The 144,179-nt window shown below is 40.1% G+C and overlaps 1 long non-coding RNA gene across 1 annotated transcript; it reads left to right on the forward strand.

Annotated features, from left to right (window-relative positions):
* Positions 1-246: 246 nt before the first annotated feature.
* LOC150065099 (uncharacterized) lies at positions 247-94,684 on the forward strand. The gene is made up of 3 exons (XR_016534740.1): positions 247-301; positions 37,470-37,561; positions 94,514-94,684. It is a non-coding gene; the product is annotated as an uncharacterized LOC150065099 (long non-coding RNA).
* The last annotated feature ends 49,495 nt before the right edge of the window (positions 94,685-144,179 follow it).

A 144,179-nucleotide genomic window follows, 5' to 3' on the forward strand; every position in this document is an offset into this window, starting at 1 on the left:
ACACGCTGTCAACTTTGTCCTTCAAGCTGTCATTCACTGCTGAAACACACACACACACACACACACACACACACACACACACACACACACACACACACACACACACGCACACTGCTGCTGGGTTCCTTGGATCTTTCATTGAGCAGGACGGGGTTGTCTGGGTACCCCTGGGGGGCGCCAAATCACCAGACTCCTGAGGACTTTGCCCAAGGCAGGAAACAAGCTGCAAAAGCACTTCCTCTGACCCTTCCTTCTTAGAACAAAAGAGGCAATGACGTTGGCAAGACCTGGACAAGCAAAGGTGAGCGTGCACTGCTTATCCAAAAGTGGGTTAGAAAAGGGGGGAAAAAAGCCAGGGAAGGAGGGAAGGTAAGGAACAGATGGAAGGCTTCTTGTTTTTGTTTCAGTAGTTTATGGTTTGTTTTCAGAGCCTAGCACTGAGCTGTGTGCGCATAATTGAGTAGGGGGGTTAAACCAACAGAGCACATGTGAACACGTGAACAAAACACATACGGAAAAGCACATGAAAGGCGCTTTCAGTTTCCTCATTCTCAATGTGGTTCTGCCATCAGTTAATATACTCAGACACTCATTGTCTCAAACACAGAGAGAAGCTCTAAGCCTTCTACCAATACCACAATCATTCCAAGCTACTAAAATGTTCCTTTTATTATCAAACATTCAGAAGAGTTACTACCTGTCCTGTCTCATTATCATTATTTTCTGCCTGCTAAAGCATATAAATTATGACTCCACTATAAATGATGAGTCATGATAAAATTAAGGAAATAAATATCAATCAATAAAATATATATTATTAAGTAATAACTGAAGGTATTGTTCCCAGCACTTGGCCTATAGCTGATGTCATAAAGAGCCTTGCTTAAAGGACAAACTCATCATTCTTATGTGTATAGCCTCTGGCCCACCTCAGGAGCTTGTCCTGAAATCTGTTCTGTATTCCTACCTCTGCAGAGATCTAGAAAACACTTTCTGTTCTACATGAAGCCCTCTCTCTTCCTATCCTATTCCCGGCCTGAAGGAATTTGCTTGGCTGTGGAGTTGGTCTATTAACTATGTAGTCACCTCGACTACAAAAGTCCTACTCACATGGAAACCAGATAGAAAGATGCAGAAATCAGAGCTGAAAGGTTATAAGAGAGAGAGCATGAGACTAGAGAATTACAAACAGGGTCAAGTTTTAAATAAGCCAATGTTCTAAAGAATGAGAACGATTAAGAACTGGAAGCTCCACTGGAAATTGGAAAGGCAAGCAGACATCATGAAAGCAGAAGAGCTCAGAAGTTGTGGTAAGAGCATGAGATGATTTCTGGATTCATTTATGTTAGAAGACTCATGAGCTCTTCACCTCTCATGACTTAATGCAGGCAGACTTGGGGAGAGAAAAGTTGGTACACGTCATTGCTTAAGAGGTGCAGTCGTACAATGATCTCTTGTAGGTTGCAATGATATTTCAGTTTTTCAACTTGAATTTTAATTTGCAAATATATAAACTGGCCCAAATGGGTTGCTCATAAATAGAACATGACACTGCTTTTCTATAATACTACAAAAGAAATACTAATAGCTCAGAGAATTAACCCTGTTGTAATTATTCCTTGTGATGTATTTTTATATGGATTAAATAAAACCATCCACTTCCCCAGAAACAAGTCAAAAAACCTCAATGAGTAAAGCACTAGCCTTGAGCTTAAGTGCTCAGGGACAATGCCCAGGCCCAGAGTTCAGGCCCAGCGACTGACAAAAAGAAAAAAAATGAGTATGAAAAACAAAACAAAAGCTTGGCACAGTGGCCCATGTCTGTAATCCTAGCTTCTCAGGAGGCTGAGATCTGAGGAACACAGTTCAGAGCCAGCCTGGGCACTAAAGTCCCTGAGACTCTTATCTGCAATTAACCACCAGAAAACCAGAAAGTGGCGCTGTAGCTCAAGGGATAGCCTTGAGTTGACGAGCTCAGGGACAGCACCCAGGCCCAGAGTTCAAGACCCAGGGCAGGAAAAAAAAAAACAAACAAAACCTCACTGACAGTAGGTACATCACCCCTCAAAGACCCTCATTCTCTTCTCTAAACAATGCAAATGTTATGTCTTAATGATAGCTGATCTCCCCCTGACTTCCTGTTGTGTCTATCATATATATTATCATCTACTTTCAAAAGTAAGACCAAAGGGAATGCTTCAAACTAAAAAGCTTCTGTACAGCAAAGGAAATAACAAAATAAGAGAGAGCCTAGGGAAGGGAATAAAATATTTGTGAACCATACAGTTAATAATGAGTTAAGCAAAGTGTATAATAAACTCAATTCAATAGTAAAAAATGAACTTAACCTGATTTAAAAAATAAATACAGAGACTGGGAAAACATTTGTCAAAGGTGCCAGATATATGAAAAATACCCAGCATCACTAATGGGAATGCAAACAAAAACCACAATGAAAGCCAAGTGCTAGTGGCTAATGCCTGTAATCCTAGCTACTCTTGAGGTTGAGAGATCTGAGATCACAGGTTCAAATCCAACCTGGGAAGGAAAGTCTATTAAACTTTTATCTCCAACTAAGCAACAAAAATCTGGAAGTAGAGGTGTAGCTGGAGTTGATAGAGCACTAGCCTTGAGCACAAAAGTTCAGGACAGTGCCTAGACCCTGACTTGAAGCCCCAGACCCAGCACAAAACAAACAAGCAAAAACAATAAAATGTCACCTCATTTTTATTAGGATAACTATTATATATGTGTGGATGTGTATACACACACACATGACATATATTTATAATGAGAATAGGACAAGTTACGCAATAGAAACATCCTCCAGGTTTATGAATGAGAAAGTCAGGGTAACAAAGGAAATAAAAGAAGAAATGAACTGTGGGTTGGAGAAAGGTGAGACAGAAAAAATACATAAAAAGCATAAAAGTGATGGAGAAAAGGGGAAAAGAGTTTTCAGATCTTACCCTGACTCCCCTGGGAAGAGGAGAGGAATCCTAAGACACAAAGACTTGGTAAGCCTTAAACCCAAATTTATCATGGTAGTGACTGCTCCTGGCTGGAAGTTAGCATTTAAAAGAAAGGTATTTTGTTTTAATCTCAGAGTGCTGCAGCCAGATGCCAGTTGTTTGAGAGGAAAATTCTCTGGGGACCTGAAAATAAGCAACAGTCACTCAGCTAGGAAGCTGGTCTTGAGAGGTAGTCAGGGAGAGGAAGAGGATCGAACATGGACCTGCTAAGATGTTTAAAAAGCAGGAAGGTAAAGCAACAAGGGAGTAAAGTCAACAGCTCTGGTGAGGATTCTGTCATGTGAGGGTCATTGTAGAAACAGCACCAATGCCAAAGTTGGCCTCCGGGGGAGATGTCCTACAGCTTTATAGTTTTGCTGTAATAACCGAATTCCATTACCAAAAGAAAAAGCAATAAATATTTGACAGGTCAGATGGATAACTGCACCCTGTCTGGCTCTTCTACTACATACTCAAGGACCATAAGTAAATCAGTTTTGTTTTTCAGGTTACAATCACCTCATTTATAAAACAAGAGACTAAAGCTCATCAAATCTCAAAGTGTAAAGTGTCCAAATATTTTTTGGAGTGCTTGTTATACTAGAACTTGGACCCCTAGTCCCAGGGATCTGATTCAGTAGGTCTGGAGTGGGGCCCAAGGATTTGGCTTTCTGTCAAGTACCCAGATGATGCTAGTGGGAAGATCCAGAGACCACTCTGAGCTAGAGGATGGCTCACTTCCTTGGCACCCAGGAATGTTTGGAGCAATTAAAAGTCTTCATTCTGAAGCTCAAGCTAGAAAATTTGTTTCTGTAGTATGCGAAGGACAACATAAGCTCTCAACAGGGCGTATGAGTCGCAGCTCAAAATTCTCAACTCCAGCTTCTACACTGGAGTTGGCACATCCAACACTTCAATATTATTTGCCCTAAAGAGATCCTAATGATTCAGAGATAGGGATGGAGGCAGTAAAAGTCTCTGTCTTCTGAATTCCACAGCTGGCTGGAGACACCTCTGCTTCTGATCCACACCAGTCCTCATTTAAATAGATAGAAGTAGCCCTCAGGACATGAAGGTTCTCAACTAACCAGAAGAATACAGGTTAAGGACATAGAGTGTCCTTATGGTGTGTGTGGTAAAGATGAACATAAAATCACGCATTCATCAAGATTCAGTATAGTACTGGACATACATAAACTCAGCACATGCTATGACACATCAGCTTCAATATGGGACTGTTTGTCCTCCGCAGGTGACCTTCCCTTCACAAAATATTCTTATTATGTATCCCCACTTCATTAGGACTGTTTTTACTCTGCTCTCATAGTTGTGTTTCCTCAGGGTATCTGAGTTAAAAGGTGTTCTGGGATCCCATGTATTTAGAAATTGGAAAACTGTAGGTTTTCTTTATTGTTGACATTTCTTGGACTTTGTAAGATGGCTATTTTTTTTTCCAATGGGAATTTCCAAAAGAAACATTTGGTTTTTGGTGATCCCCAAATATATAGGACCATGGAATTTTTATGATGAAGAATTCTTATTAACATTTCCTCACATTGTGAAGTGGGAGAAATTGCTCTAAAGCTAAGCTCTACTTCGAAGACCCTGGTATTCTCATACATAGGCACTCTCAGGGAAGTCCTGCACTTGCTTCCTACTACCATGATTGGCTGGGAAATTGCCATATATCCTGATATATGAGGATGAGGGGAAAGACACTATTTGGGCAAATATCTAGAAGGCCAATTTTTTTTTCACTAGAAAGTATAGACCTTTTGAAATGGAGATGCTGATGTTGTCTCTGTCAACATCACTGAAAATGTGTGGTAGTGGTGGTGGCGGTGGTAGACTAGGTGCTGGGAAAACCGTGTATGAATGCCTTCATTCTCAATGGGAAGAAAAGGTGAAAGACCAATTCTGAGAAGGCAGAAGGAAGTTAGTGAGAACTGATAACTCTATAAAAACAGGGAGGGGTTGCTGTTGCCTTCCAGGCCTGGGAAAGTTATTACTAATAACTGCCATCGATACTTGCAACCTCTCTAGGATATTATCAGCTCCTAAATGTTATTACAGTGTTCGAGATGAATAGTCACCTTGAAGTGTGGTCAAGATCATACCAGATAGATGTGCATTAAAGAAATGTGCTTCTGATGATTAAACCAAGAGAAGAAGTGGCTGCCCTTTTCAGAAAAGGGCTTTAAGCAGTTGGGATCTCTGCAAGATGAAATGGAGAGAACACTTGGGTCACACACTCTTATTTGAAGTCCTTGAGCTCAGTAACACTACTATGCCTCTGCACTTCCTAGGGATTTTGTATAGCTCACTGAATTCTCCTAAGAACATTCATGACGGTGACAGCCTTTCCCCACCCCCACCAGCTTCTTATTTCATTATACCTTGGTCTACTTATTTTATCCAATTGAAAGGAAACAGCTGCAAGCAAAACATAGTTGGTTTATGTTTAAAGGTTCATTGTTGACTGGTCTTACTGCCATCTAAGCTGAAACTCTCTATTCCACCTTTAGCCAGCAGAACTATGCCATCTCTGCACTAGTGTAGGGTTTGAAAGCTTCACCACACATGACACAGACCCTGGGAAACCTGTCCTGTATGTGTGCAAAAGTGCATTGCTTGAATCATTTTTAAGGTGGGCAGCATACTAAGAGGTTGATTTTTTTTTTTTATTGCAAGGAGAGGAAAGTGTTTTAAGACAATTGGCATGCCACAAGGAAAGTCCTGGCAAGGGAGCTTCCTACAGAAAAACGTCATTTACCCCAAGGCTGAAGTGACTCACTTGGCTCTTTAGTAAGTCACTCTCTCAGCCAACCCTTCTCTGTATCTGGCTTTCCTTTATCAGGCTCCCGGAGGCATCCTAAAGCCTGTGAATGTGGCTCGAAGTTGGAACATTGACTTTCCTTTCCTCTGCAGTAGGGGCTCTTGGTAACTGGATCAGTGTGGCAGATTGTCCTAAGCAGCAAGGGAAATCTTCAGCTCTCTTAGGTCCAATGTGGTCTGACAGCAAGCTCAGCTCAAAATACTTACATTTCATTTATGTGGTTACAAACTAAATGAGTACTAAAAGCCCCTGCCATGGTGAGAAAAAGTAGTAGGGCAGGAGAGCAAAGAAATTCTGGGATGCTAGAAAAATATCAGACTTGCTTCACTGTATTATGGAAAGATTTGCCACAGATAAAGCAGAGGGAAATTGGGAACTGGTCATTTGAAAAAAAGGCTTAAGCTGATGTAGTTATAGTTATTAATGATTAACAATGACATTAATAAGACATGGATTATTCTGCTTTTCCATCTCACTATTCAGTGTTTCTTAACTCCCTTTTCAACTATTCAGCATGTGTAATTTGGATTAAAGAAATATGATATCTTGAAAGCTTATTTTGGATTCTCCCAGGTGCCTGCCTTCAAAAGGGTACTGTCTAAAAAGGGTGGGCAGATGTGGTAAGCAGATAAGTTCACCAGTTATGGCTACACTGAAATAATGAGGCATCTCTATGCTTATATCACAGAAATGAAGATGAGAGGGCCATTCAAAACCAAAAAGACATTTCCAAATCCTACCCACACTGCTTCTTGGTTATGTAAAATAACCAAGTACTTGAATATTTCTGACTTGACTCTCATTTGAATGTATGACAATCTTCCTGGGGTACAAACATCAACAAGTAGGGGAAACCAGCAGGAGTACTTACTTACTGGCAGGGTAGTGGTCAGTAGGATCTCTTTGAGAGCTAAATGGGGATTTCATTTGCCTTTGGGCTCTGTATGTTGAATAGGATTGGTGAGATTTCTTTTCTCCCTTAATTTTCATGGTTATCATTATCTTCCCCTTCTCTGTGTAGGATTCCTTTTCAGTTTTATTTGTCGTGTAAAGTTTTATTTGTCCTCAATGATAGCTTTATTGAGTAATCTAGGTTGGCAGTTGTTTGTTTTCAGGGCCTAAAATGTATTGTTCCATGCCTTTGTTGATTTCAATGTTTCTGTTAAGAAGTCTGTTGTTTTTCTTTTTCTTTCTTTTTTTTTTTTTGCCAGTCCTGGGCTTGAGCTCAGGATCTGAGTACTGTCCTTGGACTTTCTCAAGGCTAGAGCTCTACCACTTGAGCCTCAGCACCACTTCCGGCTTTTTTCTATGTATGTGGTAGCGAGGAATCGAACCCGGGTCTTCGTGCATGCTAGGCAAGCACTTTAACCACTAGGCCAAACTCCCAGCCCTGTTGTTTTTCTTATGGGATTGCCATTGTAGATGAGTTGATGCTTCTCTTTTGCAGCTTTAAGTATTTCCTCCTTGTTTTAACTGTGATGTGACTTGAAGCAGGAGGAGGTGGCATTGAAGAGTTGCTAAGGACGTGACATCAAAAGATGTCATGTGCGAATCCATAAATACATACATATGTACAAGGATATACACATATATGACATCTATAATAAATGTTCAAAGCAATATGCAAAATAAATAATCAAAAAGAACATAAATAGAAAGAGTGTCAAGCTATCCTTTTTTTTTTCAGATGATATTATCCTATACTTAAAAGAACTAAAAGACTCCATTAGAATACTCTTACATTTTAGAAATCTTAAGATTTTCTTTAAGCACAGTAAGAAGATGTAAAATCAACATTCAAAACCATAGACGTTTATACACTAATAACCTCACTAAGAAAGAAGTCGAGAAATAAATCCCATTCATATTAACCTCCATAATAAATGTAGACATAAACCAAAGATGTTCAAGGCCTTTATAATGTCAGCTATGAAAGAAATTATAGAAGATACTAGAAGATGGAAAGTCCTCTCATATGCATGGAGTATATGAATAAATATTGTTAGAGTGATTATGCTACTAAAAGAAATAGATAAATACATATACAAGATCTTATCAACGCTCTAATGACATTCTTCACAGATAAAGAAATCCTAAAATCATATGGAAACACACACACACACACACACACACACACACACACACACACACACACACTCCTGAGCAATATTTGCAATGCTGGGGATATTCACAGATTTTGATTTCAAAATATCACATTCACTCATCAGGGTAGGGTCACATTTTATAGTCTTCATTTTCTCACTGATAAGCCTAGATCCTGACAGAGAAATAAAATTGACCTGGATCCAAGCGCCACTGGTCACACATGCTGACCAACTAGAGCCTGGTGGTGTCAGGGAGAGTAAATGTTTCCAAGGCTAGGGCAGGCAGTGGAAGGGGATAGAGATTCTGAAGGTGGAAACAATTTACTCTTTAGATACTGACAAAAGCAACAACTAGGAAAGGCCAAGGTCCAAGAGTTTATGACTTTTAGCAATTTTGAATCATCTCTTTGAGATGACAACTGAATTGTTCTTGAAAAATCTATCCCACAAAAGGAAAGCAGCTTGTTGCTACATTCTATATGTACTATATTCTACATTAACTGTAGACTCCAGGGATGGAGGTGGAGCTGATGTGAAAATAGTCAACGAGGGCATGGGAATAAAATCCTTTCTATGCTACCCTAACTTAAAATATCCCTTCTCTCTGAAAAATATGTATCCACACATATGGTCACTCTGATGTCCTCTCTTCTTCATCCACAAAACCAGGCTCCAATATCCTTTATGGATCTCTTCTCTGGTGACATCTACAGTGGTCAAAGTAACAGCAAAAATCTGAAAGCTGAATCAGTCTTAATGTTTGCTGAGAAATGGAACTGAGGACTAGCAGCAGTCAAGACAGCTTTAAGATGATACATTTGTGTACCAGGAGCTGGTGATTCATGCCTGTGAAATTCAGGCTGAGATCTGAGGATCTTGGTTTGTTGTCAACCTGGACGGAAAAGTCTGTGCGATTCTTATCTCCAAGTAACCACCCCCACACAGGAAATGGACCTCAAGAGACAGAATGACAGGCTTGAGTGAAAAAATTAAGGATGATGGGGAGTCACTGAGTTCAAGCCCTAGTACTGGCGCTATAATGCCAGTGTGTGTTGTGTGTGTGTGTGTGTGTGTGTGTGTGTGTGTGTGTGTGTGTGTGCGCGCGCACGCGCATGCGTATACATGTATGAGTATCTTTCCCATAGTCCAACCTTGCCACTGAAATGGCTCTTTCTCTAAAAGTGGGTAGCACACGGGTAAACGGTCCATTTGTGAGATCCACAGTGAGCTCCCCCACCTGTAGAGGGCACAGTACATTTTAAATCAAGCATTCCTGTCTTAATGTATGAAGCCTGGAGTCTTTAGTCAGGATGCCTCTGATTGATATTCTTCTTTCCTCCAGCAGTCACATCCCCAAACACTCAAGTACATATTTGGCCTGCAGTGTATAGCTATCCCTGCAGTGTATAGCTATCCAGTCTCTCTGGAGACTGGATCGTTATTAAACATTAGCTAATTAGCGTTAATAGATAAGCATCTTATCCCACCACGATCCAGAGTCACCACTGCGCTCACTCTTGAAACCAACGATCTGCTTGGCTTTCAGCAAAGCCTGCTTTATTGATGGTTTCTGGGATGAAACTGGCAATCGAGATTCCCCCATCTGATCTCATTCTTTCAGATCCATGCATCCTGGCTGGCTTTGTCCCCTCTCGTCATGTAAATGCAATTGTTTCATCGCTTCCTTTCTCAGAGCTGGGGTTTTGTCCAGAGCTTGGCTTGGCATCCGTGTTTAAGGCCTGAAACCTTAGGCTACCCCCGCCCCCACAAGCCCTGCCATGAGTGTTTAGAGAGCTCCTGCGGGCCCCTTCAACCAGTGACCCCCTCCTGTCGGCCCATTTGTCTTGAGGGTTACTCTTGGGGGCTCTGAGCAGAACGTTCCAAGTTGGCCCTGGCCCTTGGCAGACAAGCCCCTCGATTGTTACTGCCGACCCCAGGTCGCTTTGGGGAGGAGCTTGCCTTGCAAGAATCTGGGCCAGGCATGCGGATGAAGTAGGAAAACGTGCTATGGCACAGGCAGGCCTTGATGTATGCCCCGGTGGACAAAAGCTGCCAGTGTCAGCTTGATTTGCAAGATCAACATTCATGAGTTCCACTGCTTAGAAAGGGGGATTATCTGCGGAACGGAGGGGTCTGAATGGAAGCCGTAAATAAGTGATTTCACACTACCAAGCAGGAAGAATATTCTGCCTCCTAAATTATTCTGAACAGCATGTTCGGCCCCTCCCAGGTTCCCACCACTGACTGGCCTTGGGGAGGGGCGAGTGTCCTGTGTTCAGACTTCTTGGACTTCTTGGAGCCTGAGTCTAGGCTTTACAGAAAAGCACTGGTGTTTCCTGATCCATTCCGGGTTTTCTTTGATAATTGCTCTGGTAATCCATTCCAGGGCTGGGATTGTGCCAGAATTTGCCACTGTCCCTGCCCACACACTGTCAATCCTGCTTTGCTGGGGCCCCCAAGCTGCCAACACCCCACAGATGCAGGGGTTCAAAAAAATGTGCTCAGTGAATGCATCCAGCATCAAAGGCGTGGAGAGGGTCTTTCAGCAGCTGCCTAAGTAGGGACGTGCTCCCAGCTACCCTCATTTTGGAGCTCAGTTTGCTCTGAAATGGAAATGTATCTCCAGATGCAAAGAGAAAGAATGGAGGGAACTGCGTGTGTGTGTGTGTGTGTGTGTGTGTGTGTGTGTGTCTGTGTGTGTTGTGATTTCTTTTTTCCACTCTGTGCAAACGATTTCTCATTTTGTCTCCCTCTCATCTCTCCTTTGTGGAAGCTCTGCTGTGTTAACCCTGTGAGGCCCCTCCGCTGTCTAGTGGTCTGACCTTCTTTTCTTTTCTCTCCTATGGCTGTTACCCGACTTGTAGCTTGCTATCTTCAGAATGACAACTAAACTGTCCCTTCTGGGGGAAATGTAGTTTTGGTATGGGAAGAAACTATTAGGGGGAAAAAAAACCCCAAAACTAGTAGTTTGGGGAAAGCTAATTGTTAGATGATGTTGGAATTTTTTGTTGCTCTTGGGCATAGGGCTTGAACTCAGGGCCTGGGTGCTGTCCCTGAGCTCTTCCCACCATTTTGAACTACCATTTTGAACTGCAGCTCCACTTCTGGTTTTCTGGTGGTTGGTTGGAGATAAGAGTCTCACTATCTTTCCTATCCATGCTGGCTTCGAATACTCAGATCTCAGTTTCCTGAATAGCTAGGATTACAGGTGTGAGCCACCAGCACCCAGCGATGTTGATGCTGGAGTCTGCTGTGTAAGGGGGTCAGCTGAAGGCAAAACCCAGGAATTTTTTTCCTTACTGCTGGACTTCCTACTTACACCACTCCCATGGTGTCTTTGGTTCTTGGGTCACTGACTGAGGAGAAGCAGCTTCTCCAGGGGCTGAGGAAAGGTGCTGATAGGAATGCTGGAGAGTAAATGCCAGTAGCTCAAGAGCCATCCCCATGAGAATGGTGCTCTGATACTTAGTGGAAAAATTTCCGTCTTTAAGCCTTTCAAGGAGAGAAAATGTGTGTGTGTGTGAGAGAGAAAGAGGGCGGGGGGGGGGGGAGAAGAGGGGCCAGGGGAATGAAATTCCAGGTAATATGACAGATAGAGGTAGGAAACATTAGGGCACCATGACATAGTTCAGCTTGTTCCTGAAGCAGAAGAGTGAATCTTTCCACTAACAAATATTATGAGGCCATGGTTCAGTGCTGGTGAAGGTGAAAGTCTGCAAGGCCACTGGAAACCTTGATTGACATGGGTCTGAAGACCCAAACCGTAGAATATATAAAGACACAGAAGAGAACTGATGCTGGTTAGGCTATAGATAAGGCTCATTGTGGACATGGGGCCAACCCATCCATGGCTTTCTGTGGAAGGTCACCCATGTTTACTGAATGAATGGGGACTACAGAGAAGCCTGCTGGCTTCCAAAGCTTGAAGGAATGGTCTCTGAGCTTTTAGACCTAAGGCTGGTGCTCAACCATGTGTGCCCCATTTCACTTCCAGCTTTTTTGGTGGTCAATTGGAGATAAGGGTCTCATGAACTTTCCCACCAAGACTGGCTTTGAACCAACATCCTCAGATCTCATCCTCCTGAGTAGCTAGGATTACAGGCATTCAATTATTCTTTCTTGACAAAGGATATATATGTGATGGCATGTTATGTTATATATGTATGGTATGTTAAAATTTATGAAGAAAAGGAAAAGCGAGAAAGATACATATGCATAGCAGAAGGAAAGATATATAGAAAATAAATGATGAAATTTGAAAATAATGAAGTGAGCCATTCAAAAAGGAAGGGGGGAAATGACAGAAGGGATTTATGAGAGAGTGATGATTCTCCTGTATCATTTTGCATATGATTTGTGCCCTGGGAAGCTTAATTCATGTTCAAGGTATTAAAAAAAATAAGTTACACACTAGTGACCCCTGTCTGTAATCCTAGCTGCACAGGAGGTTGAGATGTGCAGGATTCAGGTTTGGAAGCCAGCTTGGGTGGAAAAGTTCGAAAGATTCCATCTCCAAAACAGCCAGCAATCACTTGAGCTAGAGATATGGTTCAAGGAATAGCCATAAGAGTTGAACAAGTGCAAGGCCCTTAATTAAAGCCTGGTATAAGCAAAAATAGACTATGGTAACTAAGTGCAATATATTATTCTAGATTTTGTGCTGGGAAACGTTATTGGTTGTTACAGACAAATTCTAATGTTGTCTCTAATAATTCTGTTTCCTGATATTTGTTACCTCTGTGATGATCTTTAGATGTGGGCTGGATTTGTTGACTCACTTTTCTTTCCCACTATGAGTATGATTATTTCTTTCTGTCTCTCTTCTCTCTCTTTCTTTCTTTCTCTTTCTCTTTTTTTCTCTTTAATTGTTCAAAGCATTTTTTCATTTAACAAGGCAGATCAATGATCTCTAATTACTCACTAATTACTTTTTTTGTCAGTCATGGAACTTGAACTCAGAGCTGGGAACTGTCCCTGAGCCTCATTGTGCTCAAAACTAGTCCTCTATTACTTGAGCCACAGCACTACTTCCTTGACTTACTTTTAATACATAGAACAGGATAGAAGTAATGGAATGCTACTTCAAAGATTAGGCTATAGAAGCTGAGTGAGGTCTCCATTTGGGAGATTTGCTTTATTTGAATTCACTCAAAGTGGTCCTGCCCAATGAGGTGAGCTGCCCAGTGGAGGTGTACCTTTGGTAAAGAGCCAAGGAAGACTATGGGCCAATAGCCAGTGCCATATACCAAGTCCTGATAATAGCTGTTTGTGTGAGCATGAAAGTGGTCTTCCTGAAAGCTGAATTTTCAGATGAGAACACAGCCCACAGCTAAGCCCTTGACTACAGTCCAGTGAGATGCCCTGAGTCAAATAACTCTGATAGGCCCCACTAGGTGCCCAATCCACAGAAACGGAAATCATAAGCTCCATTTTCAACTAATAAGTTTTAGAGTAATCTGTTACAGAGAGAAAAGAAACATGCCATGTCACTTGACAGATTTGCAAGATGAGCAGTAATATATACGAAAGCAGAGAATGTATTGAACATTGTTAGTTTGAGTGTCTTAGGCTGTAAGATAATATCTGCATTCTCTGGAGACATATAGGAAGAAAATGGTCATGAGGTTTGCAACTGACTCGCAAATAAGTACATACAATTTCGTGTTTTTAACATTTATAAAACTTGATATTTATTGAGGTAGATGTAAATAGACAGAGAGAAAGGGGAGGGGGGAGGGATGGCCCAGAAGAATAAATGACAAAGTGGAAAGAGTTTTGTGGGTGAAGAATTTTGTGGGTGTACTCTGTACACCCATAAAATTTTCGGTGTGTTTGAAATGATTACTGAACAAGTTTGTTCAAAGTATCAGATCATTGTGATACAGCCTTTTTTTTAAAAAAATATTTTATTGTAAGGATAATGTATATTAGGGTTACAGTTACATTCGTCTCACACATTGATGCCCCTTCTCATGTTTTTGTCCCCGTTTCCCTTCTTTTACCCCCTCCCAATCATCTTGTTATCTTTTTAAAGACATGTACTAAAGCTGGGCTCTGTGTACTTTATGCCTGTAATCATGATGAATGATTATAGAGGTAGATGTCAAGAGGATTGCAGTTCAAGGCCAGCATAGGCCAAAAGGTAGTGAGGCTCCCATCTTAACTAACAAGCTGGGTGTCATGGTACACTGTCTAATTCTTGTTGCACAAAAGGCAGAGGTATGAAAATCATGGTATGGCTGGCCCTGATCAAAAATTATAAGAAGTTATTTAGAAAATTACTAAAGCAAAACTGTGATGGGGAATGGTTCAAGTGGGAGAGGGCATACCTAGTAAGTATAAGGCCCTGAGTTCAAATGTGGAAATAATTCTGCTATGCCTTTAAGTTGCTGTTCTACAATGGCACGTGACCTCCCCTCACTCCTACATAAGGTACCCTTTCTGTGATTTTTAAATTCTTCATAACACTGTAACTGTAGAGGGGCAATGCTCTCATGAACTATAAGCCTCCTATGTTTTGCTCATTGTTTTCTTGTTTTCTATTAAAAAGAAATGCAAGTTCTTTCTAATATAGAAATATAGCTTCTTAGTGGTGGCTCCCACCTGTAATCCTAGCTACTCAGGAGACTGAGATCTGAGGATCAAGGTTCAAAGCCAGCCAGGGCACAAAAGGACCTGAGACTCTTATCTCCAATTAACCTCTAGAAAACGGGAAGTAGGGCTTGGCTCAAGGGTAGGGTGGTAGCCTTGAGCTGAAGAGCTCAGGGACAGTGCCCAGGCTGAGTTCAAGCCCCATGACCCACAAAAAGAAAAAGAAAAAAAAAAGAATATAGCTTCTTTTATATTATAGTTCTTTATATCTTTTATTCCTTTATATCTTGTATTTCTTTTTTTTTGGCCAGTCGTGGGCTTGAGCTCAGGGCATGAGCACTATCCTTGGACTTTCTCAAGGTTAGAGCTCTACCACTTGAGCCTCAGCACCATTTCCAGCTTTTTTCTATGTATGTGATACTGAGGAATCGAACCCGGGTCTTCATGCATGCTAGGCAAGCACTCTACCACTAGGCCAAACTCCCAGCCCATCTTGTATTTCTTTTTTAATAGTTTCTTTCATATCATATTTTTTAATTGAAAAGAAATACAGATTTCTTTTTTATAATCTCATTCTTGGGAGCTAGCACTCTTAACATCTTTGGGCAAGTTATTCTTTCCAGGCTCTTCTTTTCTTTAATAGTTTTATTAGGATACAATTAATATATGGTAAACTTCACCACTAGAAAATATATAATTCAGTGCTTTTTCCCCTAGTTGTGCACCATCCACTTAATTTTAGAACATATTTGTCATCTACTCCCCCCACCCACCAAATAAAAAACATTGTCTATACCTAGCAAATAGTTGCACCATTCCCTGGTCCCCGCAGCTCTTGAAAACCATCATTCCGCTTTCTTCCTCTGCAGTTATGGCTATATAACTAAAGACACTTGTCATATTTTATGTATGGCCTTCGCCACTCAGCCTCATGTTCTCAGGACTCATTCATGTCATAGCATGCAGCTGTTTTGTTTCTTTGCAGGCCGAGTTAGTAACCCAATCAGAATCCTGTTCATGACAGGCTTGTGCTCTATCATGAAATATGCCCCAGTAGATCATCGTTTTATTGTCAGATAATATTCCATCCCATTGATATAACAGTATGTTATCCACACATTCATTTGTGGATATCTGGTTTGTTTCTAATTCTTGGCAATCGTGAGCAGTGCCTCCAGGAACACTGATGTAGACATGGCTATCTACCTGAAAGATACAGTTCACAACCGAAGGCCTGTAAGTGGGACTGCCGGCTTATCTTATTCTACATTCACTGTATTTTCCTGGATCTAATGTGCTGTTAGGTTAGTTTTTTTTTCCTAAAAGTTCTTTTGCTCATCTTAGGGCAATGCTGTCCCAAGTATGGCTGCCTGCCTGAGTTTCTCTTTGTGGATTTGTAAGAGGCACACTTCTTCATAGACTCTAATGATTGATGAGGTAAGACAGTACAGGTACAAGCCAAATTCTATGCCATCTGTGGATCCTGTTGCAGCCCACTTGTGTTCTTTTCCTCCACTGAATGATTGCTTAGACTCTTTGCCAACCATTCTGGCATTTCTACTTCCTGCCTCAGATCACATTATAAACATTTTAAGTGCATACCTTTTGTTTTCCCCAGAGCCATGAACTGTTGGAAAGCAAGATCCAGGCATTATCTTTCCTTCAAGTTTTTCATCACGCTCAACCAAGTATGTGATTTAATTAAATGCTGTTAGTCAGAGACTCTTTGCTATACTTCCTTAATTCCCCCACAGCACTTAGACGAGTGTTGAGCACATAAGATGTGTTTATTTAATGCTAAATAAATGCATTTTTTACCTCCTAAGATTTCCTGAAATTATTTCTACCATTCAGCTTCTTAACATGACTTCTAGTAGACCAGCATGTTCATTCTGTCTTGTACCCAGGAAAGATTCCCGTTTGTCTACAGAGTTGCTATTGGCACATCCCCCACCAGTCGTCCAATGTATTTTGTAGAATACAGCGACAGAAGTGGGCAAAGCGATTTCTCTTTTCTTGTTCTGCAGAAACTGATCTGAAACACACTGTTTTGATCTGCTCTTGACCTTTCTCCATGGTTATATCTTGCAAAAAGCATTTTTTTTCCATTGTGCTGGGCAATAAAGGAAAAGAAGAAAGAGGAAGGAAAAGAGTGAGGAGGAGGGAAAGGAGAGTGAGGAGAAGGAGAAGGAGAAAGAAGAGGAGGAAGAGAAGGAGGAGGAGGAAGAAGAGGAGGAGGAAGAGGAGGACGAGGAGGAGGAAGAGGAGGAAGAGGAGGAGGAGGAGGAGGAAGAGGAGGAGGAGGAGGAGGAAAGAACCTTTGGGAAAGGTGTTGTGGAACCTTTGCATATATAGCCTTCAAATCCAGTATATAGAATATGGATGGGCTCCCCCACTTTTTGAACCCCTCCCCCAAAGTCTTGTTTTTAAATTTGGAACTAGAGATGTTGAATGAAAGCTCATCTGAATGGTTCTTGATTCTGCAGTCTAGTTGGGACCCAGTGGATCGTGTTAATGATCATTATGATTAGTGGAGACTGTTTCACACACAATCTCTGGATCACCACTTTGTTTTTCACAACTAAAACACACAAACACTCTCACCATCACAGCCACCCTGACATATTTTAAAACTCCTTTGAGGACTTAGCAGGTATTTTTAGGGTTTTTTGACACATTTTGTTATTTTCCTGCAATGTAAAGGGAAGACAATGTTAACCAATAGAGTATTTTGGAATTCCAGATGATAGAGGAGTTCTCATAATTCAACATGGCAGCCTTTCTATTTCTCTTCTATCAGAAAATAGAAATGGAAAGCTCTTAGAATTTCCTTCTTTAAATTCTTTAAAGAGTACTCAGCAGTGAGATTTCTTCCTGTATATTGGGGTTGAGACTAATAGTTTGTTCATTGATACCATAAACAATGAAGAAGTATAGCATTTTCTTTTTTATTTTTGCCAATCCTGGGCTTAAGCTCAGGGTCTGAGCACTCTCCTTGGACTTTCTCAAGGCTAGAGCTCTACCACTTGAGCCACAGCATCACTTCTAGTTTTTTTTATGTGGTACTGAGGAATTGAACCCAGATCTTTGTGCATGCTAGGCAAACACTAGCCAAACTCCTGGCCAAAGTATAGCATTTTCTTTGGGCTTTTACCTTGCAATAAATATAATCAAGAAGGCATAAAGGCCCTATATAACAAAAGCTGTACAACCTTGAAGAAGGAAATTGAATAAGTCACCAGAAGATAGGTAAATGATAAAATCTATTTCAGAAAATCATCTATATCATAAAATTTGTATCATAAAAATGACTCTACTACTGAAAGCAATCTATAGACTTAATATGCTTCTTGCCAAAATCTCAATGTCATTCTTCACAGAAATAGGGAAACTCTTTAAAGTTATGAAAGGGGTGCCAAAGCAATGTGGACTTAAAAATAAGCAGTTCTGGACATATTACATCACCTGGCTTCAAATTATACCACAGAGATATAGTAACAAACAGCTGTCCCGGAGCATTTTTTGCTCAAGGCTAGCACTGTACTAATCGAGCCACAGCTCCACTTCTAGCTTTTTTTGTGGTTAATTGGAAACTAAGAGTCTCAGAGACTTTCCTGCCAAGGCTGATTTTAGAACATGATCCTCAGATCTCAGCTTCCTATGTAGCTAGGATGATAGGTGTGAGCCCTGGGATCCAGCCAGATTCTACATTTTAATAGCAATAGTTGGAAAGATTTTTTTAACATAAGAAATTTCCTCAAACCAGATGGCAGAGGTTCATACCTGTGGTTCCTAGTGACCTTAGAAGGCTGAGATCCAAAGGATCAAGATTCAAAGCCACCCTTGTAGAAAAGTCTGACTCCATCTCCAATTAATGATTGAAAAAAGCCAGGCTAGATGCATGAATAGATGCATGAACAAGGAAGCTGATTGAACACTAGTCTTGCTTTCAAGCTCTAGTCCTCCCCGATCCACTCTACCCACCCCCCACTCCATCCACCAAAAAAAGTCTTCAAATCAAATTGTAGCCTTGTACATAGATGATTAAGAGCTTCCTTTACTAAAGACAGTTTTATGATGAATAGGTAGAAAATAACTTTAGTTGGATTATTCTAGGTTGCCATTTTAAAACATCGCCTTGGAATGCCTAGCCAATGGGTAGCTCCACTTTCTGATTTGCTACTAATTTGTAGCTATTGTCTTACTCTGGCGGTAATGTTAATGTCTTAGTTAATGTCTTAGTCTACTTTCAGTAGCTGTGACACAATTGGGTAACTTCTAACTAGTAGAAATTTAGAGCCAGAATCAGAAACCTTGGGCTCTCCTAGCAGAGATTTGCAATAGAGCAAAACCTTGATACAAAAGGTCATATAGTAGGACACTGAATGAAAGGATCTCTAGGATATAGAAACATAAGCCATATAATGAATGATTGTTGTTCTTAAGGTACTATGTTATCTCTCATCTCTTTTGCTGTCCCTTGGTTGTCTCATATTGTTACAGTATCTCACTTTGTTACCTGATATATCGGATATATTTGTATTTGGTTATTTGAAATTGGATAGGGAAGGGGGGAAAACAAGATGAGGGGTGGGGTTTGGGGGGAGGGAAATGGGGACCAAGACATGTGAAAGGGTATGAATGTATGGGAACTAATGCACCATCTATCTAGCAAATTATGTAACCCTTCTATTAATTACAATAAAAAATATATGAAAAAAAAGAAATTGAGAGCCAGGAGCCAGTGGCTCTGGCTATAATATTAACTACTCAGGAGGCTGAGATCTGAGCATTGAGGTTCAAAAAGCCAGCGCTGGCAGGAAAGTCTTCGTGAGATTTTTATCTCCAAAAAGATATTCCGAACAAGCTGGGAGTGGCACTGTGGCTAAAGAGGTAGAAGACTAGTCTTGAGAACCAAGAGGCATCCAGGCTCAAGCCCCAGGGCTGACGAAAGAAAGAAAGGAAGAAAGAAAGAAAGAAAGAAAGAGAGAGAGAGAAGAAAGAAAGAAAGAAAGAGAAGAAAGAGGGAAGGTTTAAAGGCTGGTAAATCTATAAGAATCCATAGCATATACAATACTATCAGCCAGAGAAGGCCTCTTGACATGGCAGAATGTATCACATTGGCAAGATGAAGTATGCTAGCTTAGGTCTCCTTGTTTCTATAAAGCCACCAATGCCCTGATGGGGGCGCTATCCACATGACTTCATCTAAGCTTTGAATTAACTCTCAGTGGCTCCACTTCCAAAAACCATTCCTGTATTAACTTGCGGGTTAAGTTTCTGATCTATGAACTCTTCGTGGACACATCCAAACCATAGCAATGACAGTTGAGGTAGAAGCATTTACAGAGCTTCTGGAAAATGCTAGCTCAACTTGACTACAATAAAAACACTCACTTTTGGACCCAGCCAATGCAGCTGTGCCGGCATGCTATACACCCGCTGGGCGACCACCTTTCCTGAGAACAAGCTTTCCTGAGAATAATCCTGTCCCTTGTGGAAAAGGCTTTTCGGAAACAACTTGAGTCACTCCAGAGGAGAAAATCTTTTATTGATATTGCTGGTGGGTTGTCAGAGGAGTTTAATTCCAAAGGCTGCAGCATTGATTTGTGAATAAGACACACGCAGGCCCAGAGGCAGGAAGCACTGAGTTAAGTCGGGAGGTGGTTTGCACTGTGGAATTCTCCCAAAGCATTTTACTCTGTGATTTTCCCCAGTGCCTTGAGAGTTACAATTCGGGAAGTTAAAATGAAATCACTCAGAGAGCAGAACCATCATTTCAAGCAGTGTAAAGTTGTTCGTGGTGATGGTTACCTATGCAGAATGGAGTCTTCTAAAAATGCACTTCCTCCCTCTTGTGATGATTAAAATTCCATTGCTCAAGTGATAATTCCTTTCTCTTCCCCTGGGAAATCAGCTGTAGCTGGCTTTCAGGGTCAGTGGTCAGCTAGATGACCACTGTTCTATGCTTTCTACTCGATTCCATTTTTTTTTGTTTTTTTTAATCTTTTCTGCTGAAAACCAGAGCATGGTGTCATATCATCTTCCCTGATGTAGGGGGAAGTGATTAGAAAGCTGAAGGAATCTCGCTGTTCTTTATTGGCGGTGGAATGTTTGTCAGAACTGACCTTGGAGCTTCTGTCAGTTGGAAACCATGGTAACCGCTGCTGGCCCCTTGGAAAATTATTTCTTTTTACAGCATCCCTGTCAATCAGCATGTGCCTCCTGCAACTTCAGAAGCTATGCCATCCTTCAAAAGGATGTGGCTGTTCAAATCCATCATTTGAATATGGGAATCACTTAAGCCTGGAATCCCCAGACAAATAATCGTAGATACTATTTATGTGACATTTAGCACCCACCAGGTACTTTTGAAAGTGTTTTACACAACATATTAGCTCATTTAATGCTTTCCACCCCATTAAGAAAGTACTATTACGTTTATTTTATGTGTTGGGAATCAGGTGCCACAGAGATTAAGATAAATGCTCACAGTCTCATTTAGGCAAGCTTTCTAACCCACCAGCCTTCCCCAGAATCCACATAAAAACCCCTTGAGAAAGTTCTAGTTTATTAATGTTTTTAATGAATGTCTTTGTAACCAACTAGGTCTAACAGGAAAATAAAAAAAAACCTTTCAAATATTTATAAATGAGTGAATTTGAGCAGTGCTCTGGAAGACCAAGTTGTACTGGCATAGAGGATGGCATATTAAGTAGACCAAGCATAGAGAAACAAAGACCCTGCAATCTAACTCATATGTAGAATCCAAAAATTTGATTTCATAGAAAGTGACTGTAATAGAGTGGTGTTTTATTTTTATTTATTTTAATTTTTTTTTTTTACAGAGACAAGGGAGGATGGTGTGGTAGAAATGGTGGGAACAAGGTCACAGTTAGATGGTGGGAATCATTTCTAGTGTCCTATTGCTGAGCAGAGTGACTGTGACAGTAATGTAGTGAGAACATGGAGCCCAGGCACTTGAGTACATGGATGCGGTTGGTGGACATGGGGTGGAATGGTAGAAGAGGTGACATGGATCAAGATGCATTAAACTCATAAATAAGTTGATCTGAAAGCCTATGGGGCAACTAACTAAAGATAGTCATCTAGAAGAGTTTGGAATGCTCTCACTGTAAGAAGATGGTAACTGCTTAAAGTGCAGCTATACTAATTTATCCTGATTTGTCCTTACACAATGTATACACAGAAGCACCATATTGGAAACTCATGAATTATGTGCAGTTGTGTGCCAATCAAAAAATTAAAAGGGGCCAGGAGTTTGGCCTAGTGGTAGTTTGCTTAGCATGCATGAAGACCTGGGTTTGGTTCCTTGGTATCACATACATAGAAAAAAGCCAGAAGTGGTACTGTGGCTCAAGTGAGAAAGCCCAAGGACAGTGCTCACGCCCTGAGTTTAAGGCCCAGGACTGGCAAAAAATGAAAACCTACCAGTTGACAAACTCTTATCTGTATAAAAGTGTTCATATGTGATTAAGTATGAACATCATCCATCATCTCTGATGATTATATTTATAAAAGAAAATTTTCCCATGAAAACTTCAATTCTTATCTTTCATTTTCCTAAACAGATGTCAACATTTCAAGACAAGATTTCATAATCCATTTCTTCTAGGCATCTTCAAAACTGGGATTTGTAGAGTTTAATTTGTATTAATTCATGTATAATCAAGAAAGGAAGGAGGAGAGAATAGAGTAAAACATTTAATGCATATCCTACACAATTAAGGTAATTGAAGGGCATAGTAGGTTTGGAAGGGAAGAATGATTAAAGGGGTGACATTAGCCAAGATGCATTGTATTTATGAACAGATTTGAATGGTAACTCCTTTGTACAAGTACTTAAAAAAACAATAGTTTTGGGGGTTGGTGGAGTGTTAGTATTGTCCCTCCAATTTTTTTTGAAAAAGTGCTAATGTAGGTATTTGATCTAAGGTAACTCATTTTTAATTTTACTTAAAATCAAATATCATTAGGTCAGTAAATTAGGAGCAAGCGGGTATGTGGCTACATGCCAAAGTAAAAATTATCTCTTAGGAAAGGAATTTGGACTAAAATCTGGGTTTTCCTTAGTTCTTAAACCTCAGATAAAAACTATTCGTTTTTTTTTAATCTTCTGGGGTGATTAGACAGATTGCTAATAAGCCAGAATTTCTGCAAGCCTAGTCCTCTTGTGAGCAGGTGGCTTTATGTTTATAGATATGAAATTTCTAAGCTCAAAAGGGGTCTCAAAGGTCATCTAATTCAATTCTGCCCTTTCACAAATTGGGAGAAGAAGAGAAACAATCCAAAACCAAAGTTAGAGAGGTTAAGTGATTAGATCCTAGTCATAATTATGTCTACAGACTGCTTTTAACCCTGATCATCACATTGAAGGAAAAATAATAATTCAAAGACCATTCTCTAATGGTGTGCACCCAGCATTTCATTGTTCAGTAAGACTACAGCAGAACTGTACGTTAGAATTTTAAGGGCCCAAAGGCAATTATAAGGTGTGTCCCAGCCGTGTCTTGTCATGTCAACTTCCACTGGCCTCTGCCATCTTGTTTTTGCATTTGGTTTTTGCGTTTGTTTTGAAAGCTCCATTCTAAGCAGTGATAAAGAAACACAATAACGTGGCTGTTTTCTCTAGGAATGCATTGGACTGAAAATTGTTCTGCCATCCTCAGCAAGACTTTCCCTTTCCTTTTGGTGTTGACACTGTATATCAGCTGTCTGCTGACAGGCATGAAGAAGCATAAAATAACACCTTCATTTTACCCAAGTTTCGAAGCAGTATGGGTGGCTACTTCCTATATCATCAATTTTGTCCATATCTTTTTCTTACAGGAATGTTAATGAAAGAAGACAGGGTAGGAAGAGAGGTACAGGGTGAGAGACTTCGTTGAGCAGATCAAAAATGGGCTATAGATGAGAAGTGGGTGCTTCGACTGTCCTGGTGCTGTCAGCTCTGTCAATTTTGAGAATAGATTTAAAACCATGTTGCTGTTTCCTTGTCTACAAACTGGGACAGTTTGGACTAGGTAAAGTACAAATCAAGTGAAAGTCAGACACCTTGACCTGCTAAGGAGAAATGTGACTCTAGTCCTCATTTGAGCTAATGATCTTTTAGCAAATGATTATACATTGATATTGGGTTATTATAATTTCCTTTCTGGCTGCTTTCATCTTATTATTATCATACTAACCTGGACAATGATGTGAGCTTGAGTCAATGATAGAAGAAAATCAGAGGTATCCTGCAGTAAAAATGAACAAACAAACCTTGGCTTAGTGGATTCTGATATCTACAAAGCATCCTTCAAAAAGCATCATGCACTGTATTTTCAACTTCCTTCTCTTGTTGTAGCATCTTATTCACCATGTAGTTTTTCCAAATTAAAATCAGTTGGCCATTTCTATGGAATATCTACATTTCCTTATCTGCCATGTTGGCAGGCCCAATGTAATTCTACTACAAAGCTGGCTTCCATCAACCAACTGTTTTGTTACTCATATCCATAGACATATCTAGGTAAAGAAGGGTATTCTGAATTAAAGCAAAGGGAAGAGGGAATGGAAGGGTATAAGACCACAGAGAAAAATAATAGAAAAATAGGCCTCTGTTTACCTGCCCCACTAATGGTCTCACCTCTGTGTAAAACATTAACGACACTGAAAAAGGGCCTGGAGTATGGCTAATGATAGAGTGCTTGCTTAGCATGCTCAAAGCCCTGGGTTCAATTCCTTGGTACTACATACACAGAAAAGCAAGAACTGATGCCATGTCTCAAATGGTAGAGTACAAGCCTTGAGAAAGCTCAAGGACAGTACTCAGGCCCTGAATTCAAACCCCAGGACTGGGAGAAAAAAAAAAAAACAAAAATCAGACACTGAAAAAGGTGAGAGAAGCCAAGCACTGGTAGCACCTGTAATCCTAGCTACTCAAGAGGCTGCGATCTGAGGATCATGATTCAAAGCCACCTTAGCCCAGGCAGAAATATCCATGAGACTTTGTCTCCAATGAACCATCAAAAAAACCCCAAACAATCTGGAATTGGAACTGTGGCTCAGGGGGTGGAGTGCTAGCCTTGAGCATAGAAGTTCAGGGACAGTGCCCAGACCTGAGTTCAAGCCCCAGAACTGACAGGGGAAAAAAAAAGTTTAAAGGAAAAAAAATAAATGACCAGCACATATGCCCGCATTATCTGTGTTTACTGCTGGCAGGTGTTTGATGATGATGATGATGATGATGATGATGATGATGATGATGATGAAGTAAGTATGGCAGATAACTTTCATGGGTCCAGAAAAAGGAAGTCCAGATTCCAATTATATCAGTCAAGGTGTTCTTATACTCTAATTCAATAATAATAATGCCAATTCTTTTTTTATTTTACCCCTCTCACCCAAGCAAACAGTATTCATATGCACAATGGGCAGAATTAAGGCATGGCATTTAAAAGACAATTTAATTTTATTTTATAATTAAAGTGTTTTGAGACAAGATCTTATTAAGTAGCCTAGGTTAGCCTCAAGTAGACACTTCCTGCTTCTACCTCCTGAGTCCTGTGATTACAGGTATGTACTGCCACACCTAGCTAAGACTTGTTGAGAAATTGCAATTGCTTTTAAACCCAATTACTAAAGATGTGAATTTTTCTTTCTTTTATTTTAATTAATTAATTGATTTTTGTTTGTCATAGGGCTTGAACTCTGGGCCTGGGCATGTCCCTGAGCTTTTCAGCTCAGGGGCAATGTTCTACCACTTTGAGCCATAGAGCCACTTCCAAAGATTTGTATTCTTTCCAGTAGATTCAGGGTTGTATATGCTTGTGTGTGTGTGTGTGTGTGTGTGTGTAGGCACATTTATGTATATATATATGTATGTATGTATATATGTATATATTAGGTATATGTACATATGTATACACATACATTATACCTATGGATATGCTGGATACTCCTTGTTATTTCTTGCTTTAAATGAGCATCAGGGTTCACATCATTTTATTCCATCTAATTAGAATGAAACTTGCAGAGGGTTTAAAATATTTTGCTTTGCTTTGTATAACCTATCATCTTGTCACAATGACAGTCCTTTCTTGGGACAATATTTAATTAGGATATGTGTAAGATTGAGTAAACTGGACTTATGGAATTGTAATTCCTTTGTACAACTACTTCATAATAATAATATGACTAAAGAAAAAAAGAGATGGGTAAACTAGTTTCCATGATAGTTTCTTCTCACACAGGAAATGTGGGTGGTCTGCTTCTGTGCAATGCCCCTGGGTGGCACTTACAGGCTGTATGAGGATGGTAGCTCAGCTCTTTGTCCTCAGTTGGCTCCAAATGGCTGAAGGCCCTAGCTAAGCCAGTTCACTAATATCTCTCCTCAGCTGTCTGCAGCCACAGCTACTTGACATGTTGCTTAGTGTTCTACTTCACGGCATCCTTGGGCTATCCTTTAGCTCTCTTGGACTTGGCAGTGACGGGCTGTATTTTATCAATTAAGTGTAGTGGGGCTATTCATAACACTTGGCCTCTCCGAGTTACCCTTCATGAAATAGAGGGATGAATCAGAGGTGACAGCACAGTTTAGAACCAGCATAGAACAAAGCAATTATATATACTTCAGGGAGATTCCCCTTGCCTGATGAGCTGGCCTCTTCAGTGTGTTCTTTCTTGTTTCTGAGTCAGTAACAATTACTTCTGGTGAAGTAGAGATATTCTATCCAGTCTCTGGATGATAGGAGCAGGCTTTAGTTTTGTGACACTAGAGGAAAATGCTGATTAAGGATGAATGTGATCTGGGAAATACCCAAGTCCAAATAATGACATTGACCCAATGCCAATATGTGACTGTTAACCTGGCAGCCTTCTACCATCTCCTGGGAGCCAGGCTCTTTGATTTCCGGCCTTTGAAGGGTGGGGGGCAGAGAAAAACATGAAAGACTTGCTGGAAAGCATTGAGTCACGCTGTGGTGGTAGGAGCAAGTACAGGATCAAATGACCTCTTCATCTTCAAAGAGCCCCAAAGCCTCACAGCACTGACAGAGTCTAGGACAGGCAGTGTTATTGTAATAGTCACTGATCAAGGCCTCAAGTAACTGGTTCTAAGTGGCTTATGCCAAGTGGCTAGTTGATCTCTCTTTCCTATGTAGACCCCTGAACTGTCTGTCCTGTTGGATCAACTTAATCCTACTGTATCAAGAACTGACTTAGGACTCAGTGCAGAAACCTCAGGAGGACACCCATGCCTGTGGGTACCCCAGGTAACATGAATGTAATCACCTGTCACTCACACCAAAGATGTGAGCCTCCATTTCACGTGTCCTCTCTTCCACTTTCTTGGTGCCCCTGTGATTAAGCCAATTCCAATGAAAAAGCCATGTGTTCCTCCCTGGCTTTTATGACTCCAGAAGTCCCAGAACTGATCCTGAAGTGGCTTCCAAGATATCTTCTCATTCCGAGATAATATGTCCAGGCCTTCATTGAAAGATAATTTTATTGATAACAATCTGCAGATAAGTTGTCTTTATTCTTAGCAGAAATCTCCCAGTACTTTCAAAATTCTTCATATCATGTGAGAAAGAAAACATCAGCTAGATGCTGCTTATAACTGTTAACATTCTTCTTTGATCTCCTGCTAATCTCCTCCTCGAATTCAGGACTTTCTGAAGACATCAAAGCACAAGGAATGTTCCCCCTGGAGTCTGGTAATCCTCACCTCCATGACTCACGAGGCCTCTAACAAAGAGTCTGGGATGGATTTGAGAGATATTCTTTTTCTAAGTTCATGACTTGGGGAAAGTAACTTTATTTCTTTAGGCTTTACTCAGTTTTCCCATCTGAAAAAAATGAATGGGTTAGGCTGAAACATCCCTCAGTTCTTCCTTCTGGTTCTTAGCATTCTCTTCATTTATTATTTATTAGTTGTCACAGTCTGAAATATTTGCATCAGTTTTAAGGCAAATGATGAAAATGATTGTTCTCAGGAATCCTCCATTGAAAAGCTTATACAGACACTTTACTGCATCTGAGTTTTCCTTAAAGTCACATAAAGTAGGGATATTGTTGTCTTTCTTATTTAGAGGTAGAAGAAGTGTGTTTTTCCCCGTTTGAAGCAGAAGAAGGAGTAAAATCAGGCAATTCAATGGCAAAACCCAGGCTTTCCTTTTTCTACATGGTAGATATTGCCTCTACCAATCATACTGTTTTTTGACTTCATGGTAGAATTTGTAACCTGCTTGATCATCTGAATTAAACCTGATTGGTAAAGGTCTGTGAAATTAAAAGGGCTGTTAAAAGATTCTGCATCATAAATTCACTGCACATCTGAAAGTTCTACATTATATATTCCACACCTCTTTTCTGGATTTTGTGAGAGGAGGAGGAGAGAAGATAGAGAGGGAGAGAGAGAGAGAGCTATCATCTTATCCCTTCCCCTTGAACAATTGCCTACAGCCTACTGGGCTTGCCTTTTGAAAACAAAATCATCCAGAAGGCAGAGACAGTTTGTCATTTGAAAACCTTTGGAAGAATTGCTTGGATGATGACCTTTGACAGTCCTGCAGAATCTCCTACATCAGCCTGCTACACGCTGTTCTCTTCCATCCACTTTCTTTCTTCCTCAGTGGAAGGAAGAAGAGCTCAAGGCAACATATAACTGTGGCCTGAGTGCAAGCTGCAGTGGTTAATCTGGATTCCTTGGTGCCTTGCCACTTAGGATAAGATGTTCAGGGCAGAGGGCGGAAAGATGCTTTGCACAGGATTTGGCTAAGAGTGGAGCACAGGTGGGGAAGCACACAATTTCCCAGTGCTCTTCAAATGAGAAAGGACATTTCCTTCTCAGGCACACTTGTTCAATGGAAAGTAGTCTAAAAGATCACCCATCTTCAAGTATACCAAGTACAAAACTAAACTCTAGAGTTAACATTAGGAGTACTGGCCTGCAAAAGGAACTGCTCACGACTGTCACTTTACTCATTTCTTAGCTTGTTTCTCCCTGTTTGTCAAAGAATGATTTCAGCTAACAATTGTACAATGCTAACTGCATATCTTCCATTGGGCCAGGTGATGATGACAGACAGAAGGACAAGAGGGAATACAACCTAATTATTAGTGAATTCAGTTCCGTCTTTTGCATCTTTGGCCTGCACTGTGATTCTGTATGCTTATGAAACTCCATCATCAGTATTACTGTTTTTTCTCCCACCAAAGTCTACTAATGTGAAATTATTTGCAGCTTTCTTTTCATTCGTTTTTATTCCACACTATATTTCTGCAATTCCTTTGGGCTTATTTCTCCTCTTCCTGAAGAATTTTTTCTTGCTTCTTTCTTGCTTCTTTCTTGCTTTTCCTCTTTCTCTTCTCTGTAAGGGCAGTCTGCAGGGATGAGGTTCTCAGATTTTGTTTGAAAAAGTCATTTTACTTTTATGTTTGAAGGCAATTGTTCTGGGTTATTGGTTCTATGGTGACATGTATTTCTTCTCTGCACTTTTTTAAAATTTAATTTTATTGTCAGAGTGAAGTATATAGGGGTTATAGTTATAGAGGTAAGGTAGTAAGTACATTTCTTGTTGGACATTGTTACCCCCTTCTATGTTGTTTTTCTCCTACTTTCCCTCCTCCAACCCCTACCCCAAATTCTAGAGTTCATTTCCAACATATTGTCTTGTATGTATTGCTGTTGCGTAGCTTCACCATTAATTATCCTTTGTCTCACCATTTTGTTGCTCCCTTCCCTTCCTTAATTCAAATAAACATATATACAGTATACCAGGTACCAAAATCAGAGTGACAGCAGTAAATAAACCAGGGCGGGGGGGAGGGGTGCAGGCAGGAAGGAAATAGGTATTAAAACTAGGAATTTTCAACCAGAGGACCATAATTGCTCAATAGCTCTGTACAAATGACCATGTAAAATGATGCTAAGTGAAATGAACTCCAGGATATGGAAATAAGAGGTTGTGGTTGTTGTTTTTAATACCCTATACACTTTAACAATCTCATACTTCTGTTGCTCAGCTTTCCATGCAAAGCATTAGGAAACAAAAACAAGGTTCACCCTCCTTTGCTCTGAGTGTTCAGTCATTTTCTTATGTTGTGGCGAACTGTGTTTTTTTTCCTGAATATTTAGTTGGGTTATATAAGTTTATAAAATTCTGAAGTCTTGGCTCGATGGCTCTCATTTTTTTCATATATTTTTTATTGTAATTAATAGAAGGGTTACATAAGATTTGCCAGATAGAAGGGGCATTAATTCGCATACATTGATACCCTTTCTCATGTCATTTTTTTTTTCCAAGAATGATCCCACGGTTTTCTCTCCACATAGTGTTTCTTTCCCATCCTCTCATTTCCTTCTGTACCTCATTAACAAACGTGTTGGCTCTTTTCCCTCTGCTTAATTTGTTCCATGTTCTCCTCATTTGCTATTCTTTTGCTAATCTGTGGTTTATCTGGAGGGTTCACTGTGGACAACTTTCAGTCAGCCACCTTTGACAATGCTGACTATCTGTTAAACCTACTTATTTAATGTTCCTGACAGAATTCTTACTAGTTCATTTTCTGAACAGATTCTGGTTCTTGGTAAAATTCTCCATCTATTATCTACTTTCCTGAACAGGATCCAGGTAATGTTTAAATAGATCCAATATGTGACTCATTTATGGGTCATTTTTTCTTTCCTGTTGCTTTTTCTTTATTGTTTAAAACTATATTTTTGTTAGGGTATATTTGTTTTATGAGGGGACTTCATTGTGACATTTCCATGCAAGTAGTACCTTGGTCATCTTACCTCCTGTATCACTCTTCCTCATCTTTTCTTCTTAAAAGAATTTCAAGGGCCTGGAGCATGGCCTAGTGGTAGAGTGCTTGCCTAGCATGCACAAAGCCCTGGATTTGATTCCTAGGTACCATATACACAGATAAAGCCAGAAGTGGGGCTGTGGCTCAAGTGGTAGGGTGCTAGCCTTGAGAAAGCCAAAGGTCAGTGCCCAGGCCCTGAGTTCAAGCCCCAGGACTGGCAAAAAAGAAAAGAATTTCCACAGATCTTGTTTTAATTTTAGTCATGTGTATATAACATACACTGACCAGATTGCCCGTCTTCACTCTCTCCATGGGCTTTCTTCCTGCTGCCTCTGGCATTGATTTCACAACAAAGTCATTCACTTCCAGATCATTTTCTAATGTTTATTAATTATACAAAGGGGTTTCATTATTGCATTTCACATTCATTTTTGTTAGATTAACTTCCTCTATCCCTCTCTTTCTAGGCTTCCCTCAGCTCCCTTGTCCTTTGTCTTTAAAGAAGCAGAGAAGGTCAGATAACTAAAGCCACATCTGATCCTCTCCAAGGATGATGGCTGGAGTTGAATCTGAAGAGCGTTTCTTTCTGGATTCGTGTCAGCAGCTCAGTCAGCTCTGGTGGAGAGAACACTCCAGGGTCACTTTCTGTGCATTACCCTCAGCGGCTTTCTCTCTCCATCTCTCATCAGCTGTTTCTTTACCATGGAAAGCACACACAGTTCAGATAATTAAACACTTGTGGGGCATTTTACATTTTCATGAATCTATCAGCACTGAATTATTTTTGAATGTGCTCAGGCAATGAACTCCAAATCTCTTAGCCATATTTTGCAGATGAGTAGGAATGGGTTTGTCATGAAGTAAATGAATCAGAAGTTGATCTCTTGTTTTCTGAAGTGCATTCACAGCCCCAGTATTTATCATTTATGTATTTTTTTCTTAATGACCGATGCCCCCATGCCCAACATCAATTTTATAAGCTTGGGAAAACAAAACTATTCTCAATTGAGAAACACAAAGTAAGAAGTAGTGATGACAGAATGGAGAATTTTGAGTTTGGGCTTTTAGGCTGTTTATTCTTTTTTTATTTTTTCCATATTCTTTTTATTGTATTTAATAGAAGGGGTACATTATATTCACCAGATAGAAGATGCATTACTTCACATACATTGGTACCCTTTCTCATGTCTTGATCCCCATTTCCCTCTCCCTACCCTGCTGCTTTTTATAGGCAGCCAAGTTCACTTTATTTTTTTTCTGTTTTGGTGCTGATCCTGGGGTTTGAACTCAGGGCCTAGAGGCTATCCCTGAGCTTTTCTGCTCAAGGCTACTACTCTAATTCTTTGAACTACAGTGCCATTTATGGCTTTTTTTTGGTAGTCAATTAGGAATAAGTCTCACAGACTTTCATGCCGGGCTTACTTTGAACTATGATTCTCAGATGTCAATCTCCTGAGGAGCTAGGATTACAGGCATGAGCTGCTGATACTCAGCATGCACTTTTTCTTTCTTTCTTGTTTTCTTTCTTTCTCTTTAATTTTTAAAGGCTGTTTTCTATAGTGAAATGGTAATGAGAGTGTAAATGGCAAAGAGGCCAGCAGTTGAAAAATCTATGAGCACATTTTCATCATGGTTGTGGTAGAGCTAGTCATGTGAGCTGTAAGACTGACAGCCAATTCCAGCTGCAAGGAGTAAAGAACGTTGTTCTTCCTTCTGTAAGCTTAATAGCCGCTTAGGATGCTTCTACTCCATTTTCTTTTCTTGTCTTCATCTGGTGGGGTTAAGCTTACACTATGGTCTGATGACTTTTTATAGTTCCTTCCCATTTTCTGCCACACATGCATTTTCATTAATACAATTCTTTACATTTAATCCTATTTTACTAAGCTTTCTGACAAAGCCAACATACTGAATTAATAGGTAAAAATAGGATTGGATATTGGAATGCAGTAATCAAAGTTCAAAAGAATTTTTAGGGACGCAGGTAAATTTAAGTTAAAAAATATTTGTAGTTTTTTTTTTTTGTTGTTTTGTTTTTTTTGTGGTCATAGGGCTTGAACTCAGTCTTGGCACTGTCCCTGAGCTCTTCAACTCAACTCTACTGCTCTACCCTGGGCCTGGGCATTGTCCCTGAGCTTGTTAGCTCAAGGCTACTGCCCTACCCTTGAGCCAAGCCCCACTTCCTGATTTCTGGAGATTAATTGGGGATAAGAGTCTCAGGTTCTTTTGTGCCTGGGCTGGCTTTGAACTTTGATCCTCAGATCTCAGCCTCCTGAGTAGCTAGGATAGCAGGCATGAGCCACTGTACCCGTCTTACTTGTAGTTTTACACCACTCTATCTTTAACTTTTTCCCACACTTGAAATAACTTTATTTACATAAAATTTATAAAATTTTTATCTTTCCTATGAAAATTTTATTTTTCTTCTTTTAGATTCTTAGGGTCTTAGCTCCTTGAATTTAATCATGATGATTCCCATTCAACTTGTAGTGATCAGATAGTCACTTTACAAAACCCCAAAAGCCTAGCTTAAGCTAATAGCCTATATGTTTTTTTCATATATTTTTATTGTAATTAATAGAAGTGTTACATTATATTCACCAGATAGAAGGTGCATTACTTCACATACCTTGATACCCTTTCTCATGTCATGGTCCCCATTTCCCTCCCCGCACCCCGCCGCTCATGTTGTTTTCCCCCTTCCCTATCTAATTTCAAATAACCAATCAAGCATGTATATGTCTTTCTTAAAAGCATATAGACTAATATTTCCTAAATTATGCCCCCAATGACAATAAGAGATACTGTATACTTTAGATGAGAAAAGTTCTTCATTCAAATAAATTGGGACAAAATTTCAGTATGTTCTATGGTCATTTCCAGATATTGAAATATGCACCGGAAGTACTGAAGGCTTGTAAGCAACCAGTACAAGTACCATTAAATTTGTGTTCTCCAAATCAATTTGATGATGGAAACTTTTTCTTCTAGTAAATTTCTATTAATAGTCATAGGATTTATGGTGTGTCTTACAATATAACTTGCAAGACTGAGGAAATTTATTCCAAGGATGCATTGGTATCGAGCCAGTCTCAGGATGTAATTAATGGAGAGAGGAAGAAGGCAAGCCAGCTGGTACCACCAGAAGGTTGGAAAAGGTTAGTCTTCACCCATGAGACCAAAATAAAAGGGGTCAAAAATACAGAGGGCAGAGTTGAGAGCTGATGGTTCATGCCTGTAATGCTAGTTACTCTAGAGTCCAAGATCTGAGCATCATGATTTGAAGACAGCCTGGGTATTTAAAGTCCCTGAAAATCTTCTGTCTAATTAATGAGCAAAAAGCTAGTTAACAGAGGTGTAGCTGAAGTGGTAGAGTACTAGTCTTAAGTAAAAAAGCTAAGGGAGAACACCTTCGCCCTGGGTTCAACTCCCACTGCGGACACACTCCTCCCTGAAGAATACAGAGGAGGAGGATATGCAAAACAAGCCCAAGGAAGGGAAATGAGCATCTTGTTACTAGTTAATTTCAAAGTGAAGAGCAACAGCTTCCTTTTATTTCTATACAGCAGCCTGTCACCTCCTGTACAGAACACACCTCGAAGAAGACCCAGTATGTATAACTTTGACTTGCCGCCTCCCTTTGTTTCATGTAGTTTGCTTTCCAGCTAGATTCAAATAGGGATCAGGAAAAATGACTTACTAGCCTTTAATTTGCCTCAGCCTTTAAAGCTTCCTCATTCATGCATTCATTCATCTAGTAATTATTATGCCCCTAGTATTTTCCAGACATTGTTCTTCCCGATAAGAGATGTAGTAGTTAACAAAACCCAAGGCAATAAATAAATAAATCCCCCTGAGCCACCAAGATTCCTAGCTTATGAAACAGAAACTCTAATAGTGTGAATAGATAATAGCCAAATAAATACACTAAAAAGTAGAATAGTACTAGTAGCAAGTGCTATTGATACAAACAGAATAAACCAGGAGAATGGATTAGACAGCACATTAAGGCAGAATAGATACTGAATAAATCTTGATTGACTGATTAAGTAGGCTGTTGCTCCTCTCTGGGGCAGCAACACAGGAACGGGGAGGGACACACAGGGCCAGCCTGTAGTCCCCCGGGAGCCGAGCGAGATGGTAAGTGTCGAAGACCCAGCCCTCCCCCAATCACCGGGGAAGAAAAAACCACGCTGAGTCAGAAGCAGTGTTAACCATGAAAGCGCATCAGATCTCTCTGCTGATCTCTGCTGATCTCTGATGCTCTCCTCTTTTATTGCATCAGACAATTAGTTACATACTGTTAGGGTAGGAGAAGGTGGGCACCGGGAAGCTAGCCAATAGGAAGAGGGCCCCTGTGCTACCACTAAGGGTCTGGGTGGGGCTTTCAGGTAGTGGGCAGGACAGGTGCAGGAAAGCGCGCGAGACTTGAGCTGCTGCGAGACCCGCGAAACTGCGGGGGGTTCAATCGAGTCACGTACACAGCCTTAAGAGAGGTATGCAAAAGACCAAATGCCTGGACAAAGCCCTTTAATTGCAGCTGAGCCAGAATCAGGCCTCAGAGATGGAGGCTAGGCCCCAACAGTAGGCCTTTTTAAAAATTGCTTCAGTGACACGCAAAAGATGTTTTCACAGGAAATATCATGAAGACAATACTACTTTGGCTCCACAGATATGATTATATTGTAAAAGGTGCAGTAATCTCAGCTTGAGTAATACATAGACACTCGCATACCCTTGTTCATGTTATCCCATCAGCAGGCAAACATTTGAGCATCCTTGAACTGTCAGAGATTCCCTTTTAGCAAAGGCCCTCTTGATATGACTGTCTTCAGTGCTACCTTCCTACATCCATTACCCCCTTTGTAATTACTGCAGATTAAGATGTTCGAGTCCAAAATGTTCGTGAAAAAATTGGCAAGCTGTCACCTCTGAATACCCATATGAATTGCCAAATGAATAATAATGCAAATAAAAAGCTTACTGAAAAGAATAAACAAAAGCTTGTTTCGCAACACATTCTTTTTCTCTAAACACTGCCAAGGAACATCCTCTCTCTCTCTCTCTCTCTCTCTCTCTCTCTCTCTCTCTCTCTCTCTCTCTCTCTCTCTCTCTCTCTCTCTCTCTCTCTCCCTCCTTCCCTCCCTCTCTCTCTCTCTCTCTCTCTCTCTTCACCTTTCTCTGAGCTTTATCACATTTCCCCATGTATGTAGGCCATTTTATTGGATGCTTTTTATAGATTTTATTCTTTTCCAGAGCAAACAGGATTCTTGCTTATTTTTCCTCATGAAATATTAATGTCACCCCAGCGTATAGGGAGAGATGCCAACTACATGGCTGCTGATAGGAGATGCCAGTGACTAGAATAAAATGCTCACAGTGGGCAGAGAGTTAATTTATTATGCTTTAAGCAAAATAGAAAACGGGTTTAAAAAAATAGAAGCAAGACATGAGATATCTATGTTGCTCACTGCAGAGTAGCCCTGCTCTTCTAGAAGCCTACAACGCAACCCAATCTAGCTGGAGTTTCTGGAGGGTCACGCTAGCTCCTACACTTGAAGAAAACATTGGACAAAAGTCATAAACCAAAGGCCACATCATAGCTGAGGAATCAGCTAGATATGGCAGATAATTAGGCAATAATAACAACTACATATATTTTACATTTCATATTATAGTCTCATTTGAGTCCTCAAATAATCATGGGAAGTAGAGTTGAAAAGTGGCTAATGCCCCTTAAAGAGTCAACAAAATCCTGACTTGAATGTTAGCCCTGTCCCTAGTTCATTGGATAACCCTGAGGGTGGCTCATTAGTATCTCTGAACTTCAAGAACCTCCTTCAAAAGTCAGGAAAAAACAATTCTTTTCTAGCGCTGCCACTTGCTTATAAATATCCTTGGGCAGTGTCTCTGAATTTGAAGCATGTCTTCTTTAAAATAGGCAAAACATGGGCTGGGAGTTTGGTCTAGTGGTAGAGTGCTTGCTTAGCATGCATGAAGACTGGGTTCCATTCCTCGGTACCACATATATAGAAAAAATCCGGAAGTGGTGCTGAGGCTCAAGTGGTAGAGCTCTAGCCTTGAGAAAGTCCAAGGACAGTGCTCAGGCCCTGAGCTCAAGCCCAGGACTGGCAAAAAAAAAAAAAAAAAAAAAAAAAAAGAAAGAAAAAAAGGCAAAACATTCTACCTCCCAAGATGATGTAAGTGGAGTCACCTAAAATCATCGAGTTTTCTCCTTTAGTTTTAGATTCAGTTCACATCTAGACTCTAGTAGAGGGAGTTCCTAAGTCTTATTCGATTATGACCAAGGACTGGAGGCTGACTTTCTGCTGCTTTCAACTAGAGCAGATTAGAAAAAAAATAAATTCTTTGTGTTCTGTTTAGTGACTTTTACAGGACTGGAAATTTCATGCTTTGAAAACTCTTGGCCTCACTTATGGAGGCTGCCTACTCATTTCTGTTGTCTGGCGTTTGCTGATTAGGCATCTATAAAGCAAGGAAATTAACTCATTTGTTAAATGCCACCTACAATTTTCTATACATCAAGAAAACCCATTAAATTCAACCCCATGATTATAAGCTCGACCTAGTCCAAACCCTGTGCGTTCTAGGGATTAAATGAAGGGTGTTTCTAATATCAATGTTAGCATGGATAACAAGAATGCAAGTATGAATGATGACCAATGATTAGTATGGTGAAGGTTGTTTTTATTTTAGCCTCAGTTCTACCAACATTTCTCAACACTTCTAGAAGGCTTTTCAGAATAATCGCAAATGGTAGAATCTCTGTTCAAATAGATCAACCACTGAGATGTTCAGAGACTGTTCTGTAAGCAAAATAGAGAAATTGGAAATAAATAAATATAGATAAAACATAATAAATAAATTCATGGTAAACTGGTTTTTAATTAAGAAAATAACCAGAAAGCCTTTCATGGGCTGCACAAGTGCTTTCGAATCTATTTACCATACCTGTCATTTTCCATTCTCCTTTCATCTCTTTCTTCTGCCTTTTGTTCTATTGTTATTTCTTTCAGTCTTTTTCAGCAAATGGTGAAAGACACAGTCTCCTAGATAATGAATTGCCATTTTAATTTGCTTTGTTTTCAGGGATTGTAGGTCTGATTTAATGTATTAAATGAAGCTCCAGGATTTAATCAAGGAAAGGAGGCTATTAGGAAAACAAAAACTCAACTCTGCAGGTAAGCTAAAAATAATTTGCATTCGGGAGTTGTGCATTAGGGGTATTTGTCCAAGCTCTTTCATGAGGAAGATAAAATGAAAATGACTTGCTTTGCTAGTTCAAAAGTCTTACCTTTATAATAATAGGGAGAGTAAAAAGCTTTTCTGATTGATGCTGTTGAGCCATTAATATCCGGGATCTTTTGTACTCATGGGCATGGGAAAACATTAATTGACCCAAAAGAGGCTGCAGTTATTGTCCAGAGAGCATTCTATGTCATCCTGATGTGGCAGGCATCCAGCTTTTATGAAGCAGGATAGGTCTTCTGCCAGAGGCCACGGTTTAGCAGTTCCAGAGCCTGAATCTGAACCTTTTACAACAAAACTTAAATGTGGCTGCATTGACTAGATTCTCAATTGTGCAGCTGTGAGCCTATGATTCAAAGTGAGCAATGACACCATCAAATATTCCCATGGAGTTGTACAGATTGAAATGGAAAAAGAATTGTTTCTCAACCCAGGATTGCAGATGTCAATAATGATGGCAAAGAATAAACACCCATGGAGAACAATCCAGAATATCCCAGAAACCGTCTTTTTTCCTTATTACTATGTGCAGGATGGAGTGGTCTTATTTAAAGAGTTATGCCACTGTTCTCAGTGCACTCAAAATGGGGGCCACACATGTGACATTCAGAGGTGCTAACATGGAGTGGAAATTGTTCTCTTATTCTTTTCCTTGGCTTCTCCAAGCAGATGTTAGCCTTCTTAGCTCTCAAGGTAGGGACAGTGGTTCTCTTTTGAGCTCCATGTGTGCTGGCTCTTCAGTATAAAGGAAGATGGAAGAGCTATGTGACCAGTATGAGAGTTTGGATACCATAGTAAACCATGTACTTTTGGAAAAGACTCAATAGAGACCCAGAACTGGTTTATGGCAATGATTTATTTTCTGTAGGTTAGTTTGAAAGTAGAGTAAGAGGCTATAAACTAGAACTCAGCAAAATCTTTTTTTATAGTAATATTTGCTGGCCAGTTTTAGGTTTAGGGTTTTAAGAGTAAGATTCATGATATGGTTTTTTTTCTTTTCTTTTCTTTTCCTTTTTTAAAACTCTTCTCTTACACATTCCATCTTTAAATGGTACTGGGGGTTTGGTGTCATCAGGAGGTCTTCATATCCCCTGAATTTAAAGAGGGACAAATAGAGGTCTCCAATGCCTGGTATTTCCCATGATATTTTTGGCCCTTTGCCTGTAGGTGGAATTCATTAACTGTCCATCCAAATAGTCACTTGCCCTGGAGCTGGAAGCTGGGAAAGGCAGCATCTGTCCTCTTCCTGCAAATGAGCCTTACAAAGTACCACCAGATAACAATTCAGAAAAGGTATAGGTGACTTGACGGTTGAGACCCCTTGAATTATTACAACCAGAACAGAAAAATAATGACCCATGGCACCATGCAGTTACAAGCATCTGTGTCCTCAAGTCTGCTGGCTGTGCCTTTTTTGCGAATCTTTTTGAAAATAATTTTTTATTTTAATGTTACAGTTATAATGTTACAGTTATATTCGCCAGATAGAAGGTACATTAATTCTCACACATTGATATCCTTTCTTATGTTTTTGTCCCCATTTCCCTTTCCCCAACCCCTCCCCTCATTTTTCCCTCCTATTTCAAATAAACATGTAACCATCTATATAATATAGCAGGTAACAAAGTGGGATACTGTAACAATATGAGATTAACCAAAGGGCAGTACAAGAGAAGAGAGAAAAACATAATACATTAAGAGTAACAGTCACGGGCCGGGAGTTTGGCCTAGTGGTTAGAGTGCTTGCCTAGCATGCGCAAAGACCTGGGTTCGATTCCTTGGTACCACATACATACAAAAAAGCTGGAAGTGGTGCTGAGGCTCAAGTGGTAGAGCTCTAGCCTTGAGAAAGTCCAAGGACAGTGCTCAGGCCCTGAGCTGAAGCCCAGGACTGGCAAAAAAAAAAGAAAAGAGTAACAGTCACTCATAATTAAGCTCTTATTTCTATGTCGTGGCGTTCCATTATATATACATATATATATATATTTTGCTAATCTTTTTAAGAATCATTTCTAAAGGCAAACATACAAAATTCTTTACAGTTTCAACCAAGATCTTTTAAAAACATTATAACTATCCAAAAGGGATTTTTAAAAAATCGTATCATTTTCCTTGTTTTAATCAGAGGTCCCACTCTGATCTAGAAGGAACTCATAGCCCTATCATTCCTTGATTAAGAATGAACAAAAGAAGTCTCTTGAGGGGCCGGGAGTTTGGCCTAGTGGTTAAAGTGCTTGCCTAGCATGCATGGAGACCCGGGTTCGATTCCTTGGTACCACATACATAGAAAAGTCAGAAGTGGTGCTGAGGCTCAAGTGGTAGAGCTCTAGCCTTGAGAAAGTCCAAGGACAGTGCTCAGGCCCTGAGCTCAAGCCCAAGACTGGCAAAAAAAAAAGTCTCTTGATATGCATTGCTCCCCTTGGGAGAGGTAAATCCTTATGTAAGGCTGGGGACTGTCAGGGCACAGGTCCACAGCTGTTTGTCATGTCCAGCCTGGACACAGTTCATTTAGAGGAATCCCTTGCATTGCCACTTCTGTGGCCTAAGATCCATATGCACAATTTTCCATAAAATAATTAGGGCAAATACTGATTCACTGATTGACTGAAGCAATATAGCCAAATGGAATGTAAGAATCCAAAGCTTTCCTTGTCAGAGTTCAAAGAAAAATGAATTGGAACTTGAAATTTTCCTAAAAGGCTGGAAGAAATATTAGATACAGCCTAAGGCCTTTTATTTTTATTTTTTTTAATCTAATGCAATTATGTTGTGCTGCATGCAGAAGAAAACCCAGAGTTGTGGTTTAACAAGATAAAGGCTTTATTTGTTGTTTTCTTCTTTCCTTAGTAAAATGAAATCTGGGGTGGTAGGATGATTCAAGGTCAGAAACCCAGATTTCTTCTACCATTTTGCTCTACAATCCTTAGGGCTTGGCTTTTATTCCAAATATTATATTTTTAGTTCACAAAATGGTACCAGCTCCAGGCAATAGTTCTTACCACCACTGGCAGCAGCCTTTCCTAAGAATTTCATGTTTACAAAGTACTGGGGATTACACACTTAGCACCACAACTGCAGAACCTCTATGCTACATTGGCCCCTAAAGAGCTGAGTTTTGGGCTTGTGAATCCTGACATACATAGGATGGATGTGGATCTCCCCTGAGGGGAAACAACAGGAGCATCCGAGAGTTATTTTTAATTGTTATTATACAGGTAATGTATAGAGGGATGACAGTTACAGAAGTCTGGTAAAGAATGCATCTCTTTTACCATGTCTTTTCATTTCATTACAAACAGGCCAATGTAGTTCTTTCTGATGGAAGCATAGCATTCCATTGTGACTCTATACCACATTTTTTTTTGATTCATTCATCTGCTGTGGGGCATCTAGGTTGGTTCCATATCTTAGCTATGGCAAATAATGCTGAAGCGAACATGGTGTGCTGGTAGCTTCAGTGTGACCTTGTTTGTCATTATTTGTGTAAATGCCCAGGAATGGAATTGCTGGATTATAGTGGGGCTAAGCCAGACCCAAAGAAACATAGACTCTATGGTTTCCCTCATTTATATGTCTATGATGGCATATGTCTAGGATAGTTCTAGAAGAGTCACAATAGCTAAATAGCTATGTACATATGACCATATAAAATGATGCTAATGGAAATGAACTCCAAAATACAGAAACAAGAGAGTTATATTTTTCAATGTACTATGTGAAGTCAATTCTCTTCCTCTTTCTTTACCTCTCACCTTTGGTCTATCCTCTATCCTCTGTTATCACTGTTTAGGATTTTGGTACCCACCCTCTCCATATATGTGTGTGTGTGTGTGTGTGTGTGTGTGTGTGTGTGTGCGTGTGTGTGATTTGGGGAAGGGAAGGGATATAATAAAATGGTGAAACAAAAGGCAAAGAGTGAACCAATGCAACAGCAATACTCACAAGACAGTTAGAAATGAACTTTACAACTTGGAAGGAAGGAAAAGTAAGAGAAAAAAAGGGAGGTGGTAACTATATTCCATAAGAAATGTACTGCCTTACTTACATAACTGTAACCCTTCTGTACATCCTCTTCACAATAAAATTAAATAGAATTTTAGACAAAGAAACCGTTTCTTTTTGGACAGTATCACCCCTTCCTTTGATCTTTCCTAGTTTCCCCCTCCCATCTCCATCCATAAGTTGTACAGTTCATTTTCAACATAGTGTCTAGTGAGTACTACTGTTGAATTTCTTTACCCTTTGTCCCTCCATTTCTGCTCCCTTAACCCTCCCAAAGACAGATAAATGAGCAAACAAGACAAAAAGAAAAGGAAACTAAAACAACAACAAAGAAGAAAAGCCCTCTTGTTTCCAGTTCTGGAGCTGAGTTTGATGAATATTATTTATATGACCAGGTGCACAGAAGCATGGAAGCTTTGTGCTCCTCTACTAAGAGTCTCCTCCTTTGGTCTCACTGTGTATGGAGAGATTTTTCTTTAATTAGCAATTAACCGAAGCAAGTGGAGGTGTGGGGACAAAAAGAGGGATAGGAGAACAAGATAACTGTAGCTCTCCATCCCCATAGCACACAGAGTTTCCTTAGTCAGGGAGTACTGTCAATTTGCTTGAGAATCTATGGGTACAGAGGCTCTGTAATTCTGGCCTCAGTTTAGGTGTGTTTGTGCCTAAAACCAGGTGATATTGGAGCTAAGGGATGATTGGCCTACAGTTCTTCCAATACAATTCTCCTGAAAAAGCCACGTTTCTTTAAAACTTCTTAAACCCTAAATTTGTATCCCAAATAGGATGTATCTGCCTTTTAGATTTGGATTTTATTTTTACTTTGTTCCTGCAAAAGGTGATTTCTACCACTTCAGTATTCAAAAATAATTCAAGGGGCTGAGAGTGTGGCCTAGTGGTAGAACGCTTGCCTAACATGCACCAAGCCCTATGTTTGATTCCTCGATACCACATATACAGAAAATGCTGGGAGGGGGGCTGTGGTTCAAGTGGTGGGTCCTGGGCACTGTCCTTGAGCTTTCTCAAGGCTAGCACTCTAAGTTCAAGCCTCAGAACTGAAAAAAAATAATTACAAGTTCTAAGCTTATAGAATGTAACCAATACAGAACTAAAAGAACCTAGAATTCTCTTGCATTGCCTGCAGAAAGTATATAAAACATGCATATAGACTGGGGGCTGGTGGCTCATGCCTTTAATCCTAACTACTCAGGAGACTGAGATCTGAGGACTGTGGTTCAAAGCCAGCCAGGACAGCAAAATCCAAGAGCTTCCTATCTCCAGTTAACCACCAGAAAGCTAGAAGTCGAGCTATGATTCAAAGTGTTAGGGTGCTAGCATTGAGCAAAAGAGCTCAAGGACAGCACCCATGCCCCGAGTGCAGACTCCATGACTGACAAAAACAAACCATCAAACAAAATTAACATGCATTTTCCCTGTCCTTAGTCCTCAAAAGCTCTGAAATTGTAGGCTCATGTTTCCTCAGGTCTCTTTTTATTAAAAGATGCCTCCGGGTAAACTTTTGCCCTTGTCCTAATACCTAATTTTTCTTAGAGATTATGTGCTTTACCTTTCTCACTTCAAATTCTTTTCCATTTAAGGTTAGCAACTCAGTGAAGCAGGAAAAATAAAGCATAGGCATGTAAAGACAGTTTATGAGCTTGGAACTCTCAGATCCTTGTTTAATAGCCACTCTGCTTCACTCACCAAGAGCCAGGGGATCCTGAATTATCTGTGGTCCTTTTCATAGCCTCCTTCTTCTCTCATTCCATCCTTGGAGTCTAACCCTAAGGACCCTCCATAGCTGCTCAATTAGCTGTTGTTTTATAGGTACTTAACGATTTAATGAAATGACTGACCATTTCCCTTTCCCAGTGTGACCAACCAATGTCTTATAAACACACTACCTGCAGTCATACAGGTCAGGATGCGGAGTGCCAAGCCCACACGTATGTACAATGCTTACCCACAGAGCATTCACCTGGACTCTCCAGCAATCTTTGCACATATTTTCACCAATGCTAGATCATAGCAGGTGTTTTTTTCTCTTCTCTTCTTTTGGGGTATTTTTTTTCTCCAGCAGTCCAAGCCATTTGGACAGACAATTTGATTTATCTCTGTGCTTTTAGGTTGGCCCTGTCTAGCATCAAAGAGGCAACACATTAGAAAGCAAGTTAGTGTCTTCAATTGCTTTTATTGTGCAAAGCAGAACCATTGGAACTCATTTTTAAAAATTAAAGTTATAAAGGCTGACCAAGGGATCAAATAGTGTGGTTTAGAGACACCTGGCGCCTGACTCTCAGCTTGGTAGTCTCTCTTCTGCACATCACACTGTTAGGCTATGGGAAGTTTGGAAGTGAAAAAACCATCAACTCCTTCATCAATGTTCCCTTTGCCAGAAATTCAATTCCAAATCATTTCACCACGTATGTGTATGGGTTTTTTTTAATCTGCAGAAACTTCATGGGTATTTCATTGCAAATACTTTGGAATGATGCCCCTATGCTTTGCAGAAATCTACCCAGCATCCTTCAGAGATCCTAACATGCTCTCCCTTCTACCCACACCTCCCTTTGCGCATGACATGTTCAGATCACTGCAGTTACTAAATGATATCAGAATCCACATATTTTCCCCTTTAGCTCAGAGAGGCTTGCCTATTTTCCCTTTCATTCATCCTTCCTAAACCAGGCCAGCTGTCCTAACTCACTTTGCTATTTCTTCTTGTTCCTTCCTCCAAGCCTTCTTTGAAACTTTCCATCATTCACAATCACGTGTTCTGTAGCCCTGGTATTGATGTGGTTGGTGCTAAGTAAGTGTGACAGGATGGGTGGAAGGACCAACATAGACAGATGGAGACCAGGCAAGCTGGCAGAAATCTCTTTCTGTGCAAGTTTTAGGGAATAAATGTGAGAACTTGAACCTATCGAGAGAAATATTTTGATTCCCAAGGAAGACCAAAAAAAATGCATGTATATTATGACATTCCCTCTCCCAGGGTCTATTTCAATTTTTACTTCCTAACAAATTCCTTACTTTTAAGTAGGAGGCATCATTTGACTCTGACTGGTGTGAGGAGATGTGGTGGTGGTGGGCTGTCTCAGAGAGATTGCTTGTCCAGCGTAGAGGAGAGAGAAAAGGAAGAAGAAAAACAATTAAATCCCCTGGAGTCTAGTTACAGAAAGGCCTGGCTCTTAGGACAGACACCAGGTGGAAAAGTCTGTGTAAAATACTCCAATTTCTTTTCCTTCCACCTCTCTGTCTTCCTCACTTCCCTTCTGCCAACTTACTAGGCGTCCACAGAAAGGAGGATGAGGAAGACAGAACCATCTATCCATCAAGCAGTCAAGTTGGCCCTGAAGGTCAGGGGCCGTTAGGGATGCCAGTCTTCTTCTGTCTTGCCTCATACTCTCCCAGAGCCAAGTGCATGAAGCAGCCCTGAACTGCCACATGTGACTGACTGCTCATTGCATCCCAGATGGCACCAGCCCCTCCTTGGCAGGAGTGGAAATATGCCCCTGTAGGAATGTATGCCACTGCCTGAGTAGACAGGAGCTGAGCTTCTCTATCTTCTTTGTTTTACTCAACCACACAACCATGTTATGAGGACACACTGATTGTAAAACACAAATCTAAGCAAAAAAAAAAATGAACTCTGAAGTCTGCTGACGCAAGGTTCTTCTCCCTAGCTTTCAATTTGCAAAAGATCATTCTATTTTCATAGACATTTTGGAGCTCTATAGGAAAAAAAAACTCCACAAAAGTAATTTTGTTCATCAAAGAAATGGGTCTATAGTTCTCTTTCTTTGATGAGTCCCTGTCTGGTTTTGGGATGAGGGTTATGCTCACTGCTGAAAACAGAATAATCATGGATATCAGTGTGCATTTAACCTCTTTTTATTTAAACTTGTTCACACTGTTTTGCCACTAGAGATGACATACCCAGGAAGATCCTGGTACTAGCTGGTTTATACCTGCATGTGAATATTTTTTCTGCAGCAGAAAGCATGGTGGGCAGGTATTTAAGAATGCACACTAGAAAATTGTCCTTTAAAATGAATTAAAGTAATTTGACATTCCATCTGACAGATATTTGAGTACTATGGCAATGAATACGTTGCCACTGCACATATTAAATGCTTCATGTTTGCCAGGTATTTATTATTGGTATTATTATTTTGTCACTCATTGGTTTATTCAAGAGACAGGTTTTGTGTCTTTGCCTGAACTTTGTACGAGACAATGTGATCCACAGCTAGCAAGATGGTCGCTGTGGAAACAGTATCCTGTAGGTTTATTCCAGTATAAGGAAAGCTGTGGGACCAGCCTGGCTCTTTCCTCATTCTGCTATGCAGTGTGTGAGGAAACCATCCTGCATAGGGAGATCTCAGCTCAATGGGAGGCCTCAGCTTCTCATGCCTAGAGAGCCATTAGATACTTGCTGCTGAGCAGTGGTGTGTGCGGGCAGAGGTGGCATTCATTCTTAAAGGATTCATGTATGCTCAGATTATTCCTGAGAGGGAGCTCAGCCAAAGGATTTTGGAGAGAGAGGAGAATATTGCCAATTGTAGGTGAGAAGACAAGGTATTTTTATTTTTGATTTCAAGGGTTTTCTCTAGAATCAGCTAGATGTTACTACAGGCTTTAGAGGGGCTTTCGTGGTTTCCCCCAACTTGGTATATTGAGAATAAGTTGTATGGACTCTTGTAAAGAGCCAGGCACACTGCATAGTTCCTTGCCCTAAGGTCACTAAGCAACCCTTGCCTGCTTGTATTGATATGTAAACATCCTACCACCTGACCTCCTACCCTGAGCAGTACCCCAACCCCCTCTTGCCTCTCCTGAAGAGGCATATAAGCCCCTGTGTGAAAAATAAAATTCGCAGCTTGAAAAAAAAAAAAAAAAAAGAGCCAGGCACAGTAATGATGGCAGTGATGCTGATAATGATACTGTTTCATTGACTCTTAACACTCCATTGATTTAACATGAGTCATTAGGAAAAAGCCTACTTCTAGATGTAAAATGTACAAATAAAAAGTCCTAGATTCTAAATAGGCTCTGGTGGCTCACACCTGCAATACTAGCAAGTAGGAGGCTGAAATATGAGGATGGTGATTTGAAGCCAGCCAGGCAGCAAAGTCTGTGAGACTGTTATTTTCAGTTGACCACAGAAAGCCAGAAGCGGAGCTTGGCTCAAGTGGTAGAGCACTAGCCTTGAATGAAAAAGCTCAAGGAGAGTATCTAGACTCAGAGATCCAGCCCCAGGACTGGCAACAAAAAAAGTCCTAGATCCTATAAAATACTATAACAATTCAAAATTCTCAATTGCCTGTTACATGCAAGATTCTTAAAACCTTTCATGAATTATCTCATTCACACACACAAAAAGTCCATGTTTCTATGGCATAAATGCCAGTTTCCAAGGTATAAATACTTCCTTTCAACCTGGCCACTTTTGTCTTTTCTATCTGAAGTTATTGAACTTGGAGTTAGAAAGAGAAGCAGCTAATTAACACTCACAAAGCAATGGTGGCTGACCCCATCACACCACTGGAGTCAAGGCTGAAGACAGAAGAAATTTTGGTGTACTGATGCCCCTAGAATCAGCTAGAGGTTACTGCAGTAGAGGGATCCCCTTGTTATCTTTGTCATTTCACTAGCTGAGGTAACTGGGGCTTTGGGAGGTTACATAACTTTCTAAGAACTACACAGCTAGAAAACTTCCGTACTCCATCATTCTCTTACAAAAACCTCACTAACAGAAGCATGGGGCAGAAGGTTAGGAGTAAAAGACTTAGAATTCTTCCTAAGCTCAACTCACTCTAGTGAACGGTCAATTTCAACTGACCTCTAACATCTTCCTTGAGCAAACAAGTGAGTTCTATCTAGTCCCTCTGACTTCCAGCCTATGTGGCTATAGTCATTCTTTTGTTTTACTTCAATGCAGGTAATAATCAACACACTCTATCCTAGGTATGGTTTTCTTGGCTTACTTTTCCTTGCAACTTCCCTGTGAAAGAAGGAAAATAATGAACTATAAATTTAAATAAAAAAATTTAAAAAAAGAAAATAATGGACTAATACATATCAGAGATGTCAAAAATGTGCATGGAAAGATATGACACATAAAGCAGGATTCTGTTTGTGTTGAACAATAATAGATCATTTGGGGCCAAGAAAGAAAATTAAAATCAACTACCATGCACTCTTCTCTCCTCTCTTGCCATCCAACATTTTAATTAAACTATGCAGTGGAAGGAACTAAGATGAAGACAACATCTCTGACTTTTCTAATAATCCATCTCCCAGAGACTAACATGTGATTAAATTGATTAGATCTTTCCAACCTAAGGAAGTATTGTAAACTTTCAATGTCCTCATAAAGATGCTATCGTTCATTCCTTGGGTGATGAGCTCAAATACACACTAGTATAGAGAATCCAAACTTTGTTAGTTCATTGTTGTGTGGAAAGTGTATGACACCTCTGCAATTTGCAGCTTCTTAGACCAGGTTCTCAGCTTCAAGGATTTGACATCTAATTGAAGCCTGTCACCTGCCTACCACCACCAACATGCACTCCATTTACTTTTTTTATTGCCATACCCTATATGATTCACTTTGTTGGGCTACTTCCTATGTAGCCCACAGGCAGGTGTTTTGTTCTCCATGGCTCAATCCCTTGGCACACTTAAACTTACTGGCACACCAGGTTGTGACTGCCTGGAAAGATGCCAAATGAAAATATCTTCAGTGGGAATTTTCATATGTGGGAATGGTACCAAGTGGCAGGCAGGTTGGGCAGTCTGGCAAAATTCAACGTGGCTCTGGAGATCCAATGTCCCTGATGAGTGAGAGGCACAATGAGATTTGGGGAGCCCCAGCTATTGCAGACAGTGTCATTAATTAACATGCCAGCTTTGGCAGTTAGTTGTCTGAATGTGAGGTCACTGAACCCAACTATAGAAGGACTTTTTTGTTGTATGTTGGTTTTGGTTTAGGTCTCTACTGTTCTTGTTTGCAGACATGGTCTTAGGCCTCATCTAAAGTTATACATTTCTAAAGACAGACCTTTCCAGTTCTACTGGCAAGAATGTCTTAAGTCACATGACTGTGTTGTTCACTTCCAAACTGGAAATGCAACCTTAGGAACTCACTGGCCTTGCAGGAGAACAAAGACCAAATAAAAGTTTCAAGGAAGAAGAAAAATAGTTCTTTCATATGGCTGTAGGTTCTGGGGATCATTGAACAATGCAAGTTCAGCAGCAAAGAGGCTGTGCAGACACAGAAACATCAGGGCTGTTGGTCTGGTATTCAAGAACACAGGGCCGTAACCCTTGGTTAAGAGGAAACGGGGTAGATTGCTTTGCACAGTTAAGAGCATCCTCTGTCACTCTTGAATTGTAAGGAAGGAGTGATGTTCTGTTATATTTCTCTAGTTCCTATCTTTCTTCCATCTTTCGATTGGAAACATAAAACGAGTGAATTGGTCTCTCAACCTTCACAAAATGATTCATTGGATGTCCAGGCTCGTGTCCAGCAATGTGTCAGGAGTCATGTAAAAGGTGGCAGAGCGTTGTTGTTGTTGTTGTTGTTGTTTGAAAAGCACTCAAATAATGACACATGAACATACTACAGAGCACTTGTAGCGCAGAAGCAGAAGAGTGGAGGCTCCTGTAGATATGTTCAATCCTCACTATATCACATACCAGCCTATGGCTACTCCCTTTATCTTTTGTTCTTTCCTTTCCCTCATCTTCCTCTCTGGGAAGAAAAAGAGACAATTAGATGAGTGATGCTAGACAGAATCTAGAGAACTCCACAGCCTACGCCATCTTTCCCTAAGAGTTTATATGACACAGTGTGTGTGTGTGTGTGTGTGTGTGTGTGTGTGTGTGTGTGTGACACAGGCAATAATGAATGAGAAAATAACCACAGGGTGCATCTAAGGCTTTGCTTGGCAACATATTGGTATGAGAAGCTCATATATGGCAGTTTCTATGTCTCAGGTGCCTCAGTTATGGTATAAGTAGAGTTGAGTTGGACAATCCCACTCTGATCTCTTAGCATCCCCAAGAACTGAGGACAGAGTACCCGTAACTGTGCTTTGGGGAAATTTACTTGGGACGCTGAGAATTTCATTATTAGAGACTAACCTACTTTATACAATGAGCCCTATGAGTAAGCTTTAATTTTTTCCAGACCAGATGGTAGTATTTCAGCCCTTTGTCTCATGAACACATATATACTTGGACATCCACGAAGTGTGAGCTTTGCTTTCAAAAAGAGCAAAGCCTTGATTCACATAAGCAGTTCCTACATTTGGGAAGCTGAAAGTCCTACTGTCACATGGGTAGAGGAAGTATTGAGGTGGGTGGCCTGCAAAGCTTAGAAAAGGAGACTCTGCCATTCATGTAGAAGAGCTCTTGGCACTGCCAGCATCTAAAGAAAAGGTGGCTTAATCTGGTCACTTAGAGCAGAGGGAAAAGCAGCAACACTTTTACTGTCAAGATTGATGACAGGGATGATAAGGGGAAAAAAAGACAAGGGCATCTTACAGTAGGCTTGAGGAATGCCATCCCCAAAGCTAATTCAATATTTGAATGCTATAAATTGTATTAAGAAATAGAAGGGCAAATCAACCTTTGGGACTGTTTGTGGTTGATTCAAGACGACTGCGTTTAAACTGCTGCTGCTGAGATGGATGGAGCAGAATAACAGCATTAGCAGTGTGACAAAACCCCAATAAATCAGGAATGAAACCCAACTGAACTCACTGAGGAAAAATCTTGCTAGAGTACTTGGCCTGAAATTCGCTGCCAGGGGTGGGGCGGGGAGTGAGTGTGTGTGTGTGTGTGTGTGTGTGTGTGTGTGAACATGTCTGGTGACGATGGAAATTGAACATGAAGTGTGTCTGTAGGCCAGGTGATGCACACTGCCCATGCAAGGCTTGTGTACCCCTGGCCTGTGAATCGGACTCAGGTACTCCGTTTTGTCTTGGTTTGGAATCATTTCGTCTACCCATCACCTATTTAAGTGCATTTAGTGTTCAAATGATTTGTGAAATCAGACTGTCTTTAGAAATCAAATCCAGTGCAGGATCATGTGGTCCCAAAGATACCTACAAAAACATCTACCAATGGCACCGATATCTGTAGTTGCCCAACACATAAAGCACCCCAACATATTCTGAAACAATCCCAATGTACCAGCAGAATGCGTCGTTTTTAGTGTATTTATATTCCTACACAGGCCTGAAAATGAACTGAGTAGTTACATGGAGAAAGTTGAACGATTCTCATAAAGAATGTTTCAAGCAGAACATTTCAAGCACATTTCAAAAGAAGAGAATGTCCACTAAGTTCCATTTCTCCAATAGTCTAACTTGGGAAAAAGTGGTTTGTATGGGGAATATGAGTGTGACATTTAGGGAGCAGGGAGGGGTGATGTTAGAAGAAGGCACAGAGAGGCTACTGGGAAAGGATAATGTTTCACCTGGGGAGTGGTGTGTTTTCTCATCTGTGGTATGGTATTGAGGTATATGGTTATACATTATGCTATTTCAGATCTAGGATTTATATTAATAACAAGGGCAATGTAAAAGCAGGTATAACAACAGATCCAGGAAACAATAATCTGTGAGGACAACAGTATCCATCCAGTGTATATGCCAACCACTCCCAAAGCTCAAAAGTCTATAAATGTATCTTTCTTCTACTTCCCTATCCCACTGCCTGCAGCTCCTTTTCCTACATATAGTTTGCTTGTCCCAGCAAGCTCTCTGTACATTGTGGTTTTCTTTCCTCCATTGCATTTAGCTTTCTTCAGGCAGAAATCGTGATCTATTTATCTGTCTACTTCCAGCACCTAACTTGCTGCTCACATTGTCCTCATTATGAGAGTTGATATCTCATTAGTATGGATCTGTGGATTTGACAGGGAAAAATCAATAAGCATGAAACTTGTCATATACTTTTTGCACTGTTACCAGCATCTTAGAAAATCCTTTATTCTGACAAACACAGTTTGACTATCTGTTATGTATTGGTCATTGATATAGGTATATATATGTATATTGTATAAAGACAGAGGTATATATATGTATATGTGTATATTATATATATATATAGTATATAGAGAGAGACAGAGAGAGAAGGAGGGAGAGGGAGAGAGAGAAAGAGACAATCTATTCTCAAGGAGTCCCTAATTGGTAATAATAATATTAGTAATAATAATAACTTAAAAAACTGAAAATAATAAGACTCCTAGCTTCAAGTTTTCTCAGGAAATCATGAAAAAAAATGAAGCGTTTTGTTTTGTTAATTATGTTCTAAAATCTATGTGCCAGCGACTGCATATAGAGAGTCCCTTCTTGAATACTTGTTTGTTAAAACATGACATTTGAAATATGATGTAAAAAAATCAGTGTTAATAAAATCTTTCAAAAAAATAAATAAAAGAAGAACTTAGTAGAAAAGGGCAGGCTAGTCCAGGAGTTAGCCCTGTCTTCCTCAGGGCCAGGGGTGTCTGCAGAAGACTGAGATGAGACAGTTCACAGACAAGGCAGGGCACCAGAGCCCAGCTCACAGATGCTGCTCCCTGCAGGGAAGCTCTGGGCCTCATGGCCCAAGAGCATAGGCACTGGGGACCCTGCACTCTGCCAGGCTTCTTTGCTCAGCCCATGGTGCTTGCCCATTCAATGGCACCCTGAGGCTTTGGCATTTGCTGCCTTGGTGTAGACCCCGCTGCCTCCCAGCGTCTGAAAACAAGCCTCCCACAGTCTCTCAAGCTGTTCAAGAAGCAAATTCAGCATGAGACCCAAACTCAACACGATTCTGCCTGAGGCAAAATACAAGATGATTTATCTGTGTGAGGGTCTCTGGGCTGAGACCGTGATTGGGGACGAAGGGACAACCTCTGTAGTTGGGGAGAGTTGGCAGCACCTGTTGACACTTAGGGCCAGATCACTTTTTCCTGGGGGAGCTGCCTGGTCGTTTGTGATGATTAGCAGTTCCCTGGCCTGAACCCATCACATGCTTTAGCAGCCCCTTTAGATGTAAGAACCCCCAGCATCTTCAGCCAGTGCCTCAAAGTCCCTGAGAAGGCAAAATCTCCCCCCCACCCACTGAGAGGAGTAATCACTGGTTTCCAGGCAGTGATTCAGTTCAACTCTGCACTATAATTTGATTAACCAGCATTCATTACCAACAGTAATTTAGGATTAATGAGCATTAATTTAATATTAGTTATTAATATACAGTCAAGTACTAATAATATAGTTTATCTCTTAGGGAAGGAAAGTCAGAAAGACGAGGAGGGCTAAAGAGAGGGAACAGAATGGACCCACAGGGAGTGGACAGACACAGACCCTCACAGGACCCAGCCTCCGCTGCAGTGTGAATCTCAAAAGGAATTCATTTAGATGGAATTATTTTAGGCTGAGAACTGAAGGTTCCACTATTTTAGGCTGAGAAGAGGGTCCACTATTATGTTAGAAAGACCTGAATTCAAATCTTGCTCTGCTTCTGATTAAGTGCATTCAGATGAGTTCCTTCATGACTGAAGCCTCATCTTTGTCATTAGCCAAATCACTGTGCATTTGTGGGGATGCTGTGGGGCCACGGCAGACAGGCACCCAGCAGTACCCTGCAGTGGCTGCTGAAGTATCTAACTCACTGGGATGGTCCCCTCTCACGGTTATGGGTTCTATAGCTGGCATTGGCCCTGAGCAGTACCCACGAGGAGTCATCACAGTTTACAGGCAGGGTTTGGAGGTTCACTGGAAGGACTCAGAATAGTCTCAAGTCCATCCCAGGAAGTGGAGGAGAGAAGAGATTCAAATAAAATATAGGTTTTCTGGGGCAGACGGATTAAACATAGAACATTAAAGAAAAAATCAGACACTTGATCCTTTGCAAGTTGCAACCTTGAATGATCTCCTGTCAATGGATTCTCCGGGGAGAAAATATTTTTAAAAATTATTTCATATCAATAAAGAACTACCTCATATTCGTATTTTTACTTCTTTATTTTCTGTTCACTCTTCTTCCCTTATACAAAGTAATTTGACATGAGTCATTTGATATGAGGTCTCCTTTATCCATGAGAGTCTCCCCTCCCCCCTTGACCTCTACTGAGCTCCTCCAGAGAGGTGTGTGGCAGGGCAGGGTACACAGGGCTGTTGACTGGTGAATTAGTGGATCAAAGTAGCACACTGGATGGATCTCTGTTAAATTAGTGAATTTAACTGTCCAACAAGGGGTTAGGGATTGCTTACTTCTTGAACTAAGACCCAACATCTCTATAACAAGCCCAATTTGATCAAGGAGAAAAGACCAATAACACTGCAAGGAATCACAGCTTTGAAATCGATATCTGATGTTCAAGAAAGCCCTAGTTTTATCAGAACATCTAGTGATCCGAGAATTATTACCGATGTATCTAGTTGATGCCAAGAGGACAAAATATAATATTAGAATTGTCAGCTGGGTTTTCCAAAGATCATTAGACTTCAGGAAGCTGCCCAATTTTTTAATTATACTGGATGTGAAGGCTGAGTGTTTGCCAATAAACCCAGGTGAAGGAAGCTTGACACTTGCCAGGGTGTATTTCCAGAAGGGTACATGCAAAGTTTCCCTCTTTACCCTTGAATCTTGAAGATGAAAGCCTATAATTATGTTTTATCGAGGATGAAAAACTCTCTTCTGTAATATATTATATACTATGTGTATATCATATATACATATATATTACATGTACTATATATACTCTGTACACTCTACATTTTCTCTCTGTGTATATATGTATGTACATATATATGTACTTGTGTAAAGTAATTCATAATACATATTATGAAATATATTATATGTTATATATTATGAGTGTGTGTGTGTGTGTGTGTGTGTGTGTGTGTGTGTGCGTGTTCTTCCATTTTCCTTTTTCAGGCCCCAAATAGTCCAGTGTCCTAAGGATGAGTTTTTCCAAAGAACTCTTAAACACTCATGTGTACTGAGACACATAAGGACTATTGTACCCAGGTTCTCCATGTGATTAGAGGATCCTCTTGGTGATTCCAAGCACAGATGAACTGATGAATCTTGTCTCCTTAAAGAAGTGTCTATAAGAATGCTACATAGCAGGGTGCCTGTGACTCTTGCCTATAATCGTAGCTACTCAGGAGGCTGAGATCTGAGGATCACAGTTGGAATCCAGCCCAGCCAGTCGCTCCTTGAGACTCTTAGTCTTCAATTAACCACCAGAAAACCAGAAGTGGTGCTGTGGCTCAAAGTGGTAGAGTGGTAGAGCCTTGGGGAAAAGAGCTCAGGGACAGTGCCGAGACCCTGAGTTCAAGCTCCATGACCTTCTCCCCTCCCCCACGAAAACCCAGCACACAGTGGGTATACTGTTTCTGCACTCCAGATCACCCACTGTTCCCAGAGCTCTGGATGAGGAAAAGTCTCCAAAATCCCTCAAGCAAGATTTGAAGCCTTCTTGTCAAGAATGGTCATATGTAGAAGAATCAAGCCCATTCAATGACCTGAAGATGGCACAGGCTCAATGTCCTCCAAGTTGAACATGAAAACTCCCATCTCTTCCACATAGAGAACCAGGCCACCTGTGAAAGGCCTGAGGAAAAGAGCCCCTAAATCTCTCCTTCTTGCTATCCAGCCAGCATGCCACTTCTTCCCTCACTTTTCCTACCAACTTCCAGCAAACCAACTGATAGCTGAGTAGATTTGAACTCTTCCCCTCTTCTACTACCATCATCTGACTTCTTATAGATTCATCTCTCCATAAAGCTTTTTCCTTTTTGAAAAATAAAGTAGGTATGAAACTTGCATCCTATGGACTTGTATAAAGTAATTCACTCATATGTACATAGCGAATCCGACTCCAAAACCAATATTGTTCTAGATTCTGAGGATAGAGAGATATAAACAGAGCCAGTCCCTTGTAAGCAGGTGATTATTATACTGTTGATATGTACACAACTGGCTGCATGCAGAGAATTATGGGAAATAAAAGGGGAAGGACGACTGCTCACCAACTCTTAGAAGAGTCAAGGATGGTGGTGCATGGTAAAGAGTTCAGAGATGTCCAGACAATGAGCCTTGACTTGAGTTTGAGAGAACAGGTGGGTTCCAGCCAATGAAGATTGTCTAAGGGAAATGCAACAGCAAGCATTTCATGGAAGTCAACAGCTGGAGGCCTGCTAAGGTCATCTTTTCTTTTCATTCTCAGATGAAGAAATGGAAGTTCAGGACAGTAAAGGGAGCCAGACACCAGTGGCTCATGCCTATAATCCTAGCTACTCAGGAGACTGAGAGCTGAGGATCGTAGTTCAAAGCCAACCTAGACAGAAAGTCTCTTATCTCCAATTAAGTACCAGAAAACTGGAAGTGGTGCTGTGGCGAAAGTAGTAGAATGCTATATACTTGAGCTGAAGAGCTCAGGGATAGAGTTCATGCTCAACTTGCTAGAAGCATGATGTAGCTAGAAGCATGATGTAGGAAGAATGTATCAACTCTGCTATCACGATATGATGAGAATGTGAGGCTTAGGATTTCTGTTGCTTCGCCTAGAAATCCACAGAGCAATGTACTGAAGAATGTGCATCTGGCTTACAACAGAAATAAGCAAGTGTGTGGTGAGGATGTAGCCTTTTATTATAAGAATGTTAAAAACACAGCTATTGGGAAAATGGCCTCAGAAGAAAGTAATAGCAAGTAAATCCTATGGAAGAATGAAAATGAGAGGTTTTTAACCTCCTAGTAATGCCACTGTTTATGAAAACATGAAATTCATGTTTGCAACATGCATACACAAGGGGAAAATCATTTAAAAGAAAACTCCTGAATATTCCATCTTCTGGAATGATTGTTGTCCTGGGGCTGGTTTCCTACCTAGTGAAGCAGTGGATATAAAATCTTCAGGGGGAAGGGTAGTAACCATTTATAACAATAGGGCTATTTCTCATCTTTGACTAACATACCTTTCTTTTTTCAGTCATTTGGAATTTAATTATCTTTAAAGCCAGGCTTTGGTAGAAGAAATGGATTTGTAAATTCCCACTCACATATCAGGAGCCAAAGTTGTTGAACTAGCTCCTAGAATTTCATTAACCCTGAGTATAAAAAATACCTAGGTTATAATATAAAAGAAAATGTGGCAGCATGCAAAAACACAGGGGATGGTCTTTTGCCATCTAGAGTTATCAATGAATTTTTCCAGTAAGAGTTTGTGCAATCCAGAGAAGAAGCTGCGTTTCTGTCATCTACAGAACCTTTTGGGATGAAAGTGGAGTCCAAAACAAAGCCATAAACAGTCTTCCATCTCATTACCTCAGCTCAAGCACAGGCATGCATCCTTTCAAGGGTCCAGAATTATCCCTAGGTGGATAACAGATACAGGGAAGAGAACAGCTTCTGATGCCAGCAGCGTGGGGGCTAAATGCTGCCACAGTATTTCCAAGAACTATGGGATGGGATGGCATCAAATGTTTGCCCCTGGTAATTATAAAGCAAACACCATAGAACCCCACCATCTACTCAGAGCAGGGACCTCATTTCTTCCTGTTTTAGGATTCTGAGTGTTTCAGAGTATCAGTCATGCACCAGATGTCACTAAAAAGGCTTTATTATAGAAAGTCTGACTTAAAATAATGAGGCTCAGGTTGTTGCAATGATCTGGGGGTGAGAGAGCTTCCTGCCAGTGGATTTACTGGGTTTACAGGGTTTACCCTGAAGCTAGGAAAGCATAGACTTTGGGGCTTGTTACTTGTGCCAGTTTCCTTCAAAACTCTGATTTTGTATTTTTAATTTTTGTGCACTGTCTTACAAGAGTACCCTGAAAAGGTGAAATGTCAGATCTTACAAAACAAGCCACTTCAGAACATCAGTGTGAATTCAAGCCCTGGTACTAACACACACACACACGCACACACACACACACACACACACACACACACGCAGAGAGAGAGAGAGAGAGAGAGAGAGAGAGAATGGTAGAGAAAGGAAGGGAGGGAAGGAGGGAGGGAGGGAGATACAAACTTCAAGGTGAGCATGGATTTGTGTGGAAATAAACAGTTGAGTACTATAGCAAGAATATGAAAGAGGATGCTAGAAATAAAACTGGTAAAGAGGATGAAAGCTATAGAAACTGGAGGGAATTGTGAAAGGAAGGGGGTGTGAAATGAAAGCACAGCTATAAAACATTACAATGCCCCTCTCCGTGCTGGATAGCTCTAATGACTGCAGACTGTGTGGAGGGTTATCTCTAAGTAATCACACCCAGAATGGTGATGAGCAACAGAGATGCTCTCTGGAGCCTCCTGGAAATATTGGATGATTTTAACCCAGGTTCTTGGAAATCAATGGGATACAGTTATAAATACTCTGAGCTGTGGGATACTGGGACTTTGATGGTTGTGTGTCTATATCTCTCACTTGATGTAAAGTCACTGAAGTCACAAACTTTGTTGCATTCACCTTCATAACTCTTGCTGTCCCCCGTCACCCTTTTATTCATCTTATCCTGAGCTAGTAGAATCTCTGGCATATATAACAGTCACTCAGTGATTATATGTGTAAAGAATAAATGAATAAAGAATGCATGAATAAAACACTCTCACTCATGTGTCTAGACACTAGCACATGTCATCCTTCATTCCTGATCAACTCTTAACTTTTTTCTTGTGCTTTTGCTCTCCATCTATCTGCCATGAGAGAATTAATGATGCTATCATAGACTCATTCAGGCTGACATTTAGAATTATAGGATAGCGGAGCTGGAAGGAACCTTAGAGACAGAGTCCAGTGCCTTTGATGAAGTCTGAGCTCAGTAAAAGAAAACCTGAGGCAGATTTCAGTAAACTCTCATTTATCAGAAGTCCAAGGAAGCAGGAAATGCAAATGACTAGGATATAATGATAAATCTGTTTTTGTTATTGTTGTTGTAAGAATACCTTACACTTGCACAGGTTTTTGTGTGAGACACCAAATTCTTTCACTTGCATTATCTTATAGGAATATTACAATATTTCTCTTCATTTGTAAGAGTTAAGTAATTCACATTAAATTATAGACTCGAAGTGCTCAAAATAGGGTGGGATCTCCTATTAAACCTTCACTCAGTAGCTGATTTTAAGCCCATGTTTTAAAGCTTACTTTCTCATGAACAGCAAGTAAGTGAGTAAATTACACTTGTCCTTGATAAGAAACTCATTTTGTAAGTTCTTTCAATCTATTGCTGTAACAACTTTAAAGACATGGGGTAAGATTCTAGAGTCAATTCTGCTGTGTTCTACTAATTTTTGGAAATCCTGACGGGATCTAAATTGAAGGCCATCATGAGTTAAGAAGATGCATTCGGGGCTGGGCATGATGGTACATGTCTGAATCAGATTCTCCAGAGACAATGACAATGAGTAGTGCAGTTTGAGGCTAGCCCAGGTATAAGCAAGTGAGACCATTACTTGAAAATAATACCAACCAATCAATAAACAAACAAAACTGTCCCTCAAACACCTAAAAAAACAGAACTCAGGCTGAGTGCTAGTGGCTCATGCTTGTAATCCTAGCTACTCAAGAGCCTGAGCTGGGAGGATCATGGTTCAAAGCCAGCCTGAGCACAAAAATCCATGAGAACCTTATCTCCAATTTACCACCAGAAAACTGGAAGTAGTGCTGTGGCTCAAAGTGGTAGAGTGCTAGTCGAGCTGAAGAGCTCAAGCACAGCACCCAGGCCAAGAGTTCAAGCCCCATAATCGGCAAAAATCAATAATAACAGCAACAACAATAACAACAAAAACAGAACTCAGAGGCATGGCTCATAAAGAAGAGCAACTTCCCAGCAAGCACAAAGCTCTGAGTTCAAATTATTAATCATTCCTCTCTCTCTTAAAAGAAGTTCTATTTGTTTCTCTGCTGCCACTGTAACAGGTTACTGCAAATTTACTGTTGCAGACTTCAACAATGTAGAGTCAATCTCACTTGCTAAAGTCTTACATACTCTTCCTGGAAACTCCATGAGGAATGTTTCTTCCCCTCCCAGCTTTGGATAGCTGTTAGCAACCCTTGTTTTGTGGCCCCCTCACTCTAATTCCCATTTCTGTCTGTACATCACCTCCTGTGGCCCCTTCCACATCCCCTTCATAAAGACAGCTATGATTACATTGGGTCCAGGGGACAATCCCTATCTCAAGACCCTCAACCTGATCGCATCTGCAAAGGCCCTTACCATTTATAATAACTGTAACATCCCCAGGGACTGGGGATTAGAGTGTGGACATACTTTGGGGACTTTTTATTCAGGAATTTTGTTTCCTGACATGTAAGTTTCAATGTTCTTTTTTTTTTTAAAGAGATATCAAACTTGTACTTGCAAAGGGTAATAGTACTGAAGGCCGCTCCATTCCAACAAAGGGGAAGAAGCTATCTCATTGTCTCTCTGGGGCATGGACTAACTGAAGAAAGGTAGATAGATGGGTTATCCATAAATGGAGGGAACATTTTTTTTGTTCTGGCTTTTGAATCTCCGCCACATCGAAGTGGAAAGAATTCCACTTCTAAGGTCAGTCTCCAAATCATTGCTTTTTCATCAGTTAGTGTAGTGGGTCTCAGGTGGAAAACCTGAGCTCTCTTAATCCTGAAATTTTAAGTCTGAGCATGTCCAGAGTGCTCAGAGACCCCCCCCCCCCGTCCCATAGCCACCCCACTCCAGGACTCACCCAGGACCCTTCAAGAGGAGGCTCAGGGCATGGGCACAAGAGCATGGCAGCACAATGCAGAGCGGTGGGGTAAGAGAGGGGTGTGCAGAGGCTCTGTCTGTTACTGAATCACCCGCTGTAGCATGGGCTCCTGGCCAAGAATGTGAAACAGTGAGCTCCAGCTCAAAGAGTTGTTTTTTTTCTAGAATCCCTGGGTCACAGAAAACACAGGAAAAGCCTGGGCTGACTTGGCAGCGTGGTGCCTTGCCCTGGGATTTAAGTTTGGGTTTAGTCAGCTCAGAAGCAGCACAGGCACTTTAAAGTGGCGCCTGGCCTCCTGGGCCTGAGCCAACAGTTAGTTGGAGAGAAGAGTAAGATACATTGGAGGACCCCGTAGGAGTATTTGAGGGGAAGAAGAGCTCTGAAGGTGAAATGAAGTTCTTAGCATTGGGAATTGCAACACAATTCAAGTATTTTGGAGGCAGATTCATGTTTTGAAATATTACCTGGCATCTTGACTTGCTTATAACTTGTAGTTATCCAGTCACCTCCTAACTTTTCCTTGTTTCAAGCTCAGACTTTGAGGTTTTCATTTACCGTAGAGAATTGGTGTTGTTTGCAACCACAGAGGGAAAAGAAGGCTTTTAACTTTTAAAAGTCTAGCCTTGAGGGGACTGCAGGCACAAACAATACTTGACCAGGTAAGGGAATGTGTTTTCACCTGGATGCTGGAAGCTTGGGAAGATTTCCTGAGTTTGGGGTGGTGGTGTGCTGATGACACAGAGAAATAGAATGGAAGCCAGGAAAGAGTGGGTGCTGTGGTTTGAGGCACGGGGCACAGATCTATCAGTGCTACCCCATCTGTGGCGAAACTGGGACTGGGAGGAGGTGATTGCCTCTTCAGTTCCCTTGGGGAAGTTGGAGAGTAGAGAGATCTTGGGCCTCTCTGTCTCAGGCAGTGCCCCAGGAAATAGGCCAGGGCTGAAGAAGGCACCACTGTGTGATAGATTTGGGGACTCGGTGCCCACCACAGACTCAAGCACTTAGCACTGCTCAGCCCAGTATGATGTGGGAGCCTTAAAATTCTTCTCTGCGCCTCAGGAGAGCTTGTCATTAGGCACAAGAGACAATCAAGTGTGTGCTTTCATAGACAAATGAAGTCCAATGGGGATGGAAATGTCTAAGAGGCTGCTGGTCTGAAAAGAGGGTGCTATGGAGAGTCCTTCACAAGAAGACTTTTTCTTTTTCTTGCTTTTTAATTTTGTTGTTGTTGTTGGTGGTGGTGGTGGTGGTGGTCATGGGACTTGATCTTGGAGTCTGGGTATTATCCCTGAGCGTTTTGTGCTCAAGGCTAGCACTGTACCACTTTAAGTCACAGCACCAGTTCTGGTGTTCTGGTGGTCAATGGAGATGAGAGTCTCATGGACTTTCCTGCCTCGGCTGGCTTTAAACCATGATCCTCAGATCTCAGTTTCCTGAGTGGTTAGGATCAAAGGCGTGAGACACCGGCACCCAGCTCACAAGAAATTTTAAAGCACCTCCCCAGATTACAAACTACCTTAGGAAAAGGGAGATTGCCAAAATAGACTCAAGGGTAGTCTCTGCTCTTCTAGCATAGAAAGGATTTGAATTAGAAATGAGGCTGTTCCATAGCACAAAATTAAGTCAGTCACATTCTGTTCTCATTAAGTTAGGGGGCCATACTTTGTTGCATTTTGTAGATTCTGTAGATGTGTTTGCAGGTGGCTTAAAATTCCCTAGCATATACATAAAACAAGGATCATGATAAAGCATATGTTTTAATTCTCTATGTAGAGTGATCAGACATTAATCAGAAATGTTTCTTTCTGACTCCCAACACCTCAATATTGCTTATAGCTTTCTTTGACCAAATGTCTGAAAAGATCACACAAAATTTAGTTTATATTTACCTACAGTATTGCCCAGAACTGAAGAAGAAGGTGATTTGAACAAATCCTATGGTATGATTTTTTGTGAATCTGAATCTGGAAGAACTTTAGGATATATTAAGTCAAGACTCACCTATGGTAAAAACTGGTCAGCAGTGAAGGATATTTAGAAAGAAGCCTTGATTATCTTTTGAGTCTTATGTAAAAGTTGAACATACACCCAAATATATGAGTATCATTTGCGTTTCCCTCCCCTAGCCTTACTTATTCTGCCAGTTGGAAATACAGAATAAGGAACTGGTGGCTTATACCTATTATCAGCCACTCAGGAAGCTGAGATCTGAGGATCATATTTCAAAGCCAGCCTGGACAGGAAAGTCTGTGAGACTCTCATATATAATTAAGCACCAGAAAACCAGAAATGGAGCCCTGTGATTCTACCAAAATGCTAGAACACTAGCCTTGAACAGAAAAGCTCAGGGATAGTACCCAGGCCCTGAGTTCAAGCCCCGTGACAGAAACAACAATAACAACAACAACAATGCCTAAAAGTCTTATCTAATCAATCCACATGTCCTAGGGGGAGGTTGTAGGGTGTGTAGGCTGTTTTTATTCAATTTAAGAAAGAAATAAGTTTCTGAGCTAGATGCAGTGGCTCTCAGGAGGCTGAGATCTGAGATCACGGTTCAAAGCCAGCCCAGGCACTAAAGAATGGAAACTTGTATCTCCAATTAATCACTAAAAGACAAGAAGTGGGACTGTGGTTCAGGGGTAGGCTGGTAGCCTTGAGCTGAAGAACTCAGGGACAATGCCCAGGCCCAGAGCTCAAGCCCTATGACCCACAAAAAATAAACAAACAAACAAACAAACAAATAATAAATAAGTTTCTGTATTGGTCAGGGTAGGGGAGAGTATGTTGCAGTAACAAGGATCAAAAGGCCTCATTACAGGTGACGAGATGCTGAAATCAGGGGACTGGGAAGGGGTACAATACTGAGTGGTTACTTGGGGAGTGGTTGAAGGCATGGGTGGAAGGTGTCACCAGGTTCTCTGCAGATACATTTTTCTACCTAGTAATTCTGAGGTTATGACCCTGAAGTGTCTCTAAAAGGCAGCCTCACCCCTGTGCTTCTAGCAACCAGCGTCTCTCCATCACATCTGCTTCCTCTCTCCATGAGGGCTATGTGATCAACAGCTCTTGGAGGCTATAAGGCATGGAGAAAATGTCATCCTAGGATCCCTCCTTCAGCTCCCAGCTTCTCTTCTAGGCGCCGCACTAAACCTGACTGGGAAATACAGCAGACACAGGAAGTCTCTTTCCAGGAAGTAGAGGGTGCTGGATTTTCAGAAAGGAGAATGAATCTAATTGATCCTTTTTCACTGAGGACCAATCAACATCCAACTGCAGCGTTTCTGTGGCTGGGATGTATGGGAGGGTCCTTACATCTGTGAAAATGTCCTGAGAGCAGATACTTCAGATCTGTGAATGACTGAACCCAAAGTTGCTGAGTATCTGAAGGCAGGCCCAGAAAATGGCTCCCTTATAGCTCTGATCTGCATCCTGTCATGGCCACATCCTTTGTGAAGTGCTTTGTAAAGTAAACCATGGAGCAGGCCAGGTTTGGTGGCACCTGCCTTGAATTTCAACTCCTCTGGGGGCAGCTCTTATGCATAATCAAGACATTCCTCAAATTTTCTTTTATATCCACTTGAGGCCTTTCCTATCTTCCTTGTTATGGGAGAGTTAGTGTGATCTGCTCTGGCAAGTATGTTGCAAGTAAAAGCATGTGCTCCTACCCCAGAGCTTGAATACCTGATGCGAGATCTCTGGAATATTCCACCTCTTTATCAAGGCATCCAGAGATCTTTCAGGCTGTGCCTCTTCTGTCAGCTTGAATCTTATAAACAGGAGGATCTTGAGAGCTTAAAACAAAACAAAACAAAACAAATAAATGTCTGTTGCTTTTGGTTACTGAAATCCTTTTCCCTGATTACTAACACATTCTAAGGAAAGTCTTTGAAATTCCTTCAGTGGACATTCAGCCTTGTGAGAGCATTGTATCTTACATGCTTCCATAGACTTGGTTTCCATTGCATTCAGGATGATCTTGTAATATCACAGTGATGATAGTGGCAGGTTTTCCTCATGAAAAAAATCATTTTTTTCCTTTTTAAATTATGGGTAAGAAGTTATACAAGGAGTTGCCATTTAACAATGCATCAATATCATCCCTTTCAACTTTCTCATCCATCCCACCTCTACCCACCCCTTCCTTCACTCTTCTTAATTTTGTAGGATGTACATTGAATTCTTGACTATATTCTCCCCTTCTTCTTCTCTTCATTTATGTATCCCTTTCCTCTTGGCCCTACCCAATCTCTTTCAAGTACCCACTTCCTGGTGTTAATTGTGTTGAACATTGATTTTTGCCTTTCTAAGAAAATGCATTATTTGAATTCTTCCAGGAAGGAAGGAAGGAAGGAGAAGAAGGAGGAAGGGAGGAGAAGAGGGAGGGAGGAGGGAGTTGGGGGAGGAGGAGAAAGAGAAGGAGGAGGAAAAGGAGGAGGAGAAGGAGGAGGAAAAGGAGGAGGAGAAGGAGGAGGAGGAGGAGGAGGAGGAGGAGAAGGAGAAGGAGAAGGAGAAGAAGAAGAAGAGGAGGAGGAGGAGGAGGAGGAGGAGGAGGAGGAGGAGGAGGAGGAGGAGGAGGAAGAAATGAATTAGGAAAAAAGAAAGCACACTGAAATGATACAAATCTAGAATTAAATTCCAGCCACCATATTAAGTGGTTGTGCCATCTTGGGCATTCAGCTTAATTTCATCTGCTAAAAAATAAGGGTTTAAGATATTGCTGTGGTCATTAAATGAGATATCTCACGTAAAATTCTTAATGCATGTAGCACATAGCATCCTGGGTAGGCGTTCAGTGAGTGGTAGATATATCTTTTTTATTATTATTGCTATTTGGCAGATTTGTGGAATTGTTGGTACCTCCCAGGTACAAAAAACCATTTTAAGGAAAAGAAGAAATAGAGCAGGGGTTGAATTGAATTTACTTGCTATGGAGTGACTGAGAGGTCCAATCCCAACACGGGAGCAGGGAACAGTGATACGTTTTTCTGCGATGAAATTGCTTGTTTCAGCCAGAAAGTAGTGTGTGGGGGGAAGCATGAAGGAAAGGAAGCTGTGCTGACACCTCTATTGCATAGAATATAATGTGTTTGTTGAGCACAAAAGAGGAGACAGTGTAGTCAAGAGACTGGGGCATGCAGGATCTAGGACTAGGCTGAGTCCTTTCCTTCTTGCTTCCTTTACAGCCTTCATTCAAAAGAAGGGATTGGCAATGTAGCTGGGAGTCCATCCCTCAATTGAGCGAACATTGATTGGGCTGTTGTGAGTGATGAGAACAGCTGACCCAGGGTAAATACTTGCTAAGCACTGATCTATGCAAGGGGCTTGTGCTTCATCCAGGAAATAGATAGACTACTCATGCATCAGCAAGACTGATGCGATGGTTGACTCCCAGAAGAATTAAAGTCTCAAATGTGCCCAATGTTTAACCTAGACTTTGCAATTGTGCCCTTACCTATTCTTGAGGTAAATGAATGCCATGAATACCAGTGCCAGGTTAAGTGTGCTATGTATAGCAACTCTTGCAGAATTACTCTCCCCCGACACCCTTCTGTGGAAATTGTGCTTGCCTTTCTCCTCTATCTCTGCACATAAGAAACCATGCAGTTGGGGGCCACACCCCTGTTGAGGTTTTCTCCTCAGCCCACTCAACTCTCTTCTCTAGTATCCCATGTGCTCTAAACTAAAAGCCAGAGAGGTCTACCAGTCAGATCTACTATTGTCTGGGGTGGCTTAAGGTCAGTAAGTCAAAAGCATTCTAAGTTTTCAACTTGGAATGTGTAAGTTCAGTGTTATAATTGACCCGCACCTTGTCACCATGAGAAGAAAGGAGTCTCAGTCCAAGAGAGGATATGTTTCTAGTCTGATGGGGGAATGTGAAAGAAAGTTTTATAGCCCTGGAACAGATGAGTACTGGCACTGCTTTAGGGGTTCTTTGCTTAGATTTCGTGAAGGCTCTTGTGAGTTACTTTTTTTTTTTTGCCAGTCATGAGGCTTGAACTCAGGGCCTGAGCACTGTCCTTGAGCTTTCTCAAGGCTAAAACTCTACCACTTGAGCAACAGCATCACTTCTTCCTATGTATGTGGTACCGAGGAATCAAACCAGTGTCTTTATGCATGCTAGGCAAGTACTCTATCACTAGGTCAAACCCCCACCTCTGGTGAGTTACTTTTAACATTGTCCCAGGGTTAAAGGAACTATAAAGAATTGGTAGCTCTCTGAATCAGTGATCAACTCATGCTTTCAGTGGGATTCAGGTCTACTTATGCTCTGACTGTTGGTTAATAGACTTGCAAGATGTGGACTGATTGGTTGTATTGGAGACTTTGGGGACTGATAAACCTAAATACCATGCTTCCACAACAACTTACATTTAGACAGCACCCCGAGTGAATGAAAGTACAATGGCTTCAGCCTAGAGTGGTCTGCTGAAGTTGCTCACGGCTTTGCCAGCCACAGTTTAATTGATTGCAAGCTGGATCATCCTTTTCTGGTGTGTCAGTCTTTAGACTGCTGTGACAAAAAGCAGAATAGTTGGTTTAGACAACAGAAATGTATTCCTCACAGGTTAGGAGACTGGAATTTCTCAGTTCAAGTTTCTGGCCAATCAATTCCTCATGAGGGACCAGTTTCCATCTTGCAGTCAATCATCTTCTCACTGTATCCTCACACTGAATACAGTTCTTCAGCCTAAGGGTGATGATGGCTTCTTGCTGTTCTTAGGGTGTGAATTCTTTATTGTTCCTTCTCAGTTATCCTGAGTCAGGATTCCTCATCCACTCTGTGGACATGAGGGGATAAATGATTCTTTGCTGTGGGAGGCTCTTCAGGGGATTATAGAATGCTCAGATACATCCTCAGTCTCTACTCATTGGACTGCCATCTATCACCCAGATAATAAGTATTACTTATAGCAAATATACAAAGCTTGCTTTTCACTTTTAAAAAAGAGATGTCATTTCAAGATCAGATGTGTATACACATTATCAAGACTTAAAGAAGGCTATACACATAAAAATGTGCCCTCTAATAAATATATCTCCTAAATACGCTCCATTATGCAAATGTAAAAAGCCTTCTCTTGAAGCAGATAAGATTGTCATGTGTTGTTAGGTTATTCAGACCTTATCCATATATCACAGCAAATGTCATATATCTATGTCTGTGTGTACATGTATGTATTCGTATGTGCATGTGTGTGTTTGTATATGTTTCTGTACATGTGTATGCCTGTCCTTGGACGTACACATGCTTAGATGTGTTGTGATACTTTGGTGAGGCAATGTGTGCATCAATATGTCCAGATATAGTGATTCTGAAGGAAATTCACAAAAATGGATTTGCAAATACATGAATTTCTTCTGCTTTTATATAAAAGTGATAGTCCCTTGTATTGGTCCAACTCTCCTCTTCAAGTGCTGCAGGAAAAAAAAAAGGATAGTTCAATAGAGCAAGAAAGATAATCTAGATACCGGAGCTGATTTGTATTTATATACACAGGCAAATCTGGAGGAACTAATAAGTCAGTGAATCTAATTTTCCTGTTGATTGTGGACATCTCTGGGTCAGTTGCATTGTGGGAGCTAGGCTCTATCAAGGTGATTAGATTCTGGTGGGTTTATCCCAACTGCTCACAGGAAAAATACAGCAGTTAGGATCCTAACAGTGAGAAAAGAAGGTTGATTCTATTTCTAATCAACTAAAATCTCCCTCCCTTGCTCTCTCCTTTCCTTCATTTCTTTCTTCTCCCCCTGCCTCTCTCTTTCCCATACCTCTAATTTATGTCTCTTCTTACTTTTTTTTTAAATTAAGAGTATATTTGTTAGGGTTCTTTAGATAGCCAAGAAGATGGATGGGTAGGTAGATGGAAGGATAGATAACTTGGTTTACCAACAACTATTTTAAGGAGCTGACTCCCATCATCACATCATCATACAGAATGTCAGTTCTAAAATGTGCGATGCTGGCTGCAGGCCTGTTGGACCTGAGGGAAGAGTGCATGCATCCGGTTGACCCTGAAGTTAAATCTAATGGAAGAATTCCCTCTTTCAGAGGTGAGGAGATCAGATCACTTCTGCTTCTTTGTACAGTCAGTCTCCAAGCTATTGGAGGAGACCCACCCATCCAATGAAGGGCATTTGCTTTACTCAAAGTCTACTGATTAAAATCTGATCTCATCTTAAATGCCTTTCTTGAAATACCTAGAGTAATGCTTGACTGAATAGCTGAGCACTATCCCCCTAGCCAAGATGACATATTAACCACCATAAGAGGAACGTGAATTTCATTAAACTCATTTCCAGATAGCAAATTTATTGGTTTTTCTTTGTGTTAATATTCTTAATTTTATCAGTAATACTGAAAATTAGACTCTCCTTGATCTCTTATGAGAACTTGAGAGGTGGAAAGTAACATCTCCTGATAAGAATATCCTGGCATGGGGAAGTGAAGCTGTGGTTCAAAGTGGTAGAGCACTAGCCTTGAGCAAAAGAGCTCAGGAATAGCACCAGGTCCTGAGTTCAATCTTCAAGACCAACACCAACAGGGTGGGGTAATGTACTCTTTACCTGACTTATGTAACTGTAACCCCTGTGTACATTACCTTTATAATGATAATTTAAATTTTTTTAAAAAAGGGTATTAGGGCACGGACAGGAAGTAATGAGGTCTTTTGCAAAAGCAATCTGGCAAGAGGTATGACATTTTTAAATGTATATCTTTTCAATGATCAGTTCGATTTCCTCCCTGGTACTCCCCAAAATAAACTGCATTGAACACAATGGGTGAATATTGCAGCACTGTACATAAAGGTAAAGGTTGAAAACAGCCCCAATGTTCCCAGAAGAGGGATGACTGAAAACATGTGGGAACATCTGGGAAACATTGATATGGAGATTAGACCTGCCCAAATCTGTCTACTTTCAGCAGATGGATTTGTATGTTTGTTTGCACTGGTATTGGGGCTTGAACTCAGGGCCTGGGTATTGTTCCTTAATGTTATCACTCAAGTCTAACACTGTACCACTTGAGTCATAACTCCATGTCTGGCTTTTTGGTGACTCACTGGAGATAACCATCTTGTGGACTTTTCTACCTGGTCTGGTTTTGCTCCTCAGTCCTCAGATATTTGACTCCTAAATAGCTAGAATTATAGGCAGGTATGAACCACTGGTATCTGTCAGGTCCCATCTTCTTTTGCAGTAAGTAAATACTATTAAATACCTGTGTGAGTCAGATTTATTATTTAGAAATGTAAATTTACAAGATATCCTTTAATGTCAAATTCTACAGTTGAGTCTTTAGCCCTGACGCATTGACTGCATGTATCAAGATCTGTTAGAGAATAATTTCTATAACATTTTTAAATTGAAATTTATACCACGAAGTTAAATATAGTCTCACAATATTACTTTAATTTATAATGTACAATCAAATCTCTTGGGAAAAAAAGTGAATATACTTTACACAAAATCCAGTAACACATTGATGGAATTTTTATTCTGTTTTGGGTAACATAAATAGATATGCAGCCTAATTTTAACTCCCATGATGGTAATCTGAAAAGCAAAAGTATTTTTTTCATAAAATTCTAGCTATGTTACAGGACATCTCCAACGTACTAGGTGTTGTGTCTTAGAATTTTGAAGTAATAACCAAGGGGAGAGGAAAAAGCAATAACAATATGATTTAATAAGCATGGCTTTATATTAAAAAAACCCTAACAAACAATTGGAAATATCTCTCTATAACATCATTAAAGAAATGAAAGTGTCCTCTGGGTACCCAAAGCTGGAAATTATCTCCTGATATGTTTATTACACTGATCAATAACAGTTACAGCTTTTATGAGGTGTTTTCTTGCTTTCGAGAGAAAATACAACATATAATAAAATAATCTCATAGCTAGTTTGATTCTTACATATGAACTTAAGCTACCTACCTTTATTTTATAAGGGGAAAGGGACAAAGAACTTTAAAAACAGCCGTGCCTTTTCATAGAGGGTTCGTTTTTCCAGAGAGCAAGCCAGCAAATTGACACAAGACTAACACATTTCCTCTGTATGTGTTTGGCAAGGGTGTATTCTCTTAAGTCTGGATACCTTCCATGTAATAAAGGGGTCATTATTCTGATACCCAATTAAGCTGGCTTGGTGAGTTTGCAACTTGAATAGCACAGGGTCTCTTGCTCAGAAGACCATATTCTGAGTCAAGCACTGGTGTCAAACATGCCTGTAATCCTAGCTACTCAGGAGGCCATGATCCTAGAATCACAGCTGGAAGCCAGCTCAGCAGGAAAGTCTGTGAGATTGTTATCCTCAAAGTACCATCGGAAGTGGAGCTGTGGCTCAAGTGGTAGAGTACTATACTTGAGCAGAAAAGCACAGGGGACAACCCTCATGCAGGCCTCCATACAAATCAAAAACAAGTGCATCTTCTGCTCTTGTCTTTGAGATTCCTAATACCACCTTTGAACTTGTGCTTTATGAGTGGAGCTGACTGGCCAGTGGAGCATGCACTTGAATTCAGATACAAACACTCTGTCATTCTTCCCTTTTCATTCCCTGAACAACTGTATTCACGATGCCCCAAAGGTACAAATTTCTGGTAGGTCGTCAGGGAACAGAGGAGTTCAAAGTGAGTGAGTGCAAGGTAATTGTCTTTCAGCTACTTTCAGGAAGTGTGCTGAGAGCCTGGATGTCCATTTTTCCTGCTCCAAATGTAACCTGTTTCTGACTCAGGAAGGAGACAATAAAGGTGTTGGTGACTCACATCTGTAGTCCTGACTACTCAAAAGCTGAGGTCTGAGGATCCAGGTTCAAAGCCAGCCCACATGTGAACATTCATAAGACTCTTATATCCAAAAGGCAAGAAGAGCTTTGGCTCAAGTGATAGAGTGCTAAACGAGTTAAAACACAAAAAGAAAGCTAAGGATTAGCACTCAGGTCCTGAGCTGAATCTCTCACAGTACTGGTACACACACACACACACACACACACACACACACACACACAGAGGCAAGAAGGTTATAAGAAACAATCCTATCATGTACTTTTTTATTTTGATTTATTTCACCCAGTTACTTCCCAGTATTAGATAATGACTTAAGCTGGAAGGGATAATGTGGAAGGAAAAGGGAAAATCTCGCATAGTTCCATAGTTCCATTTCTTTAAGTCCTTTCTTACTGACCAATGAGCCAAAACATGGAAGAGAGAGAATGGGAGAAGATGAACATAAAAAGAAGTGAAATGAAAACAGTTCCTCAGTGAATGTTATGCTGTATTTCCACTAGTAAGAATAAAATATGCATGCATGTAGAAATTCTGGAAGACGAAATGTGCAATGTCAGTGATTCTGCACATGAATCACAGACCCTTAACTGTGCGTCAAAAGCTAGAAAAATTCATGAAAAGAATTCCAATTTAAAAAATTTTTGCTTTATTTACAACATCATTAAGTAGCAAATAAAAACACTAGGAAAAGCTGAGAGAGTAAGACAGGGAAAACTTTGCATTTGAGAACCATTAATGTCATGCTTCTCCTGCTTTTTGTACAAAAGACTCTCGATTTTTAAATAAATTACACAGCTATCCTGCGTCCAAATGCTTCACTGAATCAGTCTCTAGTTCCTGTCACTGCCCATTCGAAATAAATTCCTTCTTTTCTTTCCTGTTCACTTTTTCTTTTTCAAGTGTGTGTGCTGGAACTAGGACTTGAGCTTGGGACTTGAGCACCATCCCTGGGCTTTTATACTCAAGGTTAGTGCTCTACTATGTGAGCCACAGGGTCACTTCCAGGTTTTTGGTGGTTAATGGGAGATGAGTTTCATGGACTTGTCTGCCAGGCTGGCTTTGAACCACCATTCTCAGAACTCAGCTTCTTGAGTAGCTGGGATTACAGGAAAGACCCAGATCACTTCCAACTATTTTTAAATTTATACCCAGCACTTTATTTTATCTGTGCAGTTTGGAATCATGCATTGCATGTGATTATCATAGCCACAATTTCCCCCAGACATCACTTCCAGGTCACCTGCATGAAGAGTGCCCAGGAGATGTGGTGAGAAGTCATTAGCACATGTAGTGTGATGTGAGGGCCACAGCATTAGCATCATGTGGGATCTTATTAGAGATACATGTTCAGAGCTCTTCCCCTGAGGCCTGGAATTGAGGGGTAGCCTATTATGGGTTTTACCCAGTCCTCTGGGGACGGAAGGGTTGGGAGAGCTGAAGGGGGCTTTGATGCATGCTGCAGCATGAGAACCACTGAGAAAGAGGGAAGAGCCTGGATCTGAATCCTGGTGGGGTCACTCGCCATCTCTCTGACTTTGGGCATCTCCTTTAGCCCGAGAAATAGACTGAGAACTTGAAATAAAACCCCTGTGAACATGTTTAGGCACTATACTTCTTGGTCTTCCACGTGATTGTTGGAAAAGATAGAAAGACATCCAATCTGATTATATCGGAAGGAGTTCTACTTCGGTCTCTGAGGGAAAGGACACCCATCTCTCTCAGAACAGAAGCCTGGGCCAGAATAGGAGCAGAGATCGGGCTGTGTGGAGGTCAGCACGCAATCAAGTGGGCTGGGACTGCCCAAGGGCACGGAATTGATGGCAGGTGATTCACACTTTTAGACAGATGCCAGGAAGAGATCCATCATTCCTTACTTTGCTTTCACTGCATTTATTAAGAGATAAAGTGAACAGTGAAACCCTCTGGGCCAGCTTGTGGCTTCCAGTATCCTGAGATCTCTATTTGTGACACAGGAAAAATCAAACTCCAGTTTTACTCATTTCAATAAGTGCTGGGAGACTCCTTCAGATATTTGATTTAATCAAATGGTGGAAGTTGGGGGAAAAAAAAAAAGAGGAGGAAAAATACAAATTCAAGTCTGTGTTCTTTCTCCTGTGTCCTCTATGTTTATTTGTGGTTCAGTGTGTTAGGTTTATGTATGATTGCAGCTTTTATTGTGCTATTGTTTTTATTACTTTTTTATTTTATTCATTACTGTTTAAATTTTATCTATTATTTGAGTACAACACCACAACAGCATGCCAGTTTCTTTAACTAGATATTTCTTTTGTGACATTGAAGCACTAATTTCACCATTGGCATTTTATGTTCATTCATTGTATACAGGTTTCATCAAACAAAACATAAAAGAAAATGTTTGATATGCAACAAATCAAACATTAAATGCACTCTAAAATAAGTAGAAATGTAAATACTAGAGAATATGACTATATTATTGGAAAATTATTAATCAAGTATGATATTACTCAAAAAAACAAACAAAAATGTAAATCCTTATCGACACTGCAAGTTTGAAAATTAAATATTTCTTAAAGGTTCAGTTTACCAAAATCACTAAACATTAAAGACAGTGTCTTCGCTGCTGATAGATATTTTTTCTTAATTGAATTTAATTTTATTAGAAAGGTGATATGCTCAGGGCTTACAATTACATAAGTAAGGTAATGAGTACATTTCTTGTTAAATAGTGTTACTTCCTTCCTTGTTTTCTCCCACTTTCCTGCCCCTTAACTCCTCTCCCTGCAAGCTGTAAAGTTCATTTCCAACATAATGTCTGTGGATCATTGTTGCATTCATCCACCCCTTAACATTTTATAGGAGAGATAAACAATAGAGTAAGAGTAGAGCAAGAGTCTCCTCCTCCTCCTCCTCCTCCTCCTCCTTCTTGTGTTTGAAGACAGGGTCTTAATACCTATATGCATGGCCTTAAGTACATGATCCTCTCCCTCTAGCTAGCTCCAGAGTACTCCAGAATAGAACACACCTGGTAGACTCTCAATATTTTCTTGGGATTGAATGCTTTCAGTTGGACAACTCTGAGGAAGAGCTTCTTGAAAGCTCCTTTTTTTTTTTTTTTTTTCAAGGACTGCTATCTTTGTCTTACAACAGTTCTGGGGCTCCATCTTGTGTAGCTAGAATGTCCAACACAGGGTAACCTGTATCAGTTCCACTTCTGTCATGTTTATATTCCACATTTTCAGAAGGTCTTTGAACTAGGTTAAGAAATATTTCTTGCAATAATAGCTTTGCTTCATCGATTACTGTTCTCATTCTGCTCTTGGGGATGACAGAGTGGTAGAAGAATCACTCGAAATGAGTGCAGTGTTATTGGATTTGAAATTTTCATGCAACAAATAACTGAGTATATCTCAAATTGTAAAAGATTCAGAGCCAAGAGACAGTACTTCTCCCAGCAAGCTCCATATATTTCAATACTTTAAAAACATACAATACAGGGACTGGGAGTTTGGCCTAGTGGTAGAGTGCCTGCCTAGCAAGCACGAAGACCTGGGTTCGATTCCTTGGTACCACATACATAGAAAAAGCCAGAAGTGGTGCAATGGCTCAGGGTAGAACACTAGCCTTGAGGAAAGTCCAAGGACAGTGCTCAGGCCCTGAGCTCAAGCCCAGGACTGGCAAAAAAAACATACAATACAATTACTTTCATAAATAATATCAAGATCATACTTGTCCATAATGTATACTAAACCACATCCAATTAATTTTTCATAACATTCCTGCCAATTTCAAAGTCATTTTGAAGATGTGAACTCAACATGAACTATAGAGAGATTGCTTTTATTTTTTTTGAGGTAGTCTTTCTTTGTATCTCAGGGTGGTCTTGAACTCATGATCTTCTTGCCTCTGCCTCCTGAGTACTAGAGTGGTAGGTATAACTTCCCCCTATCTATCTGGGAGAGTGGTTTTTTTTTTTCTTCTGAGCCCACACGTTTTTTTCTGATGAAGACAGCTCATTGGAACACAAGGGCGATCCCTTTCCACAATCAAAGTTCTGGAAAACTCCAAGGTGTCTAAACATGTTGGACTCCAGCTCAGTATTGAAATGCTCACTACTTGTATGTATTTGTGGGGTACACTGACATTTCTGGAAAGCAGGACCTTTTATAGCCTATAGGATATTCTTCCCTAAGTGGTCCTCTGAGCCACTTAGCTAGCTTAGCTCGCTGAGCAGCCTGCTTACCCCTTCAGAATAAAAGCTGGATTTCGGGGTCTTCAAAATACTCAGTTCTCACAGCATGAATCTGGGCACCCCAGCCCAGTACAACCAAGTCTGCAAAAGAGAGACCAAGAAGACCAATGTGGGGTTTTAGAGAATGGTCCCCCAAAAGCCTGCATCTGTTCCTTTGCCCCATAAACAGATGGGAGGTTCTGCATGAAACAAAAATGAAGCTATATTTTCTTAGCTTCTTTTTTCCACTTAGACCTACAAGTACTGAGGCCTGAGCATTCTACCCTTAGGTCCAATTTCCAGTGAGTTTGGAGTCACCAGTGGCAGATCTAGCATTTCCTCCTGAATGATGGCCAAATCATTCCATGTCATCTCTAGCAGATGATGAAGTTAAAAAAGCTGCTCATCAGCCATCAACTCAGGAGCAGATGGTGGGTAGAGACATAGGATACAGAGGCCTAGTATTTCATCATGACCCGTTTTCCTCTGGGATGCTGGAAGCCCTGCAGATCTGTATACTTCCCTAAGCTATAGGAGACTTACTGGCCATATTTATAAACTGACAATAACTCATGAGCCCAAAACTAAAAATATGAAATAGAACAAAAGAATGGAGATCATTTGAACTTGAATGCAGTAAACATGTGGGTATCTTTTTGTTTGTCTTTTTATAATATCAGAAGCTGGGCTAGAAAGGAAAATAGAAATAAAAATGTAAGTAGCCAAGAAGTTAACACAATGAAAGTAGAAATGTTCATATACAAATTAATGAGACATAGGAATAGCCCAGACAATCTGGAACAAATTGGAGATCCTGTTATGGGGAAGGTGACCTGAGCTGTACATTAGAAAGTAGGCAAGGCCTCATCAAGTATAAAAAAAGTTACATGTACAGAGGCATTAACAGAGACAGAAGTTGGAAGTGAGTAAAACTTCGAGTGTGTTTAAGAAACAGCAAAAGGTTTGGGTGGAGATACTAAACAACCCGAGGGAATCCATCATTAAATTCTTGGCAAGGGAGCCCCATTATCACCTGGTTGAGAAAGTTCGCCTAGGTGAGAATGCAAAGAGAAAAGTAGGCAGAAGAAATATTAAGAACAGCTAAAGGCAGAAGATAAGGAAATATGGCTTCACGGAGTAAAATAGCTCACCAAGAAAGGCTAACATGTCCCAGGATCTTCAAGTTGTCAGTCCACACAAGAGGGAAAGCAGGGAGGAAGGGAAAGACTGTGAAACTCAGATAGGTAGCACCTAGAAAATGACAATCTGATGAGAAGGGTAGAGAGGGTGGAAGAGTCTTTGTGTTTGTAGAAATGGAAAATAATGACCTGAGAGGCTTCAACAAGCCCACAAAACCTTTTTGTCCTCTGCCCCTCACGACTCTGATCTAGGAAGAAGTCTTTGAATGAGATATAAGCTGCAGTTCATAACATAGTAGACCAAGAACCTTTGGGAGATGGCTTTATAATATCTCTGTATCACTTCCCAGTAAACTGGAAGCCCATCTTTTCAACCTGGCTGACCACTATGCAGAATTATAAATAGAGCTGTCTGCTCGAGGAGTTTGGCCCTGAGGTTCTCAGAGACATTTTGATTTCCTTTCACCTTCTGTCACCTATCGCCTCCTAAGCCAAGAATAATGGCAATAATATGCTTCACTGTGCTTCACAGTTCAAGGAGTGGTAAACACCCCGAAAGTGATAGATGGGAATCTTGATGGCTTAACTGCATTTATACTCACCTCACTGTTTTATAAGCTGTTCACAGTCCAGCTCGGGGCTTAGAAACTTTGAAGGTGCACAAAACCACTTAGGAAGTCTTGTTAACATGCAAATTGTGATTCAGCAGATGAGGGATGGGAGGTGAAGTTGGGAGTTTCTAACATGGGTCCAGTTGATACTTGTGAGCCTGGACCATAAACCACAGCTCGATAGGGCGTGCTCCTTCTCCTCCTTATAAAAAAACAACCTGCATGGGGCTGTGACCACCTGTCATTGCTGCCTTTATGGCTAGATTGTGCAGCTGTCCTTGGCTCTGAGTTCAGTCTCCCCGTGAACTTGGTTTCAGTTTCCCCACACATAAGGCAGTGAGTCTAGAACTGTGGAAATCTGGAGCTACAACTTCCTCTTTTGTCCGAATGACATAAGAAAGACAGGACAGGTGCTCCCGGGATTTAACCATTAGCAGAGCAGAATACATGAGCCCCAAAAGAAACTAGATTTCCAAATGCCTTTGTGAAGAAGTAAATCAGGTCATAAGCCAAAGAGTGAGGGGAACAGGTCATTTTCTTAATCCAGTCTTCCTTGATTGAAGCACTGTCTTTGGAAGGGTGAGGAAAAACCCAAAGTTGAAGAACTTGTGCAAAATTCACTTGACTGGCAAAACAGATGTAGGCAAAAATCCTTTTAGAATGTTTATATTTAGGTTCTGCCCATGGGGCTCTTTCTATCACCTGAATATGTCACTTCAATTTGATAAACAGCAGGAGAGAAGAGACTGGCATTGAAAAATGCTTTCAGTGCTGCAAGATGCTTCGTTTCACTCTGGCACAATGGGTTCTTATAAGAAAGAAGATTTCTTTTCAGTCCTGTGGTATCAGTTTCAGTCAGTTCAACAAACAGATTGGAAGGTATACCATAGACCAGGACAGAGCTGGGCATTGAACATGTAAGAAATGGTCCTTGACCTTGGGCGAGTATCCTATACATGTGGAGATAGAGAAGTACAGATTTATCTGTTGTGTCTTTGCATGGCTCCAAGTTATTCTCACAGCAAATGACTTCCTATGAGTCCATTTGGTTCCACTCTCTGTGTATCTGACTCCAGTTGTGACTTCTAGAATCTAAACTATATATGTTTCTGTCCACCAAAATGATGGAGATGAGGCATATGGACAGTGCTCAGACATTAAGTAGCTGTAGAATTTCATTAGCATGAGAGCAGTGATAATTAAAAATACTTTGGATTAATATGGCTGTTTTTGATTGCAATGGACTTCTTGCAAAAACAAAGCAAAAAAATTCCTAGGGTCTATAAACTTCACACTATGGAAGTCTCTCTTTAGGTTTTAAAGGTTTTAAGGTTTCAGGAAAACTTTTAGCTCCTCACATATCAAGTGTTGAAAATTAGGCTAGATTACAATCACACAGTACAGTCTCTAAAAACAGGCTTTTATAGGTGCAGTATGAACAGATAGAGAAATTGAGATTTGGGATTTGCCCTTGCTAGGCAGGTTCCCTAGCACCAGATTATGCTCCCAGATATTTTTGCATTAGTTCGTTTTTCAGATAGAATCTTGCATTAGTTCGTTTTTCAGATAGAGTCTTGCTAAGTTTTCCTAGGCTAGGCTCAGATGATGATCTTTCCCACTTCTGCCTTGTGAGTAGCTAGGATTCCATGTATGAATTACCATGCATCACTTGCTTGTTGAGATAAAGTATTCTTTTTTTCCTTTTCTTTCTTTTCATTTCAGTCAGGATGTCTTGAAGCACAATTTTTCCATATTGCTACCTGTAGTACAATAATTCCAGTAGCTGGTATTGCGGGCATAGACCACCAGACATACCCATGAATGAGATCTTGAGACATGGATTGGAGGTATCTTTATAGGTGAACCTGAGAATTATAAATGCTCAAGGTCATTTGCCACTCTTTTTACTATAGAATAACCTTGTTTTTTTTCCTCTCTCCTGGTACTAGGTTTATATTAGTGGTAATCTGGTAATGCCCTATCTCGAGTCAGGACTCCAGCCTAGATTCTTTTGTGATTATTTTAGAGATCTAACCTTAAGAGCTTTTCTTCCTGGGGCTAGTTTTCAAACTGCCCTCCTCCAAGACCCTTGAGTAGCAAGAGTGAGAAGTTTGAGCCACTGGTACCAAGCTTAAATTCTTCCTTAAAAATGTGGTCCAAGAGCCAAGGGAACTCTTGGACCTGGTTGAAGTTATTGACAAGATTCACAAGAGCATGAGGTGAGCCTTGCAAGTGTTGGATGGGAAGGATGGACGACAGAGAAAATCTGTTGGTTAGGAGACTTATTGATATGGGAAGTTTATTCTGATTTGAGATTCAGAGCTTTGGCAAGGATGCCTGGAATATTTTTTAGTAATTTATAAGGATAAATCTGAGTTTTGAACAGGAGGGCTCTCATATAATAATGAGTTAAAGAGGTCCAAATTTCCTTGTCATAATCTCAAATAACACATTCCAAGACATAAGGTAAGTGGACGGCCATAAACTTAACCAAGCAGTAGCCTGCTTACTCTGTCCAAATACAGTGTATTTGTTAAAGGATTTCCACAGAGCCTTTGGTCTGTATTCTACTGTTGTGAATTTGGTGAATAAGTTTTCTTGATGCCTATCCATAAGAGAATGATGTCATTAGATAAAGAGGCTAGTAGCTTATGTCTAGTGCCCTCTCTAGGTTTTAGTGTGGTTTCCAGAGACCTTGATCACCTTTCATTCTACAGAACATCACGTTGGTTTACTATGTGATGTCACCCCAATGACATCATGGCCTATCCTTGAAGTCTTTTCTAGCTTTCCTTGTGAGTAATGCCCATGGCCTAGGTGGGAAAGGAAAACAAAGATTTAAAAGAGTGTTCCACAAAAGGTGCATGGTCTCCTTGATATGTGGATATTAGATCCAAACAGTACAAGAGTGATGATGACTCAGTCCTTGGGTACTCAAGGTCATAAATATAACTACATAGACACAAAAATCTATGATGAGATATGTACTCTATAGACATAATGTTATATTATATAGATCGATATGTATGTATGACATACAAACTCTCAGCTTAATTTTACTTTTATTCTTATATTTATGTGTCAGTGATTACATATAGAGATCCCATTTTTAAATACTTATTTGTTAAACTTGACATTTGAAATATGGTGTAAAGGCATCAATGTTAATACAATCTTTTAATTAAAAAAACCATGTGTTCTATCTATCTCAGAAGTATTCGGGTGTTGGGTGGCTAACGGCATTCCAGGACTTTCATTCTAGTATAAAAGATGATTGTGACCATTAAGAACAGAATAATGGCTGTTCCTGTTGGAGATTTGGAGGGAACAAATGCTACACTTAGGACAATTTTATGACTCACTTGTAAGGTGACTCAGAAGACTTCAAACAGAACCTAGATAAGATGTTTCTGCAGCTGGTCCGGGATCTATAAGCTGTTGTTCCAGGGGCTGCTAATGCTTTGAGGAGATAATGTATGGAGTCTCTGGAAAGCTACAGTGAGTTGTGGTCACAACCATAGGAACCTGATTCGAGCCATACTTGTTCAGCAGAAAACTGCAATGTCTGCATACAGCCCCTAGAATGAAAATGGCTTTTAGCAGAGACTTAGGTACCAAATCATGGAATAATAAGTGACTATATGAACTTATAATCCTTTATGACCCAGGCATCCATTAAACTACATAGTAGGGAAGGTGCGGAAGCCCCACACCGTATAATGAAAGTGTTTTGCAGAGGGCTAGCTTTGACTGAGTGCCTCTTTAAGGAGGAGGAGATAGCAAGATCATAGTCCAGTCTCTCACACTACCCACATCTTCATCTGTCCCACTGATGCCTCTTTATCTTCTTATCTTTAACCATGAGGGTTTTCCCCACAAGTAACTAAAGACGGAAGAAAAAATTCTGAACCTGGGTAACACGCTGGTACAAGCAGAAAATTATAGCACCTCTCCAGTGTGAGCAGGATGGCAGGTGTGTAGAGGCAGCCTCCCATTGGGCAGAGCTGTAAAGAGGATTGTTACCAATTCTTATGGAGAGGTGTCTTGTAGAATGAATGAATGCATACAGAGTAGAAAGCAATGATGGATGGATAGTTGGGGTAAGGGTTGAGAAGAACAAGAACGGAGTTCAGTGACAAGGGGCATCTAAGAAACAAGCGGGTGGATGAATCTTGAAAAGGACATAATTGTATTGGTTGTGTCTTACTTGTGCCTACCAAATACATCAACTGCAATGAAGCCTGTCAACAGCGGGGATAATATTCTTTGTGTTTACAAGCCAGCCTGACATTGGCTCCCCTAGTGTTCTGCAATGGATCAAAGGGTGGCGGGGCTTGAACTCAGGGCCTGAGCACTGTCCTTGGGGTTTCTCAAGGCTAGAGCTCTACCAGTTGAGCTACAGCACCATTTTCAGCTTTTTCTATGTATGTGGTACCAAGGAATTGAGTGCATGCTAGGCAAGCACTCCACCACTAGGCCAAACTCCCAGCCCCCAATGTACATAATTTATGGTATGGGAGATAAAAAATGGATTCATGATCATGGTCTTCACTAAGTTTCATTACGAATTTCTGGATCTGCTTGCCACTTCTTAATTTGGATGAAGAGTGAGCCTATCAAGCAGGTGTCAGCCAACCATGACCTGTGGCCCAAATATAACCCCCTACATATTTTACTAAGATAAACCTTATTAGAATACAGCTATGCTCATTTAAAAAAAAACATACATTCTGTGTGTATATTCTGGCACTATCAAGGCTGAGCTGAACAGTGTGGAAGGGATTGCACAATCTATAAGCCTTACGGTTTGCTATTCAGAGAAATGTTTCCTAACTCCTGACATGGGGCCTGAGCCATACAAGAAGTGCAGATGTCTTGGTCTCTTGCAGGAAACCACTGGCTCTAAAGACTTATATCCTTCAGAGTTATGTCATGAAGAATGGTTGTTAAAGCTACTTTTAAGCAGCTACAGTCATGTTCATGGTCAAGGTCATGGCTGTGACTAGCTCTTGGGTCTGTATATCACTGACACCCACTGTGAAAGCCAAGGAGACTATATATCCAGTAAGAGAGTATGTAGCATCCTCTTGAAGCAAGACCTGGGATGTGGTGTTTACTGTCCCAAGAGATCTTGGCTAACCACTCTGGGACTGAACTATGGCTGCACTGCCTGGAAAACAGGAAAAAGACACTGATAGTAAAGGGTCATGAAATAAATGAGACACTGTCTAAAATGGTTCCTCTTTGCCTGCAGATCTTCACGCTCCAGGAAGACTTCAATTATACATTCTATTATTCAAAAGAGGGATTTGTCACCCTAAATGTTAATTAAATTCTGGTTATAAAGCATTGCATAGCAAATACTCTTAGATCTCCATTAATGACCAGATAAGAATGATTAATAATCAACATGCATTATTTATGTATAATATAACTGGGTGTTTCACACCCATTGAAATTCACTGTCTAGAAATAGGTTAGCATGTCCTGTCTCCATTTTATTATTTAAATTAACACAATAATCTTTTTTTTCATAGGAAATCAATAGGCTGGAATTAATAATATTTTATTTTATTGTTAGATTTTTTTTGGTGGAATTCAGTTTGTGAAGTCAAGTCATATCTTTGGTTCATTTTTTTTTTATGCCACACACAAAGACTATCATCAGGCTTTGTAACTGGCAGGAAATAATTCATCAATAAAATTAGTAACATCGTACATTATGACTTCTGAGATTCGATTAAAATATTAGGAGGAGCTTACAAAAAGGAGAAGGTAAGAAGGATAGGTTTAATTCATTTTGTACTTCTAATGTGTGATCACCTGGAACTGTAAGTTTTCTAAGCTTTTCTATTCATTGAAACTTGATCCAGAAATCACTCAGCTGTATTGATAACGTCACTTTCTTCTAGCTGAGCAGATATGCCTATCTACAACTACTAGAGAACTGGAGAATGTGAGGCAGGTGAAGGGCCTCTGAAATAACAGGTCATTTATCCCTATTTATAGCTTTTAGGTATTCTTCTTTTCCAGTTGGCACACTGTCAAGAAAGATGATTATGGAACTTTATTGAGAAGACAGGAAGCATTTGCCTGCAATGAGGCCTCTTATTAGGTAGGCAATATGGGAATTGGAGAGAAGAGGAAGGACATGTATATTCATTGAGTGCTTGCCCTGCATCAGTAGCCCTGGGTACATGATTGCATGGATTCCTCTCCATAACAACTCTGGGAGGGAATAATAAGTGATATTTATTGAGAACTGACTCTGGGCCCAGCACTTTACATTAATTATGATGATGAATCCTCAAAACCATCTAGCAATTATGTATACTTTAAGGTAAGTCCTTAGGGGTTAAATACCTTTCCAGGGTTCTGCAGCTATTCAGAGTGCAAGTGGCATTTAAAAACACTTAGTCCAACATCACAATCTAAACTCTTAGGTTCCTTATCACAATCTCTTAGGTTCCTCATAATTCAACATAAAACTACTGAAAAAAATCTTATTACAAATAAGATAATGATGATGGGAAATAGTCAATACAGACTAAAATAAAATAAATATTTATCCAGTTAATATTTGAATGGACAATGCATTCTCATGCCTGAAAAAGCAAAGTATGTGTGTGTGTGTGTGTGTGCTCACACGAGCATGCATGTGCCCATGTGTTTTACATGAGGTAGTAACCATGGTAAGTAATGCACGGTAACTTCCTGTGGAGCGGGCTTTCCTCCAGATATGATTTATTTCTTCTTTTTTTGCTGATGGCAGCATAGGCATACAGTAGACAGCTTGCTTTTCTCCTTTTCACTATACATTAGAAATATTTGCAAATTGGGACATCACAAGATTTGGATTTATGAATTTCTAAGATTACCCTCTAGAATTGATCTGTATTTGGGGGGAGGGAGTTATTCTTTTTGTTTTTGTTTGCTTTTGTTTTTTTGCCAATATTGGGGTTCTGTCCTGGGTACCATGCCTTAGCTTTTTCATTCAACACTGGAATTCTATCACTAGAGCCATAGCTCTACTTCTGGCTTTGTACTGCTTACTTTGAGATCAGAGTCCTCTAGGCTCTTTTCTCTGGGCTAGTTTTGAACTGGGAGCCTCAGCTCTCATCTTCCTGAGTGTCTAGGATTGCAATCATGAGTCACTGGTGTCCAACTTCAATTTGTCAGTTTTTGCCTCTTACAAACAATTCTGAAACTATTTCCCCACCTCTATCATAGGACGTATATAATGAAGCCTATCAGAATGAACTCCAAGAACCGGAAACAAGAGGTTCTTATGTGCTGTACGCAGTCGCTTCTATGCTAAGCCTGCTGAATCTTTTGTCAAAGACTACAATGGAAAGGCCTGCAAAATGTGGTAATTCACTGAATTGGCCACATGCTTGAGGATACACCTGACTTAGGACACACCCATGTTACCACACAGCTGGCTTATGGGTTGGTCTGACTGGGGTTAACCAATGTGTCTGAAAAGACACAGCTGCCCTGAGGGTTCATCTGGATGTTGTTAGCTGAATTGGCCATCTGCCTTATGACATCGCTGTTTTGGAGTGGAGCTGGTCGCTCCTTAGATATTGGACTTGCTATTTCATCTCCAGCAGTTTCTGCCATCTTTCTTGATATCCATCTGCCACTGATTTCAGCTCTCACATTGACCTCTGTTATTTCTAAAGATCACAGACTGGGAGGCTTGACCTATGGAAATTCATTTCTTTACACAGTTCTGAAAGTTGGAGGTCCAATACCAAGGTGTTGACAAGTATATTTGGTCCTTGATGCCACTATTCTAGGCTGGTCAGTAGTCACTTCTTGCTCTGCCCTTCAATAGCCATAGTTGAGTCTGTGGATGTGGGGGGTGTCCTATTGCCTCTGTATGTCTCTATATCTTTCCTTCTTCCATGGACAATAGAATGAATTAGAACTCTTCGAAGATGCTGTCTTGAAGGACAACTACATTGTAAAGATCAGAGGGAGGAGGTTTCAACATACAATTGATTCTGTGACAATCTTCAACTGTGCATCTTTCCCCACTGCCTCAACTCAGGCTACCAGCAATGCATGCGAACCTTCACCTTTTCACTTCTAGCTGTCACCTTCCTGATTCTCTTATGGGACCATGCAAAGCTCATTCGAAAAGAAATGTATTACACCAGCTTAAAAAATCAACTTGGGTAAAAATTGAGTACCCATTTACCAAGTCAAGCCAATTGGAGGTCTAGAATAATACAGTCTGGCATTTTCTGGAATAAAATTTTGGTTCCTGCCAAGATAAATAGCACCTTTTCAAAGTAAGGATAAAATTGAAGAACACAAATAATAGATTAAAAGTTAAAAGACATCTAAAGAAGAAACGGTGGCAGTTTCATTACTTCCTCTCCCACAAGGAAGCTGCATCAGGCAAACATTCAGGGGAGGGGAGGGAATCTCAGTCCCAGTACCTTTTTTTGCCACTAACAATAGAGAAAATGGCAATGTCAGAACATCTTTGCACTTCAAGGTATCCATTATTGAAGTATAACAATCACATTTTGCTGATAGCACAGAGTAGATTAAAACTGTAGGCCTTTGGAATCAAAAGGCATAACCATGAAATTTTGTTTAAAAGCCTGTTATTGTTTCCCAGACCCCATCCTGTGGAAATTTAATCTTTGTAAGTCATTTACACAACCTTGTTTCTACAACAGAGAAAGGCTAGAAATGGTTGCTCTCCCCATTCTCAGGCTGCATGTGCATTTTGATGGAGAGTTTTCAGTTTCAACTTCTTGAAACAGAAAGATGACGGAGGCAAGGGACAGGGACAGGGACAGAGGAATGAAGGAAAAGAAAAGAAATCCACAAAAGAAATCACAAGAAAAAACAATCACCATGATTTTGAGGATGTTTCTAGAAAAACAAAGGTAAGGCATAAATTCATTGATTGTGCCTCAGGTTTCTTTCTTTCCTTCCTTTCTTCCTTTCTTCCTTCCTTCCTTCCTTTTTTCTCTTTCTTTTTTGTAATGCAATAAAACAACAGTAGTTGTTCTTGCCAGATGCAATGCTATAGCCCCAAAGGACAAGCAAGAAGGGCTAATGTTCCTAAACATAGTGGAGAAGTTATAATAGACAAAGGGTCATCAGAGAAGCCTTTCAGGTATCCTGAGGCAGAAGGCACCCACCCCAGTCTTTCACCCATAGGAAGAACACAGTCAGTAAGATAGTTGAGACAGAGAGAGAGAGAAAAAAAAATTGAGGGTTGGGAAGGAGAGGGAGAAAGGAAAAGAACAGTAGGGAAAGCTAAGTAGGTCTCTTGGCCCAAGCCCTCAGGGCATGTGCTGAAAACATCTTATAGGCTGATTTTAATTAGAATTCTCTAGCTTGAGAAAGAAATTGAGTACAATTTTTTAAAAAAAGAAAGGAAAAAATGTATAACCTTTTCTAAAGGAGAGGTTTTTCGTGGACCGCCCCTTAACAAGCTACTGTGTGTTTACCAACTGGTAATAGCGAATTGCCACCCTCCTTTCTTAGCTTAGATTTCCACATTTTCACATTTTATTTAGCCCTATTTCCCAGGGCCCTTTGTCATATGGAAAGGGTGTGTCCCTGAGCCTCTGCACAAGAAATGAAAGAAAATTAGCCAAGTAGCAGGAGGATTGGAGGGCAAGTTATGAAAGGAGGGTGAAGAGCTAAATTTATATAACCCAGAAAAAGAGAAGGCTCTGGAGTAACATGATAAAGTTACACTTCACAGAAGCAATATATATGAAAAGTGGGAATAATTCATACGCATGGTAGATGGGAGCACAGAAGGGCTGACCTCAAGACAAAGACTGGGAAAGGAAATGAGGATGGATGGTGAAGGCAGGAGATGAGAGACGGGAAGTTCCTGATGTATGGAGGCTCACCATCTCCCCTTTCTAATTTATGACCAATGGGCATGAAGGACCCAGCAAGGTCATGGAAGGTCGTGGAAGCTGATGAACCTGCACATCTCCATCTGACACCATCTCATCCTCAGCTCATGCTGAGTTTGCTGCTGTGGACAATGGGGTCAGGGAAAGAGAAGGAAGGTTGCAGTGTGAACAAACTTCTTCTGAAAGTTATTTTAAAGAGATAAATTCTTGCCCCAAATATCAATAATATCAAGCAAAATATTCTACTGGTATGTGGGGTTTTTTTAAAATTAATTTTATTTCTTTTGGTTATATGATACCAAGGAATTGAACCCAGGGCCTCATGCATGCTGGGCAAGTATTCCACCATTAAGCCATATTCCTAGCCCTTATATATGTTTTTGTTTTTTTTTTAACATTCCTATCTTGTTCTATTTTTTATCTTTAGGAGCCCCTTTATTGTTTGTGATGTGTTTTGTTGTTTTGTGGTCTAGTCAAGCACTAAGGAGGTTCCTTATAGTATGAACATCATAGCATGGATATTTAGTGGCCGGTCAACACAGTTCAATGTTTCTCACAAGTTCTCTGTGTTGAGCGGGAAACAGCAGGGGCTGAAATCAACGTCTTACTCTGCCATTGCAGTCATGTGTTGCTTAACAATAGAAATACATCCTGAGGCCTATACCACATCACTGGGTGAACATCAGATAGTGGGCTACCCAAACCTAGATGGTATAACAGAGTCACTCGGCCTCTCAGTGACATCAAGGGACACAGGACACAGCTGTGTGGGGCTACCGTAGGTGAAATAGGACTTTCAGTGTCACAGGGCACTTTTTTTCATAAACAATAGTTTAATATCCAAGAGTCCATTGAATGCACAAATAAGTATTATAATGGCTTATAAGCATTTTCCAGTATTACGGACCACACATAAGTGTGGATGCTATACTTTTTACAGGACTGGCAGTGCAATAGATCTGTTTATATCAGCATCATACACATGTGCTAGGACCTCATGACAGCTGTGACATCACTAAGTAGGGGCTATATGTTTAATTGTAACCTTCCACAAAGTCCGTCAAAGACTGGGAAGTATCATTAGGTACTAAGGAGGGTATTAGTTATATCTAGTGCTACATCGCAACTAACCACAAACTTGGCAACTCCAAACACATTTGCATTTTCTCACAGTATCTGGAGATCCTGGAATGTGGGCAAGGCTTTGTGAGAGCTTCCACTTTGTGCTCGCTCATGAGATAGCCATTGTGGTGTCATCTCAGGCTCCTTCAGAAGACCATGAGGGGGTGGGGGTGATGGTAGAGCCACAGTCACTGCAAGAATTTCCTGAAACAGAATCCATTTCCAGCCTCATTCTGGGATGTTGTCAGGATTTTTGTCCTCACAGCTGATCACACGGGCAGCTTCAACTTCTTTGCCAGCTGTTGTCTAAAGTGCCCCCTCAATCCTGGCTTTATGGGGCTATCCACATAGGAACTTGGTTCACCAACATGAACAAGCCAAGAAGGCAGAAGATTGAATGAGAGAGTGTTAGAAAGACAATAGTCCACAGTCTCTTATAAGCTAGTTTTGGAAGTGCATTATTTGCATTTTTAATGTCTTCCATGTATTGGAAGTCATTAGATTCTCTATATTGGACATCATTAGATCCCTTAAAATTGGTTAAGAATTACACAGACATGGAAGACAGGAGGAGAGGGTAATGTTAGAAGGCCACCATAGCAGTAGTCAGAAGACAAAATTTAAAAGGTACTTGAATCAGATGAATTATGTGAGATGATAAGTGGGATTATGGGTACTTTGATGATCTATGCCCATTCAGCTGGGCATACAGTATTCAAAAACTCAAAATCTGTAAGTTAGACTACAGGTCACTGTCTCAGCCCATTCTAGCTAACATGCTCTGGATGTGTCACCAAATGCAAGTGAGGGTTTTAAAGTTTCCCTCTAAAAGTAAGGACTTGTAGGGGTTTTGACTTCAATTGCAGAATTCAAATTTCTGGACAAGTCATGATGATAAGAAAACTTGGCAGGGCTTTTTGAGTATGTAAGCAAGCAGGAAAGCAAGCAAACAAGCACACAGACAAAAAGGCAAGCAGAAAGGCAGAGACACACTCTAACAAGTGTAGGTGCTCTAGTAGGAGAGCAAGAGAGAGACATACAGCTCTAGGCTATCAGGGATATTTATATGGTAAAGGTGGAGTGGGGAACCTGACTTCAAAGTTATGCAATGAGAGGTGTTCTATCTTTGCTCTAATTACTGTGAGTTTCCAGATGTTTGGGGCATTCTTTCCAAGCAAGAATACATCCTGCCATAAAACAAATCTTTATCCTTGAGGTAAGGACAGCACTGTTATATGCACCTGGGGGTAGGAGGTTGCTTAAGTTTGGGAGATGCATTTTTCTCAAGAAGGCATACATTCTGTTAGACAAGTGTTAATTATTGGGGTAAGGAACATATCCCTCGGTAAGGAACACATCTTGTTTTCTCTCTTTGAAGCTAAGATGGCACTTCTATGTTTTTAAATACCATATTTCTGAATTGTCTTCACCAAGCCTCAGTTTCCTCAAGTTTTCCCTAAATGACTTTGGTCCCTTAAGCTTAAGGGAAGCACATAAAGTAATATTTCCTGTATTTGCTACATGCTGAGCATATTTCATTTCTCCCTTGTCTATCCTGCTTCCTTCATTTCCCCTAAAATGATTTTGTTTCTCTAATCTTAAAGCAAGTACAGGGACAGGCTTTAAGTTCAAGTTTTTTAATTCTAGGCAGCTATTTACTATGCCTCATTTTCCCTCATCTATCCTGCTTCAGATGGATGCAACTTAGTAGGGACTTTATGCATTTTTCCATAAGTTGTGTCATCTTACATCTGACCAATGCATATGACACAAAGCTATTCTGTAAGTCATACTTTCTGAGTCTTGTGAGGGATCAAATGTGACCATGGGAAAAGTGTTTCATTAAAACATCAAGGTCCTGCCAAAACAAGTAAGTGTAGATTACCAGAGGGAAGGTAAGCTAGTACCTAGCAGCTTTGACCCATTTAAACCCTTTAGCATTAAGCTAAACAGGGAGGCATTCACTGAAAGAAAAGTGCCTTGAGAGTTGAGGTAATATTTTTTCACCAACTCAAAATGTTCTAAAATCAGAAACTTTTGAGTACAAAAGATAATGGATGAAGACATCAAATTAGGGATTTCAGATCTGAAATGTTCAACTAAGGAAAGCCTATGCAAGAATCCTAAAATTATGGAAGGGCGGGAGGGACAGGGGACAAAAACATGAGAAGGAGTATCAAGGTTTGAGAAGTAATGCATCCACTACCTGACAAATGTAACTGCAACCCCTGTAATCCTGACAATAAAATAGAATTTAAAAAAGGATCCTAAAATGGTGGCAAAGTTCCCAAATCCCAAATACTCCTGATCCCGAGCATTACCAAGAAGAGATACTTAAGCCTGTAATAAGACATAATAACATGATGTCATGCTATCATTTCCTGAACACATGTTTATTGTGCCTGGAGCTACACTTGCTCCAAGGACCCCAAGACGAACAAAACGTGGATCCTGCAGCTTTCACAGCACAGTGGGATCACAGTCCACTCAGTTTCAGAGAGAAGAAAGGTTACCATTACCTATAGAAGGAAGCCACCAGCGTGAGTGGTAACACCTTCAAAGAGGATAAAAGGGGGGCCCTCACCCTCTCCTCTCCCAGGGGTCAGGATCCACAAGGACCCTGCTTTTGATGTCAAAGTGCTCTACTATAGGATTATCTCATCAACCCCCTAACTCTCTGGGGTTGCAGCAAAGAGAGAGGTATTGCTCTGCCTGAGAGAGAGTCAAGCAGGAATCCTATGGCATAAAACAGAAGTTCCTCCTGGTGACCACTCCAGAACCTAATAGACCCCCAGGTAGGTGTCTCATCCAGTGTCGGCTGGGTTTTCCCAGCTCAGCTGGCCTCAGTAAAGGGATTGGTTTGAAATCATGGCTCGTGGTATCCAGGTATTGCTGCTTGGAGATGAACCACAGTATTATCTTGGATGAGGCTAGTACTGAAAACAATTCCAATAACACTGTGCTTAGTCTAGTGTTCTTAGTTTTATCAGTTCCTTAAGACCATGCAGGGCTGAATAGAAGAAGGAACCGCATGCTATGTTTTCATCCTTAGCTTCAGTTGAAAGCTCTTGTAAAGATCATCCATATATTACTAAAGCACCCAGACAAGGATAAAGACAGGTGGTTTATTGGAATGTATAGCTATTTAATATTAGATGTAAGAGTTTCACTCTTTTTCTTTTGGCAGTATACCAGGGAAAGCAATACATCTGCATTCTATCTTACTTCAACTGTGACTAATCCAGCTTGTTTATGATTTTTGTTTTGTTTTATCTTTTCTTTTTTTTTCTTTTTGCCAGTCCTGGCTTGAACTCAGGGCCTGAGCACTGTCCTTGGGCTTTCTCAAGGCTGGAGCTCTACCACTTGAGTCACAGAACCACTTCCAGCTTTTTTCTATGTATGTGGTACTGAGGAATCGAACCTGGGTCTTCGTTGCATGCTAGACAAGCACTCTACCACTAGGCCAAACTCTAGGCCTCTTGTTTTATCTTTTCAATGCTAATAATTTGTCATTAGATAACTAGCTATTCCCTCTCTTTAAAAAAAAGTATTTATGCTGAGCGTGGTGGCTCATGCCTGTAATCCTGGCTACTCAGGAAGGTGAGATCTGATGATTGCAGTTCAAAGCCAGCCTGGGCACTAAAGTCGCTGAGACTCTTATCTCCAATTAACCACTAGAAAATCAGAAGTGGTGTTGCGGATCAAGGGTAGGGTTCTAGCTTTGAGCTAAAGAGCTCAGGGACAATGCCCTGGCCTGGAGTTCAAGTCCCACCACTGGAAAAAAAAGTATGTGTATGTTGAGAATTACACAGAAAATAGCTCAACTCTCCACCTTACCCAGAGTCTATCAGTGAATTAAAAGTACTGCTTGTCTCAGATCAGAAAGAAGGGGAAATGTTCTCTGTATTTATTCATTTGGGGACTGTATTTAATCAGTCACTACCAGCTCTGAAAAGCAGTTCAAACAGCATCTATTCAGATTGAAGTCCAATTAAATAATTATCAAAAGTACCAGGAAGATAAACTCAGAGGAACCAAGGGAGGCTCACAGAGAAATGTAGTTGTTCTGAATTTTTCCCTCACTGCTCATTTACTAAAGCATGTGCTGCTGTTGACCCACACATATCAAACAGGGCCTTGGGTAGCACTTTCTGAATGCATAGGCCTCCTTGGGCACAAAGGAATGCCCTGGTGCTTTGCAGACTTAGGAAGAGATGTAAATTTTTTCCCCAGCTGAATTGCCAGACCATTGAACTTGCAAACATGAGTACTTAGTTCAGAACTGAGTAAAGTGTGATTTCTTATGGCCATCTGTGCAGAACTTGCTCATTTGAGCTTGCCATACCCTGTATATCCTCTTGGCCATCTTTGAGATGCTCAAATAGACTAATACGTTCAGATCCTAGTTTTTCTTTTGTTTTTTTCATGGAGCATTTATTTCTCCTCTGACTCCATTGCAATCTGTTTCTGTTTTGCTCAGAGAAGCAGTGCTAGGATGAGCTGAACCAGCCACTCCTAAAAATGAACACAAGCTAGCCTCCACCCCATGCAGCTGGCTGGGGCATTTCATAAAGGCTGCCCTCGAGAACTGACCATCATCTCATCACATATGCAGCCATCCTGTGGCAAACAAGCCCCATGCAGTCATCCCTGCTTCCAGGCATGAAGGGTCAGCAAATGGCCTATTCAGGGCAGGTTTGCAACTTCTCATCTGTCTCAGAATGAGAAATCTCTGAGGTGGCCCAGAACAAAAGGATGAAAATGGGCAAAGGGTCAATGGCAGATGCTGAATAATGGAGCGAGAACAAATAGCATTCATGGATTTCATGTTTTTGTGTCTCGCCTCATTCTTCCCATGTCATTGCCCATTCCAGTTATTCCTATTTTCATGACTCCAGAAGCTGCAGGAGGGACATCTGCCCAGATTTCTACTTAAGCTTTTCTACTCTTGGGTTGGAGTGGGCCTCTTCAATTTTTACAAAATGGCAACAAGGACTCACAAAGCTTTATAACACCTGCCAACATCCTGCGTCTCCCTCTTCACACACCCCTCCCCCAATGTCACAGAAAAAGGCTATCTTTTCAGGCTGAGTGGAAGTGACTACATTGATGTAGACTTGCTGAGCAATTTAAAATCTAGAATGAAGAAGATGGAGGTTTAGCAGTTGGCCAGTGACTTTGAACTTAAGGACAAACTTAGATATAGAGATGAGTATGGATAGACAGAAAGATAGACAGATAGATGATAAATAGAAACTGAAATAAACACTAGATCATTCTTCAGTGTCAGAAACAGGAGGGCAATGTCTGTACAACACACATCTTTTTTCTCTACATGAAAGGAAGAGGTAGAAACAAACGCTGCAGAATCTAAGGGACTCTCTCACCTGTAACATGAATCAGAGTGATACTCAGGTGATTTTACATGAAACAATACTGAAGTTAAGCCAAACTCATGTTAGGACCAATTTTCTTCTTTCATAATTATTGGAAATAGGGCTGCAGTTGTGACCCACATAGTAAAGTGCTATCTTACAAGTGTGAGGCCGTGAGATCAAATCCCAACACCGCTACACCCCAAATGATTCTCATTATAAGTAATGATAATAATGAAAATAGCAAACAAGCAAAGACAGCATTTTCTTTTTTCTTTCCTTCCCTTTTTTTTCCTTATCCTATGGCTTCAACTCAGAGCCTGGTGGCTATTCCTGAGCGCAAAGCTAATGCTCTAATATTTGAATCACAGCATCACTTCTGGATATTTCTGTCTAGTTTTTGGAGATAAGAGTCTCACTGGCTCAGAGCCACAATCCTCAGATCTCAGCCTCCTGAGTAGCTAGGATTATAGTGGCATGAGCCACTAGTGCCTGGTGGCATTTTCTTAATGAGGCTTACATTCGGCGACTAGTATAAAAGCTTTATACATATTATAAAGCTCTAATCATTGCATTTCTCCCATTAAAAAGTTAAACAGGTTTAGAGAGCTTGAACAAATTGTTCAAGATCACAAGTTAAGTCTAGAGATGGTGGCATAAAATGACTAGGAAAATTTGTTCCAAATCTAGCTCAGGGTCAGGAGAGTCTATCACAGTTAGGACTAAGAAAAGTTGCATATTTACAGAAAACATGTCTTTCCCTTTTCTCTCTGATCATAAAAGTCTGGAAGTGGCAAGTTCACATTGGTATGGAAGTTTCCTGTTGCAGCAGTGCCACTCTGCACTGAGTGCCTATCTGCAAGCCTCCAGCTCCTTTCACAGAACAAATGTGCTTGTAGAATAGCACCCAGTATGATTAGACCAAACTTGTGATCCTAGGATACAGGACCCAGGTGACTTAAACTGAACATCCTCTTTCCTAAATTCCCCAGCTATACTTCATGTAAAGTCACAGGAAAAACTGCTCCTAAAGAAAACGCAAAAGGAAAGAAAAAGTAAGATACAGGACAGGCAGAAAGTGAGAAGAGTCAAGGTGCAAGGATCAGACAAAGAAATTATCACCATCATCACCGTCGTTGTCATCATCATCATCATCATCATCACCAACAGAATGAATAATGGAAATGGTAACATAGGCAATGGTGCTTGTCTTTATTTTCCTGGTGAGCAATCATGTCATGTAATGTGTATAAAATGGATAGTAGTTTAACACTCTCAGTTCTCACTACTCTGTTAGTAATATGGGGATATTCTTTAGGGAAGTGCATCAGTCAAAATGTTCATTCTGAGAATATTTTACAACATGAGCATGCTTTCATATGACCCATAACTGACAGAGCTCTTAAGCAGGGGCAAATACGGGTCTTACATAAATGAAGGTGATTTATTTTTAACTCTTAAAAAAATCCAAGCTGGGAGTTGGTGACTCACGCTGTAATCCTAGCTACTCAGGAGGCTGATATCTGAGGATCATGGTTCAAAGCCAACCTGGGCAGGAAATTCCATGAGACCCTTATCTCCAAGAAATTACTATGAAAAAGCTGAAAATGGTGTTATGGCTCAAAGGGTAGAGTGCTAGCCTTGAGCACAAAGAGGCTTAGAGACAGCATCCAGGCCTCAGGACCAGCAAAATAAAATATTATACAGTTAAAAATATTCAGGCATCAAAGAGATAAGCGTTTATGTATAAGACTGAGGGAAGACAGCAAATGAATAACACTGTCTGGTACAAATTTCACATATTGTAACTGAAAAACTGATTATAAAGTAACTGTGCTTATAATGTGCAGAGAATAAACTAAGAAATTTCTACAAAAAAATAATGAACTCTAAAATATGACCTGCCACGTAAAGACCAGCAACTAATAGAGTTGCTATTGATGTATGGCAATAGGAAAGGCAAGACCAGAAGAACCATCTATTCGCATCACCTAGAAGTTATGTAGGACTAGTTATGTAGGTATCTAGAGTATATAAAGAACACGATGAGAAAAACATACACAACCCGATATGGAAAAGAACAGAAACACTGAACACACATTTGACAGCATAGGAAATTCTAGTGGGCAGGAACCATAAGAAAAACTGCCCAGGCTCTGTAGTTATCACAAAAATTCTACAAAAACACAGAGATAACTCCAGATATCCTTGAGCAAACTAGCAAATAAAACTTTGGGTATTTGATAAAGTCAATGTTGTTGAGAAGGTGTTTCTAACTGTTAAAAAATAAAAAAACTCCTTGCTAACTAATCTAGAATGTCCAATAAGGTAATAAATAACCCATATCTTGTTCATATCTTGTTATTCTATGATCCATAAATCTGTTCCTACACTTATACGTAACAGAAGTTGGTGTGTGTACAGGTTCATGATATGCAATCATCTAGTATACTTCTCTCTCTCCCTCCCTCCGTCCCTCCCTCCCTTCTTTTTTCTTTTAAACAGATTTTTTTTTTTTTTTGGCCAGTCCTGGGCTTGGGCTCAGGGCCTGAACTGTCCCTGGATTTTCTCAAGGCTAGGGCTCTACCACTTGAGCCACAGCACCACTTCTGGCTTTTTTCTCTGTATGTGGTACTGAGGAATTGAACCCGGGTCTTCATGCATGCTAGGCAAGCACTCTACCACTAGGCCAAACTCCCGGCCCCTTAAACAGATCTTATTATATAGCTCAAACCGAGCCTAGTTTCAGCTTTCCAAATGCTGAGATTGCAGGCATGGACTATCACCACACCCAGCTGATACGTTAGGTCTTATGAAGTAATCCTTTTAAAGGTACAATTATATTTTTCCAGCAATATTTATGCTCTAAAACTTTTAAATAACCATGGCCATGAAAGACAGGGTATTAACATTGGTGGAGAAGATGAATGGTTATGAGCATACAGAAAACTTCCAGGTTGCTAACAAGGCTTCTTTCCATATTTGTCTTAGAAGTCAGTGTAATAGTCAAGGTTCCTCAGAGAAACAGAAAAGAGATTGACATAGTCAATGGAGGAACTAGCTCCTATGATCATTAGCACAATCTCATAGTCTGCCATCTGCAATCTGGAAAGCAAGAGTGGCATTCATGGAATTCTGGTCCTGTTAGAAGGTCCTGGGAAGCCTATGGTGTAAATTCAAGTCCAAGTAGTAGAAGATTGATGTTTTATCTCAAGCAGGGAAGTAGGAAGAAAAAGCCACAAACTTTTTTTTTTTTCCTCTGCCCTTTTCTTCTATTCAGTGCTTTTACACAAGGTCCATACACATGGCAAACTGCTTTACTGAGTGCACTGATTCAAATGCTAATCTTCCCTGAAAACACCCTCTTAGACACACCCAGAAGTCATGTTTAATTTTCTCACCTCACATGATATAGCCAAGTTGACATATAAAGTTAACCATCAGAATCAATAATGTTTTATTTGGGGGGGGGGGTAAAAGTGGGGGAAGGGGACAAAATAGTTCTTTTAGACTCTATGAGCCACGTGGTTGAAGTTATACCTACACAGTTTTGTTATTAGAATTTGAAAGTATACAGTGGACAATATGTGATGAAACTGGCATAAGTGTGTTCAAATAAATACTTATTTACAAAAAATAGGTTATAGGTTGAATTCAGCCTATGGGTCATATTTGCCAATCTCTGCTCTATATGATATATGTTATAAATTTTTGTGTAGATGTGTTTTTTTCAAAAAACGCAGTTTTGACTACTGGTGGGAATGTAAACTAGTACAACCACTTTGGAAGGCAGTTTGGAGGTTCCTCAAATAACTAAAAATAGACCTTCCCTATGACCCAGCCATACCACTCCTGGGCATCTACCCTGAGCATCATAACCCAGGATATGATAAGGATACCTACTCAGCCATATTCATCACTGCACTATTCACAATAGCCAAGCGATGGAAACAAACCAGATGCCCCACTACTGATGAATGGGCACAAAAAATGTGGTACATATATACCATGAAATTCTACATAGCTACCAGACAAGATAAAAATATGGCATTTGCTGGGCAGTGGATGAAACAATTGCAAATCATGTTGAGTGAGATAAGTCAAGACCAAAGGAGCAAAAGGTGCGTGGACTCCCTGATATGTGGATATTAGATCCAAACAGTACAAGAGTGATGACTCAGTCCTTGGGTACTCAAGGTCACTGACATGATCTTGTTGGTATAACTATAACTACATAGACATAAAAATCTATGATGGGATATATACTCTATAGATATAATATTATATTATATAGATCTATATGTATCTATGACACACAAACTCTCAGCTTAGTTTAATTTTGTTCTTAAATATATGTGCCAGTGATTGCATACTTGAATACTTATTTGTTAAACTTGATATTTGAAATATGATGTAAAAAAATCAACATTAATAAAATCATTTTTTAAATGCAGCTTTGAAATCAAGAAGGACTAAAACCCAAGAAAGAAAGTTAGCTCAAGGGCTCAGCTTTTGGAGCTATAGAGTCAGAAAGTCCAGGTGTGATTGGGCCTCAGGCAAAATAATGTGCATCAGTGCAGGCATATCTAGTGTCTTTTAAGAAATCAGGTTAGATGCTTACTAGAACTTTAGCCCAAGAATTCAGACTTCATATTCTTCCAGATAAGAGATGGTCATTAAAGCTTAGGCACCTTATCTTAACAAGACTTTAATGCTCTTATTGGTATTGATAAAAGCTATCTCCTGGACTAGAAGGAAGGGGTGACATTGTCCAAAAAAATACATCTTAATGAAAACAATAAAATTAATATCTGTGGTTTTTTTTTTTTTCCTGCCAGTCCTGGGCTTGAGCTCAGGGCCTGGGCACTGTCCTTGGACTTTCTCAAGGATCGAGCTCTACCACTTGAGCCTCAGCACCACTTCCGGCTTTTTTGTATGTATGTGGTACCGAGGAATCGAACCCGGGTCTTCATGCGTGCTAGGCAAGCACTTTAACCACTAGGCCAAACTCCCGGCCCCTAATATCTGTTTTAAAAACCTATGTCCTAGAGAAGAAATTTATGGAGTAAATAGGAAATATCTATAATTTCCTTTACTTAGAATGTGGAAAGATCAAAAGTAAATATAGTTTACAAACTAGATATAGTACCTATTCTTTCTTGGAAAGCATTTCCTTCCTTCCATATTTTGGGTGCTAAACAGAAAACTTGATTATAAATACATATATATATATATATTTCCATTAGTGTGATGGAAAAAGTTCTCATTCTTAAACCAGAATGACAATATTCTTTAGGACTGTCCCCATGAAGAGATTAAGTCTGATTGTTCTACAGGAGGAAGATTTTTTTTGGTGAGCCAAGGAAATATACTCCAGAAATTTTCATATCAAACTTTCCCAAAGCTATGACCTTGAATGGCAACATGAACTTGGCAGCTGTAATTAAAATGAACATAGTAGAATGAGAATACTCCAGCTTATCTGGATGATCTTGATGTAACCATTAAGAGGAACCTTACAGAGGAAGGAGGGGGCCAAAATATCAAAGATATTTGAGATACTATGCTATGTATTCCACGCGTTTTTAGATGCTGATAAAGGAATCTCAAGATCAGACACAAATAAATTTTCTAGATCATACAAAAGAAATACAACCTCCTGCCAACTTAAACTTAACTCGGTGAGACCCATTTCAGTCTTTAGACCTCCAAAGTCTAAGTTTGTGGCAATTTGTTATAGCAGTAATTAATTGGACACTAAAAGAACTGTCTCTGATAGTATCCCTGTAGGCTAAGCACAACTCTTCAAGCTATCTCCGCTTACTTTGTTATGCATTTTATAATGTATCCAAAAGATGTTTATTAATGACCTCCTGAATACAAAGCAGTAAGGTTACAAAGATGAATAAATTATAGTTCTATTTCCTTAGTAGTGCTGAGAAAGTGTCTTATGTTTCTACAGATCTTGTGTGAAGAGGCCCTGCTGGGAATGTAAACTTTATTTATGACTGTCACTCAAAAATGTCTGTGTGTGTAATGAGCAGCCTTTGATGGCAGAGATAGGACTTCCTTCCAGAGCCAAGAGTAGCCATATGTATGGTTACAGCAAATTCAGCCTCCCTAAGCTTCAGGTTTCTGCCTTGGAAGGCAACTCATGACATTGTGATTATGTTACCTTACCTCTTCCGTCATCCAGTGGGATTTGGGAAAAGAAGATCAAGCAAATATTGAGATTTAGATAATTGCCATGTCTTCATTGCTGACCAAGGGTTCAGAGTCTTCTGTCAGGATGCATGAAATTGGAGCAGGTTAACTTGTTTGATTATGAATCTCAGAGGGAAAAATATCTTAGACCTGTCACAGTTTCTGAAAAATAATAAGTGAAACAATACCTCTCTATTGACACAATGAGTCAGGATCTACTAAAAACATTTATAATCAAGAAAAGGAAGAAACAGTATATGGATCAGGAACTTAACAAAATTCTCAGTTTTGAATTACTGTACAGGAGAGATGTTATCTGCTACTTTATCACCAGATGTCAGCTAAAAGGAGCTGGTCACATATGACTCAAATAAACATAGTTCACCACACCTCAATTACCTTACTTAATACAGTCTACAGGCCCTAAGCACAGCCGGTACCCCCAGAAGATTCCAGAGTAGCATTGTTCAAATGAAGTGATTTTTCTCATGTATCTGACAATGATTGAAGGTGTTATAGTGATCGCAATTCAGGGTAGGTCTAATATTATCAACTAGTGGCCACCAGTTGAGAATTTTGCTAAACTTTCTACAAAGAAGATACCAGTCTCTACCAAGAACAAATTCACTCCCAACAGTCAAGAAAGCGGAGAATGAGGAACTGTCCCAGTGTGTCAAAATCTATCACTCTGCTTTCTGGCATCTATTTGTAACTTTACTTTGTCCTTTATACCCTGATTTCATTATCTCATTTTGAGATATATCCAAGTTTGCATTCCTTTCTCACAAAATCAAGGTCACCACCCACATAAACCTCTTGTATGCAGTTAAGTTTTGCCCCTCCCCTGTTTTGAAGGGGGAAGGGTGATGAGGTAGAAGTATTGAAAGGTCACAACAAATGGACCCACTAGCATATAAGGAAACGCTACGCTCCAAGTCTTTTTATGACCTCTGGGTTTGAGCTTTTTCACTGCCATGCCAACTTATCTTTCATGCCATCCGATTGGCCAATCCTAGTGTACCCTCTTTCTTGACAGTACAGGAACTCAGTTTCTGCTACCACAGGGAGCAGTATTCTCCACCTAAACCCAATTCCTAGTCTTCTTTTACCCTGGCCATGATCTAGTCACCAAAGATCCTTGCTCAGACATTCTCTTTTGGGTTTTGTTTCCCTGCATGTTTGAGAATTTTTTATTGCTTATGAATTCCCAAGCGCTGTTCAGGCTACTCATCTGAGATAACTTTTTTCATTTTAAAGGATCACCGGAACAACCATAACACACACACACACACTCGCCTCTCATAACAGAAAAGCTATTGTGTCTGCAGCTGCAGCAGAACTGAAGACCAATGGAGAAGCTGGACCATAATCTTAACCTTAATCTGCCCATTTTGGAAGGCAGTGGTGATCCTAGATTGTTTTCTGTATTCTACCTGAAAGAGGAGTTGGAGATGCAGAGACATGAAGTAATAGGGGAAAATAAGAGATGTGTTCATGCTTATGTCTGAGTGCAGGCGAGCCCTGGCCTGAAATGGTGGATGACCCTTTTAAAGCCTTTGGGAATTAAGGTATACCTGACCTTCACAATGAAGACTGGACAACTCACCAAATCACAAGATGTCCGCATACTACACATAAATTCAAAGAAAAAAAAAAGATTACGGATGCCTCTTTCTCTTGTTCTCCTTAGGAAAACAACAGTTATGCTTATCATTTAGAGTAGTGCTGTCTAATGCTGGCTGGAAATTTGGCTTCTGAGATCTCACATTGATGAGTCAGGACACAGACTTCTTGGAAAGTAATGGTTTCTTCCCGGATTGCCTGATATGTTGCTGGAGGTTTATTTTATCTATTTGCTTGACAGTTTGCTGCATCAAACCAATCCAATACACAATTATGACTGCTAAAATAAAAGACCAGTCTTAGATTCACACACAAAAAAATGTAAATGAGCTGAGACTTCAGTTGTAGTTGATGCAAATAATGATACACACATACACACACACACACTCCATCCTCCCTCATTTAGGGTTCATATATAACTTTGGATGTACACTACACAGTAACTAGAATTAAAATTTTACAAATAGAGAAGAAACACGAGCTTCGGGAATGCCTGAAACATGCCTGTTCCCAAACCACACTAACTAATGTGCAAGGACTGCCCAAGGATTCTTTTCCTTTCCTTGGAAATCCTCTGGGTCTGATTTCTTTCAACAAACACATTGATCATTTGTTTAGAGGTATTGACTTCACAAGGAATTAACACAGTTCTCATGGTTCTCTTTAGTTCATACAAAAGTGGGTCAGTGAGCCAAGTGCCAGGGGCTACTTGGCTACTCAGGAGGCTGAGATTTGAGGATTGTGGTTCAAGGTCAGCCCGGGAAGGATAGTCTGAGACTTTTATCTCTAGTTTGACCCAAAAGGATCAAAGTGGAGCTGTTGCTCAAGTGATAAAGCATTAGCCTTGAGCTCAAAATCTCAGGGACCATGTGTAGTTCTTGAGTTCACTCCACAGGACACACACACACACACACAAATACATATATACATACACACAGAGTGGATCAATATAAAAGATCAGACTGGTCTCTTCCCATTCTCTGGCTTCCTTTTAAATGTGTTTTTGACAAGAGAATTTTTTTTGTAATTGCTGTTTCTGTTTTTTCCTTGTTTGTTAATCTTTGGGAGGGGAATTGGGGCATAGAAAAGGCAGGATAAAGTGAACAAATGCAGCAGTGGCACTGGCAAGACAGTATGTGGAAAACAAACTATACAACTGGTAGGTGGGGACAGATGGGAAAAACAGAGAAGGAGTGACATGGTTCAAAAGAAATACCCAAATTACCTGATTTCTGCATCTGTAACCCCTCTGTACATTACATCTACGATCACAATAACATACATTTAAAAAATAGGTTTCTGAATATGTATATGAGCATGTATCTGTATGTGCTCTTTTTTTTTTATCACCGTGAACATACAATTGCAATTGCTAGTTCATGCTATTTTAGCTATTGTGGATGCTATGGTATGTTTCTGCTCTGCTCTTCAGCAGCATCAGCTAGTTTGCTTCTACATGTGTCCTTTTAAATTTCACCCTCCAAAACAGACTCTCCTTCACTGTCATTCCCAAGGTGCAGAATAGGAAAAGCTAGTCTACCTCCATTTTCTTCATCTTTCCATGATCTATTTAATCCCTCAACAGATTTTATTGAACACCTGTGAAACTCAGGCTTTCTCAGGGTGCTGGATGACAGCAGTAAATAAGCCCCCAAAGAGCCTGATGCCTCTGGTCTGAAAGCCTGTCTTGCTCATTCAACTGTAAGCAGCTTAAAAGCAATATCCATGTCTGTCCCACTGGGCCTCTATCAGCTCCCAGCTAAGCACCTCTGTCATAGCAATAACAATACTGCAGCTATTTGCCAAATGAAAGAATGGAAAGCAAATTGTTTCAGAAAACAAATTCGTTTGGCCACCATCTTTGTCGATTTATTTCTTTGAATGAGGGCAAGCCAGTTTTAGGTAAAATAGAAATGTTTCCAGAAGGATTAACAGAAGAAATACCTCTCAGCCATTACTAGGTTAGTGGATATGAACCACCTCACTGTTTGACTTCCAAATTTGAACTAGGAGAAGAAAATGAGGCAACACCTGCTTTGGATCAAGAAGGGGTGCTTGGGGCTGATATGGAGTCCTTTGGGGCCATGGGTCCAGGAGGGGAGGAATATTTAGAAAAAGAAAACTTAGAAGATAAATTCTGCTAATTTCACAACCATATTCCAATATTCTTTCGTTGTTTATTTTCGGTCAGTTATAGGGCTTGAACCCAGAGCATGGGAATTGTCCCAGAGCATTTTCCTTCAAAGCTAATGCTCTACCATTTTGAACCACAGCTCTACTTTTGGTTTTATGGCGGTTAATTGGAATTAAGTCTCACAGACTTTGAACCATATTCCTCAGATCTCAGCCTCCTAAATAGCTAGGATTGCAGGACCCATGCCCTGAGTTCAAGCCCCCTGGCCAACAAAACAAAAACAAAATCCACAGAATATTAAATGTATTTGCCAAGAGCCATGACTTTACAGGTGACAAGTAACATGCCTGGCTCCATTAGGGAACTGAGAGGAAAAGCCAAAATTAAGTTCCTTCTCTTTGTGGTCCACTTCTGAGATAGATCCTGCCCTGTTGCACACATGTACTCGTACTGTGATTTATTTTCTAATTTACAGAAAGTAACCTAGTGGGACATTGTCTTTTAGGTAATATTTAGCTGCTTGAGGTCTCAGTCCTGTAAAAACCAGAATGCTAGTAAAGTGAGAAATATGAGCAATGGGGGTAAAAGCCACAGCTTGGAGCTATACTAAAATGTGATGTTCTTACAAATAAGGCCTGTAATTTCTCCCCTAGTGAGATTCTATTTGTTAATCATTCATGTAAACCTTAATGGAAAACAGATGCAGAATCAATTTGCAAGCACTGGCATTCATTATAAAAGAAATCTATGAAAGTACTTTTACCATGGTGACAAAATACATAATTTGTGATTATAGTGCCTACGTTAAAAAATGTAGAACTAAATTGGCAGAAAGTAGTATGTCATTTTTTTCTCTATCAACTTTTTTATATATGGTACACAAAAAGGGGGATGGAGTGACAGTAGGAAGTTTTTTTAAAGAATTTTTGATTGCCAACTTAAATTGGAATGGCAAAGCTTTTATGTCTCTTTTGGAAGATTTTATTTGTGTCTGGGTTGTTTGTGTCTTTTCAACCCAATAGGCTTTATCTCAGCAAAGCAAGAAATCAAGTAAGTAATGGAAGGAAAGAAGCACACATGCAGAATTCTCTATATGTACTCCTGCATGTGCATTCATTCACACAAGCACAGAAAGAGAAGCAGATAAAAATATTTTCATTATATATGTATTAAAATACCTTGGCACCATTTAAATAGGGTATCTATTTAGAGGATCAGGCTGACTTTCTAAAAATCCAAACTTAATTACTTCCTTTCCCTAGTTAAAAATACATCTGCCTGAGGATCCCCATTGACTTGGGTGTGCTTTTAAATTTTCTGGCATGTTATATCCTTCGTAATCTGTCACTTAGCCCCATCTCTTGGACAAACCCCACCCCCATTTCCATCATTGACCCTGGCTACTTTACTTGGCCTCACACAAAGACTACCTCTTCCAGAGCTGTGCCCTGAACTGTTACACGGTCCCATCTTTCATTGGCCACATCATCTTCCACATACTCTTGCCTTACTATACATATGTCAACCTTCTCCATTAAACTGTATGTTCCCCCAGGGCACAGGCACAAATCTAGAACAGCTGTATAGCTCTAGGATATGGCGCAACACAGTGCAATTTCAGAATAAGTACTTGTTAGATTGAACACAATCACATTTATTCATACAACTATTGGTAGAAGGTGGCTACAACCTGAGTAGAGTAGAAACTCAGAGTACTTTCCCAACAGAGGCTACATGTCAATCTGAGGCCGATATCACCTCCTGAATTATAATAAAGAAGGACTAGAGGAAAAACAGAGATGAAACTGGTAGCCTCCATTTCTCCCCTTCTTTTCTTCTCTTGTGTCTTTCCCTTTCATCACTCCCTTTTCTCCCTGAACCATCTACCATTCAGCATGTGCACTCCAACACTCACGATAGCAAATAGTTATATTCCCACCAGTCTAACGCCTGCCCCTACTTCAAGCAGAGAAGAGAACAAATTTGGATTTGCAGTTTGGCACAAGTCAAAGGCACAAACCTGGTGACTTGGATAGCAAGAACTTGGAGAGGTGAGTCAGAGAACGAATCACATTTCTGGCAAAGACCTGTACACCTCAGCTAATGGAACAGCTGCACAAATGCCCATATTTTGAGAACAGTATAGGTGTGGAAAATGAGCCTCTGAGTACAGCCACAAATAGCAGTTGGTCCCTTCTTTTTTGTGGGCAGCCTGTATACTTCCTGGATATTTGGACTAAACTCTGGGGAGAGGAAGTACTGCGATTGAATTTCCTGCCACCTAAAATAGCAGTTTAGATTTAATAGAATTATTTTTTTTAAGTATAATTCGTGGCTGGCAGTTTGGCCTACTGGTAGAGTGATTACCTAGCATACACAAAGACCCGAGTTCGATTCCTCGGTACCACATACATAGAAAAAAAGCTGGAAGTGGTGCTGAGGCTCAAATGGTAGAGCTCTAGCCTTGAGAAAGTCCAAGGACAGTGCTCAGACCCTGAGCTCAAACCCAGGACTGGCAAAAATAAGTATAATTCTTTAATCACCCCAGTATGTGGAGTACAGTTTATGCATCACTACAAGAAGTGTTTTATCAAAACACTAGGCTTATGTTTGAGAATAATTCTCTGCACCCTTGAATTTTATTATAATTGAATATCAGATCAAACCAGAAATTAGGGGGAAAATGATCCAAAGGCCAACTGAATATTAATCTTTAAGACAGGGCAAACCAAAATAAGAGAGGCATGACTGTCCACATTTATAATCCCAGACCTGTAGAGACTAAGGAAAGATGACTGTAAAAAGCTAGTCACACACAAAAAACGAAAAAAAAAAACAAACAAAAAGTCACAAAAACAAGTAGCAACAACAGCAAAAAATATGAAGTAAGGTTGGGAGTTTGGCCTAGTGGTAGAGTGCTTGCCTAGCATGCACTAAGACCTGGGTTCTGTTCTTTGGTACCACATACATAGAAAAGCCAGAAATGGTGCTGCGGCTCAACTGATAAAGAACTAGCCTTGAGGAAAGTCCAAGGATAATGCTCAGTCCAAATTCAGTCCCCAGAACTGAAAAAGTATGAAGTAAGAAAAAGTAAATAAAAAGAAGTCAAACTTTCCCCAATGGAAAAAGTATATCCTAAAATCTGTGTCCAACGAATGAGAGGTCAGAGACAGAGGCCAGCATCAGGTAAACCCAGATGGCTCTGCTTAGAACACGTATTCAACCCGCCAAATGCATTTACTATTGCCGATAGCTGTGGCCATTGCACATCATTTTTTTAAGTTCCTCATGTGACTATTGATTGAGAAAAAAATGAGTTTCAGGATTATTGGATTCGACACCACGCTTTTGGTCAATAAAGTATTTGCTCTTGACATTATAAAGTTAAGAAATATAGAATCTCAAAAAGGTCAAACTTTTTTTTCATTATAGACTTTGTTCAATGAACATAGACAGAGCACCACTGCTGCAGACACTCTGCTGCAGAGAGGGGCTGCTTAGAGGACTCCAGTAATTGGAAATGATAATGCATATTGACAAGCGCAATAGTCAGTTTCATGCATTTTTTTCTGGGGGTGTGTCCAACCATAATGACCCTATTTCTCTAAGATCTCCCTTCTCTCCCCTTAGTAGTGACTCCTAGCACATATGAATTTGCAACTTAACACCCCATCCTAGCTTTAATTGATCACTTATAGAATATAACTGAAATGAAGGCTAGCCAATTAAACTCTTTCTGCAAGGAACTTAGAATTAGGCCTGAGAAAGTCAACCTCAGCTTGTTTCTCAGATCAAAGACAATCAAAGAAAGTTGTGTGTTTCTGTGAAAATTAACAAAACATTCTAGATGATTCATAGGAATAATCAGAATAGCTTGTCTGTTAAGGTTAGCCAATCCTCTTGTGGTATCTCCTTCTTAATTCCTAATATTGGTTATTTGTCTCTTGGTTTTTCAGAGTTCCTCAGTTCTGTCAGGTTTACAAGGAACAACATTAGGCTTTGTGAATTCTCTTTATGTTTCAATCTATGTCATTAAATTCTGATGTTATCTTTATGACTTCCTTCCATTTTTTTTAAGGTTTATTTGACTGTCTTTTTCTCCAGAGTTCCGAGATAACTGCTTTGCTCATTAATTTTTAACCTACCTCCTTTTCTAGCATAACCATTCAAAGCTGTGAAGTTTGAAGTACTGCTGTTCTCCCTTGCTACATGTTTTGTAACCATTTTGTTATAGTTAAGTTGAAAATAAATTCTAATTACCATTAGGCTCTCTCCTTTCAGACTACCGCGAATAGGTTTTTTGTTGTTGCTTTTTTGTGGGTCATGGGGCTTGAATTCGGCCTGGGTGTTGTCCCTGAGCTCTTCAGCTCAAGGCTACCACCCTACCCTTGAGCCAAGCACCACTTCCCGTTTTCTAGGGGTTAATTGAAGATAAGAGTCTCATGTTCTTTTGTGCCCAGGCTGGTTTTGAACCTTGATCCTCAGATCTCAGCTTCCTGAGTAGCTAGGATTATAGGGGTAAGCCACCGCGCCTGGCTGAGATAGGTATTTCTTAATGTCCATATGCATAAAGTAAATTCTAGGTGTCTCTAGACACCTCCATATTCACATGTTTAAAAATGAACACATTTTAATTTTTTGTGTATGGGCTGGCACTGGACTTGAACTTAGGATCTTGTGTTCACATATGGTATTATTTTTTTGGGGGGGGGGGTCTGGTTGCCTTTTTTTTTTGCACAAAGCTATAGCTCTACCACTTGAGCCATAGCCACTTTTGGCTTTTTACTAGGTAATTGGAGGTAAGATTCCCTCAGGCTTTTCTGCCTAGGCTAGCTTTGAACCTTGATCCTCAGATCTCATTCTTCTGTGTAGGTAGGATTACAGATATAAGCCAACAGGGCCTGCCAAATCGTACATTTTTTTTAGTATAATATCATTATGTAACCTTTAGGTAAAATAATTCAAATCTCCATATGCTTTGAGCTTTTAATTTTAATTCACTTATTTTTTGTTATTGTTGTTGATTGTGCTCTGTGAGTTCTTGTGAAAGTACATTTAAATGTGCAGAATGACCAGACATTTACTTATATCTCCTTGGACTTGACTATTTTACTTTATTTTATTGTCTACCCAAAATTTTAAATCTTGCATTATTTTAGTAAATTGAACCTTTACTGAGTGATGCCCTTTGAGATAATTTTTGGAAATACACACATACTTTTCATGAAAATCTGAAAGAGGTAGCTGATTGTCACTGGGGCTTCTTTAATGTGATGGATCTTATCTTTTGCTACTTTCAAGCTGCTAATCCATCATTCCTTGCCTGGACAAATATATGAGCCCTTTGTACATCACCCTGATATTAAAATTACATTTTAAAAAGAAAAACACTATAATGAAGTAATTAAAATTTAAATTGACTAACTTAATTTTTTAAATCCATCACTTTGGGATCTACAACTTGAAAGTTTCCTCATTAATAACATAAAACAGATGAAAGAAGGAACTCAATGGTATATATAATACATAGTCATATTTACAGCACTAAGACCCTGAGGGTTTCAGTGAAGCATTTTTCTCTGCATGTTAATTCTTTTAACTAAAAGGGTCAACAGACAACATTACTGAGAACAATTGTAACTGCAAGGAGTTAGGGGATACAAATTAGGAGAATATGTAAATTTTGACATCTTAATCATGGAAGGTAGAAGGAGTGGGAATGAAAGCGCAGAGTTTTTAAACATAAGTTGTCAAACTTATGTTAAACATAGCCTATTGTAAATATGAGATGATTTATAGTAACCTCATGGTAATCACTAAATAAAAACCTTCAGTTACCAAAGCTATTATATATAAAAGTGAGATTTGAAAGCATATCAGAGCAGAAAATCACCCAAACTCAGAGAAAGATTTCTAGAAAAGACAGAAGATCTACAGAATAGCCAGAAAGCAAGATATTAAATGGAAGTCTCAAGTCTTTACCTATCAATAAGTACTTCGAACATAGATTAAACTTCAACAAAAGATATAGAGTAAATAAATTTCATATATATACATATCTATCTATCTATCTATCTATCTATCTATCTATCTATCTATATATATGTATATGTTCAACTAGCCGGGTGCTTGTGGCTTGTGTCTGTAATCCTGGCTACTCAGGAGCTGAGATCTGAGAATCATGGTTCAAAGCCAGCCCGGGCATGAAAGTCCATGAGACTCTTATCTCCAATGAACCACGAGAAAACCAGAAGTGGGACTGTAGCTCAAAGTGGTAGAGTGCTAGCCTTGAGCTAAAGAGCTCAAGGATAGTATCCACAAGTTCAAGCTCCACAAAGAAAAAAAAATAGATTCTCATAATATCATGATACAGAAGAATCTATCAAGAGAACAATCCCAAATACATTACCACACCCCCCTCCCACAGATGTATGAGCATCTGACAAACCGGGTGATTACTGATTTGAAGGGAAAGCTAGATCTCCATGAAGTAATATGAGGAGACCTTGCTCACCCACTTTCAATAATGGACAGATTGTCTAGACATAAAATCAATCAGATCTGATAAATGTTCTCTCAGCAGAAGCAACTTTCCACCTTGGATTCTGTCCATATCTATCTATCTATCTATCTATATGTATATATATATATATATATATATATTCTCTCCTCTCTTGACACTTAAATATTTTCAAAGAAGATATTACCTAAATTTTACCATTCATTTTATTTTTTCCTCAGCATTAGATGTGTTAATATATATATATATATATATATATACACCAAACCTAATGTATTATTTAAAAAAAAGAGAACTCTCACTTTTACTCCAGAATGGTAAAAATAGCTGCTGTTCCTTCAAGATGATTTTCTGCCTTCTTTGGAATTTTAAGTTAAAAGTTACTACCATTAAAACTGCCAGTTTCTATATGTTTATTACCTAGCTATTGGGTTTATCCTGTGTTTGCAGGCAATAGTAAACAGTGCAGAGTTTTAAGATCCATTACTCTATTTACACTTGGTTGCTTTAAAGATTATCTGTTTTTTAAAATTATGCCAAAACCCAGATTTGCTATGTCCCATTAAGTTTTTATATACCCTATTCTTATTGCAGTTAGTTTATATTTTCTTATGTTCATTGATTACCTAATCTACAGAGTTTCTTGAACAATATTATCTAATTGCAAAATATTTGGAAATATTCAATTTATTTCTTTGCCATTGATTCATGGATTGTTTCCACTCTGATAAAAAATGTGTAGTTTTTTTCTTTTTATTGTAAATTAATAGAAGGATTACATTATATGTGCCAGATAGAAGGTGCATTACTTCACAAATATTGATACCTCTTCTCATGTTTTTGTCCCCATTTTTCTTCCCCCACCATCTCCTCTCATCTTGTTTCCCCCCTTCCCTATCCTACTTCAAATAAACAAATAAACATATATACAATATACCAGATAACAAGGTAAGATACTCTAATAATATGAGACTAACCAAGGGACAGCAAAAGAGATGAGAAATAGCATAGTACATTAAGAACAACAATCTCACATTATATGGTGAAAATATGTAGTTTTAAATGATTAAAATATGTCAATATTTGCTTCATGGCCAAGCGTGGATCTAAGTTTGTCAAGTTGTCCATGTATGTTTGAAAAGAACTTGTATCAGCTACAGTATTTCGTACATGCTAAAGCTTGTCAGCGTTGTTCTCACTTTCTGCTTGTGCTATCAGTTATTCAGAAAGGTTGCAGTAGCGTCTTCAAATTTCTCCCAACAGTCCTCACTCACTTGTATTTGTGGCCTTATGAGACGTTCTCTTCTTTACTGGATTGGACCTAGTGACTAAGAAAAGCATCTAGCAGACCTTGGTAGGATGTTGCTTGCAAGATTAGTTTACAGAAACACTTGTGCCATCTCTTGGTGTCTGTATCTTCAGTCGAATGTGAGTTTATCAGCTCTGTAGGGAGAGACACTGTGGAGGAGTACTTGTACCAAGGCACTGAAAAAGACTTTGGGTCAACAAGACAAGACTTGAGACTCTACATCTAGCAGCCTTTGAGGAAGTCAATCCTGAAATAACAACACTAAAAGCAGGTCTTTCTCAAACTGATTTTCTTATGAGTCTTTCCATTTCCTTACAAATGGGGCAATGTCATTCTTTCTAATGGAAGTATAGAATTCCACTGTCTATATATACCATATGCTCTTGATCTACTCATCCACTGAGGGGCATCTGGGCTATGGTAAATAATGCTGCTACGACATAGTTGTGCTGGTAGCTTTTAGTATGGTCTTCTTTGTGATCATTTGGGTAAATGCCCAGGCATGGGATGCTGGGTCATAAACCAGATCCAAAGAAACAGGCTCCATGGTTTCCCTCATTTGTAATAATTAGTATATGTCTAGTTTAGTTTTAGCAGAGGATCACAAGAGTGCATTATCTATGTACATATGACCATATAAAATGATGCAAATCAAAATGAACTCCGATACAGAAACAAGAGGTTTTTGTTTTTTTAGTGTACTGTATAAAGTTCTTTCTTTTCTATTTCATTTCGTTCTTTTTTTCCCTTTGGTTTATCCCCTGTTGTCACATTTATTTTTTGGTACCCATTGTGTTGTACATAGGTTTATCTGATTTGGGGATGGGAAGAGGAATCACAGAAATGATGGGACAAAGGAAAACCAATGTAACAGTGATACTCAGAAGACACTTTATTAGAAATCAACTTTACAACTTGGGGGAAGGTGAAGGGGGGGAAGGGAAAGTGAGAGGAAGCTAGGGGGGATAACAATGTTCAATAATAATACTCATTTACTTACTTAACTGGATCCCCACTGTATATCACCTTTACAATAAAGTTTCTTTTCCCCAGTCCTGGGGCTTAAACTCAGGGCCTGAGCACTGTCCTTGGGATTTTTCAAGGCTAGAGCTCTACCACTTGAGCTATAGCACCACTTCTGCCTTTTTCTATGCATGTGGTACTGAGGAATTGAACCGGGGTCTTTGTACATGCTAGGTGAATACTCTACCATGAGGTCAAACTCACAGCCCCAACAATAAAAATTTTTTAATGGTAAAAAGAAAAAATGAAAAAGATTATCTTACAAGAAACATTAACCCAGGGACCCAAACAAGCCATTCCAAGATTCACAGTCTACTGTGCTTACATAGCTTACATTTGCTTAAGCAGCAAAATGTTTAGGCAATGAATCAAGCAATTAATCAGCAAGTGATCAACAAATATCGGACTATAGAAGTACCTGTTTTTTAAAACATTGTTTCCTAGATTATTTTTTAATATCTAGTTCCAGTAAATTGTCTATAACAATTTTTTTCTATCTTCACTGCTTTTTGTTATTATAAAAGATGTTGTACAGAGGGGTTACAGTTGTATAAGTTAAGTAATGAGTAGATTTCTTTTTGGACAATATCACCCCTTCCCAGTTTTTCCTTCCCATCCCACTAATTGTATAGTTAATTTTCAACGTACTGTCTAGCAAATACCATTACTGCATTTGTTTACCCTTGGTCCCTCCATTTGTGTTCCCCCTTCATCATCTCAAAGACCAATAAATGACCAAGCAAAAAAGAAGAGACAACAACAACAAAGAGAAAGACCTCTTGTTTCAATGTTCTGGAGTTCATTTTGATAAATATTATTTGATATAATCAGAGATACATAGACATTGGGTCTTTGTGTTCCTACTCTACGTATCCTACTTTGCTCTCACTGTGTTGTTTCTTCACTCTTGTTTTTCAGTATTCAGCAGCATTAAGCACATTCATATTTTTATATAAACAATATTTTATATAACCATGATGAATTTTTTTCATTATGCATAGCTGAACTCTATAGCCCTAAACAATAACTCTCTATACTCTCTTCCAGAAGGTGTTTCCCCTGCTAAACTCTGCACTATATTCTGTTTCAATAAATTTAACTGTACTAAGTACCTCATATAAGTGGAGCCACAAAAGATTTGTCCTTTTGTGATTAGCTCATTTTAGTTAAAAAATGTCATTAGAGTTAATGCCTCTTCTACCATATATTACAGTTCTTTTCTATTTTGAAGGCTGAATAAAATATTTCATTGTTTGTGTATTCTACATGCTGTTTATGGAGTGTGTGTGTGTGTACAACATTCACCTGTTGATGAACTTAGGCTATTTTCACCTGTTCACTACTGTGAATAATGTCATAGTGGCCAGGGACATACAAATCTCTCTTCAAGACCTAGACTTTTCTAGTTCGATATTCATAAAGTGCTGAACTCAAGCAGAATTCCATAGAATGATTTTGGTAAATGTGTTGAAAATATTGACCAAGTTCTTTCTTTCTAAAACATCATCCCTCATTTATTATCATAAATACTAAATCTCTTACGATTATTTCACCCCTCTATTTCTTGAATCATATGCCACATCCTGTCATTTTACTAAGTGAGACAATGTGGCTCACATTCACCACAGAAATGTGAGTAGATGACACCCCTTTTTGGTAGCACCCTTACAAGCTGAGGATCTAACATACACCTCACCTACTTTTTCTTTTTTCTCTTGGAAACACACAGCAATCAGTGTTGGCTTCTTTAGCCAAACCCCTAGAGGAAGAAATACGAAGAGTTCCTAACAGACTTTTAATTGAAATGGAAAGTTGAGTGAACACTAAACTTTTGTTGTCTATAATTTGGGTAGTTGCTCATTACAAAAGTCTAATAGATCATCTAGATTGATCCTAGAATAATTAGGGAAATTTATAAACATTGTATCACCCATGGCTTAGCCCAAATCTTGGCACAAGGCTATGATATACTGAGTTCATTTTACAGTCTTATCTAATTCCCTGGTTTCATTGTCAGGAGGAAGACACTCTGGTTATCTGTAGGATTTTGTCTTGAATTCTCAATATAATTCATCTACCTTCCCATCTGGAGGGAGGGAAATGACATGACTTAGTCACAAATGGAAATCATTATATTTGGTACGAAATCTATTGGGCAATAAGGAAGACAAATTGATTATTTCTGTGAGTAGTTTGTGAATGCATTTCCTGTAGACAGTGAATCTTCTATTCTGTTAGCCTGGAGGAAATGGTGCTAAGCTGAGGAAAAGGGTTTTCTTTAAAAAAAGAGTTATTTTTAATAGCTGCACAAAGGAATTGCTATGTTAAAAAGCCAATTACAAATACAATGCATCTTGGTCAATGCCACCCCTTCAACATTCTTACCCATCACTCCTCTACCCACCCCTTCCATCATCACCATAATTTTGTAGGAGAGGCATTGGATTCTTGATTATCTTCTCCTTCTCTGCTCCTCTTCATTTGTCCAATCCCCCTTGTCCCACCCCTTTCCTATCAAGTACCCACTTCTTGATGTCTTATTTTGCTGAACTTTCAGTTTGCCTTTATAAGGAATTATGCTATTTGTGATCTCCCTTGAATCCACATTATTTCAGTTAATATAGTTGTATAAAGTTACATACTACCCAATGTATTTACTTGTAAGTTTATAAGCTAAATCTAGCTTCCACATATAAAGGAAAACATGCAGTCTTGGGGCCGGGAGTTTGGCCTAGTGGAAGAGTGCTTGCCTAGCATGCATGAAGACCCAGGTTCGATTCCTCGGTACCCCACATACATAGCAAAAAGCCGGAAGTGGTGCTGAGGCCCAAGTGTAGAGTGCTAGCCTTGAGAAAGTCCAAGGACAGTGCTCAAGCCCTGAGCCCAAGCCCAGGACTGGCAAAAAACAAACAACAACAAAAAAACCATGCAGTCTTTGTCTCTCTGGACCTGACTTAGTTCACTTAAGATTTTCCAGGTCTTTCAGAGATTTTCTTTGTTTATTTGTTCAAAAGAATCAAGGAAAAAGCATCTTTTAGTCATGAACTTCCATGTTGGGAAAAATATTGACATTCATCAAGCTACTTCCCTCACCACAGGGCACCTATCCTGGAAAGTGTGTCGGTCTTGGAAGAAGGGAGGGAGGGCATTCTTGACCTATGAATTGAGCTGTTTGAGCTTTGTTAATAGAAATTTCTTTTATTTTTTGGTAGAGAAGTATTTTATGGATTTCTTTTAAAATATTTTTTGGGGGGTTCAGTACCCAAATGTAGAGATATTTGAGACTACAAGAGGATACTGCCTCCAATTAAACCAGAACAATCCAGGAAAGGTATCTGAACATCTTGCAAACAGGGACAGTTGCAAGTGTGAATTTTGCAACATAATCAAGGCAGGAAGTCCCCTAGTTCAATAACATGAAGCTGACTGAGAGACTAAAAAGCCCAGGGAAAGATCCATCAGCTTCAATTAGCATTTCCCCTGAATAACATCATTTTTCCATTAGATTACGCCTGAGCTCTCCTCCATTATTTCCCCAGTGGGAGCTGTGATGCCTCTGTACAAATGCAGCCACTATTTGCCAGGCCTGGACAGTACTTCTTCCTCAGCCACATCACCCTATCAAGACCTAGACAAAATGCCATTTCTTCTGTGATGGCTTTCACTTCCCTTGATGTGGCTTAATCCTGGCCTCAGGATTCCCAGGTACAACGCAAGCTCATTTCTTGAGGCATTACTTCATTATATTATGCAGTCTTCCCTCATGTCTATCTTCTTTCCTGGCCTGTTCAACAGTAGAAATTGTGTTTTATTTCCTTGAATGGCTTTTTGGGGGGACCAGTCCTGGGCTTTGAGCACTGTCCTTGGACTTTCTCAAGGCTAGAGCTCTACCTCTTGAGCCACAGTGCCACTTTCGGCTTTTTTCTATGTAAGTGGTACCGAGGAATCGAGCCCAGGTCTTCATGCATGCTAGGCAAGCACTCTACCACTAAGCCAAACTCCTGGCCTCTTGAATGGCTTTTTAAGAGAAAGTTTGTTTTGCTTTTATGGTATAAGTACTGGATCTTGAACTTATGGCTTTGTGCTCTTGGTTGTCTTTTTCCACTCAAGAATGGTACCCTACCTCTTGATCCACATTTCTACTTCTGGCTTTTTGATAACTAGAGATTAAAAGTCTCTTGGATTTATCTTCCCATGCTGTCTTTAAGCCAGTATCTTCAGATCCCACAGCCTCCTGAGTAGTTAGGTTTACAGACACAAACCACCAGTTTCTGGCTGGAAAAGTTTCTTTTTACTTAACTTTTTTAAAAAATTTCTCAGACCTATGTACATCTCTAACCATATAAAATAATATTTATCAAAATGAACTCCAGGAAATAGAAACAGGATATTTTTTCTTTGTTGTTGTTTTTCTTTCCTTTTTTCTTATTCATTTATCTGTCTTTGGGACTATAGGGGTAGGCACAGAAATGGAGGGAAAAGGTTAACAGATTCATTCAACACCCACAACTTGTGAGTAAGGGATGGAAGGGAAAACTGAGAACAAGAAAGGAGTGACAGTGTCAAAACAGAAATGTGTTCATTACCTGACTTATCTAACTGCTCTGTCCATTACCTTTATAATAACAAAAATGGATTCATGCACACACAAAAATCTCAGTAACTATTTATATAAGAAAGCGATTGCTTACAACTTCCTGCATTAGCATGAGAAAAAAAATGAAAAGAATAAACTGGTTCTACCAACTGGTTTCCTGATTCACAGGGAAAGAAATATATAGTGGTTCTCTGTTAAGACTGAGGAAGAAACAAAACATAGTTCTTCTAATGACATTTGACTGCAGCCCCATTTCAGGGCAGAATTCACAAAGCTCAAAAAACTGGGAGCAGTGTATTTATGACTTAAGGAAAAACAAGGTGGTACACAAATCTTAAAGAGATTTCTGTTTTGAAGATGATGCTGTAGTATATCTTTGAGGAAGGAATCTGAATGTAAATCACATTCTCCTCAGTGGTAATTACAGAAATTAGAAGTGTGGAGCAATCAATCTTTCTGGAGTAGCAGCACAGTGTCAGGTGAGCCATTTCTCTGTAGCTTTTATCACTTCCTGGGAGCAGGTAGAGCTCCTGGAAGAGTGGCACTGCTTTGGAAGTCTGGAGTAGGCACCTGGCTCCTATTGCTAAATGGCCTTGGTGAGGAGTTGAAAATTGACAGATGTTAAATTGGAAGGATTCTCCAAGCTAGGCATTAAAGCTGAATGAAGCCTGAACTGAGAAGTCACATACAGATTTGTGTAGAAGGCAAGAACTACTTTGGAGTCAAGGAGAAAGTGCTATTTCTGCACCAACTGAGAAGTTGATTTCACTGAGATATATGGCATGAAAGGGTAGTGATTTTTTTTTTTCAGAGCTAGGAAATACAGCCAGAGAAACATGATGGACTGTGGAAACATGCTTCCTGGCTTTCTTTGCTTAGCATTAGGACTGCAGTTTCCAAACACTTGGATACAGGGGATAGAAAAATGTCGGGGTCCTTCATCCCCAGTCTTTCAGGAGGGATGGGAAAAACACACCCCAACCAGTCCAAGCCGCGAGAGGAGAGGGCCCACTGCCCTCCCGCACTCAGCCTTGCTTCTCCAGAGCACAAACAGAAACGCCACGCAGCTTACTCAAGGCAGGAATCTCTCTCTCTAAAACTCCCCTCCTTATATTGGGTGCAGGAGCCTAACAGCACAACAGGTGGGCAGGATAAAGAGGTCCACTTGTTTACCCCTACTACAGGTCTCAGCAGAAAGTTTTTAGAATGGCGTTACTCGGCCCCCAACATCTCCCCCATTTTTATCTTAAAAAAAGACAAAACTTAGTATATGTGGGGCTACCACCATATTAGATCGGCTGTGCCTGTCTTAGGTGTCTCCAAGCTCATTAGTCTTCTTACCCATCATGGGATCACCAAGTCCTTTTTACTTGGCTCCTGTCTTAGGTTGATAGGCTACCAGCCGTCCATTTAAGCAAATCAGACCTGAGCGGATGCACCTACTTCCATGGGAACAGATGCCCGTCTCATTAGCACTTTCTGCGTTGACTTTGTAGGCAGGCAATAGACATATTACAATTCTAGTGCATAAAAACAAATCCAAACTGATCAATCCCAAAATAGTGTCAAGATATCATCCAAAGTTAGAATATTGTCATTTGTACACATAACAATTCCAGTCCTCACATTCAAAGCATTCTCTGTAGGAACCACAGTGGCAAGGACAATACTTGCAGCAGTAAGGGCAGGAAAACACCAAAGTCTTTTTTACTGATGAGCGGGAAAGCATTCTCCTCCGCCTGTACAGGCACTAGTATATACTGAGTGGCTCTGACTACAACAGTCAGAGAAAACAGGGAAACATACTAAGAAAACAACATTCACACAAGCCATAGGGAATACCAGGGCAATGGAAGAATTGGAGTCTTCCAGTCCCCCCCTTTTTGTTTTAAACTACTGTCCAAAAATGACTCTGGTCCCTTCATTTTTAGGGGGTTATGGGCGAAGATCCATTTTCTGTAACTTCTTCAAGCTGACTCAGGGGCGTCGTCTCTATATTTTGTCAGGGACTTTAAAAAGCTTTAGCCTGTTTTCAACTATTCCGAACCCGAGCACAGGCTTTCTAGATCACTACCACTTAATTCTCTTTCTCAAGTCTGCGCTTTTCACCTGTTCTTAAACTGTTTACTCCCGTATAGACTTAGATTTACCATTCACATACACATTCGCGGTCGTTCCAGTCTGAACCCATTTCGGTTCTATTCTAAAATCTCTTAGGCCTCGCCCTCCACGAGGTAATTTTTTTTTTTGACATTTCATTAGAAAATAGGCCTCGCCCTACTGCTCTGGCCAGAGACTCCCGCGAGGTTCCTCCCTTCCTGGGACATTGCCTCGCCCTCCGCAAGGTTCCTCCCAAAGTGACCCACGCTTCAGAGGTGATCTGGGAATGATTAAAATCTCTCACACACATTCGCTGGTTTTTCAGTCTTTGAGGAGTTTTCTCTTTCTCCCTGTGTCTTTGTCTTTTTTCTCTTTCCCTGTGAGCAATTTCAGCCTGTATTTTTCTTTCAGGTTTCCCTGGCCTTTCAGTCCCTTTTTCCTTTCAGGCTTCTCTGGTTTTGCAGGTAGTTGCTTCCCTTTCTCCTGTTTACCACCTTTTTTCTTTTTCTCTTTGTCCCTCTCTTTCTCCTTGTCTTCCTGTCTTTTTCTTTTTCCCTGTGAGTGACTTCAGCCTGCATTTTCCCTTCAGGTTTCCCTGGTTGTTCAGTCTTTTTGTGCCTTTCAGGTTTTCTCTGGTTTTTCAGTCTTTCCTCCATGTATCTCTCACTTGGCTCAACTCACAGTCGTGCCCCTTTCATGCCCCATTTTGTGCCTCTTTCGTGCCCCACGTTGGGCGCCAGTATGTCGGGGTCCTTCATCCCCAGTCCCTCTTGAGGAGGGATGGGAAAAACACACCCCAGCCAGTCCAAGCCGCGAGAGGAGAGGGCCCACTGTTCTCCCGCACTCAGCCTTGCTTCTCCGGAGCACGAACAGAAACGCCACGCAGCTTCATCAAGGCAGGAATCTCCCTCTCTAAAACTCCCCTCCTTATATTGGGTGCGGGAGCCTATCAGCACAACAGGTGGGCAGGATAAAGAGGTCCACTTGTTTACCCCTACTACAGGTCTCAGCAGAAAGTTATTAGACATGGCGTTACTCGGCCCCCAACAGAAAAAGAATCCTGTGGCCAAAAAAGGTGGCATACAGAGGCGATGGTACAGAAGGCACGTGAACCTCATTCTGCACTGTGTCTCTCCATCCTTTCATTCTCCTCCTTCAAGTTCATCCTGCACTTTCACTATAGGCACCTCATTGTGATAAGCAGTGTGCAATGGATGGCAGAATTGACAACACTGGCTCGTAAGAGCCCTTGGACTGATGAAGAAGGCAGCCACAAGACAGATCACAGTCATTCATTGTGCTAGGTATGCTAGTGAAAATGTGTATAGGTTGTTTAGGCAATATGGTGGGAGGAATTGCTAATTCTACATGGCTATAATTAGAGAGAAAGTAGAGTTTAGGATGTCTTTGCTGATGGCTCCTCATTATAAAAATCTAATCCCAAAGGTGCAGCATTTCTGCTATTCCATTACCTCAATGGGCCTCTATTAGTTCAATTTCACTACCCACCAATTCTCTATTCCACTGAATCTGCAGGACCTTCAGCACTGTCCTTTTTGTTCCCAGAAAGCAATTCCTCAGGTCTACTGACCTGAATCTTACCTGCTACAATTCTGCTCAAGTTTTACCTCCTCCATAAAAATCCTCTCTTATTACTCTAGCTTATAGAGAGCTTCCATTCTGGACTCATTGTTTGGAATTCCACCTTGATGCTTGATTTTGTCTTGCTCTGGGATATCTTTTATATTGTTTGAATATCCTTTATTCAAAAATATTTGGTACCAGAATTGCTTTGGATTTCAGATTCTTAGTCTGAAATATTTTGTATGTACATAAGGAGCTATCTTGGGGGAATAGGACTGAAGTCTACACATAAAATTCCTTTATGTTTCATATACATCTCATATACATAACCTGTGGATAATTATAGAAGATATTTTAGGGCACGTATTTTAATTTCAATCCACCATGTGACCAGGTGTAGAACTGTCTACTTGTGGTGTCATGGAAGCACACAGAGGTTTTATATTTTGAGTATTTTGGATTTCAGCTTCTCTGGTTGGGGATGTTCAATATGTGTAACTATAAATCTCTTTTAGTATTAATTCAATATATGCACTTTTCTGTCTGAAATTAAAGGTATTAAATCTATTATCCGATATTCCACTGGAAGTTTCGTAGACTGTAGGCTATAGTTAGCAATAAATACTTGCTGAATGAATGTAGGTAGATATTTTGTCATTGTGGATTCAAGAAGGAATTGCTGAGGGCTGGGAGTTTGGCCTAGCATGCACGAAGACCTGAGTTCAATTCCGCGGTACCACATACATAGAAAAACAGCTAGAAGTGGCTCAAGTGGTAGAACTCAAGCCTTGAGAAAAAGTCCGAGGACAATGATCAGACCCTGAGTTCAAGCCCCATGACTGGAGAAAAAAAAAAAAGAAGGAATTGCTATTTCTTTTTCCTTTCTGTGGCTAATAAATCTGGGCAACATCATTTTTTTCTTGTATAAAATAGCCATTAACTACTTCCCTGATAGTTTCCTATACTCCCTATGTAGGGGCCAGCGAAGTGAGATGAACTGGAGAAGTGAACAATCCAGGGAAATGAGGAGTCAAACCTGTGAGGGACAAATGAAATAAATGATCATATGTTTCACATCTGGAAAGGTGATATACAAGAATGAAAGTCCATTCTGTCACGAGAGCAAGTAATGACATCACTAGCCGGGGATGCTTGAGCTCTTTGTGCTTAACAGGGAGTCATTTGTGTTACCGTAAGGGCCCTAGGAAAGAGTGAAAGAGGACCATAAAGATAAGGCAGCCCAGGGAACCACATACTTTGCTAGGCTATTGCTTTATTTTGTTTGGTCTGAGGATGTTCTTTTTGTACATTCCAGACCAGATTCCTTTGTCACTTTTGCATACTTAAATGTCTTGGCTCTACCCTTTGGACATGATTGGACTGGTATTTTGACTGGAAATAAGGTTCCTGACTGAAAAAAAAAATCTCAAGATGAGGGCTGGTGGCTCACACCTATAATCCTAGATCCTCAGGAGACTGAGATCTGAGGATGGAGGTTCAAAGCCGGCCCAGGCAGAAAAGTCTGTGAAACTCTTATTTCCAACTAGCCTAGCCAGAGACTGAGGTGTGGCTCAAGTGGTAGAGTGCTAGCCTTTAATAAAAGAAGCTCAGGGATAATGATCAAGCCCTATATTCAAGCCCCAGGATTCTTCCCCTCCTCCAAACACCACCACCCCCAAAAGCACTATTTGATTGTCTTATTGATGAGTATACTATATTTTTCCAGGAACCTTACATTTTATTTTCTAGTAAATCCTTTATTTTCTTCAAATACCTTTACTTTTCATTTCCTTGCTTTATAGGTTTCTCTTTTCCATTTTAGGATGTTTTCCATAAATGCCTTCCTTTCTTTATCTTCTTCTTAGCTAAGAACGTAATCACTAGGAAGCTGAATGACTCCTGTGCATGGATAGAGTTAGTTTCATTAGTTAGCAGCTCAGTTGTTTTCCTGAATTATTTATTGGTAGATGTCAATGAGCTTTTCCTCATGCCAGAATGTCAGCACTCTAAACAGCCAGCATGGAAGAATGAGATGGACTTTTTGTACCCTGGCCCTATATACTTTTTCATGGTTACTTCATTCTGTTCTGGACCTGATATGGTTTTACCTGGGAACTTTCAGGTTCATGTTCTCCTGTAAACCTCTCACGTTCCAGAGTATTTGTTTATTTGTTTATATGGATTTTCAGTTGGTAGCCCAAGCTGGACTCAAGTTTGCAGTTCTTCTGCATCCCCAATGCAGGAATTACAGGCCTGTACCTCCATGACCAGCTAGCTACCTTTTCAGAGTGTGGCTTCCTGATCGGTTTCTCCTCACATCAATTTTTCTCTATTCTACTAAACAAGTTACCATTTATATGCTACTTTCTTCCAAAATTTGTTGGAAATCTGTCATCTACTATCATATCCTATTCCCATTTTTTTTCATATCATCTGGGCTCTTCTTTTATTATTTTTTAATATAGAGACTTTTAGGTATGTGGGTGATGGGAGAGGGTTGAGTTTGACCTTTTTGTTTATCTGTCTAATTTAACTGCAGTCTCTTTTATTGTTTTGTAACCTAGATTTCTCCTCCTGACTCCCTTGGGAACTCTTTCTTCTATTCTATGTCTCTATATGTAGTGCAATAGCAAAAAGATTAAGCAAGTAAAAATGCAGGACACACAGTTAAATCTAAACTTCAGATAACTATTGCATGGACTATGTGCAATCTAAAACATTATCCATTACTTTTCTGAAATTCACGTTTGATTGTATATCCTATATTTACTTGGTCAGTTGTCTTAGATCAAGCACAGAATACATTAGCTGTCTTATAAATAACTTCATTTTTTACACTTGTGGAGATCAAAATTCAGGACTAAGGTGTCAGCATGGCTGAGCTCTGTGGAGAGCACTTTCAGCTTATTATAATCCACACAGTAGAAAGAGGGTGAGAGAACTCCTGTGAGTTACTCCTCCTTTTGTAAAAGCACTAACCTCATTCATGACCTACTTGCTTCTCAACTACTTCCTCCTTCTAATAATATGACACTGGGTACTGAAAGGCAACTTAAGAATTTGGAGGGATACTTTTAATCCATAATATGATGCTATTCAGATAGAAGTTTTATCCCTGAGTTTTAGCTTTATCATTGGAGCCCCAAGAGCCCTTCCCCTTCTGCCATAGAAGATGGCAGTTAGATATTACCTTCAGTGCAGAATAGTCTATAACCTCAGATAATGTGATATGTACAATGCTTACTCCCTACAGTTTGTCTCTGCTAGCCTAACTTTGAACTTTACCTTTAAACATTGGGGTCTTGCCAAGTCTTTTAAAGATAATGCTGAGAGTCGGATTTAAAAGAAAAATCATAGTTGTATCATAGAAGCTAACAAAGCCTGGGGACAAAAAAAAAGACCTTAGAGTGACTATTATAATGAGGAATTCAAGGAAGAAAAGATAGCATCAGGAACCAGGAAAGAAACAACTAAGTAGAGGACAAGAGAAAATGCAAGGAATTTAAAAAAAAATTACCAGACTCAGAAACTGAATTGCTGCAGTGAAGGGAGAGAGGTGGTGACAGCAAGTAATGAGTTTCTGGCTGAGACAAATGAAGACATTAGAGTGTTTCACCAAGAAAAGAAATTCAGGAAGAGAGGAAGATCTTGGGGAAGAGATTAGCATTGGGTCTGTGCACACAGCTCCTATATGCATGGCAGTGGGAATAGATTCTTTTAAAAATAATAACCGATTCTGCCTTTCTTCCAAACTCCAGCAAATAGAAACCATGAAGATGCTTTCAACTCAGTGGTGTCACTTGCAAAACTACCTTGTTCTTTCACCCTGGATTAACTCAGCGGATGGAGGAAGACCTTCTACTTCTCATGCCCAGCTTGGCATTTGGGGGATAGCTGTTGGCAATTGTCAGCTCCACAATTCTGGAAACAAGCTTCATCTTTCTCTGGTTCAGGATGGCCATCAGAAATGACAGGGGCTGATCTGCACTTGACTTGAGTTGAAATAATCCATCACAAACTGACATATGTGACAGTTACTTGGGACTATTTTCTTCAAAATTGACGAGTTTGACTTTCTCTCCTAACTTCTGGATAACATAATTTCTACCACACATTCTTTTCTCTTTCTTGCTTCTCAACATTGTTGTCTGCTTGGAATAAATATGACAGGAATAACTCTCATCCACACTTACACCACACCTTTTCCAAAAGAGATGGAAATGCAGACTTATTTTTTTTTCTCACACCAAATCTCATTATTGAATTGATTGAGTTGACTGAGTGTTTAACATTAACTTTAATGCCAGTTCTTTGCCCTGTTAATAGCCAAGCCAATAACGAGCCCTGCTATCTCTGTTAAGCTAATGAGGCAGGAGAAGGAAAGAATGGAAGGATGGCAGGTGAGTCTGTCTGGCAACTGCAAATGGCAGTGTTTTGCTTTGCAATTTTTTGTTTTGCTTTTTGTTTGTTTGTTTGGTTGGTTTTACCTTCTACCCTGGGTTAGGCTGCTGTCGGTCCCAAAACACTTCCTGTCTTCTGTTTTCTAAATACTCTCAAAAGTTGAACGTGTAGGATGAATTGGAGCTGAGTCTCAAGGCAATTCCAGACATAGCTTCTCCACTCGTTCCTTTTGCTGTCAATCTCCTCCTCCTCCTCCTCCTCCTCCTCCTCCTCTTCCTCCTCCTCCTCCTTCTCCTCCTCTTCTTCTTCTTCTTCTTCTTCTTCTTCTTCTTCTTCTTCTTCTTCTTCTTCTTCTTCTTCTTCTTCTTCTTCTTTTCCTTCTTCTTTTCTTCTTCTTCCTCTTCCTCCTCCTCCACCTCCTCCTCCCCTTCCTCTTCCTCTTCCTCCTCATTGCAAAAAAAAATGTACAGAATTGAAAGCATGGTTATGCATGTGAAAATTTTAGTACAAAGCAGCAGATGATTCCAATGCCATGGAAAAGGAAGGCAAAGGCTAAATGATCCATTTTAAAAAATGGAGACAGGGAAAGTATTTCTGAAATGTGTATCTCCAGCTCCATCATCCTAATGACTTCTAACTTTGGTGGAAGCTGGGGAGATATTGTGACTTGTAAAAATCTAGCCGAAATGAATATTTATCAGCCAACATGGGCTTTGTTTGTATGCTTACGTGTGTGAGCGTGCTTGGCGTGCTTGGGTCTTGAACTCAGGGCCTGAGGCTCTCCCTTAGCTTTTTGCTGACAGCTTGCACTCAATCACTTCTACAGCTTCACTTTCAGCTTGTTTGTGGTTACATAGAGGTAAGAATCTGCTGGATTCATCTGCCCGGAGCTGGCTTGGAACTGTGATCATCAGATCTCTCAGCCTCCTGAGTAGCTTTAATTATAGATATGCACCTATTTTTCATAAGGTATCATGAATTGTAATGGATCAAACAGTATTCAAATGCTAATTCTCTCCTAATGCATGCCTGTATGATCACATACCTTCAAAGGTCTGAACTGTGCTAAAGGTTTTCACAAAGTACTATCCTGTGGTGTATAAGAATCTGGCCTCTGGAATAAAGGGATATGGGCTCAGGGAACTCCTTTGATAAGTGGATGTGATTAGTCCACTAAGCAACCTGGTGTGATATTTGGCACATTCTGGTTCCCACATCGATATTATTTTAGGAGATCTGCTTGCAAATACTGAGTCCTTTCTGCTTGTCAATGATCCTGTGTACTTAGGCTTCCTGTTTCCTTGCTGGCCTTCCCTGCTTCCAGTTGCTGGCCAGGCACAAAGCCTTCAGGCTGTGGGCTGGTGGAGGCTTGTTTATTTGCCAGGCTGTGATGAGGATTCCCCTGGAGGGCTGTGTCAGAGGCGCTAATGAGCCTCTGTTTAACTGTGACTGTGTGCTCCCCTGACAATTGGGACAGAGAGAAACACCTTGCACAACAATTAGCTTTTCACAGCCATTAGCAATTTGCAGTCATTAGCACCACAGAAACACAGCAAATACCACTTTGAGTCACAACAGGGTTTCTAGGCAGCCTCAGTGCCCAGCTAGTCAGGGGTGGAACAGTCTGAGAGTCCCCACACCTACCCACTCCAGTCAATAGATTTGGAAATGCAAAGTGCTTCTGCACTTCCCATCCCATCTTTGCAAATGGCTGCATCGAGCTCATTATTTGTTTCAGTGGGATGCAAATCAGCAGAAAGTTCAGAGAATGTATTGCATAATGAAGCAATTCTCAATTCCCTCAAAGGCCAAGAAGCCTAAACAAGGCAGAAAGGAGCAGGGTAAATAATTGAAAGATGAGTTGAGTGAATCTCAATTGCAATGTAATGATTTAACATCAAAGCCATTCATGGCAGCATTGCTAAATACTAGGATCTTGTATATCTCCAGGGATAAAGATTGATTAAATAACTCTGCTATACCTATTTGGTGAAATACAGGGCATACAGCCTTTAGAGACACTGTTAGTTCCGGTACCGGTGTCTTAAGCCTGTCATTTTAGCTACTCAATGGACTGAGATCTGAGATCAGTTTTCAAAGCCAGCCTAGGAAAGTCCCTGAGAAGTTTATCTCCAATTAATCATCAAAACATTATATATTTGAGCTGTTGCTCAAGTAGATAGAGTGCCAGTCTAAAGTAAGATGCTAAGGTACAGTGCCTAGGCCCTGAGTTCAAGCCTAAGTATAGACACACACACACACACACACACACACACACACACACACACACACACACACACACACACAAGCTATGGAACTGCAGTAGGTTACATTAAAAGGTTTTAAGACATTATTAACAAGGGATACTGTTTTAATATGCAGCTTATGACTTACGAAAGTATTAGCAGTGATTGTTTCTGGGGACTGTGGTCACAGTAACTTTTAAATTTCTTTCATTTGGGGTGGGTGGTGGGTGGGGGGGAGGGTAATGGGTACCAAGACATGTGAAAGGGTATCAATGTATGTGAATTAATGCACCTTCTATCTGGCAAATATCATGTAACCCTTTTATTAATTACAATAAAAAATATAAAAAAATAAAAAAAATTCTTTCATTTGCTCTTTTTGATTTCCTTCTACATAAATACATACATGCTCATGATCTTTTGAATCAGATATTAAATAAGAGCAGAACAAGGAAGTAAGTCCTTTCTGACTCAGTTGGATGAAGATAAGCCCAAAATTTTAGAATTCATTATTGAAACATCATGCCTATAAGAAAAAGGAATATGTCACAAGACCATGGTATGACAGCTGTTCACCAAGTACATAAACTGAGCTGTAGAATGAAACAAGGATTGTGGCTCAACGAATGTAAGTCTGTGTGGTTTGCAGTTCCAGTAGGTCAGGCTCAGTGGGGTCAGTGATGGAAGCTCATAATTGGACTCTGGGTAGAAAGATGGTCAATCTTCACTTTTAGATTTAAATGTAGCTAGAGAACCTGACCACAAATAGCAATTAAGACTTGAACCCCACAGCAATAAGCGAAGCAACTGGGATTTGTTCCCAGTTCTGACAGAGTCACACTCTGGTATCCTGCCTATCCAAGGAGAAAAATAATGTATATCTAGAGCAACTAATGGCAGGCCAATACATCTCTAAATATTTAAGTACAGAAGAACAGATAAAGAGATGTGACAGAGAGAGAGAGAAATCTCAAACATCAACGAAGATGTTCATTAATAGTTCTAAGGAGGCAGTACCAAGTCCTTGAATTCAAGCCTATGTACTGGTGTACACACACATACATACATGCACACACACAGAAATACAACACACAACACAACACACACTCACACACGCACACACACACACACACACACAAAGCTATGTTGGAATTGCAGTGGTTAACATTAAAAGATTATAAGACATTATTCTGTCCCTTTGATTATGTTAATAAGAATATCCCAAAACTTGTTTCTAGCAATTTCTACAAAAGGCAGAGTGGTGGGAAAATTCATAGCTCTAAGTTGTTATATGGGCACTTGTGTGCGTGTGTGTGTGTGTGTGTGTGTGTGTGTGTTCCTTTTTTTTGCCAGTCCTGGGGCTTGAACTTAGGCCCTGAGCACTGTCCTTGCATTTTTCCTCAAGGCTGGCACTCTGCCACTTGAGCCATCACACCATTTCTGGCTTTTTCGATGTATATGGTACCAAAGAATTGAACCTGGGTCTTTGTGCATGCTAGGCAAGCACTCTACCACTAGGCCAAACTCCTGGCCCTGGGCACGTGTGTTTTGTGTGGAACTTGGAAGAGGCCTTGGGGCTGGTGGATCAATAATGATCTCCTTTAAAAGTCAGTTGGATAAGGAGAATGGAGTCTGACCTTGATGTCGTGTTTTCAGTTTCATAGAGAAGCAAGGCACTACTAGACCATCCTGCCTTGCACCCCCCCAAAAAATAATAGTACCCAAATCTTCACCCATCTATCGAACTTATTTTCCCTTAGGAGTCCGTGTTCTGGGTGAACCATGCACAGTGTGCCCTGAGTGACTGTTAAAAACCAAGGGCAATAACAGCGGAAAGTCACCTAGCCAAGCAAATCAGGTGAGGAACACCAAGCATGACAATTTTTCATAGACACCATTTTAGCAAAGATATGTCCAGAAATTTGATTTCCTTCCCCCACTCCCTCCTTTCCTTTTTTGCTCCCTCCCTTCTTTTCTCTTTCTTTCCTATCAGTTATGGGGCTTGAACTCAGGGCCTGGGTTACTGTCCCTGAGCTCTTTCGCTCAAGGCTAGTGCTCTACTACTTTGATCCACAGTACCACTGCTAGTTTTCTGGTGGTTAACTGGAGATAAAAATCTCAAAGACTTTCCTGCCTGGGCTGGCTTTGAACAGATTTCAGCCTTCTAGTAGCTAGGATTATAGATATGAGCCACTAGTGCCCAGTGGAATTTCTTAATTAACTCAGAAGACTGAGTTAATTGCTATGCTATGCTATGCTAAGAAGACTGTATATGAGACAAATTCTTTCATACAGACATTATAAGCCTTTCTAGGGCCTATATCTGCTCATCTCTGTTTCCTGATGTAGTACCTGGTACACAGAGACTGCTATGGAAATGTATCTTAAAGATAGGAAATGCATGTTCTAGGTCTTCTAGGGCAATATGAGAAATATTCCACTGCTATACACATTCATTTGGGTCCAGAAATATTGATCACCAGACAATTAGATCTACAAGAGGCTAAGGAGAATTTTACGAACTCTCAAGAGATGTTGCTGCTGCCATGTAGGAGTCTCTGTTTTTGTTTTTCCCTTCACCAAATAAAGAATCATGGAGCAGGAAAAAAAATGGAAGCAGAGACAAACTTTATTTGAAAGTAAGAGTAAGATACCAGGGGAAACTGAGGAAAAATCTTCTTAGCTGTTGGTATGCTGGTATTAAACTCTCAATCCAGACAATCTGGAGGGCTGCTTTATGTCATACATTCCATTTACCTCCTTCCAGGAATGCAGTGGAAGAGGAGGAGGAAGAGGAGGAGGAGGAGGAGGAGGAGGAGGAGGAGGAGGAGGAGGAGGAGGAGGAGGAAGAGGTGATGGCTATAGACTTTCTGGTGTAAGAGGGTGAGATGTAGAAATTGGTAGCTTGCTGTCAGCTCATGGAGCCCCCTCTTTAGTCTTTCTGGCAACTCCCAGCTACTCTGGCATCTACTTATCTCACACTCACATTCACCTAAAGTCCCCTGGGGGAGGGTCTACTCTAGGACTTTCAGTGGCTTTGCCTTCCTCAGAGTCATTAGCTTGGTTCTCCAGAGTCTTCAGGAAAAGACAGTTGTCTCCACCAGGCAACTTCCATCTCTGCTTTCTCAGAGGGTAGAGAGGCTCCACTGGACTGTCTCCATTTTTCCCAGGAACCTCAGGAAGAAGAGAGAGCACTGTCTCCCCTGGGTTGCCATTCTTCCTATCTGCCTAATCTTTCACCTTAACTGTATTTCTCAGCAGCCCTCACTATACTAATCATTATTCATTTATTTGTCAACAGTGCCACGTGTTATCATCATGCGTGTTTGTCTACAGACCTTCTCAGTCATTCACAGGATTAAATAGAACTGAACTGCCAGTAAGATGATCAAGTGTATAGAACCGAAAAGGAATCCTGATAGTCCTAGCTTACTGCTTTCAGAAGGTTTTCTTACCTAATATTTTTAGCATTCATTTACATTTATTGAAGTCTTACCAAGTGCTGCATTTATACTCAGTGCTAAGAATACAAAATGAACAAAGTAGGACCTACAGGCCAACAAACAGGTAAATAGCAGTACAAATTGGAAAGTATAACTATAACATAAAATGCCTTTGATTACAAGTAACAGAAAAGAAAACATACTTAAAGCAATAAAATTTTTCATCATCTTAAATCATGGAGCACTTAGAAGCCAATTGCTCTACATTACTTTAGCAAATCAGTCATCAGACTAGGATATCAGGCTAGGATATCAATACATTTCAATATTAATCAATATTAATATTAATACTCTCACAAAAGATATTACTGTATCTTTTGCCATTCGGCATGTTGTCTTATGGTCACAAAGTAGAGATTGCAACCCTAAATACCATGTTCTTACACAATGGAGGAAGTTCTGTTTTTCTGTGTAACAGGAAACAAAAAAATCTCCTGAGACGGGCTCACCTATAGACTGAATGCCTCGTTTTATTGCATCAGAATTGGATTGCTTGCCTGCTCCCAGATCAATTTTGGCAAAAGGGAATTGGGATTTCCATGCTTGAAATAAGCCAATTAGCTCCATTCTCTCAGGCCAGAGGAAGTGCTCTATATGCCTTAAGCTTATTTGTATGTCTTAAAAAACTAAGGATCCAATATCCCAAAGAAGAAGGAGGAGAGGAGAAATTAATTAACAATGTTTGCCAAATGGTTAAACTGAGTTGTCTACCATATTTCACCTAACAGGATGTCATGTCTTCAGCTCTATCCTCCTTCCTTATAATAAAGCCGCTGGCCCAAGGCTACTACAAAATTCAGCTTTTCCTGATATTGCCTTGGCCTTGACTTCTTAGTGCAAAGAGGAAAATCAGTGATCACAGTCAGCTCTTGGCTCTGTCCTTGAGCAGTCTTAACCTTAAATCCCCAGTGTTCTAATGGTTCGTAAATTCAGCGTGTGGAATAGCGTGGGAGTTTAGAATTCTGGAAAGGGTGGATAAGAGTCAAATCAACAAGGGAGACTGAAAGCAGCTTTCCTTTCTCAAACCAAAGGCTCACATCAGGAATTGAAACTCAGCCTTTCCTCAATTAGAAAGAGGAGAGGCATCTTTCCAGAAGGACAGGACCTTCCAGCCACAGATGTACCCAAATAATTGTCTCAGGATGTTTGTAAGAGAGAGATAAAGGATGGGGAGGAAAATTAAGGAGCTGACTGGAGACCTCTACAGAAGATACAACTTTGGTTGACACCTCCATAGATACTATTAAAAAAAAAAACTTCAGTAAATGCATATATACAATACTGCTATCTATAATACTGCCATATATAATCACATGCCATATGTAAGTGATATTATATGATATAATATGCTGCTATAACATAAAATCACATATCAATTTAATAACCATAAATAAAAGTGGATTGACCATTAGTCAACAAGTTGCAAAGCATTTTCTCTATATGATTACTTACAATCATGCTTACAAGGAAGTTCCATTATAATCCATGGGGCAGGTGCAAAAGCCACTTTGATAAACAGAAGACTAAAATTTCAGCGCTGCAGGGTTGTTTGCCTCCATCATCAGACTTTGCTACAGTTCCTCTCTCCTACTGTGTCTTAGTGAATTTCTCCATGAAAATTCCAAGTGATGATTTTGTGTAGGGCACCAGAAGTGAAAAATAGCTTGTCAGGAGCAAGTATTTCATGACCTAGAGAAGTGAAAGGAATGGCATCAAGACATTACTGCAAATGTTCAGTGAACAAAATAATTGCTGTTTCTCAAGAGCCATATAACGTGTGATTGTTGTTCTTAATGTACTATGTTATTTCTCATCTCTTTTGTTTTCCTGTGGTTATCTCATATTGTTACGGTATCTTACCTTGTTATCTGGTACATTGTATATATGTTTGTCTATTTGAAATAGGATAGGGAAGGGGGGAAAACAAGATGAGGGGAAGGAGTGGGGGAGGGAAATCAGGACAAAAACATGAGAAGGGGTATCAATGTGAAGAAATGTACCTTCTATGTGGTGAATATAATGTAACTCTTCTATTAATTACAATAAAATAATTGTTTCTTTATTTTACATAATTCTGGAGGATAAAGAATAGAAAAGGAAATTTTACAAAAAGAGATATTATATCCCGGGCGTGGTGGCTCACACCTGTAATCCTAGCTACTCAAGAGGCTGAGATCTGAGAATCTCCATTCAAAGTCAGTCCATGCACTAAAGACCATGAGACATCTTATCTCCAAATAACCACTAGAAAACCAGAAGTGGTGCTTGGCTCAAGGGGTAGGGCAGTAGCTTTGAGCTGAAGAGTTCAGGGATAGCACCCAGGCCCAGAGTTCATGCCCCATGACCACAAAAAAAAAAAATAGCAAGAGATTGTATAAAAGCAGATGACATTCTTTCTCCATCATGGAATTCATGCAAATTGATGCATGTTTAGCAAGGTTTTGCAATTCTCTTTGTGTTTGTCAGCAGTCATTCCCAGGCATAAAATAGTTCATCCATTTACTTGTCAACTCAAGCATTGGCTTTATTCTTTCCTTCATTCATTCACCTTGTCATTTGTCAGGAGTTTATTTAATGTCATTCATGTCTGGGATGCAAAGGGGGTCTCATGGACATTTGGAATGAAGATAGACTGTTTCCTGCCTTCAGTGGAAGGAACTGAGCATGTTCATAAGGTGATTTCCCACTTGAGTTCTATCCATAGCTTTCCATTTATTTCTGAATGGCCCTCTGCTATAAACATACTTCCTTCAGCCTTCTGGCATGGCACTGTCATACTGTCTGGAGCTGCCATGTCTGGTTAAGGATTAAAAGCGTAGGTCTGGAAGATGAGAAACTGCAGAACAGAGGATATTATGCCATTGTCTGTCTGGGACAAATTCTGGTACAGGAGTCCATGGGATGTCCTAATCTCACCACTAGCCCAGCAGAGCTGAGACTCAAGCCAGAATTTCTGATTCCAAATCCTTCAGGAGTGAAAAGACTGGGTCTCCCACAGACCATCCATGCATACTGGGGTCCATATCAGTAACAATGCCTGCATTCACAACAGCTCCCAGAAGACAGCCTAAGCAGGTATGAATGTCTGAAGTCATTTGGTCTGTGGAGCAGTCACATTTTTGGGGGTGGTGGTGGTGGGGTCACTGGAAAACAAACATGAGAAAGCACTTTAAGGGAGGAAGGATTCATTCTGCCTCATGGTTTCAGTCCATTGTAGTGGAGAGGGTGTGGCAGAGCAGAGAAGCTCACAGCTAGAGAGCAGACGCCCACAATAAATGCACTTCTTTCTTCACCTTTATGTCTGTCTGGAGACACACTAAAACTATGAATCTATGGGATGACAGGACCTATCATCAGGGTAGGTTGTCCTACAATTAGCAAATTCTCTCTGGAATTATGCTCACAGACACACCCAGAGCTGTGATTTACTCATCTCCTAGGTGTCTCTTAACTCAGTCAAGCTGAAAATGAATATTAATCACCACAAAATGGCCACCAGTGACTCCTGTAGTCCTAGCTGCTCAGGAGACTAAGATCTGGAGGAGGACAGTTTGAGTGGGCAGGGAAGCCCATCAGATGCTTATCTCCAATTAAGCACCAAAAAGCTGGAAGTAGAATTGTGGGTCTAGTGGTAGAGTGCTAGCCTTGAACAAAAAAGCTCTCAAGCTCAGGGACAATGACCAGGTCCCGGGACCAGCAAGAGGGTAAAATTGTGATGATTCCCTAGATGTTCTTGAATATGGAGGATGGTAGAATGGGACCAAGGAGATGCCCCATCACCACTACCAAGAAAGGTTGGATATTACTCCCCAGACATTACTATGCCCAAATTGCCTTTTTTCACAAACCATTTAGACTAGATGAAGTCTCAATTTCTTTTTATCAAGCTGGACAATCTATGACTTTCTAAGTATTGTGCGTGTTCTTTGCTTTTGCAGTTTTCACTGAGAACCAGACTTCAGAGATGTGGCAAACCCTGATGCAGGTTCAAATGTTAGATTTTGTTTTCATCACAGCCATTTACCAAACAGGAAAATCCCTGGGATCTCTGGCTTCTTTGGAATATAGAGGTGGATGATCCTTCTCCTCCCAAATTGGGCTTTGGGGAGGGGAGAGAGGGGACATGCAGAAGCAACAACTTTGGGAACCAGTTTGAGAAAGGGGAGCCATGACAGGCAGATGGCCTCATGTGCCCACAAATCCTGAGTACTCTCGTGAATGGAGAGAGAGGAACAGGCAGTCCCGGCGTGCACAATTGGCATCCAAAGTCCCGTTTGATCTTATAAATCTGGAAGCCTGTGGGACAGGGAAATGCTAACGCCCAGAGGCTGTGCAGTGTGGTGGAAAGAGAACTCACGCTGGAATCAGAAGTTCTGGTTTGAGTCTCAGCTCTGTCGGGCTAGCTACGTGACTAGGAGCAGATCTCCTAACCCTGCTGAGTGTGGGTTTTCTTGTCCATCCAATGAAAGGCTTTCAGTCTTCTCTGATGACCTCATTGGGCTGGTCTCTGTTACTTTTCCTGCACACAGTGTTCAACCCCCACGGTGATGCCTTAGTCATGGTCTGACAACAACATTAGGGCAAGAGAATAATAAAATTAACATTAATTATTTTGTGGGGAGTATCATATTAATCTCTATTGCTACCAGTTTTGGGGAGCTCTTAACTATGCTCCAGGCACTTGGCTAAAGCCATCAGAAACATTATTTCATTGTCGAAGGTCATATGGCTGATAAATCACATAACAGAACGCAATGAAGGCCAAAATCTTAACCCTATGATAGATTTATGCCCCATGACCAAGAAACCACACTTTTTCATGTCCCCGCTTGCCATAAATGAGTGTATGGATGGTCAATCAAATCCTTTAAGACATTCTAACATGGCATCTGTAAAAAAACAAGCGTGAGCCTATGTTTCTTTGTTGTTGTGCTTTTCAGACAGGGTCTTTCTATGCAGAACAATTTTGCCTTGAACTCATGATCTTCCTGTCTTAGCCTCCCACGGTGCTGGTATTCCAAGCATTTGGTCTGTAAGATCCTACATTAAAAGACATTTATGAGATAGGGTTAAATAAATGAATGCGTTACAAAAAAGGGTATGAGCAGGGATTGGAATCAGGAGGAAATGTAGTTCAATTAATTTAAAAGAATAAAAACTTAGAACAAAAACAGTAAAAGAAAACAAAAGGATATGAGCAAGGTATAAAAAGAAAGAAAATGGAAATCTAATTCAGCCTCAAGAGTTCTGTCAGGGAAACCATTCTAGAAAGGTGACAGCTGAATAGGGGTGAGACTCAAACAAAGGAAGGGAGGAAAGGCAGAAAGAGGAAGTCTTATGCAATGGCTAAGCAGTGAGGGAGGCATAGCCCACTTTTGGAGCCAAGAAAAGTTCAAGACAGCTGCTGGACTAGCCAAGTGTAGCTCTGTCTGCTACAGCTGTATCTCTTCCATTTTAAATCAATCAACTCATCTTTTTGACATTGCTCATTTCTTCTCTTATCCCCGTATTTCCTTCCATCTCTCACTATTATGAACAGCGGTTATGTAGGTTCTGAGTTCAGAATAAACAAAGAGGAAATCCCTGTCTGTATTTTTGTTCCTTCTAAGCCGCTGATGGACTGGGTGCCTGCACAAATTGAAGGTAATCTTTTCTATTCATCCACTGGCTCCCAGGCCAATCCCCTCAGAAAACATCCCAGAAGCAATGCTTTACTTGTTTTCTAGGTGATCTGTACTTTGGTCACATTGACACCTAAAATTAACCATTATACAAGAGGATGAGAATAAGGGGAATGTCCCTCATCTATTAGAAAGAATGATAGAAAGAATGTGTCATCCATAAGGAAATAGAAGGACTCAAAAACAAGAATTATTTTAAGCAAAGGAAGGCAGATTTCCAGGGAAACAAAAGTTGCATGGTTTCTCTTATTAATGGTAGACAGAAGGTGCCTATAAATCTATAAGTAAACACACTAGGCAAGTGGTTATAAGTGAATTAGCTGAAGTACAATGGACTATATGGAGAGCTCAACTAAGACAATCTTTTAGAAAGATGAGGTCAAAACCCAACAAAATGAACACCAGGAAATGGGTAGGTACATCTGAAAGGAGGGATGAGGCCAAGGGTAGAGGAGAGGATGAATAAGGAGTGGGGGGCAGGGAGGTAAAAAGAAGAGAATATACCATCAAGAATTCATTGTAAGGCTGGGCTTTGGTGTTGGCTAGTCAGGAGGCTGAGATATGAGGATCACGTTCTGAAGCCAGCCCTGACAGTTCCATGAGACTCTCATCTCCAACTAACCACTCAAAAATGGAAGTGACACTGTGGCTCAAGTGCTAGCGTGCTAGCCTCGAGCAGTAAGAGGCTCAAGGACAGGGCCCAGATCTGGAATTCAAGCCCCACAACTGAAAAAAAAACAAGAATTTGTTGCACCTACTAAAAAATTAAGAAAACCAAGAGAAGGGGTGGGTGGATGGGATGTGAGAACATTCAAGGGAGTGACTCAGATTAAGATACATTATATTCATCAACTGCTTTGTTGGATGGCACCTCCTTTGTACAACCACTTAAAGATAATTATCTTTAAGAGAAGGAACAAAGGGGGAATTTGCCTCAGGATTAAGGTGAGGCAAGAGAGCTTATGAGCAAGAGAAACCCCTTGTAAGGTGTATTTGTCTAGGAATGAGGACAGTGGAAGTTGTGTCTTCCCAGCCTGTCTTCCCAGGCCACCTCAGCTGGCTTGCAGCTGTCTGCTCACATCCCAGAAGGCTGGGATGGATGTCTTCAATGATACCTTGTTCCATAGCAGGCAGACATGCCAGATGTGTGGGAATGTTAATGCCTCCCGCAGCTGTCCTAGCCAGGCCAGGGCAGATGTAAGGTGTCTTCATGTGACCACCCCCTCCAAACTTCCCCGCATCTTCTTGCATTCTTGTGTAATTCTGTGATTTTCAAAGAATCTCCAGGAGTACAGAAACCCAGTTGCTTACCATTGCACCTTTAATTAGTGTCTTATTTTCATCATGTCTCATCTGAGCACAGTCTCTAAGGTTGCTTCTTACTATGAAAATTCAGTGGCTACTCATTTGGTCACTTTCAGTAGTCAACCCAGAGTCAGTCCATATGTTACCATAATGAAGACCAAGACCTACAACAGCCTGATTTTAGCATTTTCTCTAATTACCTAAGGCTAAAAATGAAACTTGTAGGAACCAGAGAAGCTCAGAACACTAGGGAATTCTGAGCTGATTTATGGGACATTATAATAACTTGAAATCAGAAATGAGCATATTTTTTTACAAATTATATATATTTAAATGATCTTTTATTATCCTATATATAGAGAGAAGTTGATATATGAAGTCTTTTAATTTGGTGGACTGAAGTATGAACTTCGGATCTTGTGCTTATTTGGTTTGCTTATTTGACTGGAGTTTTACCTCTTGAGCCATGCTGCCAGCTCAGTTTTTTGCTTGTTGTTGTGGGGATGGAGTTTGAGCTGGCTTCCAGCCACAATCTGTCAGCTCTCAGCCTCCTGAGTGGCTATGAGAACAGATGTGACTCATGGGCATCTGGCATGCTTTATTGAGACATAATTTATAAAATGTATAGTTACTTATTTAACATATAGAAGCTAACAATTTTAATATGTCCACAGAATGTATAATTGTCAGTGTAATCCATTTTAGATGACTTTACCTCAAGGAATGAATCCATCACCATTAGCAGTCACTCTGCGTTTCTGTGAAACCTCCAAGCCCGAGGAAACAACCAAATGTCTTTTTATCTTTATAGGTCGACCTATTTTTGAAATTTACCTACAGGGAAATTTTATATGTAGCCCCTTTTTTTTTGCCAGTCCCAGGCTTGAACTCAGGGCCTGGGCACTGTCCCTGGGCCTCTCTATGCTAGGCTAGCACTCTACCACTTGAACCAAAGCACCACTTCTGGCTTTTTCTGTGTATGTGGTACTAAGGAATCACACCCAGGGCTTCATGCATGCTAGGCAAGCACTCTACCACTAGGCCACATTCCTGGACCATATATAGCCGTGTGTGTGTGTGTGTGTGTGTGTGTGTGTGTGTGTGTGTGTGTGTGACAGTACAGGAGTTTGAACTCAGGACTTCATGCTTGCTAGATGGATCCTCTACCACTTGAGCCATTTGCTCTCCTAATTTTTGACAAAGGGTCTAACTTTTTCCCCAGGTGTCTGTCCTCCTGTTTAGGCTTTCCACTGTATCTTGGATGCAGGTGTATACCACCGTTCTGTACTATTAGCAGAGATACGGTCTTGTAAGTATTGGGGTTGTCCTTAAACTACAATCCTCCTCTGCTGTCCAATGGCAAGGATTACAGGCATGAGCTACCACCAGTGCCTACCCTAATATGTATTTCCTTAGAACCGGGCACGGTGGCTCACACCTGTAATCCTAGCAACTCAGGAGCCTGAGATGTGAGATCATCATTCAAAGCCAGCCCAGGCACTAAGGACCTTGAGACTCTTATCTCTAATAAACCACTAGAAAACCGAAAGTGGTGCTGAGGCTCAAAAGGGTAGGGTGGTAGCCTTGAGCTGAAAAGCTCCGGGACAGTACCCAGGTCCAGAGTTCAAGCAGCAAGACCAGCAACAACAACAACAAAAGGTAATTTCCTTGTCTGTTCGTTTTAATTTCGCTTGATTTTTTTTTATTGACTGTCATTGCACTGGAGTCTATATATCTTTTTTTATTAGAGAATTTATTAATGTTGATTTTTGCATCATATTTTAAATGACAAGTTTAACAAGTGTTCAAGGAGGGAATCATCACTTGATGTTTTTAAGGGTTTATTATATAGTATTAGAGTACTCTATTCCTCTAGTCCTGTTTATAACTAAATAGTATTCCAATGCACAGATATACTACATTATATTCATATATTTTAGCTCATAGATATGGTTTTTTATTTATTTGATTATAAATTGTATTCATTTGGTTTCTTCTCCTATCCATATGCCTGCATCACACTCTCTTAATTACTGAAATCTTGTAGTAAGTGATGAAATGAGGATGTAAGAATTCTTTTGTTTCTTTTTTAAAAACATCGGTTATGGGGTTTGAGCCTAGAGCCTAGGTACTGTCCTGTCACGCTAGTACTCTACCACTTTGAGCCACAGTTCAACTTCTGATTTTCTGGAATTGCAGATGAGACTTTTATAGACTTTCCTGCCCGGACTGTCTTTGAACTGAGATCCTCAGATCTCAGCCTCCTCAGTAACTAGAATTATAGATGTGAGTCAAAACTGCCTACCCTGCAGATAATCCTTTTTTTTTTTCTTTTTTGAATTTTTTTTTTGGCTATTCCTACTCTTATAAAGTTTAGGAGATCAGCTTTCAGTTTCTACCAAGAAATATTGACAGTTTGGGTTTGAACGTGGTTGTGTTGAATCTGTAGAACGATTGCCATCTCAGGATTAAGTCTTCCAAGCATGAACACATTTAATCATTTAATTGTCTTAAGTTCCCAATTGTAGTTTGCAGAGTTTAAGTTCTGCAGTTCTTTAGTGAAATTATTCCTCAGTATTTTATTCTTTTTGATGTTATTGTAAATAGATTTAATAGTTTCATTTTTGAATTATTCATTGCTCTTATATAGAACTGCAGCTGATTTCTTTTCATAAGGGTGTTGACCTTATAACCAGCAATCTTGCTCAACTCATTTATTCATTCTATTCATTATTAAATTCTTCAAATTTTCTTTATGTATGATCATATCTGTACTTTATAAAATTTATCATCCTACTTTAGAGTCTTATTCTATAATCTGATGTCCATTTTTTCTCAATTTCTTATTTACCATAACTCCCAGTATAATGCTGAATAGAAATGGAAAGAATAAGGTAAGTATCTTAATTTTATTACTAATCTTACAGAGAAAACACCCAGATTTCCCTTCCAATGATGGTGTTGGATCTGGGTTTTCACAGGCATCTATTTGCAACTTGTGGGTGTTCTTTTCTATTCCTTATTTATGTGAGTGTTTTTTTAAAGCATGAAGAAGTGTTCTGTCAAGTGCTTTTCTAACAACTATTGAGGTGTTCTTTTGTAAAGCATTTATTTTATTAATAGGTATATTAATTGATTTTTAGATGATAAGTTTGTCTTGCATTGCCAAGACTAATCTCAATTACTTGTGATATATAATCTTTTTTTTATATCTTAGTCAGAATATATTATCTTCTAATAATGTGAATACCTTATTTGGGAATCCTGATTGTACTTATTTTCTCATGAACTATGTCTTCACCCTTGCTAAGCAAGTATTCCCCTACCACTTGTGCCACATCCCCATTCCATGCCCACATAAAGAACTCAGAATTCCTTACAAGAAACCATAAAAGAAATGAGAATACTTTGAAAGCTCGATACTTTGGACCAAATACACTCCATTTAAAAGGAGAAAACATATATGTGGTATGTTCTTTTGCCCTGACTCTTCTAGAAAAAAATCTCTGAGCCACTCTGCTGAATCAGATTGCTGAAACAATGACTTGTTTTCTTGGACACCATTCCTGATGTGTGAGGTCACCATTGGATAGAGACTTACTTTACCTCTTTCAATGTGGAATATTCTCCTTGTGGTTAAACTGGGGTGAGAATGATGGGACCCCAGCATTACCAATTGAGAAATCTCCAATATAACATTTTTTTTTTTACTATTACGCAGCATAATAGGGTATTTATCTTATCTGGTTGTGAATTTGTACCTACCTAATGACTTTCATCACTTCCCTCTTTCTACATTCCCGGCTACCTGGTAACAACTATGTTACTTTCCTTTATGAGCTCAGCGATTTCAGAGTCCACAACAAGGGCACATTTGTGAGGTGAGCCTTCTGCCTCCTTTGCCCATTTTGAAATTGGGTTACCTGTGCTTTTGCTATGGATTTGTATTGTAAATTCCTTCTAGATTTGGAATGTTAGCTCTTTATCATAGATAAGATTTGGAAATGTTTTCTTCCATTGTTGAAAACTCCTGCTCATTTTGTTGATTGTTTCTTTTGCTGGACAGAAGTTTTCCAGCTTGCTGCGGTGCTACTGGTTCCTTCCTGCTCTTGTTGCATATGTTTTGTGATGTTCTATCCAAAGACCATTGTGAAGGTCAACACAAAGAGCTTCCTTCTGTTTTCTTCTAGTATGTATGCATTAGGATCTTATAGCTAATACTTGGAGTATTTTTTTTTCCAGTCCAGGGCTGGAGCTCAGGGCCTGAGCACTGTCCTTGGGCTTTCTCAAGGCTAGAGCTCTATCACTTGAGCCTCAGCACCACTTCTGGCTTTTTTCTATGTATGTGGTACTGAGGAATTGAACCCAGGTCTTCGTGCATGCTAGGTTAAGCCACTACCACTAGGCCAAACTCCTGGCCCCACTTGGAGTAATTTTTATAGAATACAATGGTTCATTATTTTTATTTTTTTATTTTTGGATGCCAGTCCTGAGGTTTGAACTCGGAACCTGGGTACTGTCTTGAACTGTTTTGCTCAAGGCTAACACTCTAAAACTGGAACCATAGCATTACTTCTGGCTTTTTTGGTATTTAATTAGAGATAAGAGTCTCACAAAATTTCCTGCCTTGGCTGGCTTGCAACTGCAATTCTCAGATCTCAGCCTCCTTAATATCTAGGATTATAGGCATGAGCCAATGGTGCCCCACTCATTTTCCAACTAAATTTCCAAGTAAATTTTTCACTTAGACATTCTAGTTTCTTAGTATCATCTGTTGAAGACATGTTCCCTTCCTTGTCAAATATTCTTGCCTCCTTTCTCAAGATTAATTGACCATGTAGATTTTCTTAAATAAACGTTTCTTCAATTTGCTGAATGCCTATAGGCAATTTACAAAGACTTTAAGTAGTTGCTTTTTAAAAATGATTTTATCAGTTAAAGTTATCTAGTAGGAAACTTCCTTAGAATGCCATTCAGGAAGTCACCTCTGCAATTATCATTAGATGAAACAACTGATTAGTAAAGGAGACAAATTAATGGAACTATAAAGAGCAGTTTCAAAGTGTAATTAATTTGTATGTTAGTGGTAATTAGTATTTACAGGTAGATTTATTTGTAGCTCATTAGCTGAAAACTTGTGTCATTTACCTAATAACTCATTAGCCAGAAAGCTATGTTGAGTGATGAGGTTCTAATGTGGTTTGACTTCTTAAATAAACCCCAAGATTTGGATATCAAATTGCAGAGGAGCATTAAATAGTCATTCAGAGAATTTGACTACATGGTATATTTTCTGTCATGAAAATAACTCAGTATCTTTAGGGTTAAAGTGTTTATATATTCAATAACTAAGTAAATGATAATATAACTTATGTTTGAAGAACTTGTGGAGTAAGATATTATTTTATTTTACAGACATTTAGCATCTGATTTCATTAACTAAGTACTATTTATAAAATATCCTTTCCTTGGTAATACACTGTCAGAAGATATACACGATACATCAAATGCAGTCCAACATGCCTACCTCAAGAAACTAATCACTAAATACTAATCTATTCTGTATATACATTTAAAAATAATTTCTAAGAGGGCATAGTTTAATTCCCCAGAGGGAAATTCTCTGAGAACATAGATTCTAAACTCAGAAGCATTTTTCTTAAAGTCATTGCTTCAACTTTTCCTCCCATGGAACACCAGCTTTCACATTAACAGGAAAAGAAGACTGACATTTAATAGACTTCAAGCACAAAGCAGAAAGTGCAATGGAAAGAGTAGGAGCCTTGGAGCCTGTTTGATACCAGTTTGCATCCATGCTCTATCACATTTATTTGTCACTTCCATTTCCCCAGTGGTGAAATGTCTTTGTCTCCTTGTCATTAAAAAAAAATCATACAGTGTGAGAGAGCTGAGTGAGATGGATTAACACATGTAGTCCAATCTAGCACATGGCAGGTACTTAAAATATAATAGTCAATCTTATTCTTTCCTATCCAGCCCAAAGTGAAAGGGTAAGTGTTGAAACTCCAAATCTGCTACCAAATTATTGAGTCCTTACCTTGTTTTCTGTCTCATATCTTCTTCTAAAAGTAGTCAGGGGTTCTATAGCTTAGGAAAACTGCTAAATAAAGTACTAGAGGTAGATTCTGTGTCTTATGGGAACCAGCATACTATTATTCCATGGAACTGACTTGCTGCTGACCTTAGCACGTTAACAAGCTTTGGAAATGAGCATTTCCATGATCTGTATTTCCAATGATGATTCCTGGACATCTCATCATTAAAAGCTAGTGAAAGAATTTTAGTCACAGAAGATTTTTGTTTCTAGGAAAGATTTCTACCCTACCTTTCTCTGATCTCATGCATAAAGATGCAAGGTAAATTTATTTTTCACATCTACAGCTTGATTAACTTCTCCTTGTCTCAGC

The sequence above is a fragment of the Megascapheus bottae genome, chromosome 3 (assembly GCF_031878675.1).
Source record: "Megascapheus bottae isolate mThoBot1 chromosome 3, mThoBot2.hap1, whole genome shotgun sequence".
Classification (NCBI taxonomy): Eukaryota; Metazoa; Chordata; class Mammalia; order Rodentia; family Geomyidae; genus Megascapheus; species Megascapheus bottae.